Source organism: Adiantum capillus-veneris, chromosome 21, assembly GCF_014529385.1.
Source record: "Adiantum capillus-veneris isolate H3 chromosome 21, ASM1452938v2, whole genome shotgun sequence".
NCBI classification, from domain to species: Eukaryota; Viridiplantae; Streptophyta; class Polypodiopsida; order Polypodiales; family Pteridaceae; genus Adiantum; species Adiantum capillus-veneris.
In genome coordinates, this window is record NC_140951.1 from 45,231,187 (window position 1) to 45,375,365 (window position 144,179).

Genomic DNA, 144,179 nt, shown 5'->3' on the forward strand with positions numbered 1-144,179 from the left:
ACCAAGGGGTCCAATAATAATTTGAAAGATTTAATTAATTGTTTTTGAATTTATCAAGTCCTCTCTTTCAAAGGGGAAACGGGGACACTTGTCCCAAGGCTACCCTTGTTACTTGATTTACCTCCTGCTTGTGATTGGCTAGGCCTGGAGGGGTCCAATGAAGCATGAGCTACAAGGGGGGGTCGACCAAGGAAGGTAGGGGCTTGCTTAGGGGGTATACTCATCCACACACACACACACACACACTCTCTCTCATTGTGTGAAGTGCAAAGTGCAAGAGCTCCCTCTCCTTCTCCAAGCAAGTAGAGAGGTTGAGAGCCTACACCAACACTCTTGGCTATGGAGTGAAAATCCAAACAAGAGCCATGCTTCAATGCTTAAGCTTGCCATCTTCTCCATCTCCATTACTATGTTATTATGTATGCTAGCAAGAAGAGTGATGATAAGTGAGGAACTAATTATTTCTCCTATGGAATGTTTCTTCTTCCTCTTCCCTACCCTCATTCCGTGCTAGCTCTCTCCACCTTCGAAGGTGTTTGAGGTCTTGGGACTGAGGCTTGGGATAGTTAATGCTTTCTTCAAAGTTTATGTTATGCTTTCCATCTTCATTGCATCACCTAGGTCACAAGGAACACAAAGATTGTATTGTATCTCTCTTGATGGGAGAAATCATAATACAAATGCCTATTGGAGGGGGGACCGGCTCCACATAAATCCGGTCCTCAACTGTTGTCATGTTCTCTAAATTCTCTCTTTTGCAAAAGTATTGTTCATGCCAAGTTAACTAAATGCTATGTTTATGTTGCTAACTTCAATTATGCTCACCCGCTATGCTCACAAAGTAATTTCTCAAAAGTACTCTCTCTAATTTCCGCTACTCTCAAGTTATAGGCCAATTCCATTACACAAAGTCAGTTGCATCTCCTAGAATTAGTGACCTGGGTCTTGAATATCTGCGCGTGCGCCTACCACCTATAAGTGGTGCGGCCAAGTGGTCCCTCTATCCACACTACCATGGTCAACCATTGGGTTTGTTCAAATGCAAAGCAGTAGATGGTGACTTCTTACAGCGCTCAATTGCAAAAAAAGCAAGTGAGAGAGAGTGGGATGGAGGGAGGCTGAGAGAGAGGGAGAGAGTGAGAGATTGTAATATACGTATAATTACTTGCCTACATCCCACTCAGCTCTCTCTCTCTCTCTCTCTCTCTCTCTCTCTCTCTCTCTCTCTCTCTCTCTCTCTCTCTCTCTCTCTCACATAGACAGTTGGTAGCTAGCCGAGTTCACAAAATGCACAGCAGCACAAACGTTATCTCATGAGTTTTTCCTAAACAATGCAAGTGCTAGCACTCAATAAGATATCGCACAAGAGAGGATTAGTTGATGTTTTTTTTGGGAAACTTACCAAAATACCCCTCTAATTGTGGAAATTCCAAAATACACCTAAAATTTTATTTGAAAATTCCTAAAATACCCTTAATCTATTTTGGTTGGATTGTTCTAATGTTTGTTTCTTTTTGACAATTGAGCTCCGTTTTAGAGTGATTAGCATGTAATTTTTCATAAATTACTTTGTAAAAAATAGAAATTAACTCTAAAAATAATGAAGCAAATTCATCTCCAAAGTGCACATAATAATCAACTCAAATTCTAGTTTTAGCATCTTGTATTTAGTCTTCTTATGAAAACCTACAAAGTTTTTTATCTTTGGAGAAATTTAATCTCACAACCAAGGGTATTTTGGGAATTTTGAAATTTTTGAAGGGCATTTTGGGCATTTATGACAAAATATTGGGGTACTCTGGGAATTTTTAGGGTATTTTGGGAATTTCCACAAATTAGAGGAATAAGAGTTGGGAGAAAGAAGAAGAGGAAGAAATAGAGGAAAAAGAGAAGAGAGAGGGAGTAGCATTGAAGATGGAGGGAGAGGGAGCAAGGGTGAGAGGCAAAAAGATAGAGAGAATTGTTTTTATAAAAATTCTATTTTTATTTCTTAGATTAGAGTATTTGTGATTTACTTTTGAGCTCAAACTAAAGGTGGCCAAGAAATTTAATATTGGCGCTTACATTGAGTTCATTTACAGTGGAGAGGCGATTGCATGTTTCGTACCTACCATCGGTTACATACCGGTGAGTGGCCTTCTTGAATGGAAGTTGTATGGATCAGGATCTTATTTGATCACTTTGAGGATTTTTGCACGTATAGATGACGACCGTATTCAGACTGTGCATTTCAGCTCAAATAAGATAGAGGATGACTTGAAGAATGTTTTGTTGAGCACTTTGAAGCCACACATTGTCGAGAAAATCCTTCATCCATTCCGTGATGGGTTGGCCATTAAGTCCGCACTAAACATGCTTTTATTTTGTTTTTGTTATCTAATACTCCTATGTACGGGCTATGTGATTCTAGTGTGCCAGATTAAAACAAAATGGAATTGTGTGAGTTTGAACAACTTGCTCGACTCACACTTGCAATTGCCAATGATAAAGGCGTGTTTGTGGTTGTCTGTCAGTCACATGATTATGGCATGGTTCATGAAATCGCTGCTTTTTGATGATCATCATTTTGTGTTTGTAGACTGCTTTGAACACTCTTTGAACACTCATGTCGGATGTCTAGGGTGCTCTTAGTGAATGTCAGCAGATGTTCTCTATGCTCTTCTTCAATATTATGCGCTCAATTGCCATGCTATAGTGATGTCTCTTGATGTAACGACACAATTTCGGGTGACAGTGGGCTGCGGCATTCACCCAAATGCCATGAAAAGAAGCACAACAATAGAAGTCTTGCTTTACATGCTACTCACCATTAGATCACTGCTCTTTCATTGCACTAAAGCAGGGTTATATGACCTTGCACTAAGTCATTGTGGAGAATTAGAGAAATTACTATTTAAAAAATTGGAGATGAAGCATGAAGGGTCTTACTGACACTCATGGAATCAGGAGTCATATAATGCTCTTGCATGTGAAATTTATACACTTGTCTTCATATGTATTGTAGCTTGTGTGCGAGCACATTGTTAGAAGTGCACATAAGACCTCCACCACCCAGCCATCACTCTATAGTAGTGTCTGTTGATGTGGCGGCACAATTTTGGGTGACATAATGCGACATTCACCAGCATTTGGTGGAGGGAACTTTTTGCATAAGATTAGGGAATCCATCACAAATTTAATAGAGAGAGCTTTTTCAATAAATTTTCCCAATGGTACATTTTCCATAAAAAGCTCCCTCCAAAAGCTCCCTCCTTTCCTCTAGTCCAGGGCGGCCAGGTTAGTCCATTTCAATTTTTCTTCATTTTTTAGGCTTTAACCTTTAAGTTAGTAGGGATTGCCTGTTGTACAAAGAAAAATCCTTTGAAAACACTCATGAGAAGCAAGGCTTCTAACCCATGCCAAGATACTTCCCATTAACTCAGGATCAAGGGCATTGACACACAATTGTGGGAGTTTGGCAAAGTAGAGATATAAGCTCACATTCTATGTATGACAATGGTGCCGCTGGTTTCTCAATGGACTCACTCATCTGTGAATCACTTTTGGTATCAGCTCAAACTCTTGAGGCCGTCATTATAGCCAAGGGCTTCTACTTTCTTTTTTTGTGTGGCATGCATGGCATGATAGTGAGGTGGAATTCATTCCCCGAAATCATTGTTTACTCTTCTGTTATAACACCAGCTACTCTATCAAGGACACAATAAGATATTGCATGTTTAAAATTACTTGATTAAATGCCATCATGAAGTCAACTTGATACATTCATGAACACATACAAGGTAGGTGGGTCAAGATATGACTTATGTTTTTGTTACCTCTTTCTACAAGAGCATTGTACAAGTAGACTATAGTACACTTATAGGATAAGCTATAAGACATGCATAGTATGCACAAAAGCATACACAGGGGGCACACATCACAATAGGTTAAGGAAATTTACTCGACCTAGAATGCTCTCTCTCTCTCTCTCTCTCTCTCTCTCTCTCTCTCTCTCTCTCTCTCTCTCTCTCTCTCTCTCTCTCCTACTCCTATTTCTTTAAAGGTATAATGCAAAGTTTCTCATTAAGCATTTGCTACATGTTTTGGCTATACATAGTCATGAGCCAAGATTCTCTGACTCTCAGCAAGAAATTGCTAATGACACCACAAAAAATTCATATTCATTGATCAGTAGACTGAATACTTATTTAAAACTAGCACAAGGATCGAAGAGCCGCAGGGGCTAAATAGAATGGCTAAGAGCCAGTTGTTTTTAATCCATGGGTGATTGTTCTCAAGATTGAACATATCTACCTAGTGGAGTACCCATTGATTTTAATGTAAAAGCAAGAGCCTTGCCCTTAATGGTTTTTTGCATGTTTCTGGTGCATCCATCCAATTAAGTCTTTGATGATCTTAAACTTGTCTAGGCTTATCTATACCATGGTGTATAGATGCAGTAAAGCATTTTAGATAGCACGATTATTCCTAGAAGAACTAGGAATCCCACTTGAGTGGATCTCTTGTATTCTCTATAGGAGTGTCTATAGAAGCACCGTTTTTAGGGTAGGATCCAACTTGTGATTACTAAATCATTCAATAAGTGTAGCAAATAGGAATACCCTCATTATCAAGAAAATAATTCATGGGATGACATGCATAATTTAAGAGAGCCTCCCAATAGGTAATCTCTTGTTGCAAACCCAAGAAAATCTAGTATGACTACTTTCTTTGGGGTGTTAGGAATCATCCTCTTCTATTAGTGGAGTGGTATTTTTTGGGATATGACCCAAATAATACACAATTACTCCACCATTGTTGAGGGTCATATTTGATCTTAGTATAGTTGTACTTTCAAGTAAATAATCATGCCATCCACCAAGGGATAGTGGACAAATTCAATTTTCCAAGTTGATTCCAATCAATTTTAGATACGGTATATTGTGATGGTCGATGTCAATTAGTAGTAGAAGTAGTTTCCATGCAGAGTCTAACCAAGGTGTTTGACAATGTAGATTCTAACCAAGGGGTTAGGATTGCAAAGGCAACACCCAAGGTTACAATTGAAATTTCAATAATCTTTCAATTAGTGTCACTAGTCCTTTTGCAGATGGGTCATGTGCATTTGACTACGGGTAAGTGAACACTATGTTCAACCACGAGATACACATTTGATTTGGTGTTATAGCATTTTCAAATATGATTTGATTGATTTTTCCAAGTAATATGTATAATCTTCAATTATTTCATCCACTTTTCTCTTTAGAGATATGACAAGGTCATGTAGGAGCAAAGAATTTTGGGATGTAATGTCCTAGATAGATTTCTGCATTATGTAGTTAAGGACCTACATGGTAGAGTTTTGTTTGGAACATGTTGTCACATGAGGAGAAACATAGTCTAGGAACTCATGGAGCTTGATTTATCCAATGTGGAGCAAGGATAACGAGGGTCCAACTCACTCATGTCGCAGAGTGTTTAGAATTACCTCCACACACAAGTATATCTCGTACTTGTAGGATATTTGTTTTTGGACATCCTTATCTGAGACATATTCCACAAGTGGAGAATATGAGTCTTTAGGACTGATGATGGCGCCCATTATTTCAATTATGTGTTGTGACAAAGTCCCCAGGTGCTGGTCATATACATTTATTAGACCATTTTGAGCGTGCCATATTAGGAACAATTTCAGTGGCCAAAATTTATCGGATATCTAGTAAGTTTATCATGGCCACCACTTACAATGCTCTATGGGCACAATGATGCCCACTTCTTGAATTTTCACTAGCTCTAGTTTGATAGCTTTTGCATACTTGGGGTTAAGCTTGTATCTTGGCTTAGCCCCCTTGATGGGAGGAATAGTGTGGATGCCTAATTTTGGTGGGATTCCTTCCAAATCTTTATAAGACCAAGAAAAAACATCTTTGAAAGAGTGCATAAAAGAAACTACCTAGTCAAGTAGTGCTAGGTGATCCCACAACCAAGCGGATGAAAGAAAGGTAATAGGCCTCTAGTTAGATCGTGTTTGTGAATCAACTTTATTGCTCAATTGGAGAAAGAGCTCATACTAATTGAGCTTCTTGTCAGATCAATAGCCTTGAGTTTTCCAAATGTTTCTCTAATCTCCCCCTTAGAAAGGATCTTGTCTAATAGATTTCACAAATGAGTAGGCACTGTTTTTCCCTGGCATAGGCAATTTATGGCTTGGATTTAGTGATCTCCCCATTCATTTGGGGAAGGGTGAGGGTTATCAGGATCTCTAAGGTTGACCTCCTTGACGAGTTCAATAGGGGGCAGTGGCGGATTATCTCAGAAGAGAAAGATGTCTCCACTTCTTGGAGATTTGAGACATCATGAGTGGGTGTCTCATCAATATTGAAATTATCATATTCTTCTTACAACCATCCTTGTGAAATTGTTTCAAAGGGAAGTTCCTCACAGAGAGAAGAGTGAAGATGAGTTTTGGACAGTTGCCCAAATCTATAGACTCTTAATATCTCTAGCAAATACCATAACCTAAAGGGTCATGAGATTTAGACAACCATCCAAATATCAACTTAATCTTTAAAGACTACGTTTCTCATGGGTCTTCCTACACCAGATACTACACACTTAGTTTTTAATTCTACATATGTTTCTTGTGCTTGTTATGGTGGATTTTTTGTTCTCAAAGCTTATCTCAAATTCAAATTGCTTGACAACCATTGTTGACATCTTAATATTCCCAACAAAAACACAAGTTTAGAAAAAGATATTTAGATAGACATACAAGTCTCAACGACAAGCCTGATCCAAGCTTCATTGTGAGATTTGGATAGTTTTCCAAATCTCATAGACTTGCTACTCAAAGATTTTGACACTTTAACATCTCTAACAAATATAGAGTCATAGAGTGTGATGAGATTTGGATAATTGTTCTAAATCTCAACTCCAAACCAGATTTGGATAACCATCCAAATCTCAAATCCAAGCTCTAGAGGATGATGAGATTTGGAGAGCCTCAAACAAGATCTAAGCTTGAAGATGAGATTATGATGGTTTTACAAATCTCATAGACTTGCCACTAATAAATTTATGGCTCTTAACATATCTAACAAATACCAAGTCCTAGAGTATGATAAGATTTGACAACCGTTCAAATCACAACTTCAAACTAGGTTTGGACAACCATTCAAATTTCAAAGCCAACATTCAAAGAGCACCTTTTCCATGGGGCTATTGCATTTTGCACTAGTTTTGCTGATTTTTCTTGTTTCCAAGGCTTATCTCAAATCAGAATCCTTGAACATTATTTTCACTATCTTAAACATTCCTAACACATATGAAATTCTTGGGATGAAATTTAGATAAATTCCAAATCTCTATCCCAAACCAACTCCATTATTGAATATGAGATTAGGGTGATTGTTCAAAATCTCATAGCCTTTGTCATTCATAGATTTAAAACTTCCCATATCTCTAGAGGATGATGAGATCTATATAATTATATAAATTTCAATTTTAAACTAGATTTGGAGAATTGTCCAAATCTTAAACTCAAGCTTTAAAGAAAATTTTTCATCTCCAAAGACATGTATGCAACTTGAGTTAATATCCATCTACATTAGCTCTTTTACAATCTTCATGAGATTTGGACGATCGTCCAAACCTCAAAAATACTGATTGGAGAATAAAAATAACTCACTCTCAAATTTGGATGTATCTCTTATAATTGATTGTTTCACATTCTAAATTGACATTCATGAATTAAAACTTCATAGACTACTATTGATTAATTTTTGTGGGTACTAGTGTTTGATTGGCCTTTTTTTCATGGTTTGCAAACTTTTTTGGAAATTGGTGTTGTTATAGTTGTGCAAGAGTTTCATAATCATGACAACCACATCAAAGAAATTTTATGATAGGTGGGATAAAATCATATAAGCACATATAAGTGACAATTTTGGGCACCCACCAACAATCTCAACATGTGCCTACAAGGGTTGGGTACACAAGGTATTGAGCATGTTCAAAAGGAATAGAGCAAGAATATTTTTATGGTACAAGATAAAAATACATTTCAAATATATGGATATACAAAAATGTACCATGATTATTAAAGAGAATAGAGCACTCCAAGAAGAACTCCTACAATTTCCTAAGAAAGAGTATTCTCAAGATCAATTTGGCAATTGGGACGAGTTAGTAGATATTTTGATATCTCTAACATTGTTTATGAAGAGTTGTAAGGTATTTGCAAAGAATGGCTCTAGAATAAGCTACATAATGGGATAAGGGATCAAAAGTTTTGAGCTTTCTTTGGCATCATTTCGTTGGATTATTAATATAAAAAAAGGAAGGTTCTTCGGTGTCAAGTGCACTTCCATGGAGCATTTACAATGGAAGACAAAATGAGACAAGTGTTCAATATATGTATGAGTCATTGGAGAAGAAGGTTTCCATTGAAATTTGCTTTATAGACATGCTCTTTGATTTTGTAAAAGACATTACATGGGATTTACAGACATTCAAGAACTTCTTCAAAGACTTCTTGAAATGTCTACATATCCTACACAAGTAGTGGGGTGGTAATTGCATTGATCAATCAAGAGCACATTAGTTTGTTGCAAGAAGCAATGAAATCTATCGATAAATGGAGACATATAATTGTGGGATCTATTAATGCCAACTCACAAAAGTTAGCCTTTCAATTCTTGATTGTCAAAAGTCACGTTGGTGTTGCCAAAGTTGGTCGACCATAGAAGGTGGCACAAGTAGGTGCATTCGGACTAGCAAGTGCATGTTAGAGAGCTGAAGCAAGGGGAAAAGGCCTAGGTAGGTAGAGAATAGCTGATGTGTATGGCTGGTGTGGGATGTTAGGTGAAGAAGTCCAAAGGGCTATTTTTTGGCCTAGAAATGTAGTGTTTGAAGTGCCAAGTCAGTTGGTCCAGATGGCTCATCAAATGGAGCCACGATGTGCGAGATATTTGAGTTTGAAGGTGGAATGCATTGCAAATGAGGACAGGTGTCTAGGGCTGATTTTAGTAGGTAAATGTGAAGCACTCAAGTTGGGGGCCATGTCAGTCCTTTTGGATTGAGAATTGGATCCGAGATGAGGAAGTTATGGGCAGTTGATGAATGTTTATTGGGGTTCGGGTATGTGCCAACTTGACTGCATTGAAAGTTGTGCCATCTGGTAGTTTCTAGGCCTTGACCAGCTTGTGGGATGTAGTATGCACTATATGAAGCTGACAAGAAGAAACAATATGTCAATTGGACCTATGGATGCCAAGATACAGCCTGCTGAAGTTTGGATCAGATGACGAGCATGGATGGTCTGATGATTTTCTCCCATTTTGTGGTGCTCGGTTTGAGGCCATGTCAAAGTCAATGTGCGGCAAGATTGATGTGAAGTGAAGTACAAAAGGGAAACTTTGGGGTGGCTTGACAAGATGAGGATTGGATCCCCAGACACCAAATGATAATGTAGGGAAGTTTGGCCAAGAATAAATTCTTTTTTAAAGTTCTCATGGGTTTTTTGAGAGCTTTGGAGGGTTGCCTCACCTTGAAATGCCACATGCCATGCCAAATTCACAAGGTATAAGAGCTAGTTGGGCACCCCATATGAACAATGAGAAGGAGAGCGAGAGCTCCTCAATCTTCGCTATGGTGCGAGTAGTGAGAAGGAGAGAGAGAGCTCCTCAACCTTGGCTATGGTGCACGCTCATGGGCTCTGCCACTGGTACTAGTGGTGGTTTTACATAGGGTAGTGTTTCTGGTTTACCGTGGTGCTCTTTGGAAGTCTTGTGGTGGCCATTGTTGTGACAACCCAAAATGGGCTCCAAACAAATGGTCTTCATGTGGTGAAGAGAGAGAAAGAAGCTAACGTGTCCACATCCTATCCCAAATGCTAAAATGGGTCTCAAATGAGGTATGAAATTCAAAAAAACAGCTGCTTGAGTTGAACGAGCAACAAAACCCACCTTCTTTGGTTTTTTTTTTGTAAGTGAACCCCCTTCAAGAGGGAATTTTGAAAAATTGAAAGGCTTGTCGGGCTTTTTGCTGAGGGGATTTTTGGAAGCCATCGTTTGGAGAGCCAAGACTGTGGAACCTTTGGAGTGTGGAGAAGAGGAAGTGCAGGAGAAATGTGCCCTACTAAGCACGATGATGCTCTTGTAAACAGGTTTTATGAATGTGAAGCTTTCCATTGCCCCCCTTTTTGTGTCGATTCCCCGTTCCCCTTTCTCGTTTCCATTGTGCTTTGCTTGTGTTGTTGATGTTGGTGTGATGGAGTGCAACCTTGAACCGAAGTCTGTGTGTGCATTGTGTGTGTGTGTGTGTGTGTGTGTGTGTGTGTGTGTGTGTGTGTATGTGTGTGTGTGTGTGTGTGTGTGTGTGTGAGAGAGAGAGAGAGAGAGAGAAAGAGAGAGAGAGAGAGAGAGAGAGAGAGAGAGAGAGAGAGAGAGAGGCTTGTGTGAGTCTCTTGGTGTGGAATAAAGGTGTTGGGTGCATGATTATGTGTTGGAGATTCTTGTGAAGCATGTCTGTGTGCATTGGTGCGACAAAATAAGCTTGTTCATGTGTGATTGTGTGGATTTTGAAGGTGAATCCTAGTGGATTGGGGTGTTGTGTGTATTCCGGGCTATAGAGAGGCAATTGTTTGTGTGTCAGGTGTGTACCCCCTTTCCATCTTCTATGGTGCCCCATTGAGGGGCACGTTGGTGCTCCTGTTTGGAGATGAAGATAATGTATTGGTGATGTTTGGAATCTGAGTTTCAAAGAGCAAGTTTTCATGAGGATGATGTGGTTGGGTTTTCCAACTTTTATAGGTGTTGAAGACACAAAAGTATGGTTATAGGATTATGGTTTGTTTCTGTTGGAATGAGTATTGTTAAGAGGGAGTGATAGAAGCTTTCCCACTCTTGGTTTGTGGAAGAGCAAAGCTATGGTATAACGATCTGTGCAATGAAGAGAAGGCAAGTTGGGAAGCTTTGGAATTGGCGTTTTGGGAACAGTTCCTGATGAGTACATAAATTGGTGAGGTGAAGCATAAGCTGGATGAACTGAGGAAGAGTTTGGATGGTGACTTCCAAATGTTCGAGTGTGAATCACGGCTCTTTGGGGGCAGCTTATAAATGTAACTGCTAATGAGGATGTTGATATTTTGAAGTTAAGAAAATTTATGGAGTGCTTGGATGCGGATGTTCATGATAAAGTGGAGGTCAATGGGCCTATGTTGTATGAAGAGGTGGTGGCCTTTGCAAGAGGTTTCACAAAGAAGCTTTTGAAGAAGCGCGTCAAGAGAGACAAGAATGGTCCAATCCGATGGTGCTAAAGCCAATTGAAGTGGTGGAAACAAAGATAGAGCCAATGCTGGAGGATCTACATGTGCAAGAAGGGATGAGGGTGCTATGGTTGTAAAGGGACGGGGTCGCTCCTATACCCAGGATGCTAGGAAGGATCTAGTTGTTGAAGAGGTGTCGATGGTTCTTGACCAAAGAGAGGTGTTGGAAGATTCAATTATGGATTGTCATAAAATCTAATATCTAATATCTAACCAACCCAAATGATTTTCTCATATTAAATTGATCACTTAATGTGTGAGAATAAATGGGAACAAGTATTAATATATAGACATGTGCTTATAGATCTATCTCAACACGGGGCCAATGGTAAAGGGACCCAAATGAGAGATGGTCTATCAAAGAGCAAGGCTAACAAATGGAGCATAAGACCTCACAGTTAGCTTCATTGAAGACCTCCAATAATGTGTGTAAAAAGCCTTTGACCTTAGGTAAGCTAGGGCTGAGCTTGAGGCGCGGGAACCAGACCCAACTCGAGGTGCTTGTCCTGCTTGTCATGCTTGATGACTAAGGTGCTTGAGGTGCTTGATGATTGAGGTGTTTGAGATGCTTGAGGTACTTAATTATTGAGATTCTTGAGGTGCTTGACATGCTTGAGATGCTAGGGTTTCTTAGGGGGTATACTCACCCACACACACTCACAAACACTCCCATTGTGTGCTATGCAAAGTGCAAGAGCTCCCTCTCCTTCTCCAAGCAAGTAGAGGTTGAGAGCCTACACCAACACTCTTGGATATGGAGTGCAAATCCAACCAAGAGCCATGCTTCAATGCTTAAGCTTGCCATCTCCTTCTTCTTCATTCCTATGCTATTATGTATGCTAGCAACAAGAGTTATGATAAGTGAGAAACTAATTCTTTCTCCTACGAAATGTTTCTTCTTCCTCTTCCCTACCCTCATTCCCTGCTAGCTCTCTCCACCTTCGAAGGTGTTTGAGGTCTTGGGACTTAGGCTTGGGATAGTTAAAGCTTTCTTCAAGTTTATGTTATGTTTGTGATGCATAAAGCTTTCCATCTTCATTGCATCACCTAGGTCACAAGGAACACAAAGATTGTATTGTAACAAGTCTCTCTTAATGGAAGAAATCATAATACAAATGCCTATTGGAGGGGGGACCGGCTCCACATAAATCCGGTCCTCAACTGTTGTCATGTTCTCTAAATTCTCTCTCTTGCAAAAGTATTGTTCATGCCAAGTTAACTAATTGCTATGATTATGTTGCTATCTTCAATTATGTTCACCCACTATGCTCACAAAGTCATTTCTCAAAAGTACTCTCATTAATTTCCGCTACTCTCAAGTTAAATAGGCCAATTCCATTACATTGGTATCAGAGCATTTGGTTTCTCTTTTCTTGCTTAAGAAGAGAGGTCCTTAAGTATCCTATAAATGGTTGATGTTGTTAATTATATTAGGGTAAGTGGAACAGGGATCTATTATCGGTTTTTTTGAGCCCACTATGTGGGGGATGGTGCACACCTCGGGAGCTTTGGACTTAATAATGGAGTCTTTTTAGACTTTCCTACGGCTTTACCATTATTGAGCCATAAGAAGTCCGAAAGGAGCTAGCCCTTGGCAACTCTGCTATGTTAGACCTACTCCTCTACTCTCTATAATTAACCACTTCGAGCCGTGGGTGTAGATACTTAAGAGCCGATTTTCAAAGGCTAAGAGGAGTGGCAACTAAGGTTTTGAATTGCCAAAGCATACACTAAGTACATACATAAATTTTGTTAACATGGCTGACAATAATCAAGAGAGTAGAATGAACATTGATAGCTTTGATTTTGCACATGAAGGTGATAATGATTATGCTCCCATGTTTGTGAATTATCTCGTCACTAGGTTGCAGCAAGCTATGGGCAACCCTGCTTTGCAAGCCGAAGTTACTCAACAACTTCGTGCTTATGGAATTTCCCTTCCTCTCCAAGAGGAGAGAGAGCTTAGGAGGCCTCTTGAAGAGACCCCCAAAAGAAGACTCTCTCCCATTCGAGAGGAGGAATCCAAAGAGCAAGAAAGCAATGAAAGTTTAAGTTCCTCTGAAGATGTGGCTCCACGAAGACGGCGGTCTAGACGATCGCCCACTCCTCCCAAGAGGAAAAGATCAACACATAGTCCTTCTCCTCATCACTCTGAAAGGCAAGAGAGGAAAAAAAGAAAGAAAAGGGCTAGGAAGAGGTCACCCTCTTCTCCTTCTTCTTCACCTTCCTCCTCTTCTGACGAAAGTTATGGTTATTCTCCTAGAGAATACAAGAGGGGAGGCATCGCAAATCATTTCCTGCATGGCGAAGGTCACAAAAGCTAAAGAAGTTCAAGGAGGGGGGAAAGAGTATCTCTTTTCTCACCTATGATGGCACCTTCGGTGCTACCGAGAAAGTGTTGGCCTTCATCTAGCAATTTGATGCGGCCTTTGGAGATGAGGGCTTCACAGAGTCTTCTAAGCTACGCCATGTAGCTATGCACTTCCAAAAATCATCTCGTCAATGGTGGGCTAGCCTTCGTGGAAATGGTGAAGCCCAAAGACATGGAAAACTCTACGAGTTTCCATCATGAAGCAATTCCTTGCAAGCGATGCAAAGGACAAAGTGCTTATCGAATGGTGCAGCTTGAAGCACCTCTCCCATGAGTCTATCCACAAATATGTAGACCAGTTTTGGGATTTACATCTCAAGGCTACTGTCTTTCAAAAGATAGACTTTGCCGAGCAAAGGCAACAATTATGTGCTGGATTACCTGAAGAGATGGCCAAATACATCAACTCTCAACGGCCTAGTACTATTAGCGAAGTAATCCATCACACCATGGTTGCTTCACGCATCAATTTCCATCAAGGGGCTAGACGTAATGTCAAGCCCATGGAAAACAAAGACAAAAATGATGCAAAGGGGAAAACCAATGTTCAAAATACTTCCCAAGTCAATTCCAACAACAACAATAATCGGTCCAAGGAGAAGGGAGTCTACAAAGGTAAAAACAAACTCTCTCATGAAGAGCTTGAAGCTTTTTGCAAGGACCATAAGTGTTTCAAGTGTGGGGAGCAAGGACATGGCTATCGTTCTTGCCCCAAGAAGAATACTCGCAATGAGACTCCTAGGGCTTCCACCATCGAAGCTCCAAAAGAGGATGCTCATTGCAAAGGATCATCACTTTCCTATGCTTGGGGAAAGGTAAGAGAGCATGATGCCTTCATCGTGGCTCTACTCTTAACTTCATATCAATGGAGTTGGCCACCAAGTTGGGCATTCAAGATTTTGATATGGGAGATATAGTAGTGGTTGATGCAGCTTTCAAGGGACAACAAGCCTCCGTTACTCTCTTGATTGGGAAGTTGAGGCTTCATGTCCAAAGCTATGTCGACAAGGAAGACTTCTTCATCTCTCCTCTCCAACATGAGGATGTTATCCTAGGGGCACCATGGTTTGATCGCATGGCTGCCAACATGAAGTTCCCTGAAAGGAGAATCTACTTTACGTACAGGGGAAAGAACATGTATATAGATGCTAGTGAGCGTGGTCGCACTATTCCACTTGTAAATCCTCTTGCTTTTGATAAGTCAATGAAGAGCTCAGTTTCTGCGTACATGATTTTTGTCAAAGAGTCTCTAAAAGATACTAATGTTTCATCAAATGTAAATGGTAGGAATCAAGAAGAGTTACGCTTGTCTAATTTTCTAAAAGGATTCCAAGATGTGTTCATCGATGATATCCCTATGGACTTACCTTCAAAACGAGGGGATGATGACCATCGCATTGAGCTCCTTCCTGGAATCTCACCACCTAACAAGCCTCCTTATCGAGTCTCACAAGCTCAACAAGAGGAGATCATGAGGCAAGTACAAGAGCTGGTAGACAAAGGGATGGTGAGGCCTAGTTCCTCTCCCTTTTGTTCTCCGGTCCTTTTAGTGCAAAAGAAAGATGGTACATACCGTATGTGTGTGGACTATCGAGCACTAAACAATATCACTATCAAAAATAGATTTCCCGTACCTCGGGTAGAAGATCTGTTTGATAAGGTACAAGGCTCGACCTACTTCAGTAGGATTGACCTTAAGAGTGGCTATCATCAATAAGGATAGTGGATGAAGATATCTTAAAGACCGCGTTTCGCACAAACGTTTGGTCTTTATGAATATCTAGTCATGCCTTTTGGCTTGACTAAACTAGCAAAAAGATACTATGGTCCTTTCCAAATCTTGAAGCCCATCAATGAGACGGCTTATCAACTCAAGTTGCCCAACCATTGGCTCATACACAATGCCTTTCATGTAAGCCTACTTAAGCCCTACAAAGGAGAGCCACCAACTGAACTACAACTCGAAGCTGTTCTTCGGCATGAAGACAAGGTACTACGACATGGTAATATTATCCGACGGTATCTTATTAAGTTCAAAAATTATCCTTTTGAAGATGCTAGATCGATGCAAGGAATACAGCTTAAGGATAGTATGAACCTTGTCAATGCTTACAATGCTACATTAGAGTAAGCAAATGTACAAATTTCTTTTAAATGACTCATGTTTTTGTCTTATAAGACTAGTCCTCTTTTTAATTGTGCACAAATTTAACTAGTATGCATGCTTAGAATCATGTTTGTGATGACGACATCTCTCAAACACCAAGTAGAATTTGTCACTCTACTTTGGGAGAACGAAATGGACTAAAGAGTAGACATGCTTGCGGCAGCTATGTCTCCCAAGCACCAAATGGATTAGTCATCCATCTTGGAAAGATGTCGTAGGGTAAAAAGGGATCCTCTACCCGCTAAGTAAAATTGACTAATGACTAAGGCTTTATCTCTTCTACCTCATAGTCGAGAACGACTATGATTTCAATAGAGAGGTAATGTCCTAAAATCTAATATCTAATATCTAACCAACCCAAATGATTTTCTCATATTAAATTGATCACTTAATGTGGGAGAATAAACGGGAGCAAGTGTTAAGATATAGACATGTGCTTATAGATCTATCTCAACACGGGGCCAATGGTAAAGGGGCCCAAATGAGAGATGGTCTATCAAAGAGAAAGGCTAACAAATGGAGCATAAGACCTTAGGGTTAGCTTCATTGAAGACCTCCAATAATGTGTGTAAAAGGCCTTTGACCTTAGGTAAGCTAGGACTGAGCTTGAGGCGCGAGAACCAGACCCAGCTCGAGGTGCTTATCCTGCTTGTCATGCTTGATGACTAAGGTGCTTGAGGTGCTTGATGATTGAGGTGTTTGAGATGCTTGAGGTGCTTAATTATTGAGATGCTTGAGGTGCTTGACATGCTTGAGATGCTAGGGTTGCTTAGGGGGTATACTCACCCACACACACTCACAAACACTCTCATTGTGTGGTATGCAAAGTGCAAGAGCTCCCTCTCCTTCTCCAAGCAAGTAGAGGTTGAGAGCCTACACCAACACTCTTGGATATGGAGTGAAAATCCAACCAAGAGCCATGCTTCAATGCTTAAGCTTGACATCTCCTTCTTCTTCATTACTATGCTATTATGTATGCTAGCAACAAGAGTTATGATAAGTGAGGAACTAATTCTTTCTCCTACGAAATGTTTCTTCTTCCTCTTCCCTACCCTCATTCCCTTCTAGCTCTCTCCACCTTCGAAGGTGTTTGAGGTCTTGGGACTGAGGCTTGGGATAGTTAAAGCTTTCTTCAAGTTTATGTTATGTTTGTGATGCATGAAGCTTTCCATCTTCATTGTATCACCTAGGTCACAAGGAACACAAAGATTGTATTGTAACAAGTCTCTCTTAATGGGAGAAGTCATAATACAAATGCCTATTGGAGGGGGGACCGGCTCCACATAAATCCGGTCCTCAACTGTTGTCATGTTCTCTAGATTCTCTCTCTTGCAAAAGTATTGTTCATGCCAAGTTAACTAATTGCTATGATTATGTTGCTATCTTCAATTATGTTCACCCGCTATGCTCACAAAGTCATTTCTCAAAAGTACTCTCATTAATTTCCGCTAATCTCAAGTTAAATAGGCCAATTGTATAATGCCTATTGGAGGGGGGACCGGCTCCACATAAATCCGGTCCTCAACTGTTGTCATGTTCTCTAGATTCTCTCTCTTGCAAAAGTATTGTTCATGCCAAGTTAACTAATTGCTATGATTATGTTGCTATCTTCAATTATGTTCACCCGCTATGCTCACAAAGTCATTTCTCAAAAGTAATTTCCGCTACTTTTGAGAAATGACTTTGTGAGCATAGCGGGTGAACATAATTGAAGATAGCAACATAATCATAGCAATTAGTTAACTTGGCATGAACAATACTTTTGCAAGAGAGAGAATCTAGAGGACATGACAACAGTTGAGGACCGGATTTATGTGGAGCCGGTCCCCCCTCCAATAGGCATTTGTATTATGACTTCTCCCATTAAGAGAGACTTGTTACAATACAATCTTTGTGTTCCTTGTGACGTAGATGATGCAATGAAGATGGAAAGCCTCATGCATCACAAACATAACATAAACTTGAAGAAAGCTTTAACTATCCCAAGCCTCAGTCCCAAGACCTCAAACACCTTCGAAGGTGGAGAGAGCTAGCAGGGAATGAGGGTAGGGAAGAGGAAGAAGAAACATTTCGTAGGAGAAAGAATTAGTTCCTCACTTATCATAACTCTTGTTGCTAGCATACATAATAGCATAGTAATGAAGAAGAAGGAGATGGCAAGCTTAAGCATTGAAGCATGGCTCTTGGTTAGATTTTCACTCCATATCCAAGATTGTTGGTGTAGGCTCTCAACCTCTACTTGCTTGGAGAAGGAGAGGGAGCTCTTGCACTTTGCATAGCACACAATGAGAGTGTTTGTGAGTGTGTGTGGGTGAGCATACCCCCTAAGCAACCCTAGCATCTCAAGCATGTCAAGCACCTCAAGCATCTCAAACACCTCAATCATCAAGCACCTTAGTCATCAAGCATGACAAGCAGGACAAGCACCACCTCGATCTGGATCGGGTTCCCGCGCCGCAAGCTCAGCCCTAGCTTACCTAAGGTCAAAGGCCTTTTACACACATTATTAGAGGTCTTCAATGAAGCTAACCCTGAGGTCTTATGCTCCATTTGTTAGCCTTGCTCTTTGATAGACCATCTCTCATTTGGGCCCCTTTACCATTGGCCCCATGTTGAGATAGATCTATAAGCACATGTCTATATCTTAACACTTGTTCCCGTTTATTCTCCCACATTAATTGATCAATTTAATATGAGAAAATCATTTGGGTTGGTTAGATATTAGATATTAGATTTTATGACATGGATAGTCAAATTCCTTGGGAAGGTGTTCATGGCCTGCAAGTTAGGTATGTTGATGAGATTCAAGCGATAAAGGTAGACGAGATTCCACATTGTGAGACCAAGGGAGAGCATTAGTCAAGCTACAACAACTCTTTGGATAGAGATACAAGCTGGGAGATGGATTTGTCCTACACGAGGTATGAGAGTTTGACCCTATGCATGTGATTGGACATGCAGTAGATGTCTGTGAAGAGAAGGTCCAAGGGCAAGCAGGTATGGTGGATAGAAGCCAAAGAGAAGAATCCAAGCCTACCAACAAGGGTATGCAAGTGAATGAAGATGAGGTGCAAGGTGATGGAGTAGACCATATGCCTATGGATTGCACGAAGGATGTTGTAGACATTGGTTCCATTGATTGTCTATGTTTTGATGATGAGGCTAATTGGGGGTTCAATGACTCAATGGTTGACATAAAGGAGGAATCATCGGTTCTTATTGAGAAGGCTCTAGCCAAGATGTACAGGATAAATGTGGCCTTGTGTTTTGCCCGCCTTTAGATGGTTCTTGCAACAACCTGAGAATCTAAGATTGGTCTGAAGGTCTCTCCATGTGATGGTAGGACCATATCATTAAATTTTCCTTCATAAGGACCCATAAGGAAGGCAAATCCTTAAAGATTTTGTCTCGACTGTCCTCCAATTTCTCTATACCTTGATCACTATATATAGACTGCATGTCAAAGTCAACCATGTCTTTGTGAAGGTCAACTTCAGCAATGGGTGTTTTCATCCCATCTCGATTCTCATATCTCGGCTTCTTGACCATCTTTCAAAGTTCATCCGGCCAATTGTCTCTAACCTTTGTTACATTAGGAGGTATTTGGTAAGCAGATTTATCCATAGTATTCTTCGCCACTTGATTTGTCATGTCTTTCTGACATGTTTATGCTTGTTCTTTCTCTTGATAGTGCTTCAGCTCTTTTTTCTCGTCTCATTTGTCGACTATTTCCTTTTGGTTTTCATTTACAGTTTAATTTTCAAAATCTCGTCCTTGTTCACTCATTTCTTTCACTTAATCAAGGTCTCTCGGGTCTACAGATGGTTGGGAAACTATTCTCTTTTGAACGGGCATAGTTGATGGAGGCTCCATAAGAGTTTGAGCAGTCTCAATCAGCTTTTTGCTCATCTCCAGCCAAAGCTTTTCCCATTCTGTATTAGGATAAGTTAGCCATATATACTCCATTTGTATGGTGATTGCCCAATCTAGCTTGATATGCTTTTAGAATTGCTTCCAATGGCTTGAATTTTTTTTCAGCTGACACCGAACCTTTAGAACCAACTTCTTTTGGCGTGATTTCATTCAAATCTCACATATTTCTTCTAGTACAATGCTAGACTTAGGTTTTGCTGGTTCTTGTGATTGTTCTCAATCTTGGGATAGCTTAGTCATAACAGCCTTTAACTTCTTAGGGTATTGGACTCTCACTCTATCTCATGTGGATTTTCTATTTGATTTTGCACTAATACATTTTTGAAAGTCACTTCCTTCTTTTTTTCTTGTTGTTTTCTATTTTTCGTGCACTCTCTTTACCGTTTCAATGGAATTTTTGATCCTCTTGAAGATGGTAAAACCTCTACAATGTTCATCACTACTTTTCCACCTTTATCTTGGTTATGTGGACAATTTGGATATAGGTGATCAGTCCCACACTCTCCACTATATCCTCCTTCACTCTTCTTCCCATGAGGAGTGTTGAATACTACATTAGGTTGTTCCTCAGGGCAGTCTCTAGCCCAATGGTCTCCATCGCACCTGAAACAAGGTCTTGAAGGTCTCTGTTGTTTAGGTTGCTGAGCATATTGTCTTTGAGGAGATATATTTGGTCTAGATTCACCCTGATTAGCTATGAGCATCAATGTTCCCTGAATTAGGGTAAACCCTTTGCTCTAATTTATGTTGCCCTTCATCTATGTGAATCTCTAGAGGACGAAATAACACTTTCTTGATCATAGGATTCCATGACCTTTGATGGATAAGGATCACTTTGATGGTAGTGTACGTGTGGTGTTCTTCTTTGTGATACATATGTACTGGTACTAGAGCACTCTCCTTTGGGTACTCATCTGGATACATATACCTCACTTTTGCATGATCTTTCCTCGGTAATGGTGTGAATGTCTTGGGTCCGTCAAGGGTCAACACCTATCACATCTCTAGAAGAGATGGAACTAATATGAAATGTCAATCCTAAGAAGCAAGTGACTCTACTAGGGCATGGAGGCATGCCAAAAGGTTGTCAATCTCTTGTCTAAACACAACACATTCCACTTTGACACTCAATGTGTACTCTGTCTGTTCTGCCGGAATCTCTTATTCTATCCTTCAATCCTCTTGCCTAACCACATGCAAATCCTCAAGCAAATCAACTCCATCTGACTCCAAAGTTAATAGGTAGCTTCCTAAGATTATATAGAACAAAAAGGAGTTGTCAGAATTTCAATATGACACCAAGAAAAAAAAACAAGATGTTCTCTGGTATGGGCAGATGCACTCGAGGGGTGCATTGTGTAATCACAATAATGTACCATGTGAGCTCAGCAAGAGTGGTCTTTTAATGCAAAAGTTTTATAAAAAAGGAATTTCTATATTCCGTTTTGGAAAAAAATCTTAAAATAAGGGGTCACTTTATTCATTCAAACATGTTAAAAAGGGGATTTTTAAATTACCCCGTGAATGCACGTTATATAGGGCGTTTTGATTATTGCATCCCTCAAGTATATGTAGATGGACTTTTTGGATTTTAGACATGCCTACTAGGTTCCCCTAAGTGCCTCAAATCTCATGCGATTGACAAAATCTCAAAATGATACTCGGATAGAGAGAAATGTCAATGTTGACCCGTGGGTCAACAATACGACATAACTCAACAAAGCCTTATTATTTTAGAGTTATGAAATGCTACAGATTATGGTTAAAAACATCATTTGCTATGAGTAGTTAGTCTAGTTGCAAAAGCCGAGGTGCAATGGCACTTCCAGATTGTACATACAAAGCCATTTTACCTGATGAACTCTATTTTAGGTTTAACGTATGGTAGCCTTGATATATAAGGTACCTAGGTCATTCTGTAAAGAAAACTTTATCATAATCAAGTTTTGAGATGCCGTCGACTGTGTGTGAGAGAGAAAGAGAGAGAGTGTCAGCTTCATCCTGGCGCTACTCCCTGCTCATTCATCACATTGGAGATCCGACTACACCATCGTGCTAGGCTTGATGAGAGCTACACAACAATGCCAAGCATTTCATGTGGAACGGAGTAAACGTGCTCACATAGCTACGAGATATTTGTGGCCATAAGTATATCAAACAATGTCTGTTTTTTGCATGCAAGTAGTCATTTGAATCCCCGGGGGATTCACCAAGGAAAACTTACCACACAAGGTAAGTGCAGGGGAGGGGTTTTTTTTTTACAAGTTACATAAGCGTATAAGTTAGAGGTAGGCCCCCAATAATGTATCTCCAAAGCTTAAAAATGAGAGAGGGGGTATCATTATTTTATTTTTTTGGAGGGGGGGGAGAGAAGTGAGAAAACATGAGAGGAAGTTTTTTTTGTGTTTTAAAATCATGGCTTCCCAAAAGATTTTGCCCTCGAACTTCAATAGCTATAAAGATACATGCAAGAACTAACACTACTTTCTATATAGTTCATTTGTTGAGGGATGAAAGCTATAAAGAGTTTGTATAGATGCAGATTTACATGGAGAACCTAACAAAACTTTATAACCATGTTGTTATTTAGATGGGTCAAAATTGGACGAGTAGCTAGAGTGCAGGTTGTACGAACACATAGTTTGAAAGTCAAACTAAGACACATTGAGGGTATATCTAGTTATCAATAGAAGTGGTTCCTTAGTACATTTCCAGTCACTATGCTACACGCTCTTTGACTAGTTTTACTCAATTAGATCATGTAAGACCTAAATTTTATATGTAAGATAGGGGTATGATAGTTTTTTGCATGGATTGTAGTATAAGCGTAGAAAGGGGGTTCATATTCCCTAATATGAGTCGTATATATGGGTTTTATCAAAGTTGTCCACTCGCACGTGGCGTCCTGTTTTGTATATAGAGCAAATCCCTTGGGTTTGAATCATGGCAACCTAAGCTACATATAGGTACTCATAGACTTTCGTTTTGGCACTTCCAAAATTCTAGTCTGTCTTCATACGCGTTTTCTACACATGGGTCTAGAGTGAGGGTAGAGGCTTTGGGATAGGTGTATCCTAGGAAGGATGATGTTCCTTACGTTTTGTACAATTCTCGTATGGTTTGGTGAGTTCCCTTCTGTTTGTGTGTATGTGGGTTGGGTGGTGTAGTTGATAATAGTGAGATTCTTGACTGCGGTTTAGTTAGCCTTCCAGAGTGTTGTATAGGTGGAATGTTCTCAGCTTGACAAGCTAAAGAGATTGCCTCCGTGCAACCATCGTGTTATCTATGTCCATTAACATTATGTTAATCTAGGTAGTGTTGCATGCACTTCATAGGTGTTGTGATTTGCTCCCGCAACATTGGTGCCATTGCCGGGGACACAAGGACTTGCGTAGGTAATCCTATAACACTTATGTGATGGTTTCTTGCTATAGTTTTGGCTAAAGGAAGCATCTTTCTTAAGTGGATCCGGAAGAGGTTATTTCGAGATCAAGTGGATATTAGCCAAGACACGTGTGTCTTGCTGAGGGTCTGTGAGTAGGTAGATTTAGTTAGGATTTGTAGTATTAATTGTGGATTAGAGTAGTTGTTGGTGGTTGAGTGATTTGTGAGGTGATAAAAGTGTTTTGTTGCTAGTCCGTTTGTGGCATTGCAACGTTTTTCTACTCATAAATGCGGAACCCCATATGATGTGTAGGAGTAGCTTTAGGTAAGTGATTTGATTCTGATCTAGAGCTATTCATCACTGATTTATTTGCTAAAGTGCTTGTTTTTATTCACAATATCTGAAAAGTTGATTTTGAGGATAAAGATGCAAGAAACACCTTTTTGTGACATATTTCCATGATCGATTGATGTTGTGCATATAAAAGGGCATGCCCAAGAGTTTTGTGTGGAAAAATTGAAATTTTGTAAACTTGGACATCATATGTGTATGTTGTCTCAAGAGGCATTTGGAGACAAAATTGAAAAATCTGATGTACAAAAGTGTTCAAAAGGGGGGTTTTACCCTAAGTACACATTGAGACCAAAGTTTTGACCAACTCTTGACACCCAAAAGACAAAAGACGGAGTGTCAAAAACGGAAAAAGGAAAAAACTTGTAATTCTGAGCACCTTTTTGCATGAAAATTGGTGAAAATGCTTGAAAACCAGTGCTAGAGACTTGGGGATGCCTGGGAATGAATTATGACAAAAAATTCATCAGTAGACATCATACGCTATGATGTCTAAAGGGTGATTTTGGCAGCAAAAATGAACTTTTGACATTATATCCATCTTCTACATGTTGTGTTGAGCACATACACCAAATTTTACTCCATTTGGGCTTATAGATTGAGAGTTAAGGGGGTTTTACTCTTTCAAGGGATTTCCTTCTCAAACATGATGATTTTGTGCATTTTTTAGTTCCAAAAATTGCTATGAGCACATATTTAGGTTCCACACATCAAGGGGCACCTATGGTAGAAATAGAAATCCATTCTAACCACCTAGACATCGTACGTGTATGATGTCTTAAAGACCATATTTTGGGTCAAAAGTTACATATGGGTGCATCCATGTGTTCTAGAGCATTTAGGGAGCAAGTGGGCCGAATTCCATTTCATTTGAATCATTTTTGGGCTTATAAAGACCACAACACAGATCTAGGCAAAGTGATTGCTTGGAATTAGTCATGCATGGATTCCGTTACTTAAAAAGAGAAATTTAGGAATGATTCTTGATATTTATCAGTATAATCTATCGTAAGAAAGTTTCATCAACAAAAGTTGGTCATGCGACGACGGAGTAAGGAAAGATTAAACCGTGGGTAAACAACAAAAACAAAAAAGCTCATTAAAGAAACTAGGTAAGATAATCAAACATCACAAAACGACATGAGAAAAGTGAAGGAGAGGAGAAAATTTTGAATGATGAAGGTGGATGAAGAGCGAAGTCTAGGGTGGGAGGTGTAATTAATTAAGGAATATCTTTTTTCAAGATTGGAAAAAAAAGAACGATGTCCCCAAAGACTAGGCACTCACGAGCTACTCAATTTGTCGCACATGACTGTTGGAACTCTGTACTTGTAGTAATTTAAAACGAACTTAAAGTAAGGGTCAATCTTCGCCAAACCATTAGGAATTGTAGTTAAGGATCATTGTACAAGTGTGGACTCAACACATGGGAAAGGAGACAGGACGGGCTTTAACCTAGAGAGCCGTGCTTGAAGATATATATGTGTTTGTTTGTGGAACTAGAATATGGTATTATATAAATATAATAGGAAAAGGAAATAAAATATTACTAAAGGTGGGGGACTACATGAAAAACATACTATTAGGAGTGGAAAAGAGTTGTGTGTTGCTCTCTATCCTCTTGATTTTCACTATTCGCGTAGGTAGTATTTATACCTCTATAGTGTTTCTCCCAAAGTGTTTGGTTGGGTGGTGTGGATGGTGTGGATACTCATGAGGGAGATGGATAATCATATGGTGGTACAAAACCCCCTTTCTTTTCTCCTCCCCGCATTCTAAATGGATAGAGAAAACAAAGAATAATCTAGTAATTAGTATTGGATTATTATAATGTGCTACAACCGGAAGCCTGGCTGCCCTGCAAAATACTCGAAAATGGAACATAGCAAGACATAAACGACTAAATCTACTTACCTGCTGAATCGCAAAAATCCATCGACGAGCACAACACAAATACAGAGAGGCTGAGAGCGGGAGAGAGCAAGAGAGAGCGTGCAGACGCACCTCCTAGAGCAGAGTGCTACGCCGGCACGGTGAGAGAGAAGAGGGGAGAGATGAGAAGAGCAACGCAGACACTGGGTGCAATCTCCCCCCGTGCAAGAGTGACCATTTCCCTCTTGCACGTATTTGTTATATAGATTTCTTGAATGGTCAAATTGGTTACAAATTGGCCGGCCGATCATAAATGGCCAAAGCTCATAAAGAGCAATTGAATAATAAAATGTACATAAAATATGATATCCTTTTGCAATAGCTTAGCTCGGTCAAGCCTTTTCCACCTATCACAGCTTCAATAAATAATAAGATATCAATTCCATAACATACCTCTCCGTTGGAAAGCAACTGTCCTCAGTTGCGAAGATAAAAATCTGCAAACAATACTTGTCAAATACAGTGATTAGTATGTTGTGTCAAAAATATCACATAATAAATATAAAAAAATTTATGAAACTAAACAACATTAGCTTATGCATGCCGTCATCCACATACTACCTATTCTAGTGTCCCATACCACTAGAATAAGCAGTATATGTCATACCCTGATGAATCAGAATATCATTGGTCACACTCATCATTAATCTCATAATGTCAAGTCTCATCACATAAACACTGCCATAATAATCACCAGATACCAAATCCCAATCCAATTCTAAGTCCAAATCCAAATCACTTTCATTATGTACCCGGGTAACAAAATCATACCAGTTACAGTGGTGGCCAGCCACTGCAGCATGATTTTGTGATTGGTATTGCCTAAATCGGCGAATCTGCACTAATGCTGCCTAAATCAGCGAATCTGCATTTACCCTTATGAATCTGTAATTTTTCAGTGTGCTACCTAAATCGGTGAATCTGCACTAGGATGAGCATTTACACACTGCCTAAACCGGCGAATCGGTGTGCTTGTGACCAATGGACTAGACAAGGCATAAAGGAGAAAAAGTATATTTACTACGTTGTCGACATCACATTGCAGTATATCACCAAAGGACTTACAAATTGTTTTTCAATATCCCACAGCACCTTATCCCAATTGCTGTATAGCTTATAGACAAATCATCTCAAGAAAAAAAATCCTTTCAATATAATTAGAAGTGATGACCTTAGCAGTGTTTGAGTATTCACGTGAGAACACAATGCAGAGAAATTAAATATGAAAAGAGGAATGACGTATTTGATGTACATACCAGGAGGGTAGACTGTATTTCAAAATATATATACCATTGTTGGCATATGGGGAGGGGTGCAAGTGATGCAACTAGCAAACATACACCAAAGTGTAGCTAACAGATCCAAAATGTGTTAGTGTGGGGTTAATAATTAGTCATGAACTTGCAATGACAACTACAGAAGGGAGTAGTAAACAACAAATGTGAGACAACTAAATGGATTTCTTTTTTTTTCTGCAGTTCTAATTAGGTAGCATAGATCAACTAGTGCCACTAACCCAAAAAAATATAAGAACAAAGTGCGAATTGTTGCATGTGGCCAAAGTAAAAGATGTGAGTATGACATGTTGCTTGACTCATGACATGAATCGGACAACTCAATAGAAAAAAAAAAAAAAGGTACATTGACTTCTTGTCGAGGTTTACCATGATTAGCCTTTGATTGCTGAGATAGTGGGATTATTCTGCTTCGATTGTGTAAGAAGATGATGTATTGGTTATATATATGCAATTTGCTGTAGCATTCATAGAATTTATTTAATTTTTTATTTAATTTTTTTATTATATTATTATTTTTTAATCATTTGAGAGATAGGACTACATGGATGAGGTTGAGAAAAGCGTCTTTGCTAATCAGCCAAGCTATACGAGTTTCAAAAAAAAAAAATCATTTATAGGTGAGCAATGACAAAATGAAAGTATAACCATTAGTTTGAGGGAGAAATATGTTGATTCCTATTATGTTCATGCAAAAATAGTATGATCGAAAAATCTATACCTAGCTAGTAAGAGAGTAAAAATACAAATAAAAAATATGATGCACTTTTATACCAATAATTTTGACTCGGCACCTATAGAAAGATTCCTTGTTAATGTTATTAATGCGTGATATTTATAATTACTTATTGTAGGGCTACAATAACTACGACAGTATTTTCACTAACACTGTGAGCAAACGAGCCAAACTATAAGAGGTCAAAGCTTAAGGGACCTGTTGATTGTCAGCGTGCTATAACACAATTAATATTAGCATGTGAATAAAACAAAATTGATCACACTGATTATGATGATAGAGAAAACATAAGTGAGTACAAGTCATTATATGAAGTACCTTATGAGAAAAGATAGTCTTCACAAAATGGAGAACACATATTATAGTATGGTGTGTGACTCAGGGCGTGACCTCCGAGGATGGTAGGTTACAAAAGACTTTGCCATTTGCGTCGCTCAGACAAGCTTTGGCGGACGTGATGTCTGAAACCACAAGGGTAGGAAGGACCCCTAGCATCAGGAACCTTATAGACCCGTACGCCTTGCTGAATTTGGCCATGGTCTTGTGGAGCAACTTAATTCACATTAGCTCACCTCTCTGTATCAGCTATCACACCATCGCAATGATTAGCATGTCACTACCATTAGCGGCACACATCCACCGGCCGGTAGCGCTTCTTCTTCCATGAGAACATTGTCAACCTATGCGAGTGTTTCTTTTGCACGTTGTGAAGCCCTGAACCCGTGATCAAAATCCTTGGCATCTTTGTGGGCATTATAGGTAAAGTCCTCAAACTTGCAATTAGTAGCATGGAACGCCTGCTCAAACCTTCTCTGGATATTTTGAGATTCCGACCATTGAAAGCCACACCGTTTAAAGCCAAGCAGATTCGATCAAGTGGCCCATTCTTTGGATGAGAGAATGGAGCCGCATCCTCAAGGTGGGCTGCAAATATTAGTGTTGCTGTTGGCACTGTACGACGCGTATACTCGCAAGTATCTGTAACGACGAAGGTGGTTGTGGCAGGCTCAGCCCTTAGGAAGAGACCAAAAGATAGAAACATGGCATGACTACGGGAAGGTGGTCTACCCAACTGTTGACGTGCAGATACAACACTATTAAGAGGAAAAGTGGGTTTTCTGGGTGGCGTGAGTTGGTGCAGGTAGAGAGTGCTGTGCTTGACAGTGGGTAGCTCTTCTAGGTGAGGAAGTGATTGGTGGGTGTCAAGTGAGTGTTTCGCAGTCTACTGGTGAGAGGAAACAAATTGACGGCTGGGGAATAACGCCAGTTTGGGTTCTTGCATGGCGGCTGGTGTTCTGTGAGGATGAGGACGTCCGAAGTAAAGTTGTCTGGTTACGATTGGTAGACCTCATGTATTCCAAGTGGTTGGGCTGCAATTTGATGAGAGAGGGAGAGAAAAAGAGAGATCGCGCAGCTGGAAACTTCAAGAGAACTGCATGGCAGCTAGAGTGAGTGGAAGGATTACGGAAGTAGCCAATCCATGTGTGCATGATGGGAAAGGGGGTGGCGGTTAATGCAATACAGATGCATGGCGGCGGCTTAAAAAGGAGGTGGTTGTGAGACGTTGGTTGGGGTTGGTGGAGAAGGGACGCCCACTAGAGGGGTAGAGGCACTATCTGATGATGACGAACATATTGCATGGAAACTGTGAAAGGCAGAGGAAATCGGCATGAGTCTGCATGGCGGTTGGCCGAGTAGGTGCCCCACGGCTGCATGGGGATAGGTTGGAAAAAACCTCAGAACTCCAGTTGTGCAACCTCGGTTTGTGTCTTGGTTGGCTGCGAATGCCATTGAGGTATGTAGCTGCCATGGTAGCTCAAAAGCGCCGCTAAAATGTCATCCGTTGCTTGCAGTCAATGCCGGGGGAGTCAATCCATCTGCAATGGAATCGTTGCGGACATGCTGAGTCGCTGCTGCCAATGAGTGAGTTGCAAAGCTTGTCATATGGTGGGGTTGGTCGCTCCACAATACTGCATGTCATAGTTGTTTTTTTTTTTCCCTCCTTGGAGCTCATTCCCACGACAGGCTCCCGATCTCATGAGAGTGAGCCATAGGTTGTTGCCCTCAACCATTTACTCTCTTGAACATTTACATCACAAGGTTTGCTTGGGCGTGCTTGCTATAGTGTAGGATGAAATGAGAAAGAGATATGTACACATGTTTTTACATCGACATCCTATTTAGATTCACGCTCAAGCTCCTTGTGCACGTCGTTGATTCCCCCGATGACATTAAAACATCCAATTCTTCTTCGAATTCTAAACTAACTCAAAAGAGCGTTTTGCAACTCCTTCTCCATCGTCATTTTGTATCCACTCTCTCCTATGGAGTCGCTTCTAAACACTTGGTATGCGTAGTTAGGCTTTTTACCTCAATCATCTCAAATCTACTATACACCTAAATCAATATGCAATGGCGATGATTCTCAGATATACCAATCATGCTCTACATGTACACTAATTAAAAAAACCCCATTAATTTTCTCTTAATAAGAAAACATTTGCACCATTTAGGAGTGAAAAAGGAACTTAGCTCAATCCCTTGGAACTCTCCATAGATGTACTTGTATCGTTTGGAGTGTAAATCTGAGCTCTGATACCACTGCTACAGTCGGAAGCCCGGCTGCCCTGCAAAATACTCGAAAATAGCACATAGCAAGACATAAATGACTAAATCTACTTACCTGCTGAATCGCAAAAATCCATCAACGAGCACAACAAAAATATAGAGAGGCTGAGAGCGGGAGAGAGCAAGAGAGCATGTGCAGACGCACCTCTTAGAGCAGAGTGCTACGCCGGCACGGTGAGAGAGAAGAGGGGAGAGATGAGAAGAGCAACGCAGACACTGGGTGCAATCTCCCCCCGTGCAAGAGTGACCATTTCCCTCTTGCACGTATTTGTTATATAGATTTCTTGAATTGTCAAATTGGTTACAAACTGGCCGGCCGGTCATAAATGGCCAAAGCTCATAAAGAGCACTTGAATAATAAAATGTACATAAAATATGATATCCTTTTGCAATAGCTTAGCTCGGTCAAGCTTTTTCCATCTGTCACAGCTTCAATAAATAATAAGATATCAATTCCATAACATAATGTATGTGGTAAGCTCAAGATTTGCATTCAAAATTAACTAATCTCTAGTAATTAGTATCGGATTATTATAACGTATGTGGTAAGATCAAGATTAGAGTTTGAAATTCACTAATCTCGATCAATCCTCTTAGTTCGGATTTGTTGCTAGGAGTGGACCTCTTGGGGTATTCTTGATCTATGTACGATTGGGGGGACCTGAGAAGAGTCTGGTAGGGTTGGAAGGGGTAAACCCCACACCCTTATTTATGATGAGATAATGAAATTAGATTTTTTTTTTGTTCCAATCTCGTGCGAATAAAATCAAATGTTCATTATGAGCACTCAAGGTCGGCTGGCCGCACTTGAACCCATGACCCGGGTCACGGTCGAGTACTCAACCAACCAAGCTAGCTCCTTAAACCAAATAGTGTGAGACCAAAAATGGAACTTGTCAATAAGTTTCAATTTAATGGAACATCTTGGTCAATGTACTCATTTTCACACATTTATGAGCCCCTAGCACTTTTGGTTGCGTTGTTGTTCCATATATCCCAAAAGTCTTTGCAAGGGTCCAAGGGATTTTGACATGGACTACCTATGATGTTACTAAAACATGTAATTTCCTTTTCTCAATAAACTAGTAATAAGTTCTTATGTATTTAGTGTCCATGAGAGAGAGAGAGAGAGAGAGAGAGAGAGAGAGGGAGAGAAGAAGAAGAAGAAGAAGAAGAGATTTTAAAGCATTGTAGGAGAAATCCTAAGGGGCTTCAAATTCGGACGAGTCTTGACTTGAAAACCTATTACTCAAGAGGGAGATAGATAATCAATATACATGTCTATATTATGGGTCCTTAAAGGTCAAACATGACCCATGGGACCAAATGAAACATGTTCCGTTTGGACAAAATGACCCTATATTACAACCCTCAAAGGCCATATATGATCCATGGGACCAAATGAAACATGTTCCATACTTTATGTTGAGCTAATCAATCCTTCTCTATGCTTAAAGACTTGGATATGAGGATGGCAATTGAATGTCCACAAAGTGACTGGGGAAAGAAAGGTAAGAATGTGAGGAAAGCAAGCTGAACCTGAGTACTTAAGTGGGGTATGATGGTCATATCGAGTAATTTGCGAGGGGCATACTATGCATACACAAAGGGACTCTCCCCTTGTGCTCCTACGCACTGTCTCTCACAGTGAGGGAGTGGGAGCTAAGCCTCGATAGCTTCTATGGGGTGTATTGCAAATAATGGGATATGCTTAAGCATATATGGGTGAGTATGGTCCCCACACTTAAAGGAGAACATGCTTGTAATTTGGGGCAATCATTTGATATAGGGTCTCGTGATACATCATTGACCAAGTGTGTTGCATTCCTTCTTCCAAACCACTCCTTGATGTCTTGCATTCTCCAAAACTCAATATTTTTCTTAGAACAATCTTTTGCACCTTGTTACTTCACTCCCATGCAATTCTGGGAAGCCAATGCGAAGAAGTTTGGCGCATCTTTTTATCATGTACTCCACAGTTCTCTCCATATCCGATATGGAGAGAGAGAGAGAGAGAGAGAGAGAGAGAGAGAGAGAGAGAGAGAGAGAGAGAGACGGTTGAGCATGTTGACACCATTGCACCGTGGGAGCACCTGATGTAGCGAAATGGACAGTGTGTGTGTGTGTGTGTGTGTGTGTGTGTGAAAGGGCTCTTGGAGGTTCAAATCCAGCTTTGAAAAACACACAGGGAAAAGTGCACAAAGTTTTGACGACGAAACTGCAATTCAACGTCGGACGCGGTTCGTCCTTTTGATTTTTCGCACCTTTGGCTTGCACAATGTATCATCACCATCGTCAGAGATCTTAAATCCTTGCTGGTGAGCTGGTTGGCTTCGTCAAGCTGCTACATTTCTCCATTTTCGCATAGTCGGTCCAGCTTGCTGGTAGCATTCCATTCATGCTACTCTAGCCGGCGGCAGCTCTTCGTAGCCGGCAAACCTTGGTCGTTGCTCGCACGCCGATTCACACACTGCAGGTAGCGCTCTCCATTCTTATGTCTTCAACTATTACTTCTTGTTTGGAGGTCTTTCTTTGGCGTCTAGGTCCATTTCCTTGATTCCCCGCCTTCTACCTCCTGATGTTTCGTAGCTCTAATTGAACATACTTCAACTGTTTTCGCAGCAATTACCATCTTAATTTGTCAAAGTTTATGCAGAATGGGCTAGAGTTGGAAGTGGAGGTGTTTGAAGATCTTCTAGAGACATTTCTAATCAGGTTTTGTGCTGGTTTCTAGCTATGCGGGAGAGATTGAGGTCTCCATTCCGGAGATTGCGAAATTTTGCGCTGAGTAAGCAGGGATCCAAAGATGCCAAAGAGGCTCCTGCTCCGATTGATGAAGGGCCTCTTCCTGGTGTAGTGAAATGCATGCAGGTACCTGTCATTACACTACGCACGCATGATTATCCTACTGGTAGTGGATTGTTTGTTGTATTAAGCTGTATTTTCATTGACAATTGGACTTAATTTCATTGACGATTGGACTAAGGTGCTAGGGAATAAGTTTTAGTCTATTAAAAGGAGAAAAGGCGCATTTGACGAGACGAGTAGAGCAGCATTTAATGCTTTACATTCCCTCTCAATTCAGGACCATGTTACCAAGCAAGGCTGAGCTTGGAAAATGACTTTTCGTAGTTCTAGTTTTGAACGAGCTCTCTCTAGGAATACAGACTCTGTTATTTGTGGAGTGTGTAAACCATAGTGCTGCAAACTTGTACAGATGTGAGGAAGGGAAATTTGTGCACCACCTTGGCATGAATATATCAGCCTTAACCTGTTGGTGGATTTTACTGACTTTGGCATGGCATTTTTGCAAGAAGTGACAGCGTGATGTAAGAGTATCTATTCCAACGTCTTGCATGTTCTGTTTTAGAACTATTGTAGGCTGTTAGTGAATTAGTATGGGTTAAGACTCAGAGTAGCCCACAAGAATTAAAAATAGAGTTATTGAATCTGAACAGTTTGTTGTAGAGCATTTTGATGTGAAAGCATTAGCTATTGGTCCTTTTCTATCAAGCAGTTCTTTCAAAGAGTTGTACTAGTAGAGTTTTTCAACAGGAGAGCCTTGCATGGGCTCTTTTCAAACGCTGCTTGATGGTGCAAAAGTCTCAGTTGGAGGGTTTTGATTTGCAAGTTCCAATTATTGTTTGTCACTTGTCAATGCTTGTCCTGTTGTTTTGAGCAGCAATGTTGTGTTTTAATAGTTTTGTTATTTCAACGTTTATCTTAAATCTTTCTTGTTGAGTGGACTTCTCTTCTATTGTTGTTGCTCTCTCTTACAATTAGATTCATTCAAATTCAAGCTTACTATCCTAGATTGCTCTGATTGCTGCTTATTGGATTATGCTGCTGTAAATTCTTGGCCATATGCTCCATGGACCATTGTATCTAGTTTTGACATGCTTAATTGGAATTGGCATCTTTAGGATAATATTTTGAGCAATTTTTGGTTTCTTGTGTCAGTGAATTATGGCACTATTATTTTATAAAGTAGGTGTTAAATGGAAGAGTTTTTGACTTTCTTGCAAACTGCCTATTTCAGGATGCAACAGATATGCGCCTCAAATATGAAGGGCTCTTGACAAATGGTCAGATAATTTCTGGTTCAGCTTATGGTAATAATTGATTCCATCTTTGCAATCTCCTTGTCATGGATGTTTAGTTCATCAAGATTCAGCACTTGAGAAATGAAAGATGATGTACATGCGAGATGTAATTATCTTGATTGTGCTGAAATGTATGTGTTGACACCTCCTATCAACCTTGGTATTTTGATGTGTTCAAAAGGTGCTTAATCACATCATGGGTGAAAATGATGCCCATTTTGTGAGACCTCAATTCATTTGGGAACTGGAGTTGACATTTCTTGGTGAAGTTTCTTATAAACCGTTTTGGTAAACACGAATTGGAGAAAGTTTTAAGGCATCTTTACTGGATCCTGGACTTTAATCTAGTAGAGGAATTTCTTTATGCAGTTTCCATTTCAGCGCTTAGCTGTGCCCGAAGCCTTCAGATATGTGTACATGCCTTTTTTCTTATTCTACGTTGGAATCTAAAATGGGCAGATATTATGCTATGTATCTTTGATCATTGTGCTTAGAGATATCAATATTTAGTGCTAAGCTTCTGCAGATATTTAGAGTCAAGACGTTGTTTGTTTCTATCTATAAAGTTCTTGTTATGATGAACTTATCTATATGATGACTATTTGGACCTACAGATTTTTCACGTTCCCTTCAAGATATGGCTTCTTACATGGAGGAGTCTTTTGGGGAGGTTGTTGATCAGGAGATTGGTATGCTTCCTATAATGTCACTATTGTAAACACTTACATTTGAATTACAGTGATGTACAAAACTCTTCATGCCCATTGGGGTTGGTTGCTCATTGTGTGCGCGTGTGTGTACGTGTCCCTCTTTTAGAAAAGTGGGCTTGAAATACTTGGCATTCCAAAAAATTCACAAAATTTCACAATACAAGGCATCTAGGAAAAATGCTCGTGTCCCTTTTTTTGTAGCTCTTTTCTACAAAAAGAGGGCTTGAAATCCTTTGCATTCCAAAAAATTCACTAAGGCTTCTAGGCAAAATGCTCAGATCAAAGTACAACATGAGAAGAAGAAGAATTCCAGAAAAATATGATAAAGGAGGTTAGCCTAGTAATACAGCAGCATCATGAAAATAGATGTTTGTGTGCACAAAGAGACCTCAGATGAGACCCTATTAACCCTTCTGCTGGTCGGCCAAGGTGCCCTGCAGAATGAGTAAGATAGTTTTGAGTTTTTGTTTGTTGCATGCCTTTTAATTCTTTTGTGTTCATTATTATTATTTTGATGGTGCAGGAAACATTTTCAGCTTGCTTGCCAAGGTTCAATTTGAGATGTCCAAGTTGCTTGACCTTTTTGTAAGTGGTGGAGAGAGAGAGAGAGAGAGAGAGAGAGAGAGAGAGAGAGAGAGAGAGAGAGAGAGAGAGAGAGAGAGAGAGAGAGAGAGAGAGAGAGAGAGAGAGAGAGAGAGAAAGAAAGATTTTTAACATCTATGTCAGGCCGAAATCGGCCTATGAGACAAATCAAATGTACATGGTGTGTATGTCATCCGTCTATCGGAAAGACAAATGAAACAAAACTGATACAAAACTGAACTGAATGTAGGTAGTGGAGTATCTGAGGAGGGATGGAGCTCTATCTCTAGGGGGTATATGCATGTCTATATGCTCAAGGTAGTGCAATCATGAGAATGCATCAAGCTATCTAGCTCCATCCTGTACTAATGGGGGGATGTAAGATGTGGTACATGGGTGGGTCTGGTGCCAAGGCTACCCGGATGAAAGCTGTCGGGTCGGCCCTCACCTGAGCCACTCGCTCCTCAGTGGCACGGCGCTCCCGGGCTCGGATCTCCTCGATCTGTCGGTGGTGGGAGCTCGCGCCCCTGTAGCCTGTGACTCGTGGTCGTCGTCTAGCTCGGCTCACCTCCGCCTGTGGGAGTGTCACTCCCCTCTGAGTGTCTGGTGAGGGAGGGGCGGCAATCCTCTGAAAGAAGTCTGTGAGCTGCGACTGTCTCCCCTCTGTCTGTGTAGCTGTGTGTGGCTGTAGTAGTGTGTCCCGATGGCTCTGTATCTCTAGTAAGAAACGTCCGAGCTGTCTCTGATCTAGAGAGTCCATGATCACTCTGAATAAGGCCTCATACCTGCCTCTGATCTCAGTGTATGCTCTGCATCTACATACAAAGTGCTCCTCACTCTCCACCTCCTCTGTGTAGGCTCTGCAGACTCGCTCCTCCCTGGGAACACCAGTATGTCTCCCGATCTCAATCTCTAACCTGTGTGAAGCCACTCTCAGCTGACCAATCGCCACCCGTGAGCTATGTGGCATATATGTGTCCATGTAGCGTGGTCTCTGTATGAACCCCCCAGACAATATGGTGAGAAACTGGTCTCTGTAATCTGACATCCTCGTCCCCAAGCCAGGTGACTCCCAGACCCTCCTAGTGTATAGCTGCCACAGATCCTGTCTCAGTACCAAGTTCCTCTCACTGCGAGAGAGGTGAACATATGGTGAGTGGGGGTCGTATTGGAATGGTGGTAGGCTCTCCATGTCAAGACCGTGTCCCTCAAACCATGCTCTGACCTGTGAGTACCATGCTCTCTCATGCCCACTCTCTGATAGCTGTATAGCTGCCTCAAATGCTCTACGGGTAAGTCTGTCAGGAGGTAGCTCTCTCATCCTCTGGATGAAGCAGACTGTCTGGAATAGTGCCTCTACAACCATAGGTGGTGTGGCGAGCTCGGCTCTAATAATGTCATGTGGCACTGCCTTCTTGCTGCGGAGCAAGTGTGAGATCATACATACCTGTGGCCTCTCAAGCTGTGTCCACTGGTCAGCTGTCAATCCTGGTGCCCATACTGCCGCCGAGTACATCAAGGCCGGGGTGACTAAGGTGTCGAAAAGCCACCCCTTCGTGCGGGGCTCCTGAAAGTGTGCCTGGTGGCATCTCCGCTCTAGCATGGTCAGAGCTGCATATCCTCGGGTGAGCCTGTCAGTAGCAGCTTGCCTCATAGTGAAGGGTCCTGGTAGGCTGGTGAATGTGATGCCAAGGTAGACATAGGAGGTGACTACATCAACCTGTCCTCCTGCTGCTGTGAAGGTGGCAGCGCTCTTCATTGCACTGGATGTGTGAAAGATCATAACCTTGGTTTTGCCAAGGTTCACAGTCAACCCCCTGTGTGTGCTGAATTCGTCCAAGGCCTCAAGATGGCGTTGCAAGCCCTCTGGTGACTCTGAAATCAACACAATATCGTCAGCATATAACATGATGTGGACCGGAGTACCTGCCAAGTCGCTCCCCTCTCCCCCTGCTCGCAGTATGTAGTCGGAGATCTCGTCGATGTAGAGCCCAAAGAGTGTCGGGGAGAGTGGGCATCCTTGCTTAACACCAATGGTGCTAGCAATGGTCTCTGAAAAACCGCCTGGGCAACGAACCCGACCCGTCACCCTCTCGTAGAGAGCATATATGGCCCAAGTCATCTCTGTTGGTACCCCAATGCTGTGAAGGCGCTGGAAGAGTCTCTCGCGTGGGACTGTGTCAAAGGCCTTGCGGAAATCCACAAAGCAGCAGTAAAGCCTCTTCTTCCGCGCCTTTGCCCCATCAATGAGGCAGCGCAGAACGAAGATGTGATCGGTGGTGGAGAAAGCTCGTCTGAAACCTGCCTGGCCTGGAGCTCGTAAACCCTCGATCTCTGCGTAGCAGCTGAGCTGTGCCTCAAGTACTGCTCCATATAGCTTGGCCATCGTGTGGCCAATCATGATAGTCCTGTAGTTCCTTGGGTCCAGGGTGTCGCCAGATTTGTGGATAGGCACTATGGTGTGCTTTGTCCACTCCTCTGGGAAGCCCTCCCCTATAGCCCGGTTGAAGACATGTGCAATCAATGGGGCTATAGTGGACGCCGCATAAATGATGTGCTCACTCTGTAATCCAGTATGGTCAGTTGATCGTCTGTGCTGTATGCGGCGTATGGCCCTCTCTACCATCTCTGCTGTAAAGAAGGAGGAGTAGTCGACTGTACTCCCCCCTCCCTCTGCAACTCCATGTGGCATACAAGTCAGGCCCCCTGAGGTGGGCCACTGGACCATCCCGTTATAAATAACGAGACGGTGCTGGGAGCCAAGTCGAAGTAGATGTCGTCCGTAGGCTGTGACTGGAGCTCTGTCTGCTGTATCTCTCATAGTAGCCTCCTCATCTAGAGTGTGTAGTGCCTCTGGGTCCTCGTGGTCATATGCCTCACACTGCTCACTGCGTGTACGAGCATTGAAGTCTCCCATAAGGAAGACTTCACCCAGTGTGGAGTACTCCATAATCTCCTCCGCGAGGCATGCGTACGGTGACTCCTGCTCAATAGGGGCGAATCTGGAGCCTGTGGGAGCAAAGTAGCAAAGGGCAATGTAGACGATCCTTTCTCGTGAGAGCTCGAGGCGAATCCACATGTAGCGGGCCTGTGGGTCTGTCACGAGGACGTGGCAGTTATTAACCATGTCACAGAGATGTGGCAACTGCTAACCTTGGTTGTTGGTTTCTTTCCAATGGGGTTTATTTTATTTGTTTAAGACCCTCTTCTTGAAGTAGCAAACGGTCGGACATTGTATGGCCAATGTGAACGGTAGATTCACCCGCAGACGGGAAGTGGTCGGCACTGGAATTCGTATGGTAAGAGGATGTCTAGGCTCAGAGCAAGATCATATAGGTCCCCCCGTCGCACTTAGCAAGTTGGTGGATACTAGGAAGTGAACTCAATTAAGGCGTAAAGTCAAGGTGGGACTTCCAACAAAAAGTATCCGACAGTTGGGCCACATTGCATTTTTGGATGCGGTCCCAATGAGGATAGATGGTCAGAAGACCAGTGGGAGCCCAACGGAAGCATCTCCTAAAATTTAGGGAACTGCTATTTTGGGCCACGAAATGTGTTCGCGTCATTACCTTCGGTATGACTAGGGGAACACTTTACAACTCTGCCGCGAAGTCAACTGAGGCGTCGGTTGGGATATTTTTAAGCGGCGAACCCGAAACGGGAAAATGCTTGAAAATGCGCCAAGTGTCACATTTTGGTGAACTTTCCTCTTGCAAAAAAATGGGCGCTGATTTTTATGCTGGGAGAGGCCTCATTTGCAACCTGTCACAGGTTAAGAGCTATGGAGTGCTTTCTTTCCCTCTCATGTACAGTGTGGTGCTAGGAGTGATGCCCTGCACACTACACACTGCTCTCTCTCTCCCCTACGTGCAGTTATGTGATGCCCCACAAGAGGGCTACTCATTTGACTGATGTACAGTTGTGTGGGTTCATGCTTTTGTGCTGAGGCAAGAGCCTCCTTGAGCAGGAACAGGGGTAGCTAACTGCTGCTCCAAAGCAGGCACTGGTGAGGGTCACAACCTCACCGTACAGGTGCAAAATCAGCGCTGTGTATGCGCTGTAATTTGACTGTTTTTCAGCCATACGGACGCCAGGATCATTGGGAATCGTGCCCCACTGGCAAAGGACAGTTAGGGGACTGTTTGGGGCTGAAAACAGGGCAAAAACCAGTAAATACAGCGTGCTGAATTTACTGTTTTTGGACAGGAATCAGAGGGTATACGACAGTGCAAGCGAGTTCCAACAGGGGAATTGGTTTCGCGCAAGTTTTGGGGCTGTTATGCTGCCGAAATTTGGCCAAATCAAATGGTATCTAGGTGGATACACGTGAAGGATTCCCAGGACCTTACCTTGTAATTTACCCTCCTAAAGAATAAAGAAATACCGAAAGGGGCGCCAATTTTGGGGCCTACAGGTTGTCGGCGTCTGCTCGGAGCATTCTAGCTTCCGAGCCGTGTGTGTGATGAAGTGTTAATTCTCGTTACAGGTCTCCTTTGCAAAGTGCTCTGTGTGTGTGTTTAAGTAAAGATTTTCGGGTGAAAGCCAACGTCTACCGCCCTACGGGCCGGTTTCATGGTTCCATTGCTGGGATATCAATCACTTTTTCCTCAAAGAGTGAGCCTGGATTGTTCAGGGTAAAGACACACAGTGCAAGAACGCGGGGATTACACTATGGCCGACAAGGGGAATGGAATTATGGAAGAGGGTTCCTCTCCAAAGGACAGGCAGGAGATTCCTATGGTTTTTGAGATTGGCGAGAGCTCACGGCCACGTCAGTCTGTACCTCCTGTCAACGTGAATGTCCCTCCAGTAGTACAGGGCTTTATGACAGGGCAACTCGAGGATGATGCGTTTAAGACTCAGTTAGTTGCCGCGGTGAATGTCTTTTCGCAGCTGGTGCAGAATCCGAGGTTTATGGAATTCTTGCAAGCGCCACCAGTGCAACATCAAAATAGGCAACCTACGCCGCGTACGGAGCTTGTTGAAGCTCAAGCCCAGGTACTTCATGAGGCGCAGGAGGAAAGGGAACACTCGCATGTTGCGGAGTCGGGGGCTCCAAAGCAGGTTCCTCCCGTGCTTGAACAGGTGGCTAGAACGCCTATTCCACAGGTTATGCCAGTTCAGCCCGCCACCTCTCAGAGCCAGCATGCTGTCTTGAATGGACAGGGAGCTGGATACCAGGCTATGCACTCAGTTTTTCCACCACCCACGGTACATCCTGGGTATTTCGGGGGTGGATCAGTGTTCCAAAGTATGGCTGGTTATGCGTCTGGAAGTCAGCCGTACATGCCAGGAACAGTGTTCGGGGGTATGCAAGGCATCATGCCAAACCCCATGTATGGTACTATCGGCATGCAGCAAGGTTTCCACGGCAACCAGGGGCAGTTTGGGGTGCCACAGGGTCATTTTGGCATGGCTGGTTTTTCTGGACAGCAGCCAGATATTGCACCTCTGACGCAAAATGTGAATGGCCAACACGTGCCGATCATGCCTACTACAGTGCCCATGTTGCAGACCATTCCGTATGACAATTTGGGGGCACTAGAGAAGCCGAAGGCTTACAAAGAGGGTGGTGTAGCAGTAAAGTTCAGTACCTTCAGTGGTTTCGAGGACAAGACAAAGGCACTCACTTTCCTGCAGCAGTTTGATACAGCTTATGCGGGAGGGAATTTTACAGAGGCCTCGAAGGTTAGGAAAGCTGCCACTTTCTTAAAGGACAATGCGTTGACATGGTGGACGACATTGTTAATGCAAGGACAGGCACTCGCCACTTGGGTTTACTTCAAGCAAATGTTTGCATCTGCTTGGCTATCAAATGAATTTGAAGCCGATGTCTTGACAGATTGGCACCAGCTTACGGCAGCTTCGTGCAAGAGCTTGCTGGAGTACAATAGGAGGTTTTGTAAAGCATTACTCTCAGTGACCTCCTACAGATTTGTGCCACTGACAGAGCAGATAGAGAAGTATTGTTGTGGGTTGCCTAAAGGGCTTCGCGATTACTGTACAAAGAATAGAGTGGCTACCCTTACTCAGCTTATGGAAGTTGCGAACACTGGTCTTGCCCTGTTGAAAGGAGAGGACAGTGGATTTCCGAGCAGTGATAAAGGAGGGCAGCAAAAGAAAAATTCAGCGAAGAAGCCCTTTGTGAAGACGGCTCCTGATGCGTCACAGGGGTCAGAAAAGGCCACCAAGGACAAGGATTCAGCTGGGACTTCTGGAGCGCAGGCAAAGAAACAGAAAAGGAAGCCTTTTGTGCGCAAGTCGCTCGAGGAAAAGAAGGTCCTAATGGCTGAAAACAAATGCTTTATATGCGAGCAGCCTGGTCATATTTCTATCCATTGTCCACAAAGGAAAAGGCCAGCTGACTCAGAGGATAAAGAAGACCAGAAAGGCAAGAAACCTAAACCCACGGCATGTTTAGTGCCAGACATGGTGGGTGACAGGCCCAACACAGATGCCAGTGAGTTATGCAGGGCATGGGGTAAAGTTAGGGATCAGACGGCACTCATCTTCTTTGATCCAGGTGCCAAAGCCAACTTTATCTCACCAGAGTTAGCTATGAAGCTCGGCATCAAAGCTGAAGAGATGGGGTACACAGCAGAGGCAGGGTTGGCATGTCCTGGCCACTCAGAGTGTGTTACTCCCATCATTGGAAAACTGCGTCTGCATATTCAGTCGTATGTGGACACTGAAGAGTTTTACATCATGCCGCTGGAAGGTTGTGACGCCTTGTTGGGGATCCCGTGGATGTTCCGAGTGCATGGAGTCTTGGATGCCTACAACAAAAAGATCACTGTACAGCATAGGGGCAAAACTCACATCTTGGATGTAAAGCTTAAAGGAGAGTCAATCCCTATTGTATCTGCTTCTGCTATCACTTCTGTAATAAAGAATCATCTTTCTGTGTACTTGATTTTTGCACGTGATGTCTCAGATAGGGATCAGTCAAATTTATCTGTGTTAGATAAAGAAAGGTCAGCATTTTTGCAAAAGTTTAGTGACTGTTTTTCTGATTCATTACCGTCGCAATTACCGCCAGAGAGACCTGAGGACCATCGGATAGATTTGGTGCCAGGGTGTAGCCCACCAAATAGACCTCCCTACAGGGTTAGTGCGGCGCAGCAGAAAGAGATTATGGGCCAGGTTGAGGAGTTATTAGAGAAGGGGCTGATTCAGCTTAGTTCTTCACCCTTTTGCTCCCCAGTGCTCCTAGTGCAGAAGAAGGATGGCTCATGGCGCATGTGTATTGATTACCGTGCGTTGAATAAGAATACCATCAAGAATAGGTTTCCTATTCCTCGCATTGATGATATTCTCGATCGTTTAGAGGGTGCTGCAATTTTCAGCAGGATAGACCTGAAGAGTGGGTACCATCAGATTCGTATAAGCCCAGAGGATGTGCACAAAACTGCGTTTAGAACGACATTTGGTCTTTATGAGTTTCTAGTGATGCCGTTTGGGCTAACAAATGCTCCTGCCACGTTCAACAGAATGATGGACCGGATTTTCCGCTCGCATCAACAGTTTGTTGGAACATTCTTCGATGACATGATTGTGTATTCGAAGAATGAAGAGGAGCATAGGCGTCACTTGACCATTGTGTTCGAAGAGCTGCGCAGTCACAAGTTACTTGTCAATCCTAAGAAAAGTGAATTCTTCCTCGAAGAGATCCACTTTCTGGGCCACATAGTCTCAAAGGATGGTGTAAGAATGGATCCCGCAAAGGTCGAAGCTATCAAGACATGGCCAGACTTGAAGACTGTGCACGATGTCAGAAGCTTCTTGGGATTGTGTTCCTACTATAGAAGGTTTATCAGAAATTTTGCAGAGATAGCATCGCCTCTTCACGCATTGCAAAAGAAAGAGGTCACTTTCAGATGGACCCAAAAAGAGATTTCAGCTTTTAGTCTCTTAAAGGAAAAGTTGACTTCAGATCCAGTTATTGTTTTGCCAGATCTCAGGAAGTCATTTGTGGTCCAGTGTGACGCGTGTGGCAGTAGCATCGGAGCAGTGCTAATGCAAGATGGACGGGTAGTAGCCTATGAAAGCCGAATTTTGCAAGGGCCAGAGAGGACTATGCAAGTCTATGAGAAAGAGCTCTTGGCTGTTATTCATGCGCTTTCTAGCTGGAAGCACTACCTCTTAGGTGCTGATTTTGTTGTCCAAACAGATCATCAGACCTTGCGATACTTCTTGACACAGTCAAAGTTATCCGAAAAGCATATGCGATGGGCAAACATTCTTTCCATGTTCCACTTCCAGATTATGCATGTGGAAGGCAAGAAGAATGTTGTGGCTGATGCGTTATCAAGAAAGCCACAAATTTCAGCTGTGTCAATTCCTTATCATCATGAGTTAGATGACATGAAGGAACAATATACTGCTGATGAAGATTTTGCAAGGATCTTTGAACAGTTACAAGAGGGGCAACATCACGAGCACTACCTCCTCAGAGACGGTTTTATGATGATGCATGGCAGACTTTGTGTCACTAGGCCACTGCGACATAAGGTCATGGAAGAGAGTCATGTCCCACCGTATGCAGGGCATCGTGGCATTGATGCAACAGTTAAAGCGGTAGAGACGTTCTTCTATTGGCCTACCTTGAGGAGAGATGTGGATGCCTTTGTGCGAGCATGCATAGTTTGCCAAAAGGTCAAGTTTGACAGGCAAAAGGCACCAGGGTTGTTACAACCATTGCCGATTCCGGATAAGCCATGGGAAAGCATTGCTATGGACTTTATCTTTGATCTTCCAAGGACGCCAACAGGGAATGATGGTATATGGACCATTATCTGCAGGTTCAGCAAGCAGGCCCATTTTATCCCTGTCAGGAAGAAGATAAAATCTGATCAGATGGCACGCTTGTTCATGTACAATGTGTTTAAGTACCATGGTATGCCACAATCGATTATCAGTGATCGTGATCCTCGTATGACCAGTTTGTTCTGGAGAGGATTGTTTGAGAACATGGGTACTACGCTCAAGTTCTCGTCTTCGTTTCATCCACAAACTGATGGACAGTCAGAAGAGGCCAATTCTACTGTCTTAGATCTGCTGAAATGCTATGTGTCAGATAATAAGGGCAAGTGGGAACAGTATTTGCCTATGCTTGAGTATGCGTACAATAATACAGTGCATTCGTCTACTGGCAAAGCACCTTTTGAAATTGTTGAAGGCGGCAAAAAGGTTCCTCCCATTTTGCATACAAAGGACAAGATCTTTGAGGCAGATCGATATGTTGAGAACATGGATGAGATGTATAAGAAGATTAAAGTTGCCTTGGAGAAGACTCAGGCAAAACAGAAAAAGGCTGCTGATCGTCACCGTCGTGAATTGCTACTATCACCTGGTGATTGGCTTCTCTTAAGGTTCGAAAAGGCAAGGTTAAAGAAGATGAAGGGCAAGGAACGGCTGTTTCCTAAGCTCAGCATGCGATACTATTCGCCTTTTCAAGTGCTTGACAAGATCAGCGATGTGGCTTACATGCTGAAATTGCCTGATGCGTGGAAGATTCATAATGCGTTTCACGTGAGTCTTCTAAGACCCTTCGTGGGTGATGTGCCAGAAGATATGCCAGTTAAGGATCAGCCAGAAGTTGAGGAACTTGATGAGATCCTGGTACCTGAGCAAGTTTTGGCACATAAGGACAGAAAAGTTAAAGGACAAGTTGCAAGACGCTATTTGGTGAAGTTCAAGAACTATCCGCCTATGGATGCAAAGTGGATGGAAGAGCATGAACTGTCAGAGTCACCAAATGTATTGCAGCTTTACCTTGAAGCCTTTGGGTTACAGCCTACTTATGCCCCAACCCAACGTGTGCAAAGGAGGGGTAATGATAGAGCTAGTACATCAAATGTACATATGAATTCAGTGCCATAGATGGAAATGGCAAAAGTATGAAGGCCTCATTAAGTCATTTGTATCTATGTATGTTACGACCTTTCTTGCGGATACATGCGAGGACGTGGCAGTTATTAACCATGTCACAGAGATGTGGCAACTGCTAACCTTGGTTGTTGGTTTCTTTCCAATGGGGTTTATTTTATTTGTTTAAGACCCTCTTCTTGAAGTAGCAAACGGTCGGACATTGTATGGCCAATGTGAACGGTAGATTCACCCGCAGACGGGAAGTGGTCGGCACTGGAATTCGTATGGTAAGAGGATGTCTAGGCTCAGAGCAAGATCATATAGGTCCCCCCGTCGCACTTAGCAAGTTGGTGGATACTAGGAAGTGAACTCAATTAAGGCGTAAAGTCAAGGTGGGACTTCCAACAAAAAGTATCCGACAGTTGGGCCACATTGCATTTTTGGATGCGGTCCCAATGAGGATAGATGGTCAGAAGACCAGTGGGAGCCCAACGGAAGCATCTCCTAAAATTTAGGGAACTGCTATTTTGGGCCACGAAATGTGTTCGCGTCATTACCTTCGGTATGACTAGGGGAACACTTTACAACTCTGCCGCGAAGTCAACTGACGCGTCGGTTGGGATATTTTTAAGCGGCGAACCCGAAACGGGAAAATGCTTGAAAATGCGCCAAGTGTCACATTTTGGTGAACTTTCCTCTTGCAAAAAAATGGGCGCTGATTTTTATGCTGGGAGAGGCCTCATTTGCAACCTGTCACAGGTTAAGAGCTATGGAGTGCTTTCTTTCCCTCTCATGTACAGTGTGGTGCTAGGAGTGATGCCCTGCACACTACACACTGCTCTCTCTCTCCCCTACGTGCAGTTATGTGATGCCCCACAAGAGGGCTACTCATTTGACTGATGTACAGTTGTGTGGGTTCATGCTTTTGTGCTGAGGCAAGAGCCTCCTTGAGCAGGAACAGGGGTAGCTAACTGCTGCTCCAAAGCAGGCACTGGTGAGGGTCACAACCTCACCGTACAGGTGCAAAATCAGCGCTGTGTATGCGCTGTAATTTGACTGTTTTTCAGCCATACGGACGTCAGGATCATTGGGAATCGTGCCCCACTGGCAAAGGACAGTTAGGGGACTGTTTGGGGCTGAAAACAGGGCAAAAACCAGTAAATACAGCGTGCTGAATTTACTGTTTTTGGACAGGAATCAGAGGGTATACGACAGTGCAAGCGAGTTCCAGCAGGGGAATTGGTTTCGCGCAAGTTTTGGGGCTGTTATGTTGCCGAAATTTGGCCAAATCAAATGGTATCTAGGTGGATACACGTGAAGGATTCCCAAGACCTTACCTTGTAATTTACCCTCCTAAAGAATAAAGAAATACCGAAAGGGGCGCCAATTTTGGGGCCTACAGGTTGTCGGCGTCTGCTCGGAGCATTCTAGCTTCCGAGCCGTGTGTGTGATGAAGTGTTAATTCTCGTTACAGGTCTCCTTTGCAAAGTGCTCTGTGTGTGTGTTTAAGTAAAGATTTTCGGGTGAAAGCCAACGCCTACCGCCCTACGGGCCGGTTTCAGGGTTCCGGGCAACAATCTGTAGTCTGCTGTGAAGCCCCTGTCTAAAGAGTATGGCCACTCCTCCTGAGCCGCGAGTGGTGTGCTAGCGCATACATCCCCGATGTAGAGACTCCCACTGGAATCCATGTATCCGTGGTAACCCTCTCTCTGGGCTCTCGTGTGTCTCTGTAAGTAGAATGATGTCTCGACCTCTCATCACCTCCTCAAGTCTCTCTGGGTGTGTCCATAGGTCTCCATTGCAATTCCAAACCGTGACATGAATCTCCTCGTGTGTCCCACAGGCCGCGAGTCTCTATGCGATGGTCTTGCCATCAATGATAACCCTACCATCTCGATATACTACCTTCTTCCCTTCTTTGCGGGCTTGGTGGACTCTAGGCATGCACGCGCGACGGTGATCTTGTTGCATCTTTGTGAGGTCATCATCAAGATAGATCGGGGGGCCTTCTAGCCCTCTTAAGATGACCCTCTTTCGGAGGAAAGAAGTTCGAGACTCCTCGGAGGCGAATTGGAGGATGAGAGCTCTCTTCTTTGGATCTTTGCCGGCTCTCCAAACTTTGGAGAAAGGGATCTCTTCTTCCTTGTATCCCACTTTCTTGCATGAAGCTTTCCCATCGCTCTCGTGTGTAGACCCTTCTTCTTCTTTGATGCCGGTCACTCGCACATTGAGACGGCGAGCTTGTCGCATCTTCTCCTCCTCGATGGTTGTGTGTACGATGAGTACCTCATCTTTTTGGGCTTCCTCTCTTTCTACCTTCTTGATATTCTTTTTGACCACTTCGACCCATCCTTCTTTGGTGGCCTCTAATTTGTCCTCAATGCTTGCAGTGAGGGCTTTGGTGATCTCCTCCTTGAGGGCTTCCTTAGCCTCCTCTTTAATCTCTCCTTCCTCGGGGGTGAGGGATGTGATGGAAGCATGAAGGAGATCGATTTGTGCCTTCATCTCTTCTTGCTCTTTCCTCCATCTCTCCCTCTCCTTCTCGTTCTCCCGTTTCCTTCTCTCCTTCTCCTCTTTGAGATTTTTGATTTCCACTCTCATGTCCTCCTTCTCTTCGTTCCATAGCTTGATGAAGGTGGCTTTCTCCTCCCTCCATATCTCTCTCTCCATCCACCATTCTTTCATGTCCTTCTCCAATTGTGCAAGCCTCTTGTTCGTGAGCATGAAGGTTTTCATTGTCGATGTCGGCGTCTTGATGATGGGGGAAGACATGGTTGTCTTCGTAACTACCCTCTCTTTATATTGTGAAGAAGAGGGGAGAAGGGGAAGAGAGGGAGTACGTGTGTGTATGCGTGTATGTGTGTAGTGTGTGTGTGGGTATGTATCCGTGTGTGTGTGTGTGTGTGTGTGTGAGAGAGAGAGAGAGAGAGAGAGAGAGAGAGAGAGAGAGAGAGAGGCTGCGTGAGAGAGAGAGAGAGAGAGGGTGCGCCAGTGACTTGCTCCCTCTGCGTTTCTGCAGCCCTGCACGTTCAACAGCTCCTGCACGCTCAACAACCCCAGCCGCTCTGCTTCCCTAAGAGCCCATGCTCTGCTAGAAACCTGTGCGCTGTGGTGCTGAGGCTGAGAACTTGCGCGCTGTGGTGCTGAGGCTGAAATCTGCGCGCTGTGGTGCTGAGGCTGAGACCTGCGCGCTGAGTTGCTGAGGCTGAAGCCAGCTCGTGTTGTGGTGCTGAGGCTGAAGCCTGCTCGCGAGAGAAAGAGGACGACCCCCTGCTCGCTGAAGCCTGCGTGCTGAGAGAGAGAGAGAGAGAGAGAGAGAGAGAGAGAGAGAGAGAGAGAGCCAAGTTTTGGTAACCGATCGTTAATGTATTCCCTATTGTGGTTTTGTGGGTTGTTGGCGGTGATTTCAACAATGTAGAGACCACTAAGGACTAGCAAGCCATTCAGCCCCCATCTTTACCACATGCAACACTGTGTGAGAGATGCTTGGGACAGATTCCTTTTTGCAGTTTCTGGTACAGGTGCTTGGACACTTCATATGTGGCTCGTACTCCACAAACATTGCAGTTTTTGTGGGGTTTTAGATGTCACGTGACACATCCAACCCTATGTGTCCGTGGACAAGCTACACCATAACAGGGTTCCCGTCAGTCCAGTTAGTTTAGATTAGAAGTGATCTGGCACTTCTGTGAGTCTATTCGTAGAGCGTGCATGCCCAGTCACTCAGTGTAGATGCATATCCTCTGGTTGCACACTGCATAAGCATAATCATTTCCATCAGAGTCAGTTTGGGGATTTTTCAAGTGACTTTATCCTATTTTTTCCTATTTTTGACATTTTTCACTTATTTATTAAGTGACTTTTGTTGGGAACTCAGTAGGGCAAATTGGGTAAGTTAATATATAAGCAAACCCAAGTTAGCACAATAGGGAAGATGAGCAAAGAGCACAGCAGGCATCCCAAGCAACAGGTGTTCTCCCCCTCTCTCAACAAGACCTCCCCAAGCCATCCACTTGGTGAGCCATCCCCATCCAAGATCTAGCGCCATCCCATGAAACCGGCCCGTAGGGCGGTAGGCGTTGGCTTTCACCCGAAAATCTTTACTTAAACACACACACAGAGCACTTTGCAAAGGAGACCTGTAACGAGAATTAACACTTCATCACACACACGGCTCGGAAGCTAGAATGCTCCGAGCAGACGCCGACAACCTGTAGGCCCCAAAATTGGCGCCCCTTTCGGTATTTCTTTATTCTTTAGGAGGGTAAATTACAAGGTAAGGTCCTCGGAATCCTTCACGTATATCCACCTAGATACCATTTGATTTGGCCAAATTTCGGCAGCATAACAGCCCCAAAACTTGCGCGAAACCAATTCCCCCGCTGGAACTCGCTTGCACTGTCGTATACCCTCTGATTCCTGTCCAAAAACAGTAAATTCAGCACGCTGTATTTACTGGTTTTTGCCCTGTTTTCAGCCCCAAACAGTCCCCTAACTGTCCTTTGCCAGTGGGGCACGATTCCCAATGATCCTGGCGTCCGTATGGCTGAAAAACAGTCAAATTACAGCGCATACACAGCGCTGATTTTGCACCTGTACGGTGAGGTTATGACCCTCACCAGTGCCTGCTTTGGAGCAGCAGTTAGCTACCCCTGTTCCTGCTCAAGGAGGCTCTTGCCTCAGCACAAAAGCATGAACCCACACAACTGTACATCAGTCAAATGAGTAGCCCTCTTGTGGGGCATCACATAACTGCACGTAAGGGAGAAAGAGAGCAGTATGTAGCGTGCGGGGCATCACTCCCGTCACCATACTGTGCATAGAGGGCAAGGTAAGCATTCCATAGCTTCTGTACCTGTTACAATCCGCCTGTGGCTGAAAATGGCGCCCCCTTTGATGATATGCAGCTCGTTTTTGCCTCCCAGAGTGGCAGAATCGCTCACAAGCTGACACGTCGCCCAGTTTCCGAGTTTGGGCTTTCCCTGCTAAAAATATCTCAACTGGTGCGTCAGTTGACTTCGCGGCAGAGTTGTAAAGTGTTCCCCTAGTCATACCGAAGGTAATGACGCGAACACATTTCGTGGCCCAAAATAGCAGTTCCCTAAATTTGAGGAGATGCTTCCGTTGGGCTCCCACTGGTCTTCTGACCATCTATCCTCATTGGGACCGCATCCAAAAATGCAATGTGGTCCAACTGTCGGATACTTTTTGTTGGAAGTCCCACCTTGACTTTACGCCTTAATTGAGTTCACTTCCTAGTATCCACCAACTTGCTAAGTGCGACGGGGGGACCTATATGATCTTGCTCTGAGCCTAGACATCCTCTTACCATACGAATTCCAGTGCCGACCACTTCCCGTCTGCGGGTGAATCTACCGTTCACATTGGCCATACAATGTCCGACCGTTTGCTACTTCAAGAAGAGGGTCTCAAAATAAATAAAATAAACCCCATTGGAAAGAAACCAACAACCAAGGTTAGCAGTTGCCACATCTCTGTGACATGGTTAATAACTGCCACGTCCTCGTGACATACCCCCCTCTTGAAATCGCAAACGTCCTCGATTGCATACCATAAATACACGCCAGTGATGATCTTGTGCTATCAACACTCTTTTATCATTGCATGTATCCGCAAGAAAGGTCGTAACATACATAGATACAAATGACTTAATGAGGCCTTCATACTTTTGCCATTTCTATCTATGGCACTGAATTCATATGTACATTCGATGTACTAGCTCTATCATTACCCCTCCTTTGCACACGTTGGGTTGGGGCATAAGTAGGCTGTAACCCAAAGGCTTCAAGGTAAAGCTGCAATACATTTGGTGACTCTGACAGTTCATGCTCTTCCATCCACTTTGCATCCATAGGCGGATAGTTCTTGAACTTCACCAAATAGCGTCTTGCAACTTGTCCTTTAACTTTTCTGTCCTTATGTGCCAAAACTTGCTCAGGTACCAGGATCTCATCAAGTTCCTCAACTTCTGGCTCATCCTCAACTGGCATATCTTCTGGCACATCACCCACGAAGGGTCTTAGAAGACTCACGTGAAACGCATTATGAATCTTCCACGCATCAGGCAATTTCAGCCTGTAAGCCACATCGCTGATCTTGTCAAGCACTTGAAAAGGCCCATAGTAACGCATGCTGAGCTTAGGAAACAGCCGTTCCTTACCCTTCATCTTCTTTAACCTTGCCTTTTCGAACCTTAAAAGAACCCAATCACCAGGTGATAGTAGCAATTCACGACGGTGACGATCAGCAGCCTTGTTCTGTTTTGCCTGAGTCTTCTCCAAGGCAACTTTAATCTTCTTATACATCTCATCCAAGTTCTCAACATATCGATCTGCCTCAAAGATCTTGTCCTTTGTATGCAAAATGGGAGGAACCTTTTTGCCGCCTTCAACAATTTCAAAAGGTGCTTTGCCAGTAGACGAATGCACCGTATTATTGTACGCATACTCAAGCATAGGCAAATATTGTTCCCACTTGCCCTTATTATCTGACACATAGCATTTCAGCAGATCTAAGACAGTAGAATTGGCCTCTTCTGACTGTCCATCAGTTTGTGGATGAAACGAAGACGAGAACTTGAGCGTAGTACCCATGTTCTCAAACAATCCTCTCCAGAACAAACTGGTCATGCGAGGATCACGATCACTGATAATCGATTGTGGCATACCATGGTACTTAAACACATTGTACATGAACAAGCGTGCCATTTGATCAGATTTTATCTTCTTCCTGACAGGGATAAAATGGGCCTGCTTGCTGAACCTGCAGATAATGGTCCATATACCATCATTCCCTGTTGGCGTCCTTGGAAGATCAAAGATAAAGTCCATAGCAATGCTTTCCCATGGCTTATCCGGAATCGGCAGTGGTTGTAACAACCCTGGTGCCTTTTGCCTGTCAAACTTGACCTTTTGGCAAACTATGCATGCTCGCACAAAGGCATCCACATCTCTCCTCAACGTAGGCCAATAGAAGAACGTCTCTACCGCTTTAACTGTTGCATCAATGCCACGATGCCCTGCATACGGTGGGACATGACTCTCTTCCATGACCTTATGTCGCAGTGGCCTAGTGACACAAAGTCTGCCATGCATCATCATAAAACCATCTCTGAGGAGGTAGTGCTCGTGATGTTGCCCCTCTTGTAACTATTCAAAGATCCTTGCAAAATCTTCATCAGCAGTATACTGTTTCTTCATGTCATCTAACTCATGATGATAAGGAATTGACACAGCTGAAATTTGTGGCTTTCTTGATAACGCATCAGCCACAACATTCTTCTTGCCTTCCACATGCATAATCTGGAAGTGGAACATGGAAAGAATGTTTGCCCATCGCATATGCTTTTCGGATAACTTTGACTGTGTCAAGAAGTATCGCAAGGTCTGATGATCTGTTTGGACAACAAAATCAGCACCTAAGAGGTAGTGCTTCCAGCTAGAAAGCGCATGAATCACGGCCAAGAGCTCTTTCTCATAGACTTGCATAGTCCTCTCTGGCCCTTGCAAAATTCGGCTTTCATAGGCTACTACCCGTCCATCTTGCATTAGCACTGCTCCGATGCTACTGCCACACGCGTCACACTGGACCACAAATGACTTCCTGAGATCTGACAAAACAATAACTGGATCTGAAGTCAACTTTTCCTTTAAGAGACTAAAAGCTGAAATCTCTTTTTGGGTCCATCTGAAAGTGATCTCTTTCTTTTGCAATGCGTGAAGAGGCGATGCTGTCTCTGCAGAATTTTTGATAAACCTTCTATAGTAGGAACACAATCCCAAGAAGCTTCTGACATCGTGCACAGTCTTCAAGTCTGGCCATGTCTTGATAGCTTCGACCTTTGCGGGATCCATTCTAACACCATCCTTTGAGACTATGTGGCCCAGAAAGTGGATCTCTTCAAGGAAGAATTCACTTTTCTTAGGATTGACAAGTAACTTGTGACTGCGCAGCTCTTCGAACACAATGGTCAAGTGACGTCTATGCTCCTCTTCATTCTTCGAATACACAATCATGTCATCGAAGAATGTTCCAACAAACTGTTGATGCGAGCGGAAAATCCGGTCCATCATTCTGTTGAACGTGGCTGGAGCATTTGTTAGCCCAAACGGCATCACTAGAAACTCATAAAGACCAAATGTCGTTCTAAACGCAGTCTTGTGCACATCGTTTGGGCTTATACGAATCTGATGGTACCCACTCTTCAGGTCTATCCTGCTGAAAATTGCAGCACCCTCTAAACGATCGAGAATATCATCAATGCGAGGAATAGGAAACCTATTCTTGATGGTATTCTTATTCAACGCACGGTAATCAATACACATGCGCCATGAGCCATCCTTCTTTTGCACTAGGAGCACTGGGGAGCAAAAGGGTGAAGAACTAGGCTGAATCAGCCCCTTCTCTAATAACTCCTCCACCTGGTCCATAATCTCTTTCTGCTGTGCCGCACTAACCCTGTAGGGAGGTCTATTTGGTGTGCTACACCCTGGCACCAAATCTATCCGATGGTCCTCAGGTCTCTCTGGCGGTAATTGCGACGGTAATGAATCAGAAAAACAGTCAGTAAACTTTTGCAAAAATGCTGACCTTTCTTTATCTAACACAGATAAATTTGACTGATCCCTATCTGAGACATCACGTGCAAAAATCAAGTACACAGAAAGATGATTCTTTATTACAGAAGTGATAGCAGAAGCAGATACAATAGGGACTGACTCTCCTTTAAGCTTTACATCCAAGATGTGAGTTTTGCCCCTATGCTGTACAGTGATCTTTTTGTTGTAGGCATCCAAGACTCCATGCACTCGGAACATCCACGGGATCCCCAACAAGGGGTCACAACCTTCCAGCGGCATGATGTAAAACTCTTCAGTGTCCACATACGACTGAATATGCAGACGCAGTTTTCCAATGATGGGAGTAACACACTCTGAGTGGCCAGGACATGCCAACCCTGCCTCTGCTGTGTACCCCATCTCTTCAGCTTTGATGCCGAGCTTCATAGCTAACTCTGGTGAGATAAAGTTGGCTTTGGCACCTGGGTCAAAGAAGATGAGGGCCGTCTGATCTTTAACTTTACCCCATGCCCTGCATAACTCACTGGCATCTGTGCTGGGCCTGTCACCCACCATGTCTGGCACTAAACCTGCCGTGGGTTTAGGCTTCTTGCCTTTCTGGTCTTCTTTATCCTCTGAGTCAGCTGGCCTTTTCCTTTGTGGACAATGGATAGAAATATGACCAGGTTGCTCGCATATAAAGCATTTGTTTTCAGCCATTAGGACCTTCTTTTCCTCGAGCGACTTGCGCACAAAAGGCTTCCTTTTCTGTTTCTTTGCCTGCGCTCCAGAAGTCCCAGCTGAATCCTTGTCTTTGGTGGCCTGTTCTGACCCCTGTGACGCATCAGGAGCCGTCTTCACAAAGGGCTTCTTCGCTGAATTTTTCTTTTGCTGCCCTCCTTTATCACTGCTCGGAAATCCACTGTCCTCTCCTTTCAACAGGGCAAGACCAGTGTTCGCAACTTCCATAAGCTGAGTAAGGGTAGCCACTCTATTCTTTGTACAGTAATCGCGAAGCCCTTTAGGCAACCCACAACAATACTTCTCTATCTGCTCTGTCAATGGCACAAATCTGTAGGAGGTCACTGAGAGTAATGCTTTACAAAACCTCCTATTGTACTCCAGCAAGCTCTTGCACGAAGCTGCTGTAAGCTGGTGCCAATCTGTCAGGACATCGGCTTCAAATTCATTTGATAGCCAAGCAGATGCAAACATTTGCTTGAAGTAAACCCAAGTGGCGGGTGCCTGTCCTTGCATTAACAATGTCGTCCACCATGTAAGCGCATTGTCCTTTAAGCAAGTGGCAGCTTTCCTAACCTTCGAGGCCTTTGTAAAATTCCCTCCCGCATAAGCTGTATCAAACTGCTGGAGGAAAGTGAGTGCCTTAGTCTTGTCCTCGAAACCACTGAAGGTACTGAACTTTACCGCTGCACCACCTTCTTTGTAAGCCTTCGGCTTCTCTAGTGCCCCCAAGTTGTCATACGGAATGGTCTGCAACATGGGCACTGTACTAGGCATGATCGGCACGCCTTGGCCATTCACATTTTGCGTAAGAGGTGCGATATCTGGCTGCTGTCCAGAAAAACCAGCCATACCAAAATGAGCCTGTGGCACCCCAAACTGGCCCTGGTTGCCGTGGAAACCTTGCTGCATGCCGATAGTACCATACATGGGGTTGGGCATGATGCCTTGCATACCCCCGAACACTGTTCCTGGCATGTACGGCTGACTTCCAGACGCATAACCAGCCATACTTTGGAACACTGATCCACCCCCGAAATACCCAGGATGTACCGTGGGTGGTGGAAAAACTGAGTGCATAGCCTGGTATCCAGCTCCCTGTCCATTCAAGACAGCATGCTGGCTCTGAAAGGTGGCGGGCTAAACTGGCATAACTTGTGGAATAGGTGTTCTAGCCACCTGTTCAAGCACGGGAGGAACCTGCTTTGGAGCCCCCGACTCCGCAACATGCGAGTGTTCCCTTTCCTCCTGCGCCTCATGAAGTACCTGGGCTTGAGCTTCAACAAGCTCCGTACGCGGCGTAGGTTGCCTATTTTGCTGTTGCACTGGTGGCGCTTGCAAGAATTCCATAAACCTCGGATTCTGCACCAGCTGCGAAAAGACATTCACCGCGGCAACTAACTGAGTCTTAAACGCATCATCCTCAAGTTGCCCTATCATAAAGCCCTGTACTACTGGAGGGACATTCACGTTGACAGGAGGTACAGACTGACGTGGCCGTGAGCTCTCGCCAATCTCAAAAACCATAGGAATCTCTTGCCTGTCCTTTGGAGAGGAACCCTCTTCCATAATTCCCTTCCCCTTGTCGGCCATAGTGTAATCCCCGCGTTCTTGCACTGTGTGTCTTTACCCTGAACAATCCAGGCTCACTCTTTGAGGAAAAAGTGATTGATGTCCCGGCAATGGAACCATGAAACCGGCCCGTAAGGCGGTAGGCGTTGGCTTTCACCCGAAAATCTTTACTTAAACACACACACAGAGCACTTTGCAAAGGAGACCTGTAACGAGAATTAACACTTCATCACACACACGGCTCGGAAGCTAGAATGCTCCGAGCAGACGCCGACAACCTGTAGGCCCCAAAATTGGCGCCCCTTTCGGTATTTCTTTATTCTTTAGGAGGGTAAATTACAAGGTAAGGTCTTGGGAATCCTTCACGTGTATCCACCTAGATACCATTTGATTTGGCCAAATTTCGGCAACATAACAGTCCCAAAACTTGCGCGAAACCAATTCCCCCGCTGGAACTCGCTTGCACTGTCGTATACCCTCTGATTCCTGTCCAAAAACAGTAAATTCAGCACGCTGTATTTACTGGTTTTTGCCCTGTTTTCAGCCCCAAACAGTCCCCTAACTGTCCTTTGCCAGTGGGGCACGATTCCCAATGATCCTGGCGTCCGTATGGCTGAAAAACAGTCAAATTACAGCGCATACACAGCGCTGATTTTGCACCTGTACGGTGAGGTTATGACCCTCACCAGTGCCTGCTTTGGAGCAGCAGTTAGCTACCCCTGTTCCTGCTCAAGGAGGCTCTTGCCTCAGCACAAAAGCATGAACCCACACAACTGTACATCAGTCAAATGAGTAGCCCTCTTGTGGGGCATCACATAACTGCACGTAGGGGAGAAAGAGAGCAGTATGTAGCGTGCGGGGCATCACTCCCGTCACCATACTGTGCATAGAGGGCAAGGTAAGCATTCCATAGCTTCTGTACCTGTTACAATCCGCCTGTGGCTGAAAATGGCGCCCCCTTTGATGATATGCAGCTCGCTTTTGCCTCCCAGAGTGGCAGAATCGCTCACAAGCTGACACGTCGCCCAGTTTCCGAGTTTGGGCTTTCCCTGCTAAAAATATCTCAACTGGTGCGTCAGTTGACTTCGCGGCAGAGTTGTAAAGTGTTCCCCTAGTCATACCGAAGGTAATGACGCGAACACATTTCGTGGCCCAAAATAGCAGTTCCCTAAATTTGAGGAGATGCTTCCGTTGGGCTCCCACTGGTCTTCTGACCATCTATCCTCATTGGGACCGCATCCAAAAATGCAATGTGGCCCAACTGTCGGATACTTTTTGTTGGAAGTCCCACCTTGACTTTACGCCTTAATTGAGTTCACTTCCTAGTATCCACCAACTTGCTAAGTGCGACGGGGGGACCTATATGATCTTGCTCTGAGCCTAGACATCCTCTTACCATACGAATTCCAGTGCCGACCACTTCCCGTCTGCGGGTGAATCTACCGTTCACATTGGCCATACAATGTCCGACCGTTTGCTACTTCAAGAAGAGGGTCTCAAAATAAATAAAATAAACCCCGTTGGAAAGAAACCAACAACCAAGGTTAGCAGTTGCCACATCTCTGTGACATGGTTAATAACTGCCACGTCCTCGTGACACCCTTCCCTGGCGTTCTTCCTCACATGCAACCATCGCCAGAAAGTGAGCATCATTAGCGTTTTTACACACCTGCAGCAGCCCCCAACCCTCAGCGTTTTTGGTCGCGAGCAAAGAAGCAGATTCAACGTTTCTGACCTCAGCATTTTCAGCCACAAAAAACGCTGGCAAGACCTGCAAATTCTCAGCGTTTTCAGCCGTCGAAAGCAGCAGCAAAAATGCAGCCTGAACATGCTACAACCTCAGCGTTTTTATCATCAGCATGAGCCTCTACAAACCGGTCATTTTCAGCCCTAAAAACAGCAGTAAAACAATCATTTTCAGCCACCGAAACAGCCCCGAAATTCAGCAGATAGAAGACCACAGATTTCAGCCCTAAGTCGTCGTCATGATCCCCGTCGTCGTCATCGGCATAGTCCAAGTTGCATCAGTCCATTGCATACGCATTGTACCACTTTGTGCAATCAAAAGTAGACCACTCTCGCCGACGAGAGTGGGGCCTTCGGAGGAGGGTTTTACAACCTCTCGGGTGTCGTATCTCTCTTCTCTCTTTCTCTCAGTCTGATACACTTGCACGCACAATATCCAATCACTTTGTTCGTGATCATAGCACTCTCCATAAAGACGGAAGGCTCTCTCCTTCCCTAAGAACTAAAAGGAACCTTGAGCAAATATAGATCACTATTCTTGAGAAAATACAACATTCATTCCGCTGCACCTAACATTGATATCAGAGCTTTGGAAGTGTTCCGTATTACTCAAGGGAAGAACCACAAGAACCACAAGAATTTTGTTGCTTGTTGCGGTCGCACGAACCTTAGTTCGCTTGGGTGTGTCGATTCCTAATCGTGTTTTGTTGAAGAGTGACAAGAATCCCAAGAAAGAAGGGCTTGTCTAGCCTCCCCTTGTGTCTCTTTTCACTCATTGAGAGCGGACCGTGCACTTAGCGGCCGGCCAATCGACGTGAGGTGGGAAAAAGCAACCTTGGTGTGAGCGCAAGGCCGTCAAGGGGTGCGCCCGTAGAATGGAGTAGAACTCGGGTGAAGAGAAGATCCTTCTCCAACGTGATTTGCAAGTGAAAGAAAACCTCAAGAACCTCAAGAACCCAAGACCCTCAAGAACCTCAAGACCCTCAAGAACCCAAGTTTCTCGCGAACTTAAGAATTCAAGATCATAGTGCATGGTCGTCACCTGAAGCGGAATGGATACTTCGCATACAGGTGATGAGCATGAGAGAGGCGACGAAGACTTTTCCCCACCAGGAGATGATTTCTTCAACCCTCTCCCTTCGCCATCTACGCCACCAAGTGCACCAAACCCTATGGAGGCAATGGTCAAGCAGATGATGGCCATGATGGATAGACAAGAAGCAAATCGCCTTGCTCAGGACCGTGAGAACGACGAAAGAAACGCAAAACTTGCTGCACAACAAGAAGACAATCGCTTTGTTTTAGAACGCGAGCGCAACGAACGCAAAGAACGGAAACAATAAAGAAAGGTGGACGAGACGGCAAGAAACGCGGCCTTGGAGGCCGATCGTACAGTTCTAAGATTGGCTTTGGAGACCGAGCGTGAAGCTCAAAGAGAGCTACGGACTCAAGGATTGCTTCGACAAGCGCTAGCCTCGAAAAACGAACCACCCAAAGATCGTGGGAGTTCCTCAAGTGGTGCAAGCCACGACGCGGATTCCAACCCTCCAGTCACAGAGAAGTTGACTTTCAGTAAGTATGACGGTAAGATGGATGTTACGGTTATTCATTCTTGGTTACATCAATTTAATGCTTACTTTGCGACAACTAAGAAGATAGGAAATAGCAAAGTTTTGACGGCAGCTATGTACCTTGCCGGTGATGCCATCAATTGGTACTATACATGGAAAGAGGCACAGCTAGGCGCGTACCTAGAGGAAGCCGACGAATTCACGTCCCTTTCCTTCGATTGGGCTGATTTCCAAGACAAGCTTAAAGCGCGGTTTATGCCACCTTGCACGATTGAAGGACGATTTGCGCTCTCTCAAGCAAAATGGTATGCCGATTATGTCTTTTTCTAATCGTGTTTTGCAGCTAGGTACCCAATTACGCAAATCGGATGATGAGCGCAAAGAGGCTTTTCTTTAGATTGGATGAGTATATCAAGTACGATGTCGAAGTCTTCGATCCAATCGATCTCAACAAGGCGGTAGCGATTGCTCTCGCACAGGAGATGAAGCACAACAAGGGAAAGCCCAAGGAGAACAAGACTTCCACAATACCTCGCAGACTTCTCAGAACCCTCAGAATGGTAAGAACGGTAAGAACGATAACTCTTCTAACCTATCTTCCAACAGTCTCTCATCAAAGAATTCTTTCAATGAATCTAAGGGTAAGGCTAACAAAATTGCTAAACCTAAGCTTACTCCAGATGAAAAGGTAGCACAAGGAATTGTAGGAGGATACATCACGTCGGAAGAACAAAGCACTTATTCTAAGGAAGTTCGTTGTTTTCATTGTCACATTAAGGGTCACATAAAAAGAGTATGTCCTAAGCTTGAATTGAATGAATCTAAAGAACCCACAGCACCCACTTCCTTTGTCAATGCAATGAATGATAACACGAGTGTGCCCCAAGTGTCTCAAGACCCTCCCATTGATGATTCTCTCATTAAATGTCATGGTCGTATGTCGGGGCACCGTTTTGTCATATTGTTTGACCCAGGTAGTATGCATGATGTGATCAGTTCCTCTCTTGTTGAGAGAGCCTACCTCGAAGTTAGTCCGAGATCTCCTATCGAGGGCTCTGGCTTTCATCCCGGTATGGACGCTCTCATCACGGAGGAGTGCCTTGATGTGTTGTTTGCAATTCAACAGACTGCCTTCACTAGAAGATTTGTTGTTTCTCCTCTCTCAGGATGTGATATGATTTTGGGCATTAAATGGTTTCGTGATACTAAGGCTCTCATTGATTTTGAGGCTAACACTTTAACTCTCAATGCCAAAAGTGATTCTCCTATTGTCATTCATGGAGAGGACATTGCTCATTCTCCATCTCTCATTGCTAATATGCAGGACAAGATTGAAAGGATTCGGGAAAAGGAGACTCTCTCAGTCTCTTCTTCTCCACAGCATGACACACAGGATTTGCATGATTATGAGAAGCATGATGATTTGAATGCCAATGATTTGCGTAATGATTTGGATGATAAAGACAAGCATGATGATTTGCATGATCAAGATGTGATTTCTCACAAGCATGATGAATTGCATGAAGATGATGTGATTGTTCACAAGGATGATGTGTTAGTGGATGCTTTTCCTAGTGAAGCTAACCTCGTTGTAGATTCGATCAATCACGAAGATCCGATCTTTGCTTTCGAGTCGAGGTCCAAAGAACCCCCACAGGACGATTCGATCATTCAAGAAGAACCGATCTTGGCTCTCGAGCTTTGGTCCAAAGAACCCTCACAGGAAGTATTATGTGTTCGCATGATTGATAGCACGCATTGTTCGAATGTTTCATTCGTGATCGTTTCCTATATTTTAGTTAGCATCGTTATGTGATCCCTTTTCCTAGGCATGACATATTGTATGTTGAGCACATTTCTCTCATGGATGAGCACGAATGTATGCGGTTTTTTCATGAAAAGCTGACATGTCTCTTCCTTGGCATGACAGTTTCTGAACGAGCACATGACAGTATGAGCACCAAGCATGGGCATTTCCATTGTGTTTTGTCACAGTTGACTGATTTCGATCAAACAGGAAAGATTCGATCTCATTGTTTGCATGTGTTTGATGAACGGGTTGTCACTCCGTCTCTTTGTTCATCTACATTGCATGCACAGTCTTTAGAGAAGACAAGATTTTTTTCCTTCACTTTACATGGAATGGGTATGTTCATGGTTTTGTGTTGGAGATGGTTTCAGGAATTTTCAGCCATGGAGATTCTTGAAGACGAAAGAAGCAGGTCTCTAGACGAAGTTGAAGCAAGGAAGGAGCCACATAAGACTTTGTGTCGCTTTCGGCGCGGCCCAAAGAAGCAAGCGTTGCAAACCTTTATGAAGTTCAAGTACCGCACGACCCACACATCAGAGTGGTCCGGCGAAGAGTCCCTTCTAGGATTTCGGATACTGTTGGCGATCTCCCTTGACGCCATACAGTTCGGTACCAGTACCTCACTTTGAAAAGGAGGGGATGTCACGTGACACATCCAACCCTATGTGTCCGTGGACAAGCTACACCATAACAGGGTTTCCGTCAGTCCAGTCAGTTCAGATTAGAAGTGATCTGGCACTTTTGTGAGTCTATTCGTAGAGCGTGCATGCCCAGTCACTCAGTGTAGATGCATATCCTCTGGTTGCACACCGCATAAGCATAAGCATTTACATCAGATTCCATCAGAGTCAGTTTGGGGATTTTTCAAGTGACTTTATCCTATTTTTTCCTATTTTTGACATTTTTCACTTATTTATTAAGTGACTTTTGCTAAGAACTCAGTAGGGAAAATTGGGTAAGTTGACATATAAGCAAACCTAAGTTAGCACAATAGGGCATATGAGCAAAGAGCACAGCAGGCTTCCCAAGCAACAAGTGTTTCCCCCCTCTCAACAAGACCTCCCCAAGCCATCCCCTTGGTGAGCCATCCCTATCCAAGATCTAGCGTCATCCCCTTCCCTGGCGTTTTTCCTCACATGCAGCCATCGCAAGAAAGTCAGCATCATTAGCGTTTTTACACACTTGCAGCAGCCCCCAACCCTCAGCGTTTTTGGTCGCCAGCAAAGCAGCAGATTCAGCGTTTCTGACCCCAGCGTTTTCAGCCACAAAAACGCCAGCAAGACCTGCAAATTCTCAGCGCTTTCAGCCGTCAAAAAGCAGCAGCAAAAACGCAGCCTGAACAAGCTACAACCTCAGCGTTTTTATCATCAGCATGAGCCTCGACAAACCCGTCATTTTCAGCCCTAAAAACAGCAGTAAAACAGTCATTTTCAGCCACCGAAATGGCCCGAAATTCAGCAGATAGAAGACCACAAATTTTAGCCCTAAGTCGTCGTCATGATCACCGTCGTCGTCATCGGCATAGTCCAAGCTGCATCAGTCCATTGCATACGCATTGTACCACTTTGTGCAATCAAAAGTAGACCACTCCTGCCGACGAGAGTGGGGCCTTCGAAGGAGGGTTTTACAACCTCTCGGGTGTCGTATCTCTCTTCTCTCTTTCTCTGAGTCTCATACACTTGCACGCACAATATCTAATCACTTTGTTCGTGATCATAGCACTCTCCATAAAGACGGAAGGCTCTCTCCTTCCCTAAGAACTAAAAGGAACCTTGAGCAAATATAGATCACTAATCTTGAGAAAATACAAGATTCATTCCGCTGCACCTAACATTAGAAGGCGGTCGGGTCGTCTGCTTGAGCGTCTATATAGGTTTTATGTGGGCCATTAGGGAGCATCTCATGTTGGGACAGTTATGATTTAGTTCAGCATAGTGCTCTCTGATCATGCCCCGGTTTCTTTGCATTTGAGATTTGAGACCTCCTCTATGCCTAGATGAGGATGGCAGATGCTTGATTTGGTGTTACATGATGCTTCATTGTCTCAGTTAAACAAGGATGTTTGGACATGCATTAGTTCTGTTGACTCTGCGTCCCATTTGGTTACATGCATCATGGCGTTTTCCGAGGCTTGTAGACAAACAGTTATATAGAGAGGCGATGAGGCCTGTTCCGCAGGTAGCGAGAATTACAGGACCGTTCGAGTTGCATTCGTCACCTACTCTAGGAGTTGCCAGAAGATGAGTTCCTAGGAGAGCGCAAGGTTGACACTAGGGAGACACTTAGTCACCTTTGATTGAGAAATCTGAATTTGCCTATCATGCTTCGGTCTTGACATGGATATCCAAAGTGGATAGGATGAATAAGGATTTCTTTGTATACTTCCGGGAACGTCCCAAGGGGACCTCCATTAGAGTGGTACACTAGTCTGCAGATAGGTTACATACGGATCTTGATGAGGTCCTTGACATAGCTTCAAGCATTTGTTTACTATTGATCAACTTAATGATAATATCTTGCGTGTTAGAGAAGAGGTTTGGTCTCATGTGCAACCATGGTTACAGAGGTTATGTGCCATAAGTTACTAGCCTCCTTCTCTATGCAGGAGATGCATGACGCAATGCTTGGCCTCGTGGTGCCTCTTGACGTGGAGAGGATGGGTTGACTAGATTGCAGATCTAGGATGCTCTCAACCCCACTATGCTTTCCGGTTTACAACACATATGTGACACAGGAGAGATGCGTGTCTCTATGCGTTTGGAACTTATATCTCTCATGCCAGAAGGTGGACATACATCGTCCCAGCGATAGTGTAGACCGATCACTCTCATGTCCTCCGTGTATAAGATATATGCTCGCATGATCAGCATGCGCTTAAAAACTTTTATGCTTAATCTCATTCATGCTTCACAGACAGGTTTTTTGCAGGACTGCTGTATTTTGGATAACATTTTCACTTTCTATGAGGCAATTGAACGGGTAGTCAGACATATCAGCCAATAGCATTCATGCTTCTTGATTTTGAGAAGGCTTATGATAGAGTAGATTAGGGCGTCTTGGAGGGCAGTATTTAGAGGATGGGTTTCGCCTTGTGGTGGATCAAAGGTGTATCTACATTATAACGTATTGCTTCTAGCATTGTCACGATTTGTTCTATTGTGTGCCTGGAGCTTCCTTCGTCTTCTCCAAGCTGTGTGCATTTCTCTGCAACCCTAATTTCAACAATTGGTATCAGAGCAGGTCACGTCCTCTTGGGCTTAGTTGCAAGCTGCTCTAGCACACGCCTGCTCACTTTCTCCGATTTCAGTGAGCTTTGGCGAGCGTTCGCAGGTCGACAAATATGTTGGGATAGCTCGTAGAGCTAGGTCTGCTCAGAATTTTGATTTGGGCTCATTTCGGCCTCCGTTTCCACTACAGGCAGTACTGCACAGGCTATTTCGTTATTTTGTGCAGAATTTCTGTCAGTGCCGTTTTCTACATAACAGGTGCCTTATAGTCTTCTACGGTTTGTGCTATATAGCACAGGTTGTTCCCGCTCCGTTTCTCCTATTTTCGGGCAGTTTTCACATCAGGTGCAGCATTTACCATGGCTGACAACAACAACACAGATGTGTTCAAGATTTTTGCTGCTGAGGACAGGTTGGATGGGGACAACTACACTATCTGGGCTTATATCATGCAACATGTTCTTGTGTCAAAGGGCGTCTGGAACATTGTGCAAGGCATTGATGTACGTCCTGGTTCTGAGGATGTAGGCGATGTTGAGGATGTTGCAGGTCTTGCTGCAAGGATTGCAGCTATTAGAGTTGTTTTGCCTACGACAGAACAAGCTCGTTGGGATGTTAAGGATGCGCAGACTCATGCATTGATTGCGTTGTCTGTGAAGGGCACCATTGTTCCTCACATCCGTTCAGCAAAATCTGCAAAACAGGCTTGGGATATTCTAGCAGGTCTTTATGCAAGCCGCAATGAGGCTAAAATTGCTTTGCTGCGTAAAGAGTTGGAGTCGAAGATTATACATGAGGAAGATGATATGGACACTTTCCTTGCTAGTGTCAAGGATATCAATGAGCAACTTATTTTTGCAGGTGAAGTTATTTTAGACAGTTCCCTTGTGCAGACTGTTCTTGATGCCTTACCAGATTCTTACCAGACTTTTGCTAGTACTTGGAGACTTATGACCCAAGGAAATCCAAAAGTTGTCCGGTTTGATGCATTATGCACATTGCTGTTGCAAGAGTCACTTTCCAGAAAAAACAGGACTAGACAGCGTGCAGTTGAACAGGCTTTTATTGCTTCTCAAAGAAAGGGTGGTAACAGCAATGCAGCCACTTCTTATGGTTCTGCTGCGAGTGGCAAAAATTTTGTTCCTAATGCTTCTGTTGGCAGCAATTCGTCTGGAAATTCTGGTGATAAGGGCAAAAAGAAGATGCGTTGCCATTATTGTAAAGCCAATGATCACTTGATCAAGTCATGTCCTAAGTTGAAGGCCAAAGAGGCTAAGAAGAAAGAGGGTGGTTCCACTGCAAATATTGGTTCCACTACAAATGCAGCCATTGTTGAGTCTTCTGTGAAAGGAGACTGTGTTGCTGATGTTGATGCAGAATGGGCTTTTAGCGCAGAGTGCACTTACAATCCTGCTGTCCATGATGCATTCTTGTCAGTTGTTGCAGATTCACATGTGTGGTATTTCGATAGTGATGCTACAAAGCACATTACCTCACATCGTGAATTGTTTACCTCTCTCGAGTCTGTCCCTCATGGGAATTCAGTCACTTGTGTCAACAACGCCTCTTATCCAGTTCAGGGAGTTGGAAAGATTGTGCTCACTGTTGCTAATGGCAGTTCCTTCACACTTGTTGATGCACTTTATGTACCTGGGATCAAGAAGAATCTCTTGTCTGTATCCGCACTTGCTAGACTTGGACTTGTAGTCAAATTTGTGGATGACAGATGTACAGTTCATGATCTCAGTTTTGGTGATGAAATTGTTGCATCTGGGCTTTTGTGCCGTGGGCTGTATAAGCTCACTTTGTATGACAAGTGTGGACAAAATTTTGCAAATGCTGTTGCAGATTCAAGGGCTATTTCAGATGCAAAACTTTGGCATGCACGTTTTGGTCATCTGAATTTTGCCAGTTTGGTGCGTTTGCAGAAATCTGATATGGTTGCTTCTTTGCCGCCTCTCGAAGCACCTGTCAAACATGTTTGTGAAGGCTGTATTTTGGGTAAGATGCAGCGTTCTAAATTTCCAAAGGACGGTTCAGTTCGGGCCACATGGAGGTTGCAGCTTGTGCATAGTGATGTTTGTGGGCCCATGCAAACTCCGTCCTTGGGCAATTACCTGTACTTCGTGACTTTCATTGATGATTACTCCATGCATGCATCGGTATTTCCGCTTAAAGCGAAGTCCGAAGTCTCGAAAATGTACTATGGGCACCGTCCGTTCTGATCGAGGGGAGGAGTATATGTCTCATGAATCTAATGCATTTCTGGCTAGTCGTGGGATAAAACACCAATGTACAGTGCCTTATACACCTCAGCAAAATGGTGTTGCTGAGAGGAAAAACAGGTCACTGACGGAAATGGCACGATGTATGGTCAAAAGTCAAGCTTTACGGCATTCTTTTTGGCTTGAGGCCATCATGTGTGCCACTTATGTACTTAACAGGTGTCCTACGAAAGCTTTGCAGTCTATTACTCCATATGAAGCATGGCATGATAGAAAGCCTTCTATTGAGCACATGCGTGTTTTTGGCTGTTTGGCATATGCTTTGGTGCCACAAGTGCAGCGCAGAAAATTGGATGATAAGGTTGTCAAATGTATTTTTGTTGGTTATAGTGCTGAAAGCAAAGGTTACAGGTTGTATCATCCGCAAACAAAACGTATTCTGGTTTCTCGGGATGTAGTGGTTGTGGAAGATTCTGTTCAGCCCTTTCTGTCATGTACTAGAGACAGTAATGTAAGCTCACAGGACATTTATAACACTGTGTTGCCTCTTTTCAATGGTGGAAATACGAATGTAAGTTCCAATGAGGAAAATGTACAGCCTATGGGGGTTTCTGAAAATGTTTTAGATCAGCCTATTACAGTTGCAGATGTACATGATGTACTTGATGAGGAAAGGGCTGAAAATGAGCAGGCTAGAGGTATGCCAAAATGGCTGGAGCACACTTTGCGTGACAGTAGATTGGATACACCTTTGTCGAGTCGCACTCGTTCAGGCTCTCGCCATGCATCTTATGCATGAGATTGTTATGCTTTGGCTGTGTCTAGCTTACATGATGTTGAGGAGCCTCTGTCTTTTGATGAAGCACACAATTTAGAAAATTGGATGGCTGCCATGCAATCAGAATATGATGCACTTATAGAAAATGACACATGGACTTTATGTAATTTGCCTCCTGGCAAAAAGGCCATTGGTACGAAGTGGGTTTACAAGTTGAAACGCAAGCCGGATGGTGAGATCGATCGCCATAAGGCTCAACTTGTTGCAAAGGGTTATGCACAACAAAAAGGCATTGATTACGAAGAGACTTTTTGCTCCCACTTGTCGTATGACTATTGTGCGTTTTCTATGTGCATTGGCAGCTCATTTTGGTTGGGATGTACATCAATCAGACATTGTTACTGCTTTCTTGAATGGTGACATATTTGAGGAAGTTTATGTAACGCAGCCTCGCGGTTTTGTCATAAAAGGACAAGAGGACAAAGTGTGCAGATGTAAGAAGGCTTTGTATGGGTTGAAGCAATCTCCTCGTGCTTGGTATGAGAAAGCTGACACTCATTTGGTGGAACGAGGCTTTCGTAACAGTCCAACAGAAAGCACATTGTATGTAAAGCGTGAGGATGATGTACTTCTCATTGTGGTTCTTTATGTTGATGATTTGCTGATCACTGGACCAAATGAGAGATATTGCTGAATTTAAGGCTGATTTGAATGCTACTTTCAAGATGAAAGATTTGGGGCTGTTGCATCATTACTTGGGTATACAGTTTAAGGAGTGTGATGGTGGTATTGCTTTGTGTCAGAAAAGTTACATAGAAACATTGCTATGTAAGTTTGGACTTGAGGATTGCAAACCTATTGCCACTCCCATGGAAACAGGTTTGAAGTTGAGTCTATATGATGCTGGCGATCCTGTTGATGTCACTCTTTACCAAACTGCTGTTGGCTGCCTCATTTATGTATGCAACAGGAGGCTAGATATTCAATTTGTAGTCTCACAGGTCAGCAGATTTATGCACAGCCCAGGGTCTAAGCATTGGCAGGTTGTCAAGAGGATTTTCCGCTACCTTAGTGGCACTTTACATCTTGGCTTGTTTTATCCCAAGGGGGGATCATTGCCGCCAGACTTACATGCTTTTTCGGAGGCTAGTTGTTTTGACATGGGAGTATCCACAAGTGGTTTTTGTTTCATGCTTGGCAGTTCATGTATATCATGGTTGAGCAAGAAGCAACCTACTGTGGCCACTTCGAGTTGTGAGGCTGAGTACAAGGCAGTCTTCACAGCCACGGTTGAGTGTGTATGGCTCAGACGCCTTATGGCTGATTTGGGTGTTGGACAGGACACTGCCAACACTATCTACACTGACAGTCAGAGCGCATTGGCAGTTGCGAGGAACCCAGTTTTTCATGCTCGCACAAAGCACATTGAGGTGCATTACCACTATGTCAGGGAGAGGCTCTCAGCAGGAGAGATCAGCTTGGCTTATGTGCCAACACAGGACAACCTTGCAGATATTTTCACAAAGGCATTGTCTCTTGAGAATCTTGAAGCTTTCCGCAAAGCTTTGGGCTTACTCCCCTTTGTGGACTGATCATGTCCTCAGGGCACGGCACTTCCCTTTACTCATGTGCCAGCTCTCGTTCACCGCATCACTCCAGGGGGGATTTGTTACCATATACATGTGGTAGTGATGTGTGTGAACACACTAGGACCGTCGGGGCATTTTTTCCCTCTTTAGGAGGTTTTTTCTCCCGTGCATTGTATATAGCCCATCACTCTAGGGCTATCTATCTTTCCATTGCATACTAAGAAACACACTCTCTATTGTGTGCCTGGAGCTTCCTTCGTCTTCTCCAAGCTGTGTGCATTTCTCTGTAACCTTAATTCCAACACGATTAGAGGCCACATTGGACGGCGCTTTCCTCTGTTTCGTTCAGTTAGACAGGGATGTCCCCTGGCACCGTACCTCTTTCTTTTTTTGCTGAGGCCATGTCTCTATTCTTGTGCAGCAGAACACCACAGTTAAGAGGTCTTGCTATGCATTTGGCAAACTCGCCAGATTCGTTGGATCAAGAGTATGTAGATCATACTATGCTCAGTTGAGCAGCAGTTTGCACCCGTGCTGCAGACTAACAGGAAGAAACTTTTGCCATTGGTCATACTTGTATTTATCTCTGGCTGGCAGAGCCCTTGTGTTGAATAAGGTTCTTCTTGCGACGGCTTGGTTCACCACATCCTGCATGACTCGTCACTCAGGCATTATGGTGCGTTTGAAGCGCCTTGTATGCAACTTCTTGTGGGGTGGCTTAGATGGCTCTACTAACACTTGACCACGAGTCCATTGGGACATAGTCATTTTGCCTAGAGAGGAGGGAGGACTGGGGATTATTGATCTAGAGATGCAAAGCAAGGCATTGCTTGCAAAGCTGTTAGTTCGCGGATTGTTTCCAAGTGCAGAGCCTTGGAAACATTTTACACCATGCTTTATCACATGCATCTCCTCGTTTTGGCTCTCTAGATACTACATGTGTTTCGCGCTCGTACATCGGATTCATCTTTACAGATACACCCTTGGATACGTCTCATTTGTCATCATTTATGCAATGCATTTTGTAGATTTGGAAGGAATTATGTCTTGCTTTGATTCGCCACCTGCCTTCATGTATCAAGAAGGTAGCAAGGCAGCCCTTTGTATGGAATGCATCCACCTTGATGTTTACACAACCTACACATTGTCACTCCTATTTTGTACTTCCTCTCAGAGATAGGCCATTAAGCACTCTCTTGAGGTCTCTTATGTACACATAATATAGCCTTTGTTTCTCCCAGAGAGAGAGAGAGAGAGAGAGAGAGAGAGAGAGAGAGAGAGAGAGAGAGAGATATTAACGTCTTCAAAAGGCTAAAGTAACCTATGCGACCAAAAAGTTGCAAGTGGTGAATCTGAGACAACGTCTGAGTATAAAAAATAAAGACTACATAAAGGACTAAAAGGGGGGAAGGGGGGGGGGAGGGGGGTGAGAGTTGATACAATGAGTGAAACGTCGATCAAAAAAAGTTAAGAGGAGATTCCTCATTGGTCACTAGCACATCTCATCAATATCCTCCATGGTCAATTCTCTGACTGGGCCTCTCGCATGTCGAGCTAGATTGATCTGGATCCTTTATTGCAACCTTCGTTGATGTTGTGAAGCCCCTCGTGGTCGTCTCAAAGTTTAGGCATCTCAACTGAACTGCCTCCCATTATTTATTTTGACTTTTAGGTATTTATTTTACTTCTTTGTCAAAGTCTGGGTAGGGCAATTTACTGAGGTTGCTATATAAGCAACCCTCAACCCCCATTGTATTGTACATCACTTGTTCATTGCCAAGGTTGGTTGGTTCAAGAGACACACTCTCTCTCTCTCTCTCTCTCTCTCTCTTTAAAGTCTTTTGGGATAGTTTCCTAAGACGTTTAAATTCTATCCTTCTCTCTCTCTCTCTCTCTAACATAACGCTTGGAAGACACTCTCGAAGCAACGAAAGAGGGATGGGTAGAAGTGGTCAAGAAGAACATCAAGAAAGAAGCAAAAGAGGATGCACACAAGGAAGAAGCTCTCCTTGTACACACCACCCTCGAAGAGGAAAAAATGCGCCATGCCCGTCGCCTCAACATACGAGTCACCGGCATCGAAGAAGTGAAGGACTCCACCCCTGAGAAAGATGGCAAGACTTTATGTACCACTCTTGGATACAAAATAGAGGAATCAACCCCCTTCACCAAAGCTTGGCGAGCCGGCAAAGACCCCATCAAGAAGAGGCCTCTTATCCTCCAATTTTCATCGGAGGAAGCAAGGACCCTTTTCATTTGAAAGAGGGTAATTTTACGAGGTCTCACGGCCCCCCCCATCTACCTAGATGATGACCTCACAAGGATGCAAGTAGAGCATAGAAGAGCATGCATGCCTCGGATACAACAAGCGCGCAAAGAAGGAAAACGGGCCTCCTATCGCGACGGTCGCGTCATCATTGATGGCAAAGCCGTAGCATAGCGACTCGCGGCCTATGAGACACTATACGAGGAGATACACATGGCAGTTTGGAACTGCAATGGCTCTTTGTGGACACATCCAGGGAGACTGGAAGAGGTGATGCATGGTAGAGACATCATTCTCCTCACAGAGACACACGAGAGTTCAGAGAGAGGCCTACCCCGAGTACAGGATTACCAATGGGAGTCTACACACAGGAAGTGTACACGGCACAACACTTCTAGAGGATCTGGCGGAGTAGCAGTCCTCTACCGCCGCTCACTTCATAGCAAGATAGAGATAGTAGCACGCGATCGAGAGGCACGCTACATGTGGATACGGATTGAGCTATCTGAAGAGCACATCCTCTACATCGCCGTATGCTACTTTGCACCTAGCAGCTCCAGGTTTGCACAGACAGGTGGAGGGGAGACAGAGGAGGTACACACACACGGAGGAGAGGAGGAGGATGATACACACTCACCATATGCATGTCTTAGGGACGAGATCATGGAGTACTCTAGACTGGGTGAAGTCTTACTCACGGGGGATTTCAATGCCAGGACACAGAGTAGACAGTGTGATATTTACGACTTCGACGACCCAGAGCTACTCTCCACTATGGAGGACACAGGGGCAGAGAGGATCTCTAGTGATACCACCACACCCACACCATATGAGAGGCACCTACTTTGCTTGGGATCACAACACCGTCTCGTTATCTATAACGGGATGGCGCAATGGCCATCATCCGGCGGCCTGACTTGTATACCGCCATCAGTAACCAACGGAGCTACGTAGTACAGTGGACTACATCATTGGCTTCAGAGAGACAGCCCACCTACTCACATCCTTCACCATTCCACCATTGCCTATTGGGGCTGACCACGCATATCTCACCCTCTCTCTCACTGGCTCACCCATCTCACATACACTACCTACATCCACACCATACACCACTATACACTTCACACATGAGCTAGCCCACGTTTACTTATCACATGTATATCAGGGGATCTACACTCTCGACCCAGACACACCACTCTCTACACTCACTAGCCAGCTCTCAGCAGTTCTACACACCTCAGCCCTCAGCTGCTTTCCACACACTACCCACAATGGCCGAACCCCCCCCCCCCCCCCCCCCCCCCCCCCCCTCCCTCTGGGACGATGCCCCATAATCGTTGGTACGACGGGGAGTGCAGAGATCTATACAGACAGCTACGGGCTCGACGAGCCTTAGAGGAGATTACTGAGAGCGAGGTCAGACGACAGATGAAGGCCATCACACGCCGTAAACGGCGGGCCTTCGAGCCTCGAGGAGGCACAGGAGCTTGAGCTATACCACCTTCTTATGAGTACAGACTGCGCCTCAGCATGGAGGATTCTGAGAGAGCCACGCCCCACCCCCCCCCTGGAGGACCCCCAGATGTGGCATGATTATGCCGAGCGCTTGTACCAGATACCTGGGCAGCCACTGATCCCAGAGCCATCTGATCCTCGACCTACAACCTCGACTTTCTTCACATCTAGCATGGTGGAGAGGGCCATCCGACGCCTTCAGCATGGCCGATCAGCAGATCACACTGGACTACAGAGTGAGCACTTGATATATGCAGCAGACACTCTTTCCCCCTTGATAGCACGTCTCTTCAACCGTGCCTTGGTTGAGGGACTACCAGAGGAGTGGACTATGCACACCATCATGCCTATCCACAAGTTTGGCGACACCCTTGATCCAGGGAACTACAGGACTATCATGATTGGCCACACACTGGCCAAACTATATGGGGCTGTTCTTGAGGCAGAGCTTAGCACGCATGCAGAGGCATCAGGGATACGAGCGTCAGGACAGGCAGGCTTTCGACGCACTTTCTCGACTATCGATCACATTTTCGTGCTTTGCTGCCTGATCGATGGAGCGAAAGCACGGAAGAGGAGACTCTACTTCTGCTTTGTGGATTTCCGCAAGGCCTTTGACACTATCCCTAGAGAGAGACTCTTACAGCGCCTTCAGGAGCTACAGATACCATCTGAGATGATATGGGCCATTCATTCTTTATACGCACAGGTCTCTGGCAGAGTGCGCTGCCCAGGTGGACTATCGGATTCCATTGCTAGCACTATTGGTGTGAAGCAAGGATGTCCCCTCTCCCCGACTCTATTTGGTCTCTACATCGACGAGATATCAGATTACATTCTACGCGCAAGAGGGGCGGGATCAGACTTGGCAGGTATACGAGTACATATTATACTTTATGCTGATGATATCATCCTAGTTTCTGAGACACAGGAGGGACTACAGAGCCACCTACGAGCCTTGGATGATTTCTGCACACATCGAGGGCTCACAGTGAACCTTGGCAAGACCAAGGTCATGATCTTTCACACCTCCAGGACAGTGCGGAGCCGAGCAGTACTCACAGCAGCAGGCGGGCAGGTCGATGTGGTTGATTCATATGTATACCTGGGGGTGACTTTCACTGGCACCATTGGTAGATTTTCCATGGCACAAGCAGCCCGAGACCGGCTTACACGAGGATATGCAGCGCTGGCCACCTTGGAGCGCAGATGCCATCAGGCCCACTTCTAGGAGCCCCGCACCAAGGGGTGGCTTTTTGACACTCTAGTCACACCTGCCATGATGTATGCAGCTGCTGTATGGGCTCCAGGGCTATCCGCATCCCTATGGACACAGATAGAGCGCCCACAGATCATCATGATCTCCCGTTTGCTCTACAACAAGCCCTCAGTACCACATGATATCATCAGAGCAGAGCTAGCTACCCACCGATGCTAGTGGAGGCTCTCTTTCAGACAGTTTGTTTCATACAACGTATGCGAGAGCTCCCACCAGACAGACTCACCCGCAGAGCTTTTGAGGCATCGATACAGCTGCATCAAGAGGGGGACACGAGGGCATGGTACTCACAGGTCATAGAGTGGTTTACATCCCATGGTTTGGACATCACGGATCTGCCCCCTTTTCAATATGATCCCGACTCCCCTCACATACGCCCCTCACACATTGAGAGGAATCGAGTTCTCAGACAGGATCTCTGGCAGCTATACATCAGGGAGACATGGATCACACCCAGAGAGCCTCTTCCCACGAAGAGGCAGTACTACAGAGACCACTTCCTCACTATTGTAGCAGATGGTTTCATCCAGAGACTGAGAGACATGGATGTCTATATGCCACATAGAGCACGGGTCGCCATCGGACAGCTCAGAGTATCATCACACCAGCTAGAGATTGAGGCAGGGAGAGCGGCACATGTCCCCAGAGTAGAGACGATATGCAGACTTTGCACAACAGAGGTTGAGAGCGAGGAGCATTACGTATGCAGATGTAGAGCATATGAGGAGATTAGAGGCAGATATCTGACCTTGTTTGCAGATCAGCCCACTCTACATCAGATCTTTGAGTCCAGAGACCAGTGACAGCTCGGCCGCTTCCTCATAGAGGCACAAGAGCATCGGGACTCCCTGCTCCAGGCAGCACTAGGGATGAGAGACGAGCGCCAGACATAGCTCACGGACTTTTTCCAGAGGACCATAGCAGCACCATCACTTTTGACCACCCAGAGAGGAGTGACTCTACAGCAGGTTGAGGAGGTCCGAGCTCGCAGACGCCCACGCACACATGGACGTAGGACACCCCGCCTACACTAGAGAGAGATCCAGGAGATCCAGGAGAACTACTACAGATCCTTGGAGGAGCGACGTACTCGGGCTTTTGCAGATCCAGCCGCCATCTTACGCGGATTGTCCGCACCCTACCCACCCATGCATCATGTATTACACCCTGATTATGGGATTGGATGGAGTTAGAGATAGGATAGCATCTCATGATTGTATTTACCCCAGCATATAGGATTGCATCTCTCCCCCAGTTTTTGGAGCTCCACCCCCACCCTCTTTGTATCACCTCCCCCCAGACATTACACAGGATAGTTTACTTTTACTTTTGTACCCTTTTATCCTTTATGGATACATAGAGGACACCCACCTCATGTACTTTGATTTGTCTCATAGGCCGATTTCGGCCTCTTTATAGACGTTAAAAAATCTTTCTTTCTCTCTCTCTCTCTCTCTCTCTTTCTCTCTCTCTCTCTCTCTCTCTCTCTCTCTCTCTCTCTCTCCCCCCCCCCCCCCCCGCTTGGTCTACACGCTTCCGCATCGTCGACTTTGACATGGTATCAGAGCTTCGTGCTCTGTGACTCTGGTGGAGCAAGGCGGTCCGTGAAGAAGAGCAGCCGTGAGAAGAGGATCCTCGGTGTTTTGAAACGCTAGCATTGCTAGCACACTTGATGGGAACCCTAGACAACGGCATTGAACTCTTTGCATCGCCGTCGAGCGTTTTGAAATGCCGTCGGTAGGTGTCACAAATTGATGACGTGGCAGCATGTACGGATCTACCGTGAAACGCGCTGATAGGCTGGCATTGCTGACAGGCTGGCGACAGTCTGGCAGATTGCTGATGTGGCCACTGTACGGACATGTGACATGGCTGCTGTACGGACACCCGCTTTTTGCGCTGGACGTGGTAGCTGTACGGATTTCCGCAATTTGCGCTAGTGCTTTTCGCTGGTAGATTTTTGGAACAAGTTGTTTTTGAGACTTATTGCTTTTGAGTTTATTGCATTTGGGGCTCCGCTTTTGGCATCCCTTCTAAGAATAAAAGAGCCCATGGGCCTCACTTCTCAGAGCATCTGGACGCAAAGTCTGAGAGCAGAGGTTCGCGACGAGAGTTGTAACTTTGCTCAAGATTTAATATAAAAAGAAATACTAAAAGGGGCGCCAGGTTTTGGGGCCAATACCTTTGGGCACGGAACTACGTTGGGCCGTGTCGTCTCGAATTAAACTGTGATTTAAGTTGTGAAATATTATTGAAGTGAATCTCTTTTGTGTTGACAGAATCTGGACTTGGGGTATCCAAGTTTGTTACGTTAGTATTAGAGCACGACCGATTTCTCTTCTACCGGGAAGTCCGATCCTTCTTCTCGCGGCACCTATGGATCCCGAAAAGAATCAATCGACCTCTTCTGCAACCGCTGGGGCGGGAGGAGGCAATACAAAAAATTCAAGCTATTTAGCAGAGAATGAGTATGGGCCACCCCGGCCCACACAGTATGAACTCTTGGAGATGCAACGTTGATAGCAGGTTGACGCGTGCACAAAGTAGATGCTTCAGTTTGCTAAGGATCATCAATTTGCAAAATTTTTGACCCAACAATCAATGGTTGAAGTGCATACTCAGTGACAGAAAGCCACCGATCCACCAATCAAACTGGCAATCAAGAAGCCTCCTACTTCGATAATTTTTACTGAAAAAGAATTCCATGGTGCGGTCCAGAACCAACGGTCCAGAACCAAATCAATCAGCTTCTGGACACGAAGAAGCCATCGAAAAAGCAACTGAAGCAACGTAACAAGGGAACTGACTTCCCCGATTACTGGTCCAAAAATCCACTCTAAAAACGCTAGAAAGCAGAAGAAGCGTGTACGCTTCGAAGGATTGCCCAATTCGTCCTCATCTTCTTCTGACAGCTCGGACAACTCATCTTCTTTTGAGTCGAGTGATGAGGACAAAAAGGGCAAGAAACGACGGCAAGATCATATGTTTTATGCAAAAAGGAAGCACATTTACAGAGCCATTCAATATGATTTCCTCGACGACAAGGGCAAAAAGGCCAAAGAATTCGAAGAGAAAGGACATGCAGTAAAGTATGAGCACTTTTCGTGGTTTTGAGATGCTCCCAAGGCTTTAGCCTTTATCCAACATTATGACATAGCATTTTTAGGAGGCTGCTATACAGAGCACTCCAAGATCAGATGGGCAACATTCTTTCTGAAAGGCAATGCACGGACATGGTGGTCCACTCTTTTGTTGAGGAAATAAGCACTGACAAAGTGGTTGAAATTTAAGAAACTCTTTATTTTTTCATGGCTCACACAAGAATACGAACGAGACGTGATTATTGAGTGGAACCATATTCGGATGGTCAAGATAGAATCTTTGGATTTCTTAGTGTGAAAGATTTTGGGAAACTTTTCTACCTGCTTCATCCTTTAAGAAGATTAGTTTTAAGGAGCAGATTGAGCGGTTTTGTTGTGGACTTCCCAAAGAAATTCGAGACTATTGTCTTGAAAGGTAGTCCGAGTCCATACAACAGTTGATGGGACATACGAAGGGGGGATTTGCTTTACATTCGGGTAACTTGACTTACCCATTAGATGAACCTTCAACAAGTCACTTATAGAAGACGAGAGAGATTGATATTTCAAAGCAAGAAAGTGTTTTGAATGTGGAGAACAAGGACATATCGCTACACGGTGCCCCAAAAAGGCACAAGAATCAGGACAACTGATAGATTGAAAGGACAGTGGGACGAGGCGATACTCGTTCTAGAACAGATTTTAGATAAAAAATTATGGATGAACTAGCATTATTTTGCTTTATGAATTTATAAAAATAAGACTTTTTGGAAGATGATTTTGAATTTTGAATAAAACTAATGTTGTATGAAAGCATCTGTAAGGTGCAGCGGAATGAATGTTGTATTTTCTCAAGATTAGTGATCTTTATTGCTCAAGGTTCCTTTTAGTTCTTAGGGAAAGAGAGAGCTTTCTGTCTTATGGAGAGTGCTATGATCACGAACAAAGTGAATGGATTGTGCGTGCAAGTGAATGAGACTGAGAGAAGGAGAGAGAAGAGATACGACACCGAGAGGTTGTAAAACCCTCCTCAGAAGGCCCCACTCTCGTCGGCGAGAGTGGTCTATTCTTTGATTGCACAAAGGTGTACAATGCGTATGCAATGGACAGATGCAAGTTGGTCTATGCTGATGGACGACGACGGTGATGATGACGACGACTCGGTGGCTGAAATCTGAGGTCTTCTAATCGCTGATTTCGGGGACTGTTTGGTGGCTGGAAATGACTGTTTTGGCTGCGTTTTCTTGGGCTAAACTTGGGGGTGCTTCTGCAACTGAATGGGGGCTGATTTGCTACTGTTCTAACTGCTGAAAATCTGCGTTTCTTCAAAGGCTGAACTGCAGATCAAAAACGCTGAGAGGCTGAAAACAAAACGTTGAAAATTTGCTCTGTTAGGCTGGCGTTTTTGGCAAGCAAAACGCTAGGCCTTGTGCTGAACCGCCGGGTACTATCGCCACAAAGGGGGACTTGCAAGGCGATGGGAGATTTGTGAAAACGCTGAAGAAGGGGGAGGTATGGCGATGGGGGTCATGAGGGGGGGGTACTGCTGAGAAGTTGCCTATTGAGCGGGAAGCTCCTGCTGCCTCTTCTGCCAGAAAGTGTGAACTTGGGTTTGCTTATATACAAACTTAGCAAAATTGCCCTACCTACTTTTGTTGGAAAATCACTTAAAAATAATAAGTAAAAATCCCAATAAATAGGAAAATAGGCTAAATGCACTGGAAAATTCCCCTAACTGATGCTAATGGATTCTGATGGGAATTCCGATGATCATGCTGTGTGCAACCGGAGGATATGCATCTATGCTAAGTGATTGGGCATGTACGGTCTACGAATAGACTCACAAAAGTGCCAGATCACTGCTAATCTAACTTGACGGGATTGACTGAACCCTGCTGTGGTGTAGCTTGTCCACGGACACATAGGGTTGGGATGTGTCACGTGACAACATCTACTATTTCTGGATAAAGAGAAGGATTAAGAATGAGACGATGTTTTTGGAGTAGTGAAAGCTCCGGAATGAACCTGATAATTGAATCATGACCGATTCAATGGAATTGTCGTGCGCACATTAAGAGTTCCTGCCGGATGAGATGGCCACACAGCTGGAATTGAATGATTATATCACTCTGTTCAATATAAACTTAGTGATGGATTGGGATCCCCGGAAATGATTCTCGCACATGACAGTGCTTGAGAATGATTACTTGCACACGACAATGCTTGAGTCGAAAATCTCTATAGACATGATGGCAATATGGGATTAGTTAATTCGACATCAGTGAGGTCTTGTGTAGATCTAGATACGGTTACTAAATACGTTGCTGGCAGTCATGGTCTGAGATGTGAAATGAATCTATGTGATGTGATCCGGATGTGATATGATGTGGCTGTCGTCTTTGTACGACGACAAGTGCTGGATTTGTGTCGTCTAGTGCGTTGATACTTAGAGTCAGTGTCTACTGAATTGGTTTATGGTCTCTGTCTGTTTTGCAGGCGTAATCGAGGGTGATTACAATTATTTGAGGAGGGGGGTATGTCACAAATTGATGACATGGCAATATTGCTTGGACACCCACATGGACTGACTGATGACGTGGCAGCATGTATGGATCTATCGTGAAGTGCGCTGATAGGTTGGCAGTATGGACACTGACAGGTTGGCAGACTGCTGACGTGGCCATTGTACGGACATGTGACATGGCAACTGTACGGACACCTGTTTTTTGCGCTGGCATGCTGACGTGGCAATTATACGGATGTCCCCAATTTGTGTTGGTGCTTTTTGTTGGCAAATTTTTGGAACAAATTGTTTTTGGGACTCATTGCTTTTGAGTTTACTGCTTTTGGGGCTCTGCTTTTGGCATCCCTTGTAAGAATAAAAGAGCCCTAAGGGCCTCACTTCTCAGAGCATTTGGACGCAGAGTCTGAGAGTAGAGGTTCTTGACGGGAGTCGTAACTTTGCTCAAGATTTAATATAAAAAGAAATACAGAAAGGGGCGCCAGGTTTTGGGGCCAATACCTCTGGGCTCGGAACTACGCCGGGCCGTGTCGTCTCGAATTGAACTGTGACCTAAGTTGTGAAGTATTATTGAAGTGAATCTCTTTTGTGTCGCGATAGAGTCTAGACTTGGGGTGTCCAAGTTTGTTACAATAGGAGACCTTGGCAGTCCTAGTGATTCGCCCACTCAACGGCCTCAACAACATTTTGAAATGACGGGTAGTCCAAACACCCCTGCGATGGGATTTTGCCTACGTTTTGAAATGCAACCTGCAGCTATTGTCCCTTGGTAACGTGCCCTCCCTCCATGTGTATAGTAAGGGTTTTAAAATGCGGGTGTGTTTTGCATATCATTGCCGACAGCCCCCCTATGTCCCCTATTTGCTGATGCAACCTCAAAGAGGCACATTAAATTGCTTCAAGAGTAAAGTTTAGAAAGGGCATTGGAGGCCCTTTGCTAATTTTAGACCTCCCTCTAGGAACTATGCGGCTTTTGGAGTGTGAGAAGGTATCAAGTTCATATCTTGCAACTTCAACAACCCCCCCCCCCCCCGATCAAGCACCAATGAGAACCATGATCAACACCGACCATCCGCTATGAAAAGCGGATTGACTACCATCCAGTTAGCGGCCTATGCACTGACACAGTTCTCAAGGAAACCGGAAAATTGTTTGGCTCGAGATTGTGAAGCCAAAAGCAAATGGACGAGTTAGCTAGAGGACGGAGGCAAATGCAAGCTTGACAAGGACGGGAGTACCAATACTCAGTTAGCTGTCTCGGTACTCATGAGGTCCGACCCAATCAGACGTATCTAAAATACTTCGGATGAGTGCACCAATCCATTGTTGTTGGTCGAGCATGGACAAGATGTGTTCCACAATTCATTATCTTGGAGTATTGATTTTGGACGTGATGTGTCCACAGTTCACGAATGGAGATTCTTGGACATAGTGTGGTCTACAACTCAATTTTTTAAAAAGGCAACCAATGCTCAAGATGGCATTCTTCTAAGGTACAAAGAAGTTGAGGGCTGAGGTGTATTTAGCATGACAACGGTTGTTGGGGTATCCATGGTATTCTTCAACTTGGTCTCACTATTTATGTCCACTATGAGCTGCAGAGAAGGTGTTTAGGCATCTCAAGTGAACTGCCCAAAGTGATCCCATTATTTATTTTGGCTTTTAGATATTTATTTTACTTATTTGTCAAAATCTAGGTAGGGAAATTTACTGAGGTTGGTATATAAGCAACCCTAAGCCCCCATTGTATTGTACATCAATTATTCATTGCCAAGGTTGGTTGGTTCAGGAGACTCTCTCTCTCTCTCTCTCTCTCTCTCTCTCTCTCTCTCTCTCTCTCTCCCCCCCCCCCTTGGTCTCAACGCTTCCGCATCGTCGACTTTGACAGGTCGTGGGCGCTTGGATCTCCCTAGCTCAATCACTCGATCGATCAACGACCCCTGGTGAGGGTGAGATCTGAACTCGATTATGACTACCGCTCCTTTGACTGCCCAATGGCTGATGTAAAGAAACCTGTGATCCACCTTTGGGACTGGCTCTCCCATGGTGTCCTTAGTAAGCTCTCTCTATATCTGCGCAACTTGAGTAGAAACATTCCTAGACATGTTTGGTCTTGGTATCTCATGACTCTAGAAGTGGTCCAAAACCCTCTTTGAACATGCAATGAAATCGGCCATGTATCTCTTAGTACACCGGGCAATGACATATGTACTGCAGCTCTGTCTCTGGCTCTATATGGAGTAAGTGACATATCCTTCTTATGTTGGTACTCCTTGCAAGTCTCGATCTGAAGCTGATCTTGCGAGCCATGCCCTGCATTTAAGTTTTTCTTGTGTCATGGTGGTAAAGTTGAAGATTTATTGATCCTTTCCTTTTGCAAGAGGATTCTTTAGACATCTAGGAGGTCACAACTCCCTCAATTTCCCCCTTCTCAAATGGAAGCCTTAATACCCGCTAAAAGAGCTGAAGATTCAGAACATTCTGGTTCTTGTGTGATAAGAGACAAGCACATAACCCCTTCTTTGGCGGTGCTCCAGGCAGAAAAAGTCGCCTTGTCACCACCCTTGTAATACAAAGTATTTGCCTGTGAACAGATACCAGATGCTGTGGTGAATGATAATTCTTCAAACTTGAAGACTCCATTCCTTACCTTCAGCGGTGCAGAGGATAAATTAGTTGCAAACTCTTGCAGCACGACTTCAGTCGTGCAATTGAATCTTTGGACACAACTTGAACCTTTACAGATGAACGTAGCTCCAAATACTACTCTTTCTCAGTCTACGACATCCCTTCAGGAGGACTTTATTGTTCAGACACCTTAAAAATTTCCAACCAGTGGTTGTCACTCAACATAAAATTCAAGTCAATTTACCAATGGTTTCACTCGAAGCAAATAAAGATTTAGTACTTTCTCATACACAACTCGAAGCTGTGAAAAATTCCTTGCAAGCCCTTATTTTGATAAGAATTCTTGCTAAGTTGTAGATGTGATACTCATACTTCTGACAAAGATGGGACAAGCTGCAAATATGATCAATTTTCAATTTGGCAAAACGGTTATGGTCAATAATGGTGCTATGACATGGGACTTAACAATTAGAGCTTTGGATGCAGAAGCAATACAACACACATTTTTCTTTTCCAGAAGTTTCTACCCATTTGATGTGACAACTTAGAAGTTCCGTGCGTGGGCCAAGTAGATATTCCCGCTCATAGTGCTCTTGCAATTCCTCTAAATGACGCACTAGGAATATCCATACTTGGATATCTCAGAGGTTCTGTCTATGATGGTCTACCGTCTATGTCATTTTCCCGAAAACGCATCCAGAAAGCCCTCTTCTCTTAGACCTACTACTCTAACTTAGCAATTCTAATGTGCACATCAAATAAATGGATCCAACCTTGAATAATAGAAATTGTTTTGAAAATAGCCAATTTAGGAACATTCCTCTAGCTTCTAAATTGTTGTCCCGAATTGTATTGCTTGTACATAATTGCCCAGAAAATCTGGGTAAGGGGATAATTCTCGCTCACTCATTCTCTGAGCATCTAGTAGTGCTCCTTGCTCTCCAACCCACCTCCACATATCTTGCATGTCCTACAATCTCTTCAATTTGTACTGCCCGCCCAACCTCAATCTTTAGTTTGTGAAGTGAGACCCTGAGCTGGCTAATCGCCACTCTAGCACTTAGTGGCATCTGTGTGTCCATATATTTTTTGGTTGCTGGATGAAGCCATCCTCTAGAATAGCCATGAAGTTCTCTTTGTAGTATAGTAGTTTCAATGGAAGAGTTTGTCTAGGTGTAATCCATGTCTCTCGACTGTACAACTGCCAGAGATTTTGTTTGAGGATGCGGCTCCTCTCACATAGTGAGAGTCGTATAAATGGTGAGGCTGGTCAAATTGAAAAGGTGGGAGCCACTTTATATCTAGATCATATGTGCTGAACCAATGTACAATTGTGGTATCTCCTCTGGCATCCCAAGCAAAAAAGGGAACAAACATAATGACAAAATGATTAAACTGGAACTAAGCTATGGACCGAAAGGGATAACCGAGTGGAGTCTACAATAGATGGGAGAATGTAATGTAGAGGAGTATGGTGTTCTATGACAAAGGGCCCATAATGCGACCTATATGCATTGAGTTTACATTGTACAAACATGATACACATAATCTAGCTAGCTCATTGTTACAAGGAAACTCGGTTTCAGGGCCTATCTGATCAGAAACTCCGTTTCGGGGCCTATCAGATCAGAAGCTCTGTTTTATTGTCCCCCGTTTTCTGTTTCCATTTTTCCGCTTCTTCAGGAAGGTTTAAACCTTGCTTACAAAATATACCTATGAAAACATGAGCTAGCTCCATCCGGTACCATAGCGTGGGTGTAAAATGGGACAATAGTGTGTGAGAGAGAGAGGCGTTCGTGTGAGTTTCCTCAAGGCTCACTCGTTACCTTAGCGTTGACTTCTCCCCTGCTTGTCTTCATGAAGCGCCGGAGGCCGCCCTCTGCCATCTCCTGCTGTGACACTCTGTGAGGCCGCCATTGTTTACCTATTTTTATTTGTTTCTTGTTTGTACAGGTGGGCTTTTTTTTTGCGTTTTCGTTTTTTCTGTGTTTTGCTTGTTCTGTCTGCATGCGGTTTTTCCCCTTGTGTGCTTGCTTGTCTGTGTGCTGGCTGCTTGTGTTTGTATGGTGGTGTCTGTGTGTTTGTATGCTTTGCATGTGTATGTCCCTTTGCTGTTTTATTATTTGTTTGCTGGGTCTGAGGGTCATACGCCTGGAATTTGTTCTTGTCCGTGCACAGGGGAATATACCATTACTTGTGAATTGGAAGAGTGATCAGTCTTCATTCAATTTTAATTAATGTGCCACTTGAGAGTTTGAATTCAATAATAGATGATGCTATGGAGTTTGAAGATATGTTACTTTGACAGGCAGCTCATGTTTCTAAAACGATCATCAAGCCAACTGAGCTGTTGATGACCAAAATTCAACAAGCTGAGGTAATGCCACACTTATTATAGAGCTTTCACTGTTTTTCCTAGGGGTGGAAGCTTATGCAATAATTGATGCTTTTTGCAGATTATGAAGAACGAGTATGATGAGGAACGGTGAGTTTTGTCTTTCAGTCCTAGCACCTATGCATTCCCTGTTGTAAGCTGTCTGTTAAAATACCGACCTTACCTGTTATTTTCTTTTTCTAATCTGCTTGTTAGTATTTTCTAATGCCTTAGAAGTGTGTCCTTCACATTGTTTTCATGATGGTTGTTTTGTCAGGTATATTTTCACAATAATCAGCTTAATGTCTGCCTCATTGCTAGCAATGCTCTTATACACACACATGAAGGATCTAGACATAGTTTTGCACACACGTCATATGAGAAATGTAGAGTCAAGACAGAGGGTCAGAGGCAGAGATTTTGACTTTATTTTGTGTAATCAACATAGGTGTTGGGTAGAAACTCAGCCCTCATCCTCAGCGTTTTTAGAATTCAGCACATCGGCAACCAGGTCTCGCATGCAGAGTAGGTCGCAGTTGCAGATCTAGACCCATTCCATCAGCATCACTAGCCTCATCAACATCTAGGACCATTGTATCAGCATTTGTGCAATCTAAAGCAACTACATCTCTAGCGATAGAGAGGGGGGCCCTTGGAGGGGGGTTTGGAACCCCATTTGGTGTTAGTCTCTCTCTCTCTCTCTCTCTCTCTCTCTCTCTCTCTCTCTCTCTCTCTCTCTACAGAGGGGGCTTACTAGAAACTCACAGGATAAAGAACACACTGAATATGGGAGACATCTCATGGAGATGGCAACTATACATGGTTTGGCCATACTTAATGGTCTAGAGAATTTCCCTTTATCTGGGGGATTCACATGCTTCCCGCACAGGCATGGGGCCAGTACAGTGGATTATGTCATGACTTCACCAAGCTTTATTTCTAGTATCGAGGACTTTAAGGTGGGACCCAGACCGGTTGGGAGTGCAGTGGATCATGCTCTCTTGACCTTATCAATCTCCTTCCAATACAATGCCTCTCAAGTACAAAGGAAGAAGACACACACAAGATATACTTTAACGCCAGAGACTGATTCAGTCTATGTGGAAAAGATCTATAATAGGATGTGGGCAGCCGAGCCAGTATATAGTGTAGAGGAGATTACTTCTCAGTTAACAGAGATACTACATGGAGCAGCACAAGAGGCATACCCACATACTCAACCTGATCAGAAGAGAGGATCTGGGAACATGCCTCAAAACAGTTGGTATGACGAGGAATGCAGAGAGACGAGATCCCAGGTCCAGAAAGAGCTTACACTTGGGATCATCACATATAAGCAGTCTCGGATTGCTCTTCGGCGTACAGTACGTCGCAAGAAAAGGGCATTTTTAGCCAAACTGGAGAAGGATTTATATCAGCTCTTCTTGAGTCAGGACTCACATGAGGCCTGGCGTTTATTTCACGAGCACTCACCGCCTCCGACAATTACTTCTCCTCAGATTTGGGGTCAATATGTAACATCATTATATATGGTATCTGGACAGCCTCCATTACCAGATCCGCTAGAGCCATGCCCTGCTACTAGTACTTTCTTTACTATGGAAATGGTGAAAAAAGCCATTGATAAGATGAAGACAAGAAGAGCATATGATCATGATGGTTTAGTAGCAGAACATCTGATCCATGCCAGGGATCTACTTTCAGAAGTCCTTGCTCGTCTGTTTAATCGGGTCATGTGTGAAGGATTACCTGAATCTTGGAAATTATCTACTATCATACCTATTTTCAAGTCAGGGGATCCTATGATACCCGGGAACTACCGTACCATTATGGTAGGTCACACATTGACCCGACTGTACGCATCCATTCTTGAACAAAAATTGAGTAGATGGGCAGAGAATGAGGGCGTAAGGGCAACAGGACAAGTTGGATTCAGGAGGGGTTATTCCACTTTAGATCATATTCTTACTCTCAGAGCCATTATTGAGGAAGGAAGAGCAAGCGGGAGAAGGATGTATTGTTGCTTTGTGGATTTTCGGAAAGCTTTTGATACAGTACCAAGGGCCAGATTGATGTGCAGGATGCAAGAGTTAGGGGTCCCCAAAGAGATTATTTGGGGGATCATGGCCTTATACGGGTCAATAACTGGTTATGTACGTACTCAAGAAGGGGATTCCGACATTGTTCATTCCACCGTTGGAGTAAAGCAGGGATGCCCACTGTCCCCTACTTTATTTGGTATGTACATAGATGAGGTATCAGATTACATTGATAGAGAGGGTGACAGACGTGCTCAACTTGCAGGGTCATGGATCCCTTTGTTGTTGTATGCAGATGATATTGTATTGATAGCAGAATCACCAGATGGAATGCAGAGGCAGCTAGATGCATTACATAAATTCGCGGAGGACAGTGAACTGTTGGTAAACTTGGGTAAAACCAAAGTTATGGTGTTTAACACCACACCGCAATGGGTTAGGAGATTGGCACCTACATTTGCATATGGCCAGGATAAACTAGAGTACACAGATGTATACACATACCTTGGTGTGGTATTTGCAGGACCGAAGTTTACTCTGAAGAAAGCAGCGGATGCTAGATTGTCTAGAGCCTCTGCGGCCTTGGGAGGGTTGGAGAGGATGTGTTCACAAGTCACGAACAAAACTTTGGCTCTTTGATACTGTGGTGGCTTCGGCTATGCTTTATGGGGTCCAGATTTGGGGACCATCTGTGGATTAGGATAATTGGAAGTCAATGGAGAGACCTTTGGTATCTATGATTTCCCGAATGATTAGAGCCAAGGCCTCCGTACCACACGCGATTACCCGAGCGGAACTAGCTGCCCCTTCGATAGAAATTGAAGCTCTTACCAGATCAGTGTCCTTTATACATGGTTTGTGGGATACAAATAATTGCCGATATACTAGACTGGCCCTTGAATCCTCTCGACAATTAGCAATGAAAGGGGATACATCATGCTGGTATGCGCAACTATCCTCGTGGTTTCAGAGACACGGGTTCGGTATGGAAAGATTACCCCCCTTCCAATACTCTCTTGAGGCTCCATCACTGGCAATTACACGAACGGAGATTAATAAAATCATCCGTCAGGATCTTATACAGTTGGATACTAAGAGGACACGGGTAGACCCTACACAAGAATTGGGCACGAAGATGGCCGACTACAAAGAAAACTTCCTACAGCTATGTGAAGATGGATTTGTGATTCGCCCGAGCTACATGGATACCCACCTGTCTCATGGTTTGAGATGTGCTATTGGTGGAAATTGAATTTGGCAGATTTAGGGGAATCCCACCTGAGAGCAGAATTTGCAAGTTATGCGGAATGGAGCCGGAGATAGAATTACACTACATATGCCATTGCACCGTATACTATGAGATACGTGGGCGTTTCCATTGCCTATTTAAAGAAGGCTTTGGACCTCTAGATAGAGTCATGCAATACCAAGGTCAAAGATGCTTAGGCTTCTACCTATTGGAACTACATCGGCACAGGGATAATCTAATGAGAAGACAAAGAGCACTACAGCCTCAGAGGTAGATCACAGATTTCTTCGGATCGATAGAACCAGGAGTGGAAGGAGAAGCAAGAGGCAAGCAGCCAGCACAAAGGAGTACCCACATTCATACCAAAGGCACCCTCATTGACAGGGCGATTGAGCTTAGGAAATCGAGACAACCACGACCGAGATGCAGAAGTACACTTCACCGGAGGAGACTACAACAAAGGATTAGAAGCATTCTAGCCAGACACCCAGAATGCTCCTAAGAAGTTTATTTAATACTTTGTATTTAGTTTTTCACATTTATTTTCACACTTTCACACTTAGTACTTTAGTACTAAGGTACCCAGACATTGTAACAGATTCACCACTTTTGTATCAGTTTGGTCTCATAGGTCATTCTGGCCTTTTGAAGACGTTAATATAACATTTCATTTCATTTCATTTCTCTCTCTCTCTCTCTCTCTCTCTCTCTCTCTCTCTCTCAGATCTAGACCCATTCCATCAGCATCACTAGCCTCATCAACATTAGCCTCATCAACATCTAGGACCATTGTATCAACATTTGTGCAATCTAAAGTAAATACATCTTTGGCGATAGAGAGGGGGGCCCTTGGAGGGGGTTTGGGACCCCATTTGGAATCAAGCTATCCACCAAGGCATGCCTGAAGATTGGCAAGAGAATTGGGTCAAAGCTTTGTTTAAAGGCGGAGACCGTAACCTACTCACGAATTACCGCACCATCATGGTGGGCTCTTGCATGGCAAAACTTTTTGGGAGCCTGATAGAAAAGGATATTAGCACATGGGCTGAAAATAGTGGAAAGAGGGCTCTCGGTCAAGCAGGTTTTAGAGCAAAACATAGTACCATAGATCACTTGATTACAATCCGGATTATGATGGAAGAGGCGCGACTCAAAGGGGAAACTATGTACTGCTGTTTTGTGGACTTTAAGAAAGTGTTTGATACGGTACCTCGTCATGGGTTATGGTCCCGCATGGAGACCATTGGGGTTCCCATACACTTGAGGGTTGCGGTGACACGCCTATACCATGCGGTTCGATGTAAACTGAAAATGCAAACAGGCTTCTCCAAAGAGTTCTTTAGCACAATAGGGGTCAAACAAGGATGCCCTCTGTCCCCAACATTATTTGGGCTATGCATAGATGAGGTTGAGGACTTTATCTGCCAAACGACGCAAGATAATGGAGATGCACCAAATGTAGGTCGCATTACTTTGCTACTCATTTATGCTGATGATGTGGTTCTTTTAGCGCATAGCATGTCTCTCTTGCAAAAACTTTTGGATGCGGTACATACTTTCTACGAAGCCACAGGACTTTCAGTGAATGTCACGAAAACAAAATGTATGGCGATGTGTACACACAAATCAAAGGATCAGCCCGCCCTTATGTATGATGGGCAAGAGATTCAAGCAGTGGACAGCTTTAAATACTTGGGCATCATTATACCCTCGAATCATAGATGGGGGCAATGTGCAAAAACAAGAATTGAAGCAGGACAAGCAAGGTATTACGAGTTTGAAAACATGTGCAAACAAAGCGTCACTAGAAGGTGGGAAATAAAGTCCATGACTTTCAATGCGTGTGTGGTCCAAACGCTATTGTATGGGGTAGAGGTATGGGGACCAAGTATTCCGGCCAACGCATGGAATGACATTGAGAAAATTTAGAAAAAGTTCTTATGTAGACATATGGGGATAAAAACCACAACACCATACTCAGTGATGCTATTGGAGACTAGACAAAGACCATTGGAAATGCTTGCCTTGCAAAGAATGCATAGATATCTCTTGAAGGTGAAGCTGATGCCTCATAACCGTTTGCCTCACATAGCATGGGAGGTAGGATGTAAGCCGCAAAAGAACCACAAAAGCAAGTTTCTCACCTCTAGCCTTGTTGAGGACATCAGGAAATGGTTCTCTAAATGGAATGTGGGAGCACATGTGGACATGCATGTAGAGGCAGGTACCGAGCATGAGCACGAGCTGAATTTTGAACTACAATTACTTGAGGCCCTCCACAGCAAATGGAAGAATGCAATGCACAGGTCCAAGTTTGAATACTATTGCAAGCACATAAACACGAGATACTGGGAAGAGTACAAGATCGGGGAAACCCAAATACATATCAGGACACCCATGTCTTACCGTGCGAGACGGGCCATCACCTTGATGCGGACAAGATCACACATGCTCAAAAGTGAAACGGGAGGATGGCTGAATATTGATGCAAACATGAGGAGATGCACTCAATGCAACTTGAACTCATTGGAAAATGAGGCACATGTAACCCTTGAATGTCCAGCATATGTACACATTCGGGTTGACTTCCCCCAACTTATTCAAGGATGTACTACATTTGAGGAGCTTCTCTCAAGAACACATCCCTCTCCAGTAGCACTAGGCATCTATCTTGCCAAAGTGCTAGAACATCACACCACACTAACAAACAAAATCACCACAGAATTATGACACGTCCTCTCCTTCACATGGGAAGGGGGGAGTCTCATATATGAGATTTTGGGTCCCATGGGTCATTTTGGCCCCCCGAGGACGTAAATACATCATCATCATCATCGTCTCTCTCTCTCTCTCTCTCTCTCTCTCTCTCTCTCTCTCTCTCTCTCTCTCTCTCTCTTCCACTCACAGAACCTTCACTCACAGTATCTCTCTTAGTCTTTGCACATCTCTCTCATAAAATAAAAGGAATCTTGAGTGCGCACTGAGCACTTATCGTGAGTTATCACCTTAAATCACTTCTGCTGCACATTGAACTGGTATCATAGCTCTTTGGTAGTGTTCAATATCATCACTCAAGAGAAGAACCTAAGGAACCTCTCTTAGATTTTCTATCAAAGAAGTTTCGTGTCCTTGCTCCGAACTTATTAGCCACTCTTACTCTTAGTCCATCGCGCATTGGGCGCACTCTCGTCTTCATCGCTATGCCTCAAGGGCCATTAAGCCGAAAAGAACCACATAATTTATTTTTGCTTGTTTGAGATTGTATGTAACCCAAGACCACTTGGGCGTGTGGAACTCTTTAATCTGTGTTTTTGAAGAGTGGCAAGTACCTAAAAAAGAAAGGTTTGTCTAGCCTCCCGTCGTTCTGCTTTCCACTCATCAAGAGCGGACCTTGCACATTGCGGCCGGCCAATCTACATGAGGTGGAAAAAAGCAACCTTGGTGTGAGCGCAAGGCCGCCAAGGGATGCTCCTGCAGAAAGGAGTTCAACTTGGGTAAGAGAAAAGCCTTCTTAAAGGCAGACTGCAAGCAGTACCAAGGATCCAATACCCCAAGTACCCCCGATACCACAATACTCAGTGCATGGTCATCATTAGTAGCGGGATGAATACTTTGTATGAAGGTGATGGAGAGTCGAATTGGAGAAGAAGAAATCCCTACACCAGGAGGACCGTTTCACGCTCAAATTCTCCATGCCAAGTTGGCTTTGCCTCTAAGTTGGCTACGAGCCATGTTGAGTCTTGACTCTAGGAATTGAGTGTGTAAAGTACACTGTATAGTTTGCAAGTGACTAGTCACTGTCCAGTTGCTGGACCCCAAATGCACGTGCAAAGAGTCATGTTATAGTTACTCAAGAGTCAGCGCTATCCTTGGGGCAATGTTTGGACATCCCTCTCCTTAAGGGCCTTTGTTCTCATCCATCATCTACTCCCTTTACTAATCTACTTTTTGTCTTGTTGATCTCTTGCTAGACATTAGATCAACAAAGTTTTTCATTGGCCAGCTTTCCTATGGGGTGGTGATCCTGATCACACTAAGAAACCTAAGGTAGCATATCCTCTTCCAACTCGACCCTCGCCACTGATTGCGCCAAGCTCAATAGAGGTTTTGATGAAGTCCATGGATGCTACAGCAAGAGACTCAGCGGGCCATAGTCGAAAGGGAAAGAAAGGATCTAGAAAGGAAGCGCGAAGCTCTATGTATAGTTTCTGAAGAAAAGAGAGTAGCTATGGAGCAAGAGCGTGAGGCCCAGAGAGTCCAACACATGTAAGAGTTGGTCTATCAGTTCCTCTCCTCAAGGGTCGATCCTCCCATAGAGGCCGGCGAGTCATCCCGTAGCCTAGGAAGAGATGACGAATCCAACCACCTAGTCATTGAGAAGTTGACTTTCAATAAGTATGGTGGTAAGGTGGATGCTCTTTTGTTTGCGTCAATTTAATGCTTACTTTGCGACTAACAAGAAGAACAACAATAGTAAAGTTTTGACAGCTGCCATGTATTTGTTGGGTGATGCCATTAAGTAGTATCAAGCTTGGCAAGAGGCACAGATGGCCGTGCACCTTGAGCATGCCCCAGAATCCAGATGGCGTACTGAAACCAGCCCGTAGGGCGGTAGACTTTGGCTTTCACCCAATTCTTTACTTTACAACTTTAGGACACAAAGGAACTTCAGAAATAAGCCTGTGATTAGAATTCAACACTTCAAGACAAACCACGGCCTGGCAGCTAGAGCGGTACCAAGTAGACAACGACACCGTGTTGGCCCCAAAGACTAGCGCCCCTTTCGGTATTTCTTTATTCTTATTATATTGGAGAAAAACATGTAAACTTCTACAACTGCCCCACTTTTATCGGGCTGAAATTCCTCTACTCTAACCCAATTTCGGCAATATAACCACAGTAGAAGTCTCCACGAACAAAATCCGAAGTACACGGTGACTTTCCATGCACTTCATAAAACCTGGCGAGAAATTGTTTTGTGCTCCGATTCGTGTGCGGATCACTTCTAGGGATAGCCCTTGAGCTCGCGCACATGTAGGGTCACTTGCCCCTTGAATTAGACGAGATTCCTCGTGGGAAATCTCTCTAAATTGTCCTGTACACACACCCAATGCTTTCCCCAGGCTCCCCTGACAAATAAACGATCCGAACGCTCTCACCTAACCCTCACCAAGCTGTCCAAACCTGTCCATGGTTGTAATTGCAGGTTTTTGACCCAATTTCGCCAGCATAATGGCGCAAAAATCCCTGTAGGTCAAAAGTACACTTCAAGGACACTTTCCCTTGCGGTATGGAAGCTTTCCAGTGAGCTGCAGGTCAATCTCAGCTTGCTGTATTTTTCTGTTTCGCCATTGCTAGGTGCCTATTGCCTTGTACATGCATCCCAAGGCCTCTCCGAGGCTCCCCTGGCGAATCCCTGCAGTTTAGTGTGAAACCCTAAACCTGCAGAAAAACACAGCAGGTTGTAATTCTTTGTTTTGGACTGTTTCGAGCGGAGCAAGCACGCCTATGTGTGTCTCAGGTGCTCCTGCATGCAATGGGACAATGCCCTTATAAATCAGACGAGTTTTCACGCGAGAAAACTCTTCATTTTTGCATTCCTTCGCAATGGAATTGTGCGTACTTGAAGGGGATTAGCAATTAGCTAATCTGGTTCTTGTACAAAAGGCTCTTGCCTTGGCAAACGTGCATAAAACCCCTAGAATTGTACATGGTCATCAGAGAAGCCCAACTAGTGGGGCATTACCATATGTGCTAAGGGGAGAGAGATGCGCGAGAGCAAATCGTCGCGCTACATAGAGCAAGGGAGAAGGCAAGCTTTCCATTAAAGCTGTGAGCACTTGCACCCACTACTCACACACTCTGTAGGACACATCTCAAGTCAAATCAGCCCCCTGTCTTGAAATGGGCGCCCGCTCTTGCTGATGCTTCTGGCAGATGCATCTGGAGCCGCCATGTGTCCAGTTTGCCTCTTTTGAGTTAATTTCCTAGTACCCACCAACTTATAAGTGTAGCGAGGGGCCTAAATTACTTTGAATTGAGCCTAGACACCCTTTTACTGCTCGGATTCGAATGCGGATTGGCTCGACCAACTCGTGGTGACCTGGCCTTTCCGACAGCGGGTGAAACTCTCGGCCATTGGCCGTTTCACACGGGCCATACAATGTTTGGCCATTTGCAACTTCAAAAAGAGGGTCCCAAAAATTAAACAAAAATCATCGGAAAGAAACAACTCAAGTTAGCAATTGCCAAGTCCTCGTGACATACTGCCCTCGTGACATACCGTGACATACTGCCCTCTTAAAATCGCAAACGTCCTCGATTGCGTGCCATATATATATGCCATAGATGATTTAGCACCCTTTTATCATCGCATGTATCCGCAAGAAGGACTGTCAAAACATGTGTATAAATGACTTAATGAGACCTTCATACTTTTGCCAAACAATGTACACTACTATTGCACTGAATCCATGAGTACATTTGATGTGCTAGTTCTATCATTACCCCTCCTTTGCAGACGTTGGGTTGGGGCATACGTAGGTTGTAACCCAAAGGCCTCAAGGTAAAGCTGCAATACATTTGGTGACTTTGACAGCTCGTGCTCTTCCATCCACTTTGCATCCATAGGTGGATAGTTCTTGAACTTCACCAAGTAGCATCTTGCAACCTGTCCCTTAGCTTTTACCTATGCAAGAGGCTCTAGCCTCTGCAAACGAGCATAATTCCACAACACTGTAGTGTACTACCCACGACCAAGTAAGGTCAAATTTCAAGATGATTTACCAATGCGTCAAAGAATCCAAGCAATCGCCTTAGAGAATCGACGAGCAGCGAGCCACCTGGCAGATCCACATCACTTCCGTAGGAAATCTAGTGGCCAGTCCACCACCGTGAGACCTCTCCCTATCTCATCTTTTCATACTTGCAAACCCTAAAAATGCAGCAGAAAATTAGCCCTAATTTGACCACTTTTTGCAGGGCGAACATTGAAAAGGTTATGTAGGAACATGCGGAATTTCCTGTCTGTCCTGTGAAGAGGAACCCTCTTCCCTGGTGTCATGCGTCCTGTCAGCCATAGTGTAATTCCAAGTTCCTATACTCTCCAACTTCCTGTACTCTGTGTCTTCACCAAACCAACCGAGGCTCACTTCTTGAGGAAAAAGTGATTCTGTCCCGGCGAGAGAACCGTGAAACCGGCCCGTAGGGCGGTAGACTTTGGCTTTCACCCGATTCTTTACTTTACAACTTTAGGACACAAAGGAACTTCATGAATAAGCATGTGATTGGAATTCAACACTTCAAGACAAACCACGGCCTGGCAGCTAGAGCGCTACCAAGCAGACAACGACACCCTGTTGGCCCCAAAGACTGGCGCCCCTTTCGGTATTTCTTTATTCTTATTATACTGGAGAAAAACTTGTAAACTACTACAAGCTGCCCCACTTTTATCGGGCTGAAATCCTCTACTCTAACCCGATTTCAACAACATAACCACAGTAGAAGTCTCCACGGACAAAACTCCAAGTACACGTTGACTTTCCACGCACTTTAGAGCACTTCACAAAACCTGGCGAGAAATTGTAGCACGCCGAATTCTCCGTTTTGCGCTCCGATTCGCGTGCCCATCACTTCTGTGGATAGCCCTCGAGCTCTTGCACATGTAGGGTCACTTGCCCCTTGAATTAGACGAGATTCCTCGCGGGAAATCTCTCTAGATTGTCCTGTACAAGCACCCAATGCTTTCCCCAAGCTTCCCTAACAAATAAACGATCTGAACGCTCTCTCCTAATCCTCACCAAGCTGTCCAAACCTGTCCATGGCTGTAATTGCAGGTTTTTGAGCCAATTTTGCCAACATAACGGCGCAAAAATCCCTGTAGGTCAAAAGTACACGTCAAGGACACTTTCCCTTGCGGTATGGAAGCTTTCTAGTGATCTGTAGGTCAATTTCAGTGATTTTTTTTTTCTTTTTGCAAGAAAAAGACCCATTAGTTAATAAAACTGCCCAAAGGCTACAAAACCACCTTTGCGAGAGAGGGCTACGTTAGAAACATGGGAAGATTGTACCAGTGAGGAAATAAAGTATGTACAGTGAGGGCTAGATCACGAGATGGGAGGAGGAAAAAGCCACACTGGTGGCTGGTAGTGCCATCCATGCACGCCTTGAACCATAGTGAGGAAAGGCCCTGGGCATCAAAGTCGCAAGGAAGCCTCTTGACGCTCCCGAATGCGGTCAGAGCTGCCTTGAAGTTTCTCAAACTGACCCTTGAGTGTATGAACGAGCTCCAACCAAATGTCATGAACAATCTCTGCCGGTGGGACAGGGAGAGCCTCGAAGATGCGAAAGAAGTGGGCCCGCTGGTTGAAGCAGAGGGTTAGGCCGCAGATGAGCCCTTAACACCACTTTCTATCACTGCACCACTCATGGGGGTGAGCTCTCTGGCAAGCTGAAGTGTAGGTCGACCCTCCTGGATCAGTATCATCGTGCTACTGGAAGCCAAGCTGCAGCACCCCAAGTATACTATCGGGATGTGGAGAGGGCTGGCATCAGCCGGAGAACCTGAAGCCAAACCTACTGTGCCATGGGGCAGTCCCACAAACAATGACGTTGACTCTCCAAAGAATGGCCACAGACTGCACATGCTAATGAGAAGCCGCTGTGTACCAACCAATTCCCAACTGCTGTAGCCCTGTGCGCTACAATCCACTGAAACATAGTAACTCTCCTTGGCTGCCTGCTGTCCCACTGCCGCTCCCAAAACATGAAGAGCATGATGAACGGAGGATTCTGACGACTCCTCTCTATTTGCACAGTAATACGCTTATAGGTGGTGTGATATGACAAAGAAGCCTACAACGTGGGCTGATCTTTGTGCTAACTTCAAAAAGGATTTTGCGAAAATGGATCCTTTGAAAGCCTATGCTAAGCTATAGATTCTTTTGATGAAAACTCTGTCCTTTTTGACTTTCAAGGAGGCACTCCCATTTTGCAAGGTGAACTCTATGGTGCATATGCCCTATCAACTTGTGCTAATTTTTCCAATTGAATGCTTCTTTTAGTGCTAGGCTTCATTATTTCTGAGTTTGCCCTTGATCTCTGGAGTCATGACAGAAACACAGTACGTTGAACATTGTGTTGTTGTATGCTCATGTGTGTGCGTGTGGTGTGTGTTGTGTTTGGGAGCATATGTGAGTACCTAGTTCTACACCCACTATTGGGCACTGATGACATTAGTGGGGATGTCGTGGTATTTAGTCAATACTATGCATGTGGAGCTGATGGTTATTTTATCTTGTGGGTGACTACCATGGGTCTATACCTTGCACTTTCCTTTAAGGGTGAATCTAGGCTTATCCTGGATTCATCTTGGTATATATCTCTCTTCTCTCTCTTAGTCTTTGCACATCTCATGGAATAAAAGTAACCTTGAGTTCGCACTGAGCACTCATCCCGAGTTATCACATTAAATCACTTCCGTTGCACATTACAAAAAAAAAGGGTCTTTTTAAAATTATGGTGTTTTTGCCATATGGAGGTTAAACTTCTCTTACCGTTCTGGTGACAAATTGTCACCCCGAATGTCTGGCCCTTCCGACATATTCCCTGCACCTGTAGGTGTTCGGAATGCCATTTCGGTGTTCTTGGGCATGAAAAATGCCGTTCCCTGTATTAGTGTATGTAGCCACTAAATCAAAAGTGGATAACACTTGGTGGATTGTTGGGAGAAACCTAGTTATTATTCACCACCTATGGAGATCACCCCTAAAACCATGCGCAATAAGCACCATTGGTTTGAGTGGTTGGGAGTTCTGAGGTGTAGGTCAGTTACTGCATGGTTTTTTAAAGTCTACATACATGTAAAGGGTGGATTCTAATGTAGAGAAGAGATTTGTTTTTGCACACTATCCTTCTCGTGGTCTTCCTCCCCATCCACCTCTTGGTGTTTTCCAACACTTCACAGATACAATAGCTGGGAAGGGCCAGGCACTGTGGCTCAAAAGCAATTGCTAATTAAAAGCTGGTGCCCAAAAGCCACTGGAAAGTCAATGCTTACATAATTGGTCGAAAGTTGACCAGTGTGCTTGCTGCCACATCACCACGTGTTTGTAAATTGTAATGCCACATACGCATGCTGCCACGTCATGTTGCGAATCAGGTCGTGATTCCTGCCGAAAATTTCTACCGCATTGTACACGTGCTGAGCTCAGATTTGCACCCTAACTTCTGGTGCAGCTCCAGATTGGCTCTTGCTCTCCTCTTCTGGTCGGGTACATGCCATGCTATCACTATGCGACAGGTTGAAATGGCAAGCTTGCGGGGATGACCTTATGAGGTAATGGGGTATTCACGCTACAAGTAGGTTGGAGCATGTGGTTGTTATGCGACGAGTAGGTTGGAGCATGTGGTTGACATTTATGCAAACAGCAAAGCAGTAAATAGAGCAGCTAGGTCCATCCTCAAATCCACTTATTCTCAAATAATGTCCATTGCCTCAACAACATAACATTTTGTCCTCAATCATCAATAGTCTGCCATGAGCTATGCCATCAGTTTAGCAAGAAGTCTCTCTCCCGTATGTTCTGGAGACAGGTGTTTGTCTTCAACTTCCTCATGCTAGACCGCTTCTCTTCTATTGGGGGACATTCAGGGGAACACTATACTCGCAGTGAACCAGGCCATGTAGCACATGATAGATAAGCTCAAGGTTTATGTGCACGATCAAGTTCGCTGTGTTGAGATCAAATCTGTGGGTGTAAAAAGATCGATCTTTGCTACTCCCAGCGGTTCACATGGATTCTTAGTTTTAGGGAAATGAGCAAGAGAAGGACAAGGGAGCAAGCGATGATTATCTAGTATCATTTTGTAACTTGGTTGCAGCTATTGGGTGCAATTGTAGGGGTTAACTTATATTGTAGTAAAAAAGCATGGTTGTATCCCATACTCGTTATCAGTTTACCTAAAGTGCCATAACATTTGTCCGAACTATGTTTTTCATGTGCGGGTAACACATGTTGAAAAAATTCCAAACACAAAAAAGGGCAAGTAGCTGATTGCTATCTCAGTTGGGTCTTTTTTGAAGTGTTTTAAAATGGTCATATTTTGGGCTTCTGTAAGTGTCCATAAACCTGAATGTTTCCTTCATAAATCTATAGCAAAGTGAATATATGGTTTTTGGCATGCTAAAAGGGGCCTTTAAGATGAGATAGGTGTACATCTCTTAGTTTAATGTTTTTCCAGCCTGCCAAAGGGTCCCAATAGTTTAGTAATAGTTAATGATCTCATGTGAAGTATTGGAAGCTTCTCTTGTTTTGGACTGCCCCAATTTCTTCCACTTCAGAGATACTGTCTTTCCAAGCGTTTCAGCTTTTGCCTTTGACTCATTTTTCAGATAGGGAGCTGCAACAGTCAATTGATATAGACTAGAGTCAGTGACTGCGCATGTAACATCGAGACAGGACGGAACCAGTCCCTGCTTATGTATGTTTTGTCTATGTTGCACTTGGTGGGCATGGGCTGCTTTGAGACAGCGACTGTATCACTGCTCATTTTTTGTAGATCGTTTACTGCCGAGGGTTTGATGGTGTGGGCATTGAATGAAGTGGGAGTAGGATGTGTGGTGGCTATGAGGTGAAGAGTAAAGGGTGGCTATGTTAGACGTACGTAGCACATTGCCCGTGTACTCAATGTGTCATAAAACCTAGATTCCACGAGCATGTCATTAAGAAGTCGCTGTAAAGGTCAACCTAAACATCAGTTTGGAAACCCTGGCTCACGTCTGTGGTCCTTTTCTTTGCTCTAACCAGTGCTGGTAATAAGAATTGTCATAGTTCCATCATAAAAATGTGTCTAGTAAACTGTAGATACCACAGCGATGCCCAAATTCATTCACTGACATCTGCAGGAAATTGTACATTCTGTCGTTGATGGAAAAGAAGGCCAAAGCAAAGAAAGGAAACAGAAGTGTGGATCATCAGCAGAGTCTGGTGGATGAGAAAAGCATCCAAGTGAAAGCCAATCTTCTTACTCTCTACATGCAATCTCTGATGCGCGGTCAGTCAGTGAATCTCGTTGATCAAGCTGTAAAGTACCATTCTGCACATGTGAGGATGCGTTAGCCAAGACATTATATCACTTTCTTCGTTGTCTCACCACAAAACTACTAACCGGGTTTGTGTAATTTCTTCATAGATGCACTTATTTAGCAAAGGTTACGCATCAATCAATGCAGTCGAACCAATGATCAAGCAGGTAGCATTGGACAGAATGATTGATACAACGCTTTCTGAAGAAGACGTATCGATTAATGACTTCATGAATAGTTCGGAGATGAATACAAAATCGAAGGTCCAGAAATATGATTCTCAATCTCATAGTGCAGCCAGTTCTCCAAGGCATCGTTTGGTTGAGCAGACTGTAAGTTTGCTGTCACTTGCAAGACTTGGGCATGTTTTCATGTTTTGGTTATGTCCCAACTGCGGCATGTTTTCTTGTCGTCAATACAGGCGTCACCATGTTACCTTTCAGATTCTTCTGAAGAAATCTATTCAAGGAGGTCAGCATTCGCTAGTAAGTCAGCTCCTGTCTCCCCTCTCTTGTACCATTCAAGGGAAGCCAAGGAAAATGTTCAGGAGTCTGCAACGTTAGATAATGAGCATGAGAGTGTAGCAATGTATGCACTTCCTTCTCCCCTAAATGAATGTGGGAGGCAGGTTGGGGATAATGCAAGCACGAGGTCAGAGAAGCACTCAGGTGTACTTGTTAGTTGGCTGGAGAAACCGGAGAAACTTTCCGGAGAAATTTTGGAGGCATCTAATAAGGAGGAACACAGGTCAGACATGTCTGTAAACCAGCTTTCATACGCCCAGAGGCAGCAGGAGCATTCTGATACCAGGGGCAAGAATCTCACCGATTGTACAGACGAGGATGGCCTGTACAAGCCCATTGTCGAGAAGGATAGAAGGTACACTCAGTCAGGGCCACTAGTTGACAGCCCCTCTTACAACAAACATTTGTTTGCAAATGTGAGGAGGACCTCCAGCCCTACTCCGTTTTATGAAGATCTAACGCCTGCTTTGTTCAAATCCGTTCCTATAAGCAGATCACCATTATTCTCATATACCACTGGTAACTTATCTCCTCCCTCAGCTTCTACGATTAGTATCAGTGAGCTGCATCCTTTGCCGCCTCCAGGATCTAAAACACCGCCCAAGTCTCCCAATCACCCAGCCAACCCTATTACACATTCTGCACCCCTGGGGAAGATTAAGCAGTATGTTCAAATCAGGTAATTATTTCCTCTATCCTCAGCTGCTAGTTAAATGGCGATAAATTTATCTACACCTATGCCTACAACACAGCTGCAGGATTTCAAGGCAGGCGATTACACTGTATAATCTATATTTTAGTCTAGGTTTACCCAATTATATTATATATTTAGTCTAGGTTTACCAAATAATATTATTTGCTGCCATATTGCGAAATAAGGTGGGCAAGTCATAAGTTTTCATTGCCCAAGTATGTTTGAGGTTCTTGGGTAGATTGAACCAAGGCAGAGAGAGCTTGTCGTTAAGCTTTTCTTTAGAGATTAATTTGTATAATGTTCTAAACATACTATGGTCAATCCTTCTAAGATTGAGAGCAATGTATATTATTGTAATCCTTAAGACTCATGGGTCATGGGCTTTCAACCTAGAGAAAACTAAATCCTTTTATTTTGAAAAACTCCATTTCATCATCCAAATGGTTTTATTGCGCTCTGCATCCCAGAAAACATTGTGCTCTTCCATTAGCAACATGTGCTCTTGGTGGAAAGGAAGTATATAGGGAGGGAGTGTTCTACAGGCACTTTATATGCCATCATCTCTTCAATATGTCAAGGGCACACAAACTTCTCCTCACTGTGCGAGTTCCACATGCCAATAACTGTCGTTTCACAGAATGCATTAGATTCCAATTGAATGGAAGAAATATATGCCATCTGCACTTACCCTCATCAAGGTCGTTGGTCGAGGGGCATTGCATCCCAGCCATCCATCTATAGGCATTGCAAAATTTGCAATTTGACCTGCTGTACGCCAGATATGCGACAAGTCAGCACTCGGAAAGCTATCTGCCAACTCCAATCAGCTCAATCCAAATCAGCGCTCTGAATGTGATCTCTTACCGATTAGTCACGTAATGTAATCAGCTTGCACACTACTAAAAGCAACGTGTTTGTATCTATTGACTGACAAGTCAGCTCTCGGATTGTGCACTCAGATATTCTCTACGTGGCTGTGCTACTATGCTCTGCAAGCGCAATGAGCCTTAGTCATCATCATTGCTACGATTCCCTGCGGCCGCAGCACCCATTTTTGGCCCCTCTCCCGACGACCATTGACGACCGGGAACGGACACCCGCTCTCCCATGGCTCTCGGCTCCCCGCTGGTCGTCGATGGGGTTGCTTGTATTCTTTCCGTGGGATTATAATAGAAGCCAAACAACCTCTCTCTCTCTCTCTCTCTCTCTCTCTCTCTCTCTCTCTCTCTCTCTCCTGCGTTTTAGGGTTCGTGTGGTAGGCTGGGGCAGGTGTAGGTGCTCACGTTCCTATATTTTGGTGTTCCTCTACCAGGCTGGGGCATGTGCAGGTGCAAATCCTAAAACACATCAGTGCGCAAACCCTAAAACATAGCAACTGCACCTGCGTACTCTATCAGTAGTCCTGCTCTAGTTCGCAAGGATAGCCTTTCTTGTTCCCTGCACGCTTAACACTTGTTTCAGCTACGACAGTGCTTGTTCCTCTTCTGGTGGCGATCGTTTGGTGAACCCATTGCTGCTTGTTGAGTTACCACCACTATTTCAACCTTTCTATCACCCAAGTGTGGTAGATTAGTTATGCCATTTCCCTCTTGAATAAGAGGTCTTGAGTTCAACTCCTGGTCGGCTAGATCTTTAAGGTCTTTTGGGATAGTTTCTTACGATGTTAAAACTCTCTTCTTCTCGAGTGTGTGTGTGTGTGTGTGTGTGTGTGTGTGTGTGTGTGTGTGTGCGTGCACTAATAAAAAGCAGAAAATGGTATAACCTTTCTATCACCCAAGTGTGGTAGGTTGGTTATGCCATTTCCCTTTTGAATAATAGGTCTTGAGTTCAACTCCTCGTCGGGTAGATCTTTAAGGTCTCTCGGGATAGTTTCCTACGACGTTAAAACTCTCTTCTTCTTGGGTGTGTGGGTGGGTGTGTGCGCGAATAAAAAGAGGAAAATCGTATAACCTTTCTATCACCCAAGTATGGTAGATTGGTTGTGCCATCTCCCTCTTGAATAACATGTCTTGAGTTCAACTTCTTGTCGGCTAGATCTTTAAGGTCTCTTGGGATAGTTTCTTACGACGTTAAAACTCTCTTCTTCTTGGGTGTGTGGGTGTGTGTGCGTGCGCGTGCGCGTGCGCTAATAAAAAGAGGAAAATGGTATAACCTTTCTATCATCCAAGTGTGGTAGATTGGTTATGCCATTTCCCTCTTGAATAACAGGTCTTGAGTTCAACTCCTCGTCGGTAGATCTTTAAGGTCTCTTGGGATAGTTTCCTATGACGTTAAAACTCTTCTTCTTCTTCTTCTTCTTCTTCTTCTCCACACCCCACATCGATATATCGAAGAACGATGCTATGTAGGAGGTTGCCAAACTTGAAGATAAGGTTGCACCCTACATTAAGGACACCTTCAACGTCATCATCAACTGGCTATCCAAGCTTGAGAAAGAGGTCGAAGCATTGACCAAGGAGAAGGAAGCATGGAAGAAGAAGTGGGAGGAGGGAGAGAGGAATGGAAGAAAGAAAAAGAAGAGTTGAAGGAGTGAATCGAACTCCTCCGTGCTTCTATCGCATCCCTTACCCCCGAAGGAGAGATCAAAGCGGAAGTCAAGGAAGCCCTCAAGGAGGGGATCACCAAAGCTTTCACGCAAGCATTGACGAAAAATTGGAGGCCTCCAAGGAAGGATGGATCGAAGTAGTCAAGAAGAATATTAAAAAAGAGGTGAAGGCGAAAGCAAAAGCTCAAATAGATGAGGTGCTCATTATACACAACCATTGAGGAAGAGAAGATGCGACAAGTCTATTGCCTTAGTCTACAAGTGATTGGCATAAAAAAAGAGGAGGATTCACACCTAAGAGCGATGGGGAAGCATTATGCATGAAAATCGGGCACAAGGAAGAAGAGGGGCTACCCTTCTCCAAAGCTTGAAGAACCAGCAAAGATGTATAGAAAAAAGCCCTCATCCTCTAATTTGCGTCCGAGGAGTCTCAAACCTCATTCATTCTCAAGGGGGCCATCTCAAGAGGGCTAGAGGGCCCTCCTATCTACCTTGGCGACAACCTCACAAAAATGCAACAAGACCATCGCCGTGCATGCATGCATAGAGTCAAAAAAGCTCGCAAAAAGGAAGGGAATAAGGTGGTGTACCGAGATGATAGGGTCATCATTGATGGCAAGACCATCGCATAGAGACTCGGCCTATGAGACACATGAGATTCACATTGCGGTTTGGAAGTGCAACGGGGGTCTAGGGACACATCCAGAGAGGCTTGAGGAGGTGACGAGAGGACGGGACCTCATTCTCTTAAAAAAGACACATGAGAGCTTAGAGCTGAGTCTAGTGAGGATTCATGGCTTTCAATGGGAATTTTCACATTGAGAGAGTAATCGCCAACACACGACAGAGTAGGATACAAATTGCTGCACGCGACTCACATGCCCGTTACCTTTGGATTCGCTTTGAACTATCACAGGACATGATCATCTATATTTCCCTGTGCAACTCCCCCCCCCCCCCCCCCCTCCCCAGGCTCCATATTTGCTACTATAGGGACGGAGAGTGATGGGGAAGTGGGACCATCCCCATACACATGCTTGTCAGATGAGATTATGGAGTACTGTACACTGGGGGAAGTTTTCCTCATGGGAGACTTCAGTGCTAGGACATGTTGTGACTAGTGTGAGACATACGATACAGAGGACCTGGTGGCACTACATGCCACATAGGAGGAGGCTACTATGAGAGATTCAACACACAACCCGCAACACAGAGTACGTCCATCATTTGCTCATATTAGGCTCTCAATAGTCTCATTATTTATAATAGGATGGCCCAGTGGATATCTTCAGGAGGGCTACCATGCATACCACATGGAGTTACAGCCCGGGGGGGGGTGTGGATTACATCATGGTATCCAGAGAGACCACCCACCTACTTAGCTCTTTCACCATCCCGCCCATACTTATTGGAGCTGACCACACCTATCTTGCACTCTCCCTCATTGGAGATGCCACACTCTCCACGTCCACGATACGCTCCCCATACACCATGATCCATTTCACACATGAGCTAGCTTCCTTATACTCGGTAGAGGTCAAGAAGGGACTCCTTTTACTCCAGGCTCTCCTCCTGCATCACATCTATCCTTTAGACACTGGCCATTATCTCTTTCTCGGACACCATTTGCTGTACGGAGGACATGAATCCGCACAATCATTGCCTATTATCGACTCTGGGAATGATTGAATGATTTCAACCATTTGGCTACCAAGCCTAACCCCCCCCCCCCCCCACAAGAAAGGGACTAGGCCACATAACAACTGGTATGATGATGAGTGTAGAGACCTTTATTGTCGGCTACGTGTGTAGCGGACTCTTGGGGAGATCACTGATCGGTCGAGAAGCCAGATGCCAGATGAAGATACTCACACACCGAAAGCGGCGAGCTTTCGAGGAGGCACAAGAGCTACAACTATACCACTTATTCATGAGCATGGACAGTGCCATAGCATGACACACTCGAGAGCCACGCTTGAATACTCCTATTGAGGACCCACATGTATGGAACATGTAACAGACTTGGACACTCCAAGTCAAGATTCTACCGCGACACAACAGAGATTTACTTCAAAACAGTTCACAATTCACAATTGATTCGACACGGCACGACGGAGTTCCGTGCCTAGAGTTATTGGCCCAAAAGAATGGTGCCCCTTTCGGTATTTCTTTTTATATTAATCTATGTTTAAAGTACAAGAGAGTAGGCAGGCACTCACTCTCAGACTGCGTCCAGATGCCCCCGAGAAGTGGGAAGCCTGTCCACTTATTTAAAGGTTACAAGGGATGCCCCAAAAGCAGAGCCCCAAAAGCTTCAAAGTTTTAAAATCACTTTAAATATAAAGTTTCTCTCTCTCTCTCTCTCTCTCTCTCTCTCTCTCTCTCTCTCTCTCTCTCTCTCTCTCTCCCCGAAATTGCGTGAGATAAAGAAGGTCCAAAATTCTATCGCTGCAATCCATACACTGCTTTTTCTGTATGCTGCTGTCGTGAATCGCGTTGCGATTTGTGGGGCAATATGGATAGTATCATCATTTCTCCTACTGTTCCGGGACTGCTGCCAGCGGGTGTGTGAGTACTGGACAGCCACGTCACAGTTTGTGACATACCCCCCTCTTGAAAGCATTGTAATTGCCCTCGATTATGCCTAAAAAACAGATAGAAGCCATAAACTGTCTTAGCAGACACTGACTGTTAGTACCGACGCACTAGAAACACACATCTAGCACATGTCCCAATCGACAGTCACATCACTAGACATCACAAGACATCACATGACAAATCACATTCAACATTCATTCGGATCTTAGACTATGATTTATCGGCAATGCAATTAGCAATCGCATCTAGATCCACTCAGGACCTTATAGATGCCTGATTGAGACTAATCCCTATTGCAACCATGTCTATCGAGATCATTCAGACTGAAATGTTGCAGTCATTTCGTCTATCAGTTCCTGCACTTAAACAAGTCAAGGACATGTTAGTATCATGTTCGGGAATTCCAGTTCATAAAGTCATATAGCAAAATACTGTCAGCTCTTAGTATCCCTGAAGCTCAAAGAGATATCAGTGACTCTAGTATCAAAATCGAGGCATCTGTTGACAAAGGAGCGGAGTAACTCCCCTCTTGTGCATACCCGCTGCACCAGATATCCGGCCAAGCTTAATTCGGGGTTCCATTTGGAATAGACCATGCTAAACCAAAAACTTTAAGGTAAAGATTCACATTCCGAGGAGCATCTGCTAGCGGGAGGGGCAACATCTGATCTAGTAGGTACTCTAGTCCACATTATGCTATATTTTTATTTGAGCACCTTAGATGAGTTTTGTACACACAGGGGACTGACAGTAAACCTTGGGAAGACCAAGGTCCTGATCTTCCACACCTCTAGGTCAGTTCGGTGAGCAGACGCATTTTACAACATCAAGAGGTACAGTCAAGGTGGTCACCTCCTATGTCTATCTGGGAGTCACCTTCGCTCTAGCAGACATGGCCCCTTCTCCATAGCTCAGGCCGCCACTTACAGAATCACTTGTGGGGATTGATATCAAGTGAGCTTTTAGAGCGAGCTACTGAGTAAGCTTTTTCACTCTTTTTGCTTGTATATCAAAATTTTCAAAAACTACTCGCTCTAGAGTCAATTAGAGTGAGCTTTCAAGAGAGGACAATCATCCAATCTTGCCTTTCAACTTCATGGCTCCATCTCTCTTTCATCACGCATCCCTGCCTCTCTTTCTCTTTCTTGCTTTGTTTCTCTCACCCATCTCTCTCAATGGAAGTTACATTTATTGTGGAAAGTGCCATACAACTTCTCTCAACCGCACTATCTCTCTCTTTCTGTGTTCTCTCCTATCTATCTCTTTCAAGTCAAGAGGACCCCATCCACTGCACATAATTGTAAGCATTTCTGTGAACCGCACTATCTCTCTCTCTCAACGTCTTCCACTTAAGATTGGCTATCCATCCCCCTTTCCTCATATCTTCCTCTCTCTCTCTCTCTCTCTCTCTCTCTCTCTCTCTCTCTCTCTCTCTCTCTCTCTCTGTCTTCCTCTCTCCTATCTATCTCTTGCAAGTCACACTCACTGAAGAAGACAACGTAAGCGTGCACATAAACGTAAGTGTTTCTCTCAACCGCATTATCTTCTATCTCAACCTTTGTCACTTAAGACTGGTATCTATCTCTCTTTCCACATATTTGCTGATAGTCACACTCACTGAAGAAGACCCCAATGACTGTACAAAAACATAAGTCTTTCTCTTAATCGCACTATCTATCTAAACCTCTGTCACTTAAAGAATGGCTATCCATCCCCCTTTTCTCATATCTTCCTCCTGCTCTTTCTAACTTTCTCTCCTATCTATCTCCTTGCAAGGTTTCTGTCATGCCAAGGGCACCCCTGCGAGTCAAGGAACGATCCAAGGGCCGATTGCTAATGGGCATGGAATCCGATGAGGCCAAGGGTCTATAAATAGGGAGGCAAGGAGGAGAATTCTTTTATGCAGTTTCCATGGGCTTCACATTGGTATCAGAGCTCATGGGAGGGGGGAGGCATTGCATGAGCTTTGCATGATGCTCTCTCTCTCTCTCTCTCTCTCTCTCTCTCTCTCTCTCTCTCTCTAAATCTCTCATGCAAGCCGTGGAGATGAAATCGGTGAAGATTGTGGGCAGGCGCCTAATCAGGAGCTTGTAAGCCGACAAGCAATGCGGGCAAGGCCGCTTAGAGGAGGAGGGAGGGGAGAGACCTACATCTAATCCCAGCCTGTCAAGCTCGTTTGGAGCGCACGGGGACAAGTACAAAGGTTTGTTTCGGTAGCGCAAGCTCTCAAGCGGTCTGCAACACGCTGTGAACGTTTTCGTCATCAGCGATGTTGCTACCATGTCTGTGCCATGGGACTAAGTAACACGGGGTGGGATCAACGGACGACGTTGAAGGGGGGGAATCTCGAGGGTGACGGACGGACGAAATGGGTTTGGAACCCAGGCGACCACATTGAGAAGCTGGTGCCCTAACCACAAGTGCGCGTGCATTTGGTTGTCCAAGTAGGCAAAACAAAAATATATAAAGTAAACAAAAACGCTGTAAAGTAAACTCGGACACAAAAAGTAAACTCGAACACATCGAACAGCTAAGCGTCTTTTTGATGTCCATGTCTCACTTTTCGCTCGTTGATCCCACGGCTCCCACATGGATGAAGAAGCTTTATTTATTTTGTATTTTTTCTTCTTTCCCACTCGAGCGCTTACCCTAGCCAAGGGTCACAATATCTCAAGGGAGTGTGCCCAGGGCAAGTACACCTCCACCCCTCTCCTCCATGTCCTCTAAACTCGTATGCAAGCAAGAGCTCGACTTCAAGAGTTCGCATTCAACACTTTAAAATTTGCAGGCAACAGCAACTCGAAATCAAGGAATCGAAGACGAGAAAAATCTTTTGAAGGCAAAGCTTCCAAGGCAATCAAGGCTAAGCTCCACCATGTTGTACATAATTTCAAGACCATGTGAAGGCACGGACTTGGCCTCGGCTCCACTTGCAGTGACAACGGCTTGCAGTCGTGTCCAGAAAGCGTTGCTACATTTGATCAAGCTCTACGAAGGGCGGAATTTGAAGCGCACAGAACTTTTGACTTACGAGCAATGGTACTTACCTTACTGATGCAAAATCCATGCACGGCATGGTGCTGGTTGTAAATCGTGATAGACATGCGGGTCGCAAACAAGCAAAGTTTGGCCTTCATTGATTTGTGAATTGGGCAAGGCCCTCGGCATAAGGAAATAGGACAACTCCGGGCAACCAATAGATGTATCCTATGAACCAAGCAAAGGTATCCGGCCCTATGGTGTGTCAAAAAAAAAAAAAAAAAAAGAAGAATCCTTTTTGGAATGAAATTTGTTCGATTATTGTTCGATTATTATGACGGCAAGGCAAGTCTGTATAAGGACTTCATAAGATACGCAATTATTTCTTTCTCATTAAGAATATGGTATGCAATGAAAATGTGTGCATTCTATGCACTCGAAATGCAAGTACGACTTGAGACAATGAGCATCACATCTTGATAAATACATTATTAGCAAAGGTAAGAGGTTGATTTGAAGACCACAGTCAAGCATAGCTTGCCTCTTGAATTTTTTTTTTGATCAGAAGCATGGCTTCTCTACAAGTACCTTGACAGAGCATGCACGGGGGCAAGGCCAATTGGCAATGTTTTAGACTCTTCAGAAATTGGCAGGACTTGTTGCGGGTGCCAAGCTTCTCGACATAGCTGACTCTTTATTATCACTCATCGAAGTGAATGGAGAACACTTCCTTCGAGGCACCATTAGATAAGTTCAGGTACGCTTTGTGAGTGCAATTTATGATTCTCAATACTGTATACTCGACACGGTCGATTAGTTGTTACTGTTCGACACGATCGAATCAAACTTTCCATGATAGCGTTGGCTACGAGCACAAGAGCATGTATGTGCAACAAGTTTTTTCGCGTAAGGTATATTGCATAGAGGCTTCCAAAGTTTGGAATACGCTATCAACATACGAACTTGGGAGACTTTGCGATGTGTTTACCGATTATTTTACTAGGTATACAAACCAAGAGGGCATACATGAAAACTCTCACTCTCGCAGAAGATATGGCCACGAGCCATCTTTCAACACAAACAATAAAATCGAGCTGGAAATTACTCTCAAAAAGAGATTTTTCCTCGAAAGTTTAGGACAACTGGCCATAGCACGACGAAAAGGTCAGACAATTTCACTTTTTCTATGTTTAAACCTTTACTTTGGAAAGGACTACCTGCTATAAAAAGAAAAGTGCTTTGAAAATTTAATGAGAAGCAAGGCTTCTAACTTGTGTCGAGGTATTTTCTGTTGACTTGGGATCAAAAGCATTGGCACACAATTGTGGGAATTTGGCAAAGTAGGAATATAAGCTCACATTTTCCGTATGGCCACGACGCATTGTGATGTATCCATGCCACTGCAGATTGTGCAAGGCATTTTTGGTATTGGCTCAAACACTTGAGGACTTCATTGTACCCAAGGGCTTGTACTTTTTATATCTGTGTAGCATGTAAAGGATGCCACAATACTACCAAAGATGAACTTGAGAACTAATGTTTTTGCAATTGCTCGAGATGGTTGAATAAACAAAATTCTAATATAAAAAGTGTCAAAAATCTCTATAAGTTATTAGATGACAATAGCCCAGACAACATTTTCATCCCTATACAACTTGCTTGCAACTTCAAGAGAACTGTGTATACATCTCTCCCTTGGTTTCTTGAATATAGCAAGGGCACCTTTTCTTCGAACGAAGAAATTGATGCACAATGATGCTGTGAGGGATAGAGAAGAACGTGCTCGCCGGCATGCTCCTCCCTTGACCACCTCCAAATTACCGCGGTCCAAAAAATTCCTGCCAAGCCTACACATACCGAGTCTACTGTTCAGGTTTCACAAAGGACAATACATCAACTACATCTCAGGTGTGGAACTGAATACTTTCATATTAAAACTGATGATTAATTTGTTGTTGTTCACGACGCTAATTTGATGTTATTTAACTCACAAGAACTTTGCTACTATGCAGTTTGAGTGGCCCATAGAGATTGGAGGCTCGCAACAACATGCTCACACAAAAGAAAACACTAGGTTTCAATTGATGCATTTTTTTCCTTGTGAGAAAATTTTTATAGTGATACCATAGCTTGAGAGGAGAATTTTTTTTCTGGTCGATTTGTGCTATTAGGGAGAAAGGTTGTCGGCATGAGCTCCAAAGACATCATTGATTTTGTGATGAGTTTAGAAATACTAGAAGTATCAGATTTTCTAATAGTGACACACTCATCATCTAGTAGGCCTTCTAATGTTTATGAGATATTTTATATAATTATATATTAGGTGTTTTTTGAGTTAATCTTGAACCATGGACGTGCATTCTTTGTAATGTTTCAGTTACTAATGGCAGATGTGTTCAAATTACACATTATAGTCTCAAAAAAATAGAGGAAGAGACGAAGAAAGCTCTGCTAAGCCTTATCAAACCACATGTGGTCATGAAAGGCCTTGATGCAATTTGTGAGGAGATGTCAATGGATTTTTGGTTAATGCTTTGATTTTCTTCCTTCCCACCAATAATCATGTGCATGGACTATCAGATACAACGATTCTGGAGTGGAACAATATAGATATGTGCCAAATTGGTCCTCTGGTTCTCTTGCACATGCAATGGACAATGATAGAGGAGTTTTTGTCATTCTGTACCAAGCAGATGATCATGCAATGGTGAGAGACATCATAGGAGCTAGTGGATGGCAAGAGGGCCACATGAACGTGGTAGTCTCCAAGACACCGATTTGCAAAAAAGAAAACAAAATTGTCCGTTCATTACTTGTCTCCATGATGAAGAAGGGACTACAATCGTCATCGACAACCATCAAATTACCACGGGAGGACACTTAGTTTGATCCTCTTGAAGAGGAAGATTGGACAAAACAAAAAGATGGCACACCAAATCGTCCATTCATTACTCATCTCCATGATGAAGGGGCTACAATCTTCATTGAGAGCCATCGAATCACCACGGAAGGACACTTAGTTTGATCCTCTTGAGGAGGAAGATTGGACAAAACCAAAAGATGGCACACCATTGATAGGTAAATTGAAACAAACATTAGTCACAAGTGCAGATGTGTTTTGTTATTGTTTATCATTCTAATGAAGCTTGTTTTTACAAGAGGCACGGAACGCGGAAATGGACTAAAGCGGATTGCTCACTCAATACACAGGCGAACATGATGTAGTTGTGCAGTACAATGAAGATTGTGGGACACTGACATTGCTAAGGAGCAAAATGGGTTGAATGGTTACCATGTTTGAAGACAATGAAGAGCATGTTGACAATGGAGATTGTGGGACACTGACATTGCTAAGGAGAAAAATGGGTTGAATGGTTACCATGTTTGAAGACAATGAAGAGCATGTTGACAAACTTCAGACGATCTTGGACAAACATGCCATTCACTTGAGAGGGATGCAAGAGCGGGAAAAGAGGTAAGTCATTGATTTGGATAAGACGATTGAAGGAGCATGCACAATCCCGGAGCCAAGTATTGTAGAGCCCATTGAGTAGAATAAAATTTTGTACTTGGGTATGCCCATTTTTGACCCTTGGAATTCTTGTATCCCCATTTGGGTGGCCAAATCTTATTTTCAAATTAAATTAAGAATTGTTCTCAAAAGATTTCTTTTAATTGTTTGAATTTCTTGAATTTAGTTAAGATGAGAGAGAGAGAGAGAGAGAGAGAGAGAGAGAGAGAGAGAGAGAGAGAGAGAGAGAGAGAGAGAGAGGAGTAGATTGATTTAGCAATGCACTATGGATTGTTTAAGTTGTGAAAGAAATAGAGATTAATGTAGAGAAAAATGCACTATGGATTGTTGAAAAGAGTTGTGCAAGAAATATAGATAGATGTACTCAAGAGCATAGAGCTAGAGAGAGAGAGTGTGAAAGACATCGGAGATAAAAATATGGAATCGAACATAGTGAGCTTATTTCTAGATCTACATTGTGCGAGCTTTTTTTGAGCTACCATCGAATAGCTTTTTTCCAATTTTTTTCAGGCAAGGGTATTTATAAAAAAGCTCCCTCTCAAGCTCGCTCCAAATCTCAACTCCTCACCCATTGATATGCACCTTTGGCCATGTTAGAGTGGCGATGTCATCAGGTACACTTTCAAGAGCCGTGCACAAAGGGGTGTCTATTTGATATATTAATCACCCTAGCCCTGATGTATGCAACAATAGTGTGCGCACCCGGGTTGACAGATAGCCAACATGCATGGATTGAGTGACGACATGTATATATGATCTCCCACTTGTTTCGAGGAAAGCACACAATGTTGCAGGACATCATCGGTGTAGAGCTTGCTACCTCTCCCATGATAGTGGAGACACTCTTTCAGGTGGTCTGCTTTATCGAGAGAGTGAGAGAGCTCCCTGATGAAAGACTCACATGGAGAGCATTTGAGCCAACCATATAGATAATAGAGTCTGGATATGATAGAGCTTGCTACACCCAGTGATCATAGCATGGTGCAGAGCACATGGCATTGAGATTACCACCATTCCAGTATGACCTCGACTCACCCCACGTTTATCTCTCACGTAGTGGGAGAATCATAGTGCTTCGACACGATCTATGGCCTCTATATATCAGACAGACTTGGATCACATCTCCCCTTTAGCAAAAGATGTCACACTAAAGAGATCATTTTCTCGCCATAATCGAGGACGGGTTCATACAGAGACCATGCTATATGGTCACCTACATGTTACGTAGTTCACGAGTGGCGATTGGTATCATCACATAGACTAGAGATAGAGGTGGGGCGAGCTCGTGACATTCCAAGGGAGGAGAGACTCTGTCGAGTATGTAGAGAGGAGGTGGAGAGTGAGGAGCATTTTATTTGTAGACTTAGAGCTTATGATGATATTAGAGGTAGATATGAGTCATTATTCAGAGGACAATCTACCTTCCGTGAGATCATGCACTCTTGAGATCAAAGATAGTTGGGGTGATACCTGCTAGAGATACAAATGCATAGAGATACACTTCTGTAGCCACATACAGAGACACATGTATGGGGGCGGGGGGAAGACAATCATAACTTACATATTTTTTCTAGAGGACCATCCCTCCACTCCTAGATTCACCGAGGGGAGTGACTGTCCATCAAGCTAAGATGAGCTAGGTCAGATGATGTCCATGTGTTATCGGATGCCAAGCCCCATGATTCCACCACAAATAAATCAATAGACCCGAGAGCCTTGAGCTAGTGAGGAGAGATGAGCAGGAGATCCAGACCCAAGAGCATTAAGCTATTGAGGAGAGAAGAGCCCAGATGATGGCTCACCCAAATGCGTTAATCCGAGTAGCACTTGCTCCCGATCATCCCATGGTACCACATTCTACACCCCCCTATTAGCACAAGATGGAGCTAGCTAGTTTGATGCATCCGCATGGTTGTACTACCTTGAGCATATAGACATGCACACATCCCTAGTACTAAAGCCCTGAGCATATAGACATGGTTGTGCCACCGTGAGCATATAAACATGCACACATCCCTAGTACTAAAAGCCCCCCCCCCCCCGGCCCACCATAGATCCCATCATACACCAAGGTTTTCTCTTTATTTTGTATCAGTTTGGATTGGTTTTTCTTTTCCAATAGATGGAAGACATACACATATGTATACTTGATTTGTCTTATAGGCTGACTTCGGCTTCACATAGACGTTAAACTCTCTCTCTCTTTCTCTCTCTCTCTCTCTCTCTCACACACACACACTCACACACACACACACACACACACACACACACACACACACACACACACACACACACACACACACAGGTCTCTTGAAACTATTCCTGCATTTAAAACTTCTCCTCATCTCTCTCTCTCTCTCACTCACACACACACACACACACACACACACACACACACACACACACACACACACACACACACACACACACACACACACACCCACCAATGAAACATCTATTCCATCCATCCCCATCATATACTCCCAGCTATCATGCTTCCATTAGAGCACCACATTGTTGGTACGGTTAGAGCACCATGATGTCCTTGATAGGAATCTCAAGAAGATTCATGGCTTTCAAACTACAAATTAAAAGGGATAGATAGTTTCCATTCTAAAGATGAAAGAACTTGCTATACTAATGCAACTTCTAGAGCTTCTCAAAATAGAAACTTTTACTTGTGGAAGGGGAGGCTAGTGGCTCTTTGTTATACTACCTCCTTAAAATAGCATCTACAACCAACTTTAAGAAGTCTAAGAGAGCTCCCCATAGGTTGATTATGATAGAGGGCCCATTTTCATAAGGGCTGTGCAACTGGCCCTTAATCCTTTAGTAGCCATAAAAAATAGTGCTTGCCATGTCTAATGCTTCTATAGAGCTACCCAACGCAGGTTTTGTGGAATGCAAACCAAATACCACCGGTTGTAAAGGCGAAAGGTGGAAATCGCAGTCACCACCGATCACCTCTGCATTTTGTGGAGGTGTGCAGTTTCTCTTGATTGTAGGGGATGGGGCCAACGGTAGTGTAAATACAACTAGGTGCTAAACCCTAAGAGCATGAGAGGAGAAACCATTGGGTGGGAATCACCAAAAGATATACGTAGTGTGTAGTGAGCCAACCCTTGCAATAGTGCAACTTGTTGTTAGTTGAGGCTCGATGGATTGTGTACCTAATGGATAAGAAGAGGTACTTACTATAGAACATAAACATTAGGTCCCCTTGCTTTAGAAGGATAATAGAGGCCAATGCATCTCCCTTCAATGTGAATATATATGGGAAAATGTATAAAATTTCATTCGAGTACATGTCCCGGGGTGGTCACTTTTTAGAATGTGTATGCTATCACGTGAGTTAACCGGAGAGAATTATTAAAAGATCAAAATGTATCAAAATGTATACATACAGAGGGGGGTGGGGTTTTTTTAAATAGGCACGTAATGTAAATATAGTATGTATATTGAGGTATTATTAATAACCTCTTGAACGCACGTGATATAGGAAGCTTTTGATAAGTGACCGCCCCGGGGTACATGTAATGTACGCATTTGGGAAAGTGTCAAAAGAAATGCTCATTTTGTTGATACCTCTATATCTTCTATCTTCCATGGAGTTCCTTGTTCAGCTCGTTTCTTTTCTCTCTCTCTCTCTCTCTCTCCCCCCCCCCCCAACAAACAATTCAGACCATGAGGAAAAGGGTTGAGCCAATGCACCACTTCAAAACATACAATCTATCTAGCCTTGCATGATAAGAAGATTGCTTATCATGGGAAAATGTGCAATCAAGAATTCCTTGCTTGATCAAAAATAAAAAATTCATGCTTATAGAATTATTCCACAAACTTGTTCACCAGCACGAATAGCATTGTGCCACATGGGATAAGATGCATGCATTCACTACAATTGAGCATGATATCTCACCATTAAAAATGCATTAGACAACCATCTATTTGTAAGATAAAATATCTGTAAAGTAGGATCTTGTAGTAAATGAAAGTAGAGAACAATGCAAACTAGACAAAAATGAGAACTTACAAATTTTCATCTCCAAGGTGATACAATGTGATGGCAGTGTCCACACACACAATCTTAAGGTAGAGCTTCGACAACTTAAGCTAATAGAGTATACAAGTTGTAGGGGCTGGATATTCACAGCATAGGATGCTTTGGCTCATGAAAATTGCCTCTATTTATAGTGTTTTACAAATCTAGTATGTTAGTGTATACAACATGGGTAGTGTTAACCATGACTTTGCCACATATGGCCACTAGCGACACCGGCCATTGACTAATCAGTCACTATCCCCCCACCAAAGATATGTGCACTAATCGATTCTCCTCATATCACTGCCTTCCAATGTGTAGCATACATTAAGGTGAGAAACATGCTAAGAGGCAATCATTCAATACATATTAACACCATTTTCCCACCCGATCATTATGTGACGATTGGTTAAAGTTCATTTCTAACCAACATGGATGTGCTAGAGATAGTAGAAGTGTTAATATACATGATATATATATACCCAAAATGACACAAACCAAAAAAATTCACGTTGAATTATATTCTTGAAGAATGACCACAACTTGTATATATTGCCGAAAAAGGCACCATCTTTGTAGGCTACAAAAATTGTATACAATTTTTAGGTTGTTTACAATTATCTTGATTTTCAACAACAAGAATTTTGTCTTTAGGGTTTGCTGACAAAGATGAAGGCAAATTTGTATCCTATATGCCTTTCCCTTTCTCATGTACATTTAACTGGTGATCATGATGAAACACTTGATTTTCCTTATTGACATTACCAATGGCCTTATCCAAAGGGGGATCCGTTGATAAAGGAGGGTGCAAGATATACTTTGGAACTTCTACTTTTGGGTGACTTTTCAGGGCAATTTAGGAGCCTCTTAACTTTTTCTAGGTGAGTCAACACCCTCGAGTAATGATCCCCATGGATACCCACACCCCTTAGGTGCCTTCTTCACATGCTACCATGAAGACTCACACGAAGAAGCACAAACATAGGCCAATGCCCATAAATCCCAACATCCTTCTCTTGGTTTTAACATCGTATCGATCATCAATTTTTGAGATTGTTTCTAGCTCTCTTTCTCTACGTGGTTTTGTCATTGATTCCAGATGTTTGTTCTTAAGTCTGTATGACTCACTGGCCTCACTCGCCTCAATATTGACTTTGGCTTTGCCCTTGTTAGTAGCATGGTGAGAATTGTGTGATTGGGAGCATCGTTAAACTCTTTGTGAAAGTCTTCTTCACGAATGTTTTGACTGTTCAGAAGCTTGATGCTCATCTGGTTCCTTGATGTGTGGGTTTGATTCTGTTTCCTTTCCTTGTGAACGTGGTTGAAGTTCAATAGACTCCTGCTCTAATGCTTGACAACTGTACTTATATAATCATTATCTTTAGTAGCCATTTTGGTGGTTCTCCTTCTTGGTGCTTGCAAGCATGGTGAATAGCTGACTAACTCTAATCCTTCCATTCTAGTGGATGTCCTTCCTTGTGCTTAAAGTATGGGATCCTGAATGAATTAAGTACCTATGCTTTGTTGTGAAAGGGAATAAGCACATTATCCCATCTTCTCATCTTGCTCCTAGTTTTGTCCATGACCCATTGAAACTTTTGCTTGTCAAAGATTCCTACCCCTAGTGGGGGCCCAAGGTGGAAAAACGCCATAACTTCCTTTAAAGATAATTTCACATGAGCAATAATTTCACATGAATTGTTCTTTGAAAGGGAGATCAATCTAGACTTCTCAATGTTGCATTTAGGTCACGAGGCTATGGAGAACATTTGAACTATCTGTTGCATCTTTATGAGAATCTGCAAGGTGGCTTTCTGGAATATCAATTAATCACCAACAAAGAGATTGGACAAGAGTTGCTTGTTATCTACTAGGAGAGAGAGTTCTTGAATATCCCCTTTCTCAATGCTTTTTTTGAGCATGGTAGAAAGGGGATGAGAGCCAATTGAAAAGAAAAAAGGGACCAAAGGCCATGCGAGATTTGCCTTTAGTGATGGTTTATTCCAAGAGGTCCGCTTCTATGGGTGCTATAGTTCTATTGATACTAATGAGCAGTGAGGCTCTTGCTTCTTTAACCACTTTTGATTGATAATTTGGTCGCTCTATGATACGGCTTAAGTGATCAAGCATTACACTTTCAATTATGTCCAGGTCATACACTTCATTTTCCTCATTGTTTGTGATTTTTGTGATGGTACCCCAATTTTGGTTTTAAGAGTTCTAAAGAAGTGCACTTGATTGTTGGCAGCCTCAGATTTGAGGTTAATCTCCCTAGATAATAATATTGCCTTTCTTAATTCTTGCAACAACTGTTGTTTGATAAGATTTACTTTTACTTCCAACCATCTCTTGTTCTTTGACTTTGTGGCTATCCCTTCTTGCTTTTTGATAGTTAGTTCTTTTTTTTTCTTCCTTAAGGCTTTGGTTCTTGTCCTCACAAACCTTCTTCATCCTCAGCCATGTTCTTTTTGTTATCTGAATACCCTAAGAAAGAGTGTCCCAAGCTCTTGGATTATCCATATATATATATATATATATATATATATATTGGTGTGCTAAGTGTTGTATTGAACACATTTCTAAAAAGTGGTTCCTTGAAGAGGTGTTTCCCCCCTATGACTAGCTTCCTCTTTTTTCCTTTAGGGCATTGATTTTTCTCCAATGACCAATCCCAATTTGATCAATATTGGCAAGTGATAAGATAAGTTATAGTGGGTATCAACCCTCATTTTAACTAATGAGGGTAGCAAATTAGCTTAATGGGAGAAGTAGCATCTATCTTGTCTAAAGACTTTGTTAGCATAATGAAGGCTTGTGTATGTAAAGGTCAACAAGTTATCCCATGGACCTATAGAACACAACTCCACCATTACCCACTTCGCACAGGCTTTCCCACTTGGAACTTTTGAATCCTATCAAGAAGCTAGATGGTCATGTCTTGTCTTTCCTAGACTTAACCATATTAAAATCCTCTCAATGTGGGAGTCTCTAAGATCCATTGACTCTCTCCTTGGCACTACAAGAGTTGTACACATTGATAATAGTTAGTGAATGCCCTGCCCATTTGATCTTCATGCCTAAGATTCTCCAAGAAGCATGATTCAGGACTACCTAAATCTCACGGTCTCTATTACAATGGTAAGAATTCCACTGAAGCCATCACTTCCTTCTCCAAAATATACTAGTTTCCTTAGCATTGCTTCCTACTATGTGATATTTATTTTATAGATAACGTTCCTCTCTTTCCTTACCGTATTGCAGAAAAGGGCATGTTGTTTGTAGGATTTTATGCCCTTCACATTCCATAAATAAAGCATGTCTCAACTTTAACTTCAGAAGGAAATTTTCTCAAGGTGCCGTAAAGAGTGTCTTAAGCATGGTGTGTGGAGACACTAGTGTAAAATGATTGGTGTGTCATTTTTTTTGGCAAGAAAGAGGATATGTATGATCTGTAAAAAGTTAACTCTCCCACCAAGGTCTTGAGAGTTTCCTCACCAAGGTTTATAGGGAAACGTTTCCAAATGCTAACTAGTTGATAGAGGCTAGAGAGAATTTCCTTGTTGGGGTCTATTGGGAAGTGTTGATAGAGGGGATGATTAGAGTTGTGTGGCACTTGCTCACCTATGGAAAACTGTTTATGTGGAAATGCATGCAACTATGTGAGGGACAAAAAAAATGCTTATGGAGAAGGAGTCATTGCATGTTGTAAGGAACGTGGAAACAAGAGGCCAAAGGGCCTATGAAAGTTCTGTGGCCCAAGGAATAAGAATATAAGCTACAAGGCTGAGCTTGCCTCAAGCGCCTCAAGCCCAATAGGGGTCAGGTGTCAAATTGAATGGGGATGAAATCTTGCTGATTGTGGTGCACATAGGGGGCTTAGTATTAGACGGGTCACCGTGACAGACGTCTATAACATAGCTATCTAGCACTAACATAATAATGTCAATACTCAAGGAAGTGACTTGGATAGGGTACAGAGACTCTTTGGGTTTGTCAACCCACAAGAAGTGAACCTAGCAAGAAAACATGTCAACTAAAAAAACTAACCACCACTCTTGAATCAAAGAATGACTAAATGGACTCGAATTGTCATGAAACTTTAAAGGAAACTGTATTAGGTCTGAGGAGACAAGTCTACAAGTCTTGTGGCCATCTGAAAAGGTATCAAAATCACAATACATCAAGTACCATGTCATAAAAATTACAACAAAACAACATAAATATGTCACCCTAAGATCCAATGGCACTCTCCTATGGCCAAAATGTCAAAAAATAGTGATTTAAGCACTCAAAATTGAAGATAAGACTCACAGATGCATAGTCGCAAACCAAAATAGACTTTGGGATGCTTACACTAAAAAAGAGTGAGAGACAAGGAACACAATGCAACTCTTGGAAGTGAATTTGGATTATCAATTCATGAGAAAAACGGATTACAAAGTGAAGCTGCTTGAAAGTCATACGCAGAGTTCTTCTATGTCCTCCAAAGATAATGTTCATAAAGATGCGTTCAAACAAAGGTTTTTGGCATATATACCTAGGGTTTTTCAAAATGGCCAATGGCCGGCTACTTGGGCTTCAAGTACATGATAAAATATTACAACTTAAAGTTTACAGTTTTAGGATCAAAATTACATAGGCTCATTTACAAGGATTCTTGAAAAAATAAGATATATTACATAAAAAATGTGTCTTGGACAAGGTGTGGCCAACTAGAAGGGTGCCTACAGCTGCATTAACCAAACTAGGTTTGGTCGACTAGGAGGGTGCCCGTCAGCTACATTGGCCAAATGTTCTTGAGCTGCCAAGTTCAACAAAGTAATCAAGACTTTGGAGAAGAGACAATTTGATAATTGAGGAGTTTTCACACTTGCATAAGGACCTGCAACGGCTAGGAAGGAGGGATTGTTTAACAAATGTAGCTGACAGGCACCCTCCTAGCCGGCCACACCTTGTCTAGACCACATTTTCGATGTAATATATCCTTTTTTTTTTAGAAGCCTTGTAAATGAGATTATGTAATTTTGATTCAAGACACGTAAACTCTGAGCTATAATATTTATCATTTACTTAAAGCCTAAGTAGCCAATCATTGGCCATTTCAAAAAACCCTAGGTATATAGGCCAAAAACCTTAGTTTGAACACATCTTTATGAACATTATCTTTGGAGGACATAGAAGAACTCTATGTATGACTATCAATGGCTTCACTTTTTAGTCCATTTTTCTCATGAATCGATAATCCAAATTCAGTTTTGAGAATTGCATTTATTTCCTTCTCTCTTGCTTTTTTTAATAATGTAAGCATTCCAAGTTCTGTTGTGGCTCATGACTACATGTTTTTTAGTCTTATCTTCACTTTTGAGTGCTTAAATCATTGTTTTTTGACATTTTGACCATAGGAGAGTGCTATTAGATTTAGGGTAACTTGTTTATGTTATTCTGCTGTAGTTTTTATGACCTCATACATGATGGATCATGATTTTGGTACCTTGTTAGATGGACACCAGACTTTGTAGACTTGTCCCCTTAGACCTAATATAGCTTCTTTTAAAGTTTCATGACAATTCGAGTCGCGTGATGACCTAGAGCAGTGAGATAGAACATAGGCATATTTTTTGATATGAGAGTGGTGGTTAACTTGTTGAGTTGACATGTTTGCTTGCTAGGTTCACTTCTTGAGGGCTGGCAACCTCAAAGAGTCTCCATACCCCATCCAAGTCACTTCTCTGAGTATTGACATTATTATGCTAGTGTCAGATATCTATGCTATATATGTATGTCATGGGAACCCGCTTACTCTTAGCGTGGCAAGAGCGAGCAAGATTGGACAGATTTGTTCCATGAAGGACTCCACAAGTGTGTTGTATCAGTGCTATGGGGCTAGAGATATAGAGAGGAGGAAATCCAGCTATCTCCGACTAAATTGGGGTAAGGGAATGACGGTGGTGTAATACATTGAGTAGGGCACGTTGTTGCACAAAGATGATAGAGCATTAGATGAGGTATTAGGGATGTGGAGCTCCTTATACTTGTGGCAAGGCTTTCCATATTTTTAGATGCGGATAGTTTAGTTACACGAGGTAGAGAGAAATGTGCAAATAAGTGCAAATGTTATCTTTATAGCTCTAAGGAAAGTTTTCGTATGTCGCTCTACTTTTTGGTCATGGATTTGCCTACACAGATGCCTTCCCACTCATCCATTGGTTGTGCTCTTGCCTCAACAGCTGACCTCTGTTTGCTATAATAGGCCATGTACAGGAAGGCTATGAGCACTATGTGTAACGAGCACGATGAAAACCTACGAGGAAGGGTGGTGGCAAAAGGGGAGGGTGGTCTTGATCTTGCCTCAAGACCCAACCTCTGCTTGCTATAATAGACCCTGTACAGGAAGTCTATGAGCACTATGTGTAACGAGCACGATGAAAACCTAAGAGGAAGGTGGAGGCAAAAGGGGGGGGGGGGGAGAGAGAGAGAGATCAGTACAATAGGATTGGGCACCCTCTTGCCCTTCTTAGGGCATCATATGATGGTCAAGTGTTGGAAGATTCTATTGACCGCTGGGTCAACAACACAACCTAACTCAAGTTTCGTACCAAAGTCTTATCTTTTGCGAGTTATGAAATGCTGCGGATTATGGCTATAAACGTCATTTGTAATGAGTAGTTATTCTAGTTTCAGAAGCCGGGGTGCAATGGCACTTCCAGATTGTAAATACAAAGCCATTTGACCCTTTCAACCCCATTTTTGGTAAAACCTAAGGTAGCCTTAGTATATAAGGTACCTAGGTCATTTTGTAAAGGAGACTTTTATCATAATCAAGTTTTAGCGCTGCCGTCTACTGTGTGTGAGAGAGAAAGAGAGTGAGTGTGAGCTTCATCCTCTCGCTACGCCCTGCTCGCTCAACACATTGGAGATCCGACTGCACCATTGCTGTAGGCTCGAGGAGAGCTACGCGACGACGCCAAGCATTCCATGCGAGACGAAGCGCACATGCCGACGCATCTACGAGCTATTTGTGGCCGTAAGTGTATCAAACGATGTCTGTTTTCTGCGTGCTAGTAGTCTATAGAATCGTGGCGACATAAGCTACGCATAGGTACTCGTAAATTTCAGTTTCGGGCACTTTCAAAATTTTGCTCTGTCATCCTACGCGTTTTCCGCAGACGGGTTTAGAGTGAGGGTTTTGAGTGTAGAAGCTTAGGGACAGGTGTATCCTAGTGAGGGGATGGTGTTCCTTAAGTTTCGTATGAATCTGGCATGATTAGGTGAGTTACCTTTCGTATATGTGTATGTGGTTAGGTGGTGTAGTTGAGAGCAGTGAGGTTCTTGATTGTGGTTTAGTTGGCCTTCCAGAGTGTTGTATGTGTAGGATGGTCTCAGCCTGACAAGCTAAAGAGATTTCCTCCGTGTGCCTATCGTGTCATCTGTGTCCTCGATTGACATTATGTTGATCTAGGTAGTGTTTGCATGCACTTCATGGGTGTGTGAGTAGCTTCCTGTCCAACATTGGCGCCGCTGTCGGGGACACAAAGACCTAAGTAGGTTTCCTACTAACACTCGTGTGATGGTTGCTTGATTTAGTTTCGGCTAAAGAAAGCATTTTTCTTAAGTGGATCCGGAAGAGGATATTCCGTGATCAAGTGGATAGCCAGGAAGCGTGTGTCTTGCCGAGGGTCTGTGACTAGATAGGTTTAGTTAGGATCTGTGGATTAGAGTAGTTGTTGGTGGTCGAGTGATTTCTGAGGTGATAAAAGCGTTTACTAGTCCGTGTGTGGTAGTGAAGAGTTTTTCTACTCATAGATGCAAAACCCCATATGATTTGTAGGAGTAGCTTTAGGTAAGTGATCCGATTCTGATCTAGAGCTATTCATCAGTGAATTATTTGCTAAAGTACTTGATTGCATTTGAAATCACGGAAAAGTGTGCTTTTGGGGTAAAAATGCATTAAACAAGCTTTTGTGGATATTTTTGTATGACTGACTGATGCTGTGCATATAAAAGAGCATTTGCAAGGGTTCTGTGAAGAAAACCTGCAATTCTGTAAACATAGACATCCTACGCGTAGGATGTCTCAAGGGGGTTATGGAGACCAAATTTGAAAATTCTGACTGCACCAGTGGGTTCAGAGGGTAGGTTTTACCCTAGTAACATATTGACTTGAGTGTTTTTCCCTATTTTTGTTGACCAAAAGCCAAAAGGCGGAGTCAGAAAACGTAAAAATTCAGCAAAGGCTTAATTGAGTGATTTTTGCATGTTTTTGCAATTGTGAAGCATACTTGCAATTGCTGAGAGCATAAGGAAGCATCAGGGACACTTCAGTCTCAAAAAATCAGCAGTAGACATCCTACGCGTAGGATGTCTACAGGGTGATCTGGGCATTTTTTTGAAAATCTGAGGTTACCAGTGTGTTTAGAAGGCAGGTTTTACCCTATTTTCACCTGGAAAGTGGAAATTTGACCAAATTTTGACAGATCAAAGCCAAAAGACGAGAATTGCCAGACATCCTATCCAAATTGTGTCCAAAGCATAATTTTTGAGACCAAACCATAGGGTGACTTCAAAGGCATCTTCTAAATGTTGTATTGAGTGCATGTGATAAATTTCATCTCATTTGGGTCAGTGAAAGGGAAGATTAAGCGGACATTAGCTTTTTTGATTGAAAAAGGAAAGAATAGCTAGTTTTGGGGTCTTTTGAAATCCAAACCAAAATCTGAGCATACCACTGGGTTGCTGACATCAAGGGGAAGCTTTGGGTCAAGTCTGGGGTCAAACAGGCCAAAAAGACATCCTTCGCGTAGGATGTCATATGTGTGATTTTGCACTCTAAACTTAATTTTGAGCATACCACAGTGATCAGCACCTTCAGGAGAGTCTGTGGGTCAAATTTGGGTTTATTCTGAGCAAAAGACATCCTACGCGTAGGATGTCTATTGCATGATTTTGAGACCAAAATTCTATTGTGACCATACCATGCTGTCATATAGCCTTATTAGGCAAGCCTCCTAGTCAAATTTGGTCCAATTTGGAGTTGATTTGACTTGGGAATTCATCAGAACAGACATCAGGCTTTTGGAACAGATTCTTGATCATTTGACCAACCTATAGGTGTCAGAATCAAAAAGTAAAAATAGCTGTGGGTTTAGCACATCAAGGGGAAGCTACAGTGCAAGTTTGAGCTGAAACAGAGCAAAAAGACATCCTATGCGTAGAATGTCTCAAACTTGATTTAGGACTCCAAACCAACCTATGAGCACACCACTGTGATCAACACATCAAGGAGAAGCTAGGGTGAAAATTTCAAGTCATTCTGAGCAAAAAGACATCCTACGCGTAGGATGCCTCAAGGAAATTTTTAGGTCCAAATGAAATTCTGAGCATACCATTGTGTTGCTGGACTTAAGGGGAGTCTCTTGACCAAATTTTGTTAAATTCTGAGCATATAGACATACTACGCTTAGGATGTCTTTAGGCCATTTTTAGGGTCCAACTGTACTTTTTGACCATACAGAAGTGTTCACAGTCTCACAGAGATCCCAAATATTCTTTTAAAATTGAATTTGGACTCATTTTGACCAGTCTAAACTGCATTTCACTATTTTGGCCATACCTTTCACAAACGGTATCGGATCGGAAAAGTTTTTATATCAAAACGTAGCTTGAGAGTGGCTCTACAGATCTTAGAGCAAAACTTTGAAAAAAAAACATCGTTTGAGGCCTCAAAATTCATCCGCAAGTTAGGGGTGTCTGAAAGCAACAATTTGCGAGAATTGTGACGAAACGGTTGCGCTTTTGGACATAGTTTCGACTTTTCCCTAACCAAAGCACTTGAACACAGTGGACTAAGTCTACTTGAACCAAGAAAAAGCTCTTAAGCCTAGAAATCATGTCTACCCTAGATTCAAACGCAGCTTACACAAGCTTGGAGAGCCCGACGATAGAGGAATATCCTCCCACAATGGATCTTCCAAACTTGCAATTGATAAAGACCCATCTTGTTGAGAGAGTTTGGATGATTGGTCATGAGAGTGAAGGACTATATAGATACATTGACGACAATGAGGTCAATCTTTATAGGTGCTCAGATCCATACCTAGAAGAGATAACGGATTACAAGCTCTTATATGTCTACACATACGGAGTCGACTGTCAATGGAGATCTATAGTTGTCGACAAGTATGGACGAGAATACAGAGTTGTAGAAAGCACAAATCCACAGACTGTACTAGAAAGAGGTGGATATTTGGTCAATGAAGGACCACAAATGCCTCCACCAAACACGAGAACTCCTATAGGAATTCCAAGAAGAGAGCCACCAGGATTCCCTTCAAGAGCGATAACGAGCGAAGGAGTGGGAGAGTCTCTGGTTAGACTTGTAGACAATCGATGAGCTAGACCATCCCAAGTCCAGAAATGGGTAAACAGAAAATACTCCGGAGATAAAGATCCGAGAGATCACGTAGCGGCTTTTAGAAGAGTGATTAGAGCAGAGGAAGTTTCAGATTTTGCGACACAGTTTGCGGGATTTGGATTGACTATAGAAGATGATGCAGCTACATGGTTCGACTTGGTGGAAAAATGAGATTTTGAGACCCTAGATGAGTTGTTTGAGGAGTTTATTGAAGAATTCTCGCCAAAAGGCATTGCTCACAACACGGTCTCGCAAATCCATAGATTCAAACAGAAAGAGGATGAATCAATACGCAAAGCATCATTACGGCTCAAGAGATATGTTAAGCTCTGTCCGAGAGCGGAGTTACCTACGCAAGCACGGCTGATGCTGATCTTTATCCAAGGAATGAGACATGCGGGCCTTCAGAAGGATCTGCATATGATAAGGAGGATGATGCTAAACGAGTTGATCAAAGAGACTCTTTATCTAGTGGATAATTGTGGGGCATACAAAGAAAAGGACTTAAAGAGTCAAGGAGATGACACATCCTCTCAGCACAGTGTTTCACAGATAAGTGAGTCCATTGCCAAGCCAACGGCACCTATTGATCGAGAAAAGCTTATCGACGACTTGGTCAAGGGGTTGATTCCTCTTGTAAGGTCTGATTTGGGAGAGCCGAAGTGGTGTGAAATTGAGAGAAAATGGACGAACCATACGGGGGAAGAGTGCTATTATAGCATGGGAAATGCTAGGGAAAGGTATGTACAACCTGTTCCAGAAGCACCTACTCCACCTAGATACATTACGGGGAATGCGCCAGGACCAGTCGGAGTTTTAAGGCCACAACTTGTCTTAGGAAAACAACCTCCACTGCCAGGTGCTAGAATGCCGGTAGACATGAGATACATGCCAATGATGGAAGCATCAAATAAACCAACGCCATTACCCGCTACAATGTGGTATAGCAACCAAAGTGAGTACTACCCTTCGGAGAAACAAAATGTGAGAGAAACACATGGAGTGGTGAGGCCGGTACAACCTCCACCTCCTGGGTTTCAGTTGAAAGAAAGAAGGTATGAAATGGATGAAAGGACATTGAGATTCATTGCAAATAGCGGCTTATCTAGGTCAAAGCTTGCTTATAGCCAAGAGGAAATGGTAAAAGAATCTCCTCAACCAGAGACAGATTGTCACAAAAGTCGTGACAACCACTTGGTCAAACAATGTCCTCATACGGAGATCATTGAAGTAAATGCCTATTGTCTTGAGTGTGGCATCACTCACTTGATCCCCGATTGCCCAAAAAAACCAAACCAAATCAGAAAAATCACGACAAATGTATTAGGGGTTGTTCAGCTACCTAGTAGCTCAGAAAATGAAAATGTCGTACCAGTTCAAGTGGTCATGAGAGCACAAGCCCAAAAGAAAGATGATGAGAATCCAGAGACAAAGAACACAGAAAGTGACACGATTCCAAAGACAGATGATGGACCAAAAACAGACGCACCTAGTCAGAGAACCAAGAGTAAACGAAATAGTTGGAAAGCTAGAAAGACTAGGATGAAAGCACGCAGGGAACGAGAGCAAAAATCCCCAGCTGAGAAGCTTACCGAAGATGAGGAGAAGATAAAACAACACGAGGAAAAGGAGGCACCTTGTCTTACACAGATGGTTAAACCTCTAGAAGAACCATCCGCGGATGAGAAACCGAGAAGTGCTAGTTCAGGAGGATCTGTGTTGGTAGAGAAGGTTAATGAAACATTAGATGCCCTCTTGAAAGCCTATGATGCGAGGCTTAAAAACAACCAAACCCAAGAACAGAGGTGGATGACATATCCCTATGCGGAATTAGAAAAGCAAAGGTTGGAAATGTGCAGGAAAATGATTCAAACAGCCCAATCTTTACTAGAACCACCGGTAGCAAAACCTGAGGATGTGATCCGTGTCATGCCTACACAAGTAATCCCACCAAACCAGGAACTAAAAGAGCTAGATTCTAGTCATCAGCACATACCAAACCTCAAAGACCGAGAATTAGAACCAAGGATAGTACTGAATACCACGGATAACTCTTCCGAGGGCTTTCACCAAGCTATACCTGAGTATTGTAAAGAGATAGATGGTTTTGACGAATTGTGGAAACAAGTCAGAGAGGCCAATGAAGCCGATGACCTAAGAAGACGAGTAGACAAGACTGGTGATGAACGAGGAGTGTTTCTACCACCAATAGAGGAATTTGAGACTGAATCTCAAATGAATCTAGACGTGCAATCGTGTTGGGGCGATAAAGGATCTGTACAATCTATGGATAGTCAACCCCATTCGCTAAGAACACTACCGTCCTACATGGGAGAGTACGAGACCAAGTCAGATGTGGTTGCAGTCCCATCACAGAGACTGTCTCCCAACAAGGCCATCGATTCAAAGGGGCTAGTAGATATTCTATCTACCCCAGTCAAGTGTACAATAATGTTAGCCGAGTTTCTCAGAATAAGACCAAACATGTGGACTAATGTGGGTAAATGTCTAGAGAAATTTGGTGTAAAAACCCCAATGACTCAAATCGAGGAAGGCATCAAAGAGCTTGAAATGCCTCAACTAAATACTAGGCCAGTGCCATTAAACAAGGTAGGTGAGTATTACGAGGGAGAAGATGGAAACACCACCCTTCCTATGGAATTCAATGGTGTAAAAACCATGGCAATCCTTGACAGTGGAGCTGGCGTGGCCATTGCAACCACGGATGTTTGGAAAAAATGGGGAAAACCTGCCTTGATATCCACACTAATGACCCTGCAGCTTGCAGACGGACACAAGGAAAAGCCCCTAGGACTGCTAGAAAAAGTACTTGTTACTTCTTGTGGCATTGAATATGAACACACTTTTGCTGTTGTTGACTTTGGCAAGAAGAACAACTATGACATCATTCTGGGAAGACCATTCATGCGACAATTGAAAATGGTCCAAGATTGGGGTTATGACCATATATACCTGAGACATATGGAAACCATAACAAAGATAAACTTGAGGGACCATAGCTATAGGGATGTGACGAGAACACCGGTAGAGGAGTTTGATTCCGCCATAGTAGAAGGATCAGAACTTCCAGCATGGTTAGGTAAGCCTAAAGAACTGTGGATGTGTGGAGCTTCACAATGTGGTAGCTTGAAACGTGAGGAATGTATCCTAGAGAGGGTTATAGAGGATATGGACTATATCCCAGAACCATTTCTTGAAGAAGAGTTAGAGCCTTTTGGATGGGAACACATCTTGGCTACTCTGGACGTGTACGCCGTGGAGGATGCTCCCACAACAAAGTTTTGTGATGAAAATGGCTATGATGTCGTTCCTTATTTTGCAGTGAGTGTAATCCAGGAAAACGAAGAGAACCAGACATCAACAAGCTCTCGAAATAAGGAGCAAACAAAGAAATGTGGAGAATCAAAAGATGAAGAAGACAACAAGTTCTATGACTCTGTAGAACACTTCGAGCTTCAAGAAGATCAACGACCCGGGAATCAATGTCATCGCTACATGAATAAAGTGCATCAAAAGTGGATTCCAAAGTCCTCGGTGAAGACACAGCCACCACAAGCATCCTCATATATGGCTCCTAATAAGGATGCAAAGACTCAACTAGGAGGAATACGACTAGAGCAACGAGCTAACAATGCTCTAATCAATGGGCTAGAAAAGTCCTCCAAGAAAGTACCATCCACGAGCAAACAGATAGTAACTTTCCACTACCAGCCAAAAAATCAAGGGAAAGTACAAGAAGTCAACCTTGTTGAGGATAGTAGCGATAGTGATGAATCTTACGACATCCCCTATTATCAACTCAGGCCATCACTATCACCAACCCCTTCAGCAACAACCATGACAGGTCAAAAGAACAGGACAACAAGTGAAAGCCGAAAAACTCGACAAATCTGGATACCAAAAAGCCAGATCGGCCAAAAATAGATATGGATCAAGAAGACAAAGATCTCTAATGACAAATCACAAGATCCAACACCAAAACAAAAACAAGGAAAGCGTGCACGAACGGGTAAGAATATCACAAAGTCACAAGCTTTCACAACTCAGGTTTGGGCTCCAAAGAAGTTGATTCAAGCACAAAAAAGTCAGGAATTCATTTGGATTCCAAAACAACCACAGTATGAACTTTCAAAGCCTAAATCCCGCCCTCAACCCAGCGTACAAGGGCTGAAGCAAAGACCACTGTCGACTCACACAACAAAAAGGTGGATCCCAAAGAAGTCTCTTCAAACACAAATGAAGCACGGGCAAATATGGGTTCCCAAACGAGCATCAGCAACAAAACAGCCAATAATCACAAAGAAATGGGTCCCAAAGAAGAACAACAAAACTGTTGTCAGTGCATCGCCGCTTGAATTCTTACAATTCTTCCTACGATTACAGTACAGTTAGAAGAGAGCAAGTCGCTTCAATCAAGCAACGATACAGGAGCTTCAAAGACCATTATATTGCTTAGAATAGGAAGCCTCGCCAAAAAATGCCAATAAGCAAATTGCTTATACCCACATCTTGCACAACATAAATCTTTTCCATGAATTGACTGTGTATGCATAATAGGGCTACATTACAAGGCCTGCATAGGCACAACTTTTAATTGCCCAAGCACAACACATACCCTTTGCGATACCCTGTCGTAAAGGATGATTCCAAATAGGAAGGGGGGAGGCATTCTGAATGCAAACCTAACATTATGACTATTAGAGGGCAATGTTTTGTGAGATGCATTGAATTTTTGCGTTTTATTGTGATAATTTTTGACGAAATTTAGAGTATATGCCCTCATAGTAGTGTTACAAAGGAGTATGGGGACAAAATCCATATATGAGCCCCTAGGGACATGTGTATAGTGTACATAACATTTAGATTTCTATTTGAATGATTTTTCTTTTGTTGAGTTGTTTTAAGATTTTCGTTGTTTATTATTAAGAAAAAATAAAAAAAAATCATAATCCACATGAAGAAAAGACTGACAAGAGGCCTGAGCACTACAAAGTGAAGAAGGTACAGGGAAACAATGAAAATTCATGAAGTATGTCTAGCAGCCACTACAACAACCGAAGAACTTGTCACAAGCAGTGTCAACATGCAACCGACAAGTCATACAAGTCAGAGTCGAGTAGCTACGCCACAAAATGAGCGAGGTGTTAGTCCCAAAGCTTCAAGTAATATTCTCTATGGTCTAAGTGTCTTAGCTATTCTAGGTACTGCTCAAGCTGTAAGAGTTGAGCATATTTAAGTTGTGTCGCTCATGCTAGTATAGGTGAGCAAAAGAGTCGAAGTCTACTATACTTAAGTCTGGTGAAGTGAAGGAGAAGGTCCAAAAGACACTCACGTACTGAGCACTGTGAGATACGAGTGGAGAAACTTCTACATCGAAAACCCTTCTTGGAAAGGTGGAAGCTATTGAGACATCTTTTGATGTCACATGTGCTACATTTATTCCTCGAAACACCCATCATCTCCTTCTTTCACATTGCATGCTTTTGGTGACAAATTTCTCATATGCATATAGAGTGTCCCATAATTGGCACTTGCATCAGGCACTCTTTCCATGTTTCACCCAAGCACTCACCTTTCATGAACATGTACTTCACGTTCAACTACTCAACTCCAATAAGAGCGTATACCGAAGGCATTTTTTTCCCACCGGGTTTTTTCCCTTTGGTCATCTAGGTTTTAGACCCTAATCTAAAGACATCTATCACCATCCTCTTGTACATATTCCTTCTACATCAACAATAATGAAATGCTACTCAAATGAATTGACAAATGAATTGGAGCACCAATTTCAGATCATAGCATACTTCTCCTCAATGGCGAGTCGAAGAATGGCCTACAATGACAAAGTTGCAGACAACACTAGCAACATGATTGCACAGGAACAAAGAAGTCCCCAATGAAAAAAAAGCAGACATAAATATAATCAGAGGATCTCAAAAGATGAATGGTTATGATGATAGACGTCCGCTCTAATGGATCATAGTTCTTGTTGTGGTTCGACAAAGATACAAGCAGTGCAACAGATGAAGCCAAAACAACAGCAAAGTGTTGACCGCTGGGTCAACAACACAACAAAATCCTTACAAAGTTGTCATTGGCTCACAAGATCAGAAAGCCAATCACTCAATTCTACAGATTGTAGAAGTTTTTTCTGAGAATCACAAATACTCTGAATTGACAGATTTACTGGAGCAAGTGATGGATGGAGCTTTCTCTATCCATGATGATAAGAGTCAAGTTCAACGACATTGGGTTCTTTTTGAATTTAGATCTGGCAGTAGACCTATAATGACAGAAACAGATGCTGTAGCTCGGAGCGTGGATGTGAGAGACATAAAGTTCGTCATCAATTATGATTTTCCTGAATCATGTGAAGACTATGTACATCGGATTGGACGAACAAGACAAGGTACTGCAAAGGCTTTAGTCTATACTTTCTTTCCAACAAACAAAACGACAGCAAAGACCACATCGCCATCGACAATCAGGTCATGTCAGGGATGACATGAACGCGGAAGGGGGGAATGTTGACAGCTGGGTCAACAACACAACATAACTCAAGTTTCGTACCAAAGTCTTATCTTTTGCGAGTTATGAAATGCTGCGGATTATGGCTATAAACGTCATTTGTAATGAGTAGTTATTCTAGTTTCAGAAGCCGGGGTGCAATGGCACTTCCAGATTGTAAATACAAAGCCATTTGACCCTTTCAACCCCATTTTGGGTAAAACCTAAGGTAGCCTTAGTATATAAGGTACCTAGGTCATTTTGTAAAGGAGACTTTTATCATAATCAAGTTTTAGCGCTGCCGTCTACTGTGTGTGAGAGAGAAAGAGAGTGAGTGTGAGCTTCATCCTCTCGCTACGCCTTGCTCGCTCAACACATTGGAGATCCGACTGCACCATTGCTGTAGGCTTGAGGAGAGCTACGCGACGACGCCAAGCATTCCACGCGAGACGAAGCGCACATGCCGACGCATCTACGAGCTATTTGTGGCCGTAAGTGTATCAAACAATGTCTGTTTTCTGCGTGCTAGTAGTCTATAGAATCGTGGCGACATAAGCTACGCATAGGTACTCGTAAATTTCAGTTTCGGGCACTTTCAAAATTTTGCTCTGTCATCCTACGCGTTTTCCGCAGACGGGTTTAGAGTGAGGGTTTTGAGTGTAGAAGCTTAGGGACAGGTGTATCCTAGTGAGGGGATGGTGTTCCTTAAGTTTCGTATGAATCTGGCATGATTAGGTGAGTTACCTTCCGTATATGTGTATGTGGTTAGGTGGTGTAGTTGAGAGCAGTGAGGTTCTTGATTGTGGTTTGATTGTGGTTTAGTTGGCCTTCCAGAGTGTTGTATGTGTATGATGGTCTCAGCCTGACAAGCTAAAGAGATTTCCTCCGTGTGCCTATCGTGTCATCTGTGTCCTCGATTGACATTATGTTGATCTAGGTAGTGGTTGCATGCACTTCATGGGTGTGTGAGTAGCTTCCCGTCCAACAGATTCCAACAAGGATTTCAGTATACTTCACAATTTATTTCATCATCCTTGAAATTCCAAATGTAATTCCAATTGATTGTGACATCTCTTCCAAAACCCAGATCTACTACGCATATGTAATTTTGAAGCTGGAAATGTATTTTTGGATTTTATTGTAGAAAATCTAGCTTTTGTACCATAAAACCCGAAGCCAGGGTATAAAAGGCAACATTGTAAGGTCTTGACCATCCCACACATACAACACTCTGGAAGGCTAACTAAACCACAATGAAGAATCTCACTGCTCTCAACTACACCACCCAACCCACATACACACAAACGAAAGGAAACTCACCAAACCATACCAGAATCGTACGAAACTTAAGGAACACCATCTTCTCACAAGGATACACCTATCCCAAAGCCTCTACACTCAAAACCCTCACTCTATACCCATCTGTAGAAAACGCATATGAAGATAGAGCAAAATTTTGAAAGTGCCGAAACTGAAGTCTATGAGTACCTATGCATAGCTTAGGTTGCCATGATTCAAATGGCTACTTGCAGCAAAAAATAGACATTGTTTGATATACTTACAGCCATAAATATCTCATAAATGTGTGAGTGCATTTGCTTTGTTCCGCATGGAATGCTTGGCGTTGTTGCGTAGCTCTCATTGAGCCTACCACAATGCTGCAGTCGGATCTCCAATGTGATGAACGAGCAGGGAGTAGCGCGAGGATGAAGCCATGCTCTCTCTCTTTCTCTCTCACACACAGTCGACGATAGCTTAAAACTTGATTATGATAAAGTTCTCTTTACAAAATGACCTAGGTACCTTCTATATTAAGGCTACCATAGATTAAACCTAAAATAGAGTTCAAGGGGTAAAATGGCTTTGTATATAGAATATGGAAGTGCCACTGCACCCCGGCTTTTGCAACTAAACTAACTACTCATTACAAATAATGTTTTAATCCATAATCCATAGCATTTCATAACTCTCAAAAAATAAGGCTTTGTTGAGTTATGTCATACTGTTGACCCATGGGTCAACACTCCCCTCCTCCAAATTCATGTCGTCCCTGACATGACCTGGTTGTCAATGTCGGTGCGGTCTTTCCTTCTCAGAAACAACTTCTACAATCTTCAACTTCCTTAGGCCAAGTTGCACTCCGATACAAAGTCTGTCTGTCATGCTGAATCTGGGAGATAATTTTTTTTGATTTGAGGTTCAAAACCCATGTCCAACATTCAATCCGCTTGATCAAGGACAAGATATGTAACCCTGAAAAGGTTGCTTTGTCTACCAATTGTATCTGCTCTTCTTTGTTGGTGATTGCTTTGTTCTTGCATCAAGGTGATCAAAGTAACATTTGCCACTGTTAGCCTTTGAGTGTTGTGTAAATCATTATACTGCTTCTACTTGATACATGACTTAAGTAAAGCCTTACAAATCCTAGTTAATTCCTCAAGTTAGTAACTTGCTTCAAAAGGGCCTTATCTGACGTCATTCGCAATAGATGACCATCTATGAGCTATCATAGTCCATTTGTCCCCCAAAACTCATATGCATGATGTACAAGGTATGTAGGTGGCTATCATGGCTTTAGTTTTGAAAAGAAATGCATCTTTGGCTAGGGGTTATACTTCTATCCCTTCTTTTTCTTTGAAATAAAAAACCCAGCGTGTACTCTCTATTCATAGCCTCCTGACAAAGTTTGGCTTGACTTGGACTTGTATTTGGCACTTTTTTGGATTTCAATCTAAAAAATGACTGATAGGCATCTCTGGCACCTTCTGGTTGCCAATCACATGTAGAACCAATGATGATGGCCAGAATTTGGCTTGATCCCTAGTTGCTCGTGAAGACATCTATCACAATAGATGACTAAAATGTCATTTCTACCTCTTTTCTTCTTGTTAGTACTGTTAATTCCTTTTGTTTGTGAGTCTTCATTAAGTCACATACAAGATAGAAGATTTACAATATAAAGATCTACTTCCTGTATACGGCCTTGTAGTCGCATGAAATGTTTGATAGGCAACTTTACACTTGATGGGCGCTTTTGTTTAGTTGCATCACCAACTTTCTTTGTCCTTGTAGGCCATCCCGGAGTTTAATGACCATTCTCAATCATTTTTGGCCTCAAGTTGTTGTTGAAGATTGATTGGCATTCTTTTCTTACCTTTGACATTATCGATGTGCATATGGATTTCGAGGCATACCTTGTGAAGTTTTGTCATTTTACTGTACCTCCTTCGCATTGTACTGCTCAGGCATATCTTCAGTCTTTTCTTCATCCGGATTATGAAAAAATTTCCCCTTTTTTTCAATATAGAAAATCTCAAAAATAACTAAAGAAAACCAAAAATCAACTCAACCCAAAAAGCAAAACATTCTAATAGAATTCTAAACACTATGTACACTGTACACATATCCCTAGGGACTCATATGTGGCTTTTGTCCCTGTAATCCTCTTATAATGCTACTATGAGGGCATAGACGCTAAATTTTGTCAAAAAAAATCATCACAACCAAACACAGAAATTTTGTTGGAATTAGGGTTGCAGGGAAATGCACATAGCTTGGAGAAGATGAAGGAAGCTCAAGGCACACAACAAAGAGTGTATTACTTAGTGTGCAATGGAAAGATGGATAGCCCTAGAGTGATGGGCGTATATACAATGCATGGGGGAAAAAATCACCTGAAGAGGGAAAAAATGCCCTGGCAGTCCTAAGTGTGTTCACACGCATCACTACCACATGTATATGGTAACAAATCCCCCCCTGGAGTGATGCGGCGAACAAGAGCTGGCACATGAGTAAAGAGAAGTGCTATGCCTTGAGGACATGATCAGTCCGCAAAGGGGAGTAAGCCCAAAGCTTTGCAAAAAGCTTCAAAATTCTCACGAGACAATGCGTTTGTGAAAAAATATGCAAGGTTATCCTGTGTTGGCATATAAGCCAAGACGATCTCTCCTGCTGAGAGCCTCTCCTTGACATAGTGCTAATGCAACCCAATGTGCTTTGTGTGAGCATGAAAAACTAGGTTCTTCGCAACTGCCAATGCGCTCTAACTATTAGTGTAGATAGTGTTGGTAGTGTCCATTCCAAAACCCAAATCAGCCATAAGGCATTGTTTGCGTGCAAACGAGAAGGAAAATGAATGCCCCTATAGCCTTGCACGAGCTACACCGTCGGAACGAAGAACTGTTGCACAACCAAGAACTCTTGTGGTAGACCCCTATAGAGATTTATGAAAAACCCTCCAAGCATTGAACACACTCAAAATCAAAAGAAACAAAGGATATCATGACAAATATCATCTCGTGGAGACGTTCGTAGAGTATCCATAGGCAAAAAATAGAGAAGAAAGGAAGAAGTTATGGCCGCTTGAACATGGAGGTGTCCTTTTTCTTGCTAAAAAATGAGCTCTCTGGAAGTTTTTTTGGTATGCAGAGAATTGCAGCTATTAAAAAGGGGGATTTTTTTTTGCTCTTATCCCAAGGATTTTCTCTCTCCTCTTACCCGACATGGTTCTCTCTTTAGGCATCTTTTAATTGGTCCAATTTTGGCATTTTTTGGGTGAAAAATGACCTATGGGTGACCCTTTGACCAAGGAATGGGGTGGGGGCAAGTGTTCGGGGTCTAAAACAAGTGGCCAGGCGCTTGTGCAGCTGGTGTGGATTGAAAATTTTGCCATCCCCTTCCCCATGAGCCCACGAGCCCCATAGCCAAGCCTTGAGAGAGCTCCTCTCACCTTTGATACACCATAATGGGCTCCCAAAGTGCCCTGTGTACCCTCCAGTTTCACCTTTCCTCTTCCCGTGTGGGATAACTCCCATGACACATGGCAACCTCCTCATTCCTCCCAAGCCCCAAATATTCCAGCTCTCTTCCCCAGCATAAGAACTTCTCGGACAAATTTCCCTGAGGCATAACTTACTGCTCTGTTCACTGAATGATGCACCCTAACACACGGCTCGAAGCCCATCACCTCGGCTATCTCCAAAAATATAAAACTTTGGCATTTCTAATCTTAGACCCCCAAGTTGGCCTAGTTGCCCTTCTCGCATGCACCTACAATCACCTTCTAAGTTGAGATCGCCCGCTTCGGATGCTCATAACTCATGATGTACAAGTCCGATTCACAATCTATAAAGCACGGCTGAAAATAATTATTAAAAACCATATTTTGGAGTCTCGAACAACCCAAAACATCAGCATTCAATCTTGGAAAAATCACACCTTTGTACATGGATTTTTAAAAGGCCACTTCCAAAACTTGCAGGTCTATGCACACATATGTCCATGAAGCTAGTGGGCAAGCTTTTTAGCATGATTTAGTGACTTTATGCTCATCCAAAAAATGTCTGACAATGTCTGATCATACACACTCAATCATAGCTATGAAGAATGCCCTATACTCAGCCTTACAACTCGAAGTGGCCACAGTAGGTTGCTTCTTGCTCAAGCATGATATACATGAACTGCTAAGCATGAAACAAAAACCACCTGAACACCTGCATGTCAAGACAACCAATTAATCTGAGTCTGAAAAAGCATGTAAGTCTGGCGGAAATGATTCCCCCTTGGGATAAAACAAGCCAAGATGTAAAGTGCCACTCAAGTAGTTGAAAATTCTTTTGACAGCCCTGCCAATGCTTAGACCCTGGCTATGCATTAATCTGCTTAACTGTGAAAATGCAAACTAAATATCCGGCCTCATGTTGCACACATAGATGAGACGGTCAACAACAGTTTGGTAAAGAGTGACATCAGCAGGATCACCAGCATCATGTAGACTTAACTTCAAACCTGTTTCCATGGGAGTGGCAATAGGTTTGCAATCCTCAAGTCCAAACTTACATAACAATGTATCTAGGCAATACCACCATCACACTGCTTAAACTATATGCCAGGGTAATGATGCAATAGTCCCAAATCTTTCATCTTGAAAGTAGCATTCAAATCAGCCTTAAATTCAACAATATGTGCCTCATTGGGACCATTGATCAACAAATCATCCACATAACGAGAACAACAAAGAAGTACATCGCCCTTACGCTTGACATGCAGTGTGCTTTCTGTTGGACTGTTGCAAAAGCCTCGTTTGACCAAATGAGTGTCAACTTTCTCATACCAAGCACGAGGAGATTGATTCAACCCATACAAAGCCTTCTTACATCTACACACTTTTTCCTCTTGTCCTTTCTTGACAAAACCGCGAGGATGCTTTACATAAACTTCCTCAAATATGTCACCATTCAAGAAAGCAGTAACAATGTCTTATTGATATACATCACAACCAAAATGAATTGCCAATGCACATAGAAAATGCACAGTAGTCATATGAAAAGTGGGAGAAAAAGTCTCTTCATAATCTATGCCCTTTTGTTGTGCATAACCCTTTGCAACAAGTCGAGCCTTATAGTGATCAATCTCACCATCTGGCTTGCGTTTCAACTTTTAAAGACACTTCGTACCAATGGCCTTTTTTGCCAGGAGGCAAATAACATAAACTCCATGTGTCATTTTCTATAAGTGCATCATATTCTGATTTGCATGGTAGCCATCCAATTTTTTGAATTCTGTGCTTCATCAAAGACAAAGGTTCCTCAACATTATGTAAGGTAGACACAACCAGAGCATAACAATCTAATGCATAAGAGGCATGGTGAGAACCTGAACAAATACGACTAGACAAAGGTGCATCCAATTTATTGTCATGCAAAGTGTGCATCAGCCATTTTGGCATACCTCTAGCCTGCTCATTTTCAGCCCTTTCTTCATCAAGTACATCATGTACATCTGCATCAATAACAGGCTCATCTGTAACATTTTCAAAAACCCCCATAGGCTGTACATTTTCCTCATTGGAATTTGTATTTGTACTTCCACCACTGAAAAGAGGCAACAAAGTGTCATAAATGACATGTGAGCTTACATTACTGTCTCTAGTACATGACAACAAAGGTTGAACAGAATCTTCCACAAACACAACATCACGTGAGAACAAAATACACTTTTCTTGTATATGGTACAACATGTAACCTTTGCTTTTAGCACTATAACAAAAAAAAAAAACATTTGATAGCCTTATCATCCAATTTTTTGTGTTGCGCTTGTGGCACTAAACCATAAGCCAAACAACCAAAAACACGCATGTGCTCAATAAATGGCTTTCTATCATGCCATGCTTCATATGGAATCATAGACTGAAACTCTTTTGTAGGACACCTGTTGAGTACATAAGTGGCACACATGGCAACCTCGAGCCAAAACAAATGTGGTAAAGCTTGACTCTTGACCATACATCTTGCCATTTCCATAAGAGATCTGTTTTTCCTCTTAGCAACACCATTTTTCTGAGGCGTATATAAAACTGCACATTGGTGTTTTATCCCATGACTAGCTAGAAATGCATTAAATTCATGAGACATTTACCTCCCCCCCTTGATCAGAATGGAGGGTGCCCATAGTACATTTCGAGACATTTTCAGCCATAGCAATAAATTTCTTGAAGCACATGAACACTTCGGACTTAGATTTCAACGGATATATCCATGCATGCTTGGAGTAGTCACCAATGAAAGTCACAAATGTACAAGTAATTTCCCAAGGACGGAGTTTGCATAGGCCCACAAACATCACTATGCACAAGTTGCAATCTGCATGTAGCACGAACTGACCCATCCTTTGGAAACTTACCACACTGCATTTTACCAAAAATACAACCTTCACAAACATGTTTGATAGGTGCTTCAAGAGGTAGCAAAGAAAAAACCATATCAGATTTCTGCAAATGTAGCAAACTGGCAAAATTCAGATGCCCAAAACGTGCATGCCACAATTTTGCATCTAAAACAACCCTTGAATCTGCAACTGCATTTGCAAAATTTTTTCTTCACTTGTCATACAAAGTGAGATTATACAGCCCATGGCACAAAAGGCCAGATGCAACAATTTCATCACCAAAATTAAGATCATGAACTGTACATCTATCATCCACAAATTTGACTACAAGTCCAAGTCTAGCAAGTGTAGATACAGACAAAAAGATTCTTCTTGATCCCAAGTACATAGAGTGCATCAACAAGTGTGAAAGAATTGTCATTTTTAGTAGTAAGCACAATCTTTCCAACTCTTTGAACCGGCTAAGAGGCATTGTTGGCACAAGTGACTGAATTCCCATGAAGGACAGACTCGAGAGAGGTGGACAAATCATGTGAGGTAATGTGCTTTGTAGCACCACTGTAGAAATACCACACATGTGAATTTGCTGCAACTAACATGCATGCATCATGGGCAATAGGATTATACGTACACTCTGCACTAAAAGCCCATTCTGCATCAACATCAGCATCACAGTTTCCTTTCATATAAGACTCAACAATAGATGTATTTGTAGTGGAACCATCATTTGTAGTGGAACTGCCCTCTTTCTTCTTAGCCTCTTTGGTCTTTAACTTAGGACACTGCTTGATCAAGTGATCATTAGCTTTACAATAATGACAATGCATCTTCTTTTTGGCGGTATCACTAAAAAGATTCTTCTTGATCCCAAGTACATAGAGTGCATCAACAAGTGTGAAAGAACTGTCATTTTTAGTACTAAGCACAATCTTTCCAACTCTTTGAACCGGCTAAGAGGAATTGTTGGCACAAGTGACTGAATTCCCATGAGGGACAAACTCGAGAGAGGTGGACAAATCATGTGAGGTAATGTGCTTTGTAGCACCACTGTCAAAATACCACACATGTGAATCTGCTGCAACTAACATGCATGCATCATGGGCAATAGGATTATACGTACACTCTGCACTAAAAGCCCATTCTGCATCAACATCAGCATCACAGTCTCCTTTCATATAAGACTCAACAATAGCTGTATTTGTAGTGGAACCAGCATTTGTAGTGGAACTGCCCTCTTTCTTCTTAGCCTCTTTGGTCTTTAACTTAGGACACTGCTTGATCAAGTGATCATTAGCTTTACAATAATGACAATGCATCTTCTTTTTGCCCGTATCACTAGAATTGCCAGACAAAGTGCTGCCAGCAGAAGCATTAGGAATAAATTTTTTTCCACTCACAACAAAACCATAAGAAGTGGTTACATTGCTGTTCCCACCTTTTCTTTGAGCTGCAATAAAAGCCTATTCAACTGCACGCTGCCTAGTTGTGTTTTTTTTGGAAAACGACTCTTGCAACATAAATGTGCATAATGCATCAAACTTGACAACTTTAGGATTTCCTTGGGTCATGAGTCTCCAAGTACTAGCAAAAGCATGGTAAGAATCTGGCAAAGCATCAAGAACAATCTGCACAATTGAACTTTCAAAAATGACTTCTCCTGCAGATATTAGTTGCTCATTAACATCCTTGATACCAGAGTGTCCATTTCATCTTCCTCATGCATAATCTTTGATTCCAGCTCTTTACGTAGCAATGCAATTTTAGCTTCATTGTGGCTTGCATAAAGACCAGCCAGAATATCCCAAGTTTTTTTTGCAAATTTCACTAAACAAATGTGAGGAGTAATGATGCACTTCACAGACAACACAATCAACACATGAGCCTATGCATCCTTTATATCCCAACGAGATTGTTCTACCGTAGGCAAAACAAATCTAACAACAACAATCCTTGCAGCAAGACCTGCAACATCCTAAACATCGCCTACATCCTTAAAACCAGGATGTACATCAATGCCCTGCACAATATTCTAGACACCCTTTGACACAAGAACATGTTGCATCATGTAAGCCACATAGGTAATTGTCCCCATCCAATCTGTCCTTAGTAGCAAATATCTTGAACACATCTGTGTTGTTGTCAGCCATGATAAATGTTGCACCTGATGTGAAAACTACACGAAAAGAGGATAAACAAAGAAAAAAAAACATGTGCTATATAGAACAAACCATAGAAGACTATAAGGGACCTATCATGCAAAAAATGGCATCGAGAAAAACTTTGCACAAAATGACAAAATAGCATGTGCACTACTGCCTGTAGTGGAAATGGAGGCCAAAATGAGCCCAAATTAGAAACGTGAGTAGACTAATCTCTACGAGCACTTTCAAAATTGTTGTTGACCTATGAACGCTCGCCA

At 43.3% G+C, this 144,179-nt stretch overlaps 1 protein-coding gene across 1 annotated transcript; it reads left to right on the top strand.

The window, feature by feature from the left end:
- Positions 1-32,252: 32,252 nt before the first annotated feature.
- Positions 32,253-101,895, top strand: LOC147430879 (uncharacterized protein At2g33490-like). The gene is made up of 10 exons (XM_086493411.1): positions 32,253-32,579; positions 32,838-32,974; positions 34,143-34,215; positions 34,821-34,895; positions 35,440-35,501; positions 84,804-84,872; positions 84,952-84,980; positions 100,063-100,261; positions 100,350-100,574; positions 100,664-101,895. The coding sequence occupies exons 2-10, from the start codon at positions 32,840-32,842 to the stop codon at positions 101,447-101,449; spliced, it is 1,653 nt and encodes a 550-aa protein (XP_086349537.1). The 5' UTR covers positions 32,253-32,579; positions 32,838-32,839; the 3' UTR covers positions 101,450-101,895.
- The last annotated feature ends 42,284 nt before the right edge of the window (positions 101,896-144,179 follow it).

Bases quoted from the DNA above. Each gene is read 5' to 3' on its own strand.
- LOC147430879 (XM_086493411.1), top strand. From the start codon at position 32,840: ATGCGGGAGAGATTGAGGTCTCCATTCCGGAGATTGCGAAATTTTGCG. The intron at 34,216-34,820 runs GTAATAATTGAT...TTGGACCTACAG, and splicing joins AATTTCTGGTTCAGCTTATG to ATTTTTCACGTTCCCTTCAA. The intron at 84,873-84,951 runs GTAATGCCACAC...TGCTTTTTGCAG, and splicing joins CCAAAATTCAACAAGCTGAG to ATTATGAAGAACGAGTATGA.